The sequence below is a fragment of the Ictalurus furcatus genome, chromosome 16 (genome assembly GCF_023375685.1).
Source record: "Ictalurus furcatus strain D&B chromosome 16, Billie_1.0, whole genome shotgun sequence".
Classification (NCBI taxonomy): Eukaryota; Metazoa; Chordata; class Actinopteri; order Siluriformes; family Ictaluridae; genus Ictalurus; species Ictalurus furcatus.
Window position 1 is genome coordinate 20,023,004 of NC_071270.1, and position 144,179 is coordinate 20,167,182.

Below are 144,179 nucleotides of genomic sequence, written 5' to 3' on the forward strand. Positions count from 1 at the left end.
AAGGTGCATTAAAGCATTTTATGTAGTGGCCCAACACCTTACTAAAACACTTTGTTGGTTTTTCATTTACTTTATGTTAAGCCATGCGTTGAAGTCATTTGTGTCCCTATTTATTTACTTTAGGTGGTTTTGATTTCATCTCTGTCAATATAATCCCGTGTAACAAGTGCTACTTAAATAGTTAATACTAAATACTTTTTTCCCTCCTTTTATTTTTACCTTTATTGAAATAAGGCTTCTGGCTGGTTGACCCACCTCTTACAGTCTAAGCCGTGTTGGACTCTCAATCGGTACTGAAAAGATGTCTGTATTTCTGTATGTCTGTAATATATGTAAATGCCCTTCTGTACCCATGTCCATTTTGACAGTTATCTTTCTTTAGGGAAATAAGCAACCATCCCCTATTTTCACCTATCAAATGTCCTTCCTGTGTCCCACTCAATCACCTTTCCTGTGTAATTGTGTTTTAGTGTTTAAGGGAGGAGCTCAGGACCCGTTTTGGCTTAGTCGCTACACTTAGTGCATGATTTCTCCCCCAGCACAGCAGTGTGTATAATAGGTGGCATTTAGGAGCCGGAGGCTTATTTGCTTGATCGTCACGTCCAGTTTGCTCACTGTCAAGTGTCTCCCCTCCCCTCTGCCATCAGTTGCTGGCACAATTGGATCTCCCTGGCCAGCGCTGTCAGTCAAGTGCTTTGGGCAGATGGTGAGGATGGACCCGATAGAGAATGAGAGCGAGAGAGAGAGCAGGCAGTCTGTCCTCTATTCAGACTGGTGTGGCCAAACTTATAGCCTCACTGACCCGGACAATGCACACACTGGGCATGCGGAGCACCAGACGGTGCCCCACACACACACACACACACACACCCACACACACACACACACCCACAATGATGTGGGAAGAGAAAGAAAATGAAGAAAACAGCTTTAACTGACATTTCAAAGTTGGACGGAGACACTGAATTGAATGAAGAACAAATCTTCAGCAAACAGCCGAAAAACATCCAAATACAATTTGGATTTAGAAGCATTTTCAAGCATTTTTTTTTCAATGGCCACAATAATGTGACAATAGTACTGTTCAGTTTATGTATAATATGGATTTTTCCAACACTGATACTAAGGAAATGTGATTAAAACAAGCTTTAATATATTTTTTATAACAATTAGACTGTAGGTTTTCTTTTCAGCTTTGCCATAAACATGATTTCAAAATATTTTCTGATTTAAAAATACATACAATGAACACTACAAACAAAGCAAATGAACATCATTTTCTTTAATGATCACATATACTGTATATACACAGCATTTAATAATTGTTTTGTCTGAGGGAATGCATTCTATATAAAGCAGTCTAAAGTGACGTTACATCATCATTATTATTACCATTATGCAACGCTATGATTAGTATTAAGGTTGATTATTCTATCAGAGCTAAGCTTCACTGGCTGGTCATGTATGAGGTAGATATGCATATGAAAAATGATGTTTGGGGTCAATTTAATTGTTTTTAAGCATTTTTGACATTATTAAAGGAAAAATCCATCCTAATTGACTTGCATATTAATCTTTATAATTAACGTGTGACCTTCAAAGGCGTCTATTTTAAAAATATATATATTTGAGTTGACTTTTTTCATGGGCACATTTCACAATGCTGTTTGACTTCCTGCTGATAGTTGCACCAATGGGATTTAACCCTTGCTTCATTCATTCATTCTTCAGTAACTACTTTATCCTGCGTCCTCATTTATCAACCATGCGAACACACAGTGTAGTGCGTAAACAGTGTATACACACATTTCTACACAGAATATTATTTATCAGTTTTGTATATTTACACTCCTGACCATGCATATGGAGGATCTCCTAGTGGTAGAAAAGTGTAATCATGGATGAATTGATTATGGGGAGCTCTCATCACGCTTACTGTCAGTCAAATCAGGATAATTGATTTTGAAGTAGACATTGTCAAGTCAAGTCAAGTGGCTATATTGTTATTTCAACCATATACAGCTGGTACAGTACAGAGTAAAAGGAAATAACATTCCTCCAAGACCATGGTGCTACATAAAAACAATATACTAATGACATGAGACGACACAGAACTAAATAAGACCTACACTGAAGACAAAGCTCACATTTTCAAACCAACTATGAGCCAAAAAAGTACACATGTCTTAGATGTCTTTACAGTGATCAAGGTGCAATACATTTCCATATTACAGCAAAAAAGACATCACCAATGAGGAGTTTTCAAACCATTGCAGGTTTTCTAAATGTAATTAGAATGCACACATGTAGTCATAAAATGTATAAAATAATTCCGATTTATTTCTTGATAAACGACTCATAAAAATACCAAATAAGCAATGTTTTACTTCACTTTGTACAATAGTAATTGTACTCTAGGTGTAGTTCATCTTCTTAGACCTTTTGGTATGCTTTATGTTGCCTGCAACAAACAGTACCTTGAGCAGTCTACTGGGCTTTTTAAAGGAAATTTGTTTACCATTTATGTCAATTTAGGGGTGTTTCATTATGCAAATTAGAGTGTTTGTGCACAAGCAGAGCAATTTAGAATATTTGGGATTTATAACTGTGTCCAATGTGTACAGTTGTGCATGTGCACAGGTGAAAAATGGCAATTTAAATGTTCATTTTTATCTCCGAGGTACATTACTACATTCTTTAGGTACTGAATAATTCAGAATAACTTTAACCACAGCATATACATTTTCCCAAAACAAGTATAATTTGTTGCATTGCCAAAAGATGTGCGTGTGATTGGCTTCTGTACTCCCGCACATCCTCCAACACGGTTGCTGGGAGCCAATTTGTTTGCTCTTTATTTGAGGTTTATTTGAGGAAAATAGAGAGTCCAAAGTTTCCACCCAAATTCTATCCACATCCGTGAGTTAGTGGTTGTGCATTATGTTACACACATTTCCCCCCACTCTTCTTCTGTAATTTCAATAGTTAGCTCCTTCTCTCATTTAGCTTTAATATACACAATAGATGAAGCTTTTCAGTCCCTCAAATTGTCTTAGAGCTGAGCTATCACTCTATATTTTATCCTACTCTATGTCTTCACTATAGTAGCCACCATTGCATTTAGAGGTTTAGACATTTCTACAGCTTGTATTTCTGCTATAAAGCAGTCCTTTAATTGTAAGTATCTGAAAAAAATCATTATTTCCTAATACACAACTATCTCCAAATTCCTGAAAACTCATCACATTTCCATTTAGAATTTGTTCTAAGCACCCCTTAAATGAGTCATGGTGGATCTGGAGCCTATTTTGGGAACATTGGGCTCAAAGAAAGAGAATTCACCCCGGATGGGATGCCAGTCCATCGCAAGTCACCATGCATATACATCCACACATTTATCTTAGCCAATCCACCTACCTGCATGAAACTCATGTGAGCACAAAACTCTACATAGACAGTAACCTGAACTCAGGATAGAACTGGGGACCCATGAACTGGGGACCCTGGAGCTATGAAGCAGCAAGGCTTCCCACTGCACCACTGTTCCACCTTGTTTTTCTTAATCTCTTCCTAAATAGAGTGATGAAACAGTGCTTTAATTTAGTCTATCCAGCTTTCCCACTTCCCCATCTATACACTATACCACCTATTTAACTTTCATGCTAGTACCACCATCAATGCCATTTTGTTTGTCATTTTGTACATCAACAACTAGCAAAGCTGAGTGTCCACCATAACTCAATACAACTTCTGTGTCGTATAGTTGCATTTCATTGATTGCATTTTGAGTCCAACATTTCCTGTCACTACTTCTACATTATTCATTTTTCTCCATTAATATGACACTGACCATCATTGGAAAATGGCGAGTGGGAATAACCTGGTTCTTTATCGCTTATGTTTAAGAAATTATTCCTCCTATTAAATGCCACAGTACAGTAACCGCACTAGCAACCATTGTAACTGCGCTCCTGTGACGTCAGAGTGCCACACAACTACTCACAGGAATAACGACAATACATCACCTAACAACAAATCAGAAATAAGCACTTCATAAATATTTCAATATACACATACTAAATGCATTTCTGCGTGGACTTTTCCTTTAACAGTCATCATCAGCCTCACAGGATTATACTGTATATAATCACGATATTAACTGATGGCATGCAGTCTTTTAAAATCTATCCCAGTGCCTTGTTAGTAATTTGAAATTATAATTGCAGAGTCAATATTATTTTAATAAGACTTAGAATTCTGTGGTGTTATTGCATCTTGCTGATTTATTTAATTGATTCATTAATTATTTATTTACATCTAGGAAAATACATTCATCTTTAATGATGAAGCAGAATCCCTCCCACCTGTCTCTATTTCTATATAACTCACAATTACGTATAGAGTATTTATCATTGGTGAAGAATCTGAATGATGTTACAGCACTCCACTGTGCCTCAATATGAAAATGATGAAGAAATATTAATATTAACTATATTTCTGTGTGTATAAAAGATTGTACTGCAATCAAAATGATTTCCTCACAAAGAAGGCTTTAATATACCCTTACCAGACCTTATTGTTAACAAAGACTTTAATAAATACTTATTAAAATCTTCTTTGACTATTTGCTCGCTCATTTCCTGGTAAGACAGACAGCTCAAAGTGCACTTCATCAGAATAAAGAGGAACAGTAAGGACTTTATGAAGTAAATTCTTTATCATTTAATGAGGTCTGGATTACGTTAATTCGGACAGGTGCAGGCCAGACAGACGTTCATGCAGGAAGGACCAGGGGTTCAAGAAAAACTTTTGGGCAGCACAAAAAGAGCAAAAAGGGTGTCCAGTAATAATAGGATTGATTTGATTCTTGTCATGTTAGTGGGAGTTTTGTATTCTGTCATTAACCGTCACTTGGAGAACTCCGCAAAGAATAAGATCTTTTACGATAACATTCCTTAATTTAAGAAATTGTTTCTGAAAGAGGGAAAATTTTCTGCCAATGGAATGAGACAGTTTGAAGCATGAATTTTGTTTAAGAAAAGACATTAAAAATGTCTAAAGACTAAAACGTTTTAGACTAAAAATTACATGTCACATGTGATTATAAGTTTTTACATGTGATTATGTGAGTAATATACTGTATAACTTTATGTGAAAAACATCCATCAAACCAGTTTCCATCCTACAATATCCTATACAGGGTCAAGGAGAGCCGGGAGCCTATCTCAGCGAACTCGGGGCACAAGGTGGGGGACGCCAAGGCCGGTGTGCCAACCCATTGCAGGGCACATTCACACACTATGGACAATTTGGAAATGCCAATCAGCCTGTCTTTGGACTGGGGGAGGAAACTGGACGTGGGGTTCGAGCTCCCAACCCCAGAGGTGCGAGGCAAACATGCTAACCACTAAACCCCCTGTGCTATCTATGTAAAAAAAAACATGTGAAGGATTTCAACATGTCATCATGAATCATATGGAGAAATCAAATGCGAAAAAAAAATCACGTGAATATAAATGAATCATGTGAGGGAAAAAATCATGTGTAAATAAATAAGTCTTCTGTTTAAAAATCGTGTGTTAAAAAATTCATTGTGTAAGTCACAGGTGAAGATAAATGAATAATGTAGGGCGGGGGGGGGGGGGTGATCACATAAGTAAATTAATAAATCATGTAAAAAAAAATCACGTACAAAAATTGAAGAAATGAATCATGTGTAAAGTGAAAATCACATCTGAATATAAATGAATCGTCTAACGTCACATGCACAAATAAATGAGTCATGCTAAACTAAATGAGGAAAAATCTCACGTGAAAATAAATAAATCATGTAGAAAAATATGATAAATGAATCATGTACACATCACATGCTAAAAGAAATGAGTCATAAGAAAAAAAAATCACATGAAAATAAATGAATTAATGAGTGTAAAAAACAATGATAAATTACTTTTAGTAATGTAATAATAAGAAATATTAAATACTTTTGTCTACTTTTTGATGTTTTTGTATTTACTTGCACATGTTATCTCTTTAAGTACCCAAAACATCTTGTGCACACTGATTTGGATTCCGGTGCATTAGCGAGACTGAATCATATAATGTGTCGCCAGGCACTGGTACTGATTTAGTCATAACATCCTGCAGAAGCTCGAGCAAGTTTAACAAAGGCAAAAGAGGAAAGAGGAAAAGCAACAAAAGACTGCGAGATTATGAAGATATAAATGGCCACTGTCAATGTTTCCTGAAACTCTCTTTAATGAATAAAAATTTGTACAAAAAAAAAAAAAAACAATGTTATCTCCAACTGCTCCACTTCTGACTGCTCAGTGCACTGTACATATTTGCATAACATTTGCATTTGGAGCTGTTAACTTTATTAAGATGCCTCTTGCGAAGATAAAAATCTACTCGGTGACCAGCTCAGCACTTATTTCCCCCTCATTATCTTTCTGACAATCCCACAGATTTTCCACGCCTTAGATCTATAATTATCTCCAGTGTTTGAAGCCTGAGAAAGTAGGCCTATGTATTATGCTGAATTAACGGTCAACAACTGCAGACTGTTCATATCAAGGCTGGCTTTCTCTCGATCTTTATATGTGTTTAGCATGGAAAGGAACGGGGTCGGGGTCCAGCAGCCTAGTCTTAAGGGGAGGGAGAATGTAATGCATACTTAGTATATTAGCATAGCATAGGGGAAAACAAGCACAATTGTAACATGTTTGTTTTCTCTAAATGCAGGCATGCAAATGTGAATGTATTCTGTGCATACCCAAGTACATCACTTCGTGTGCATTTGAAAAAAAACAAAAAAAAACAGCAGGATTTGTCCACTCTTGTATATGTAAAGTTTACATAAAAACAAATCAAGTTCTAGCTACTGTATAAATGCTGTATTTATAAAATAAATAAATAAATAAATAAATGGTCATGTAAATTGCACCTAGTGTTGTTATAAAAGACGTTGGCATTGATTTCATGCAGCAAGCAGCAATCATGGTGAAGGAAAAGGCAAAGTTCTCAGGAACAACATTATTAAGTAAGACGAAAAAAAAGAAAAAGTTACAGCGCCATTGCAAAGACCTAAAACATCCATGTCAGTACACTTGGTTTAATAATATGCAGTTGGAAAGTTAATGCAAATACAAATAATTGTCCCTGGACAGGTGCATCATGCATGATTTCACAACATGCTTTCAGACTAATAAGGAAGGTAAGAGAAATAAGCCAGCACTCACTTGAAAAGTGTTGCAGAACGACCTGAAAGCAGCAGAAACATCAGTTAAACTGAGAACAATGAGTAATGAAATGCACAGCAATCATATTTGTTCCAAGCAAAACTCCTCTGCTAAAAGAAGAACCATGGAGATGCACATCTGAAAGCATTTAGACAAATCAGAACTCTTTCAGAAGTGTACACTCTGGGCAGACAAATAAAAAAGAGAACTCGTTGGAAATAATTCAGCTCCTCATGCTTGGAGAAAGTAGGGTTGTACGTATGATCCCAAGAACACCACACTCACAGTGAAGAACAGTGGTGGGAGGATCATGACATGGGCCTGTTACTCTGCAAACAGGACTGATTCTCATTTCACCAGCCAAGAAAGATGAAAGTTTCAGCAAGATACTGACCCCAAACATACAGCCAGATTAACTCAAGAAGGCCTTGCATGGTCTAGCCTGATCACGATCTCCTGAATCCCACTGAAAATATAGGGAGGATTTTGAAATTGCGAGTCCATCAGAAGGACTCTCATAACCTTGGGGAATTGAAGACAATTTGCCAAGAGGAATGAGATGTCTCGAAGCTGTAATTGCCAAGATAAGCTTTGTACCAAAATGCTAATGTTGGTCATTTGTGGTGTCTGAATACGTTTGTCCCTATGAATTTTATTTTTAAACATCCGTCAATCCATTGTCTGTACCGTTTATCCTACACAGGGTCACAGGAAGCCTGGAGCCTATCCCAGGGGACTCGAGCACAAGGCGGGGAACACCCTGGACAGGGTGCCAAACCATCGCAGGACACAATCACACACACACACTACAGACAATTTAGAGATGTCAATCAGTGTACAATGCATGTCTTTGGACGGGGGGAGGAAACCGGAGTACTTGGAGGAAACCCACTAAGCATGGGGAGCACATGCAAACTCTGCTCACACAGGGCAGAGGTGAGAATCGAACCCCCAACCATGTTGGTGCAAGGCAAACGTTAATTTATACTTATGAATACATAGATGAACTCACAAATTTCTAAGCTAATAAGCATGAACTTCAATTGATGCAGAGTGCATAAAGATTTCATTTTCTCTTTAATCATAGAATTATAGTTAAACCATAGTAACCATATAAAATCACAAATACTATGATAAACAGAATGCATCATGCATCATGAATCAATTACAATTACATTCTATGTGCTTTTCCCCATGTGCACAATTACGTGAGAAATTGTATTTTGTTACAATACATAAGCATGATTTTGGTAAGTATAAGCATTATTTATAATTTTTCTTGACCTCTACACTTAATTACATTTACAAATACCTTATTTTTTAGTCCCTTCATTTTTATTTAGACCTTCAAATGACTCGTTACTACAATGGTAAACTACTCGTCATCCAGGCAATGACTGTATGCTACACATCAATCGAATGGGATCAGTTTAGCATCCAGTCAATTCAGTTTAACATCCAATTAAGTTCATCAATATAGAAAAAAAAAACCTATCAAGAATTGTGTCAATTTCTGCTGTGACCTTCTCTTGCTACACTATGTAGTTAGCACTATAGCTATCCATGTGCATCTGAATATGGATCAGCCACCAGACTACAGACTACTTCCATATGCTGGCATAAACAAAATCCTGTATAAAACGGTGTCTCCTTTGCCTGCCTAGAAGATATGACGTCCAGTCTACTGAAAAAGGCAAGTTTGCTGAAGTAAGTTTCACTAATTTGCTAACGTTAACTGATTATATTTAACTATCTTGGCCTGTTTTCTTTGCTAATGTCAGGTAAGACTAGCATCAACTCCAGCAGCAAGGAAATTCAAATTCTAGCAAATGGGTTATTTACATAGCATTTTACTTCTGATTTATTCATTAGCAATCTTATAGAGATGAATGATGTTTTCGCGGTGTAGCTGCTTTAAAACAGAAAAGTAAAGTTTTAGAAAAGTACTAAAAGTTACTTTTCACATGAAAATATCACATCAAGCTAGTTTCATCAGTTAAAAACATTTAACTTTTTGATACTTGGGTACTTTTGAAAGTAGCTTTTTTTTGGCCGGATACTTCCACTTTTAATTAAGATTTTGGCACATTATCTATGCAGTCACTTAACTATACTGTAAATTCCTAGTACTTTTTCCAGCCTGCCAATGATTTATTGTAGTTATGTTAATATTTATCTATCAACATTAATATAAATCACACAAATCCCACAATTCTGCTTTCCAATCGGCGTTGACTAATACAGAAGAGCGATTAACTTTGTGTGTATAAACACACTTTGTAACCTATGCTTACAGTTCCCTGACGGATCAATAATTCATCGGCGGTGATAATTCTTTCATGAGACTCATCGCACATTATTCATGCTGCGCTGTGAAAAGTAGGACACATATAGAGCTAGTGAAGGTAGAGCTCGGAAATGGCCAGAAATTCCGGCGTTAATAGATGATGGCTGGAGAGAGGAGAAATCTGACAGACATCTGAATTAGTCTGGAACTTTCTGGTTGACATGGAGAGACAGATCTTGTTGGTTTGGAGGTGTCACCGTGGCCTAAATGTTTCAAATGTAGGAGGAATCTTTCTGCAGGGGAATGAAGACATCTCCTACGCTAAATAAGTGTTCAGCCAGCTCTTTTTCTCCTCGCTGTGCCTTTAGCTCAAGGGCAGAGTGTGTTCTGGAAGGTAACAGCTCGCATTTTGCTGTGCAAAGCGAATCTTAGGAGAGTTCATCAGCATGTGTGTGTGTGTGTGTGTGTGTGTGTGTGTGTGTGTGTGTGTGTGTGTGTGTGTGTGTGAGAGAGAGAGAGAGAGAGAGAGAGAGAGAGAGAAAGTGAGGATGATGCCTTCAGACTTTAACAAGTGTCAGAAACCATCTGCTTGTGCAGTTCAGGGTGAGCCCATGAAAATGTGCACCCTGGAAAGGTTCTTAATTAAAAACACAGACCAGAGAAGACCAGGCAGGGGCAAACATTGTAATGTCCTCTTTGGGTGAGACACAGGGTGAGATTTTGAAGAGAAAGAAAGAAAAAAAATCACTTGACATTCCATGAACGTTATTTCCTAGCACTTACAAGTAGCATGTAAATGCAGCAGCAAAGCCCGTGGTCTGAATCACAATGACCAAATCGCCATAACAATGTTTACGAATATACAGTAGCGGTTAGGAAAATGGGAAAGGGAACATTCGTGTCAGAATGGGCATCTTGTGATCTCTGAGGGGAAAGGGGTGAAATAATTGCTCGCCCCGTTTTGACAGAGACATACTACAGTGCCCCTTGTTGTGTATGATCGCTGAATCTGTGGGCAGGAATTAATGGAGAGCGTGATTGTCTGTGCTACCACAAGTTAGTCCACAAGGCACAGTCCAATTCTCCATCCCAGTCCTGCTCTGCTTGCTGAACTACACTTTTACTCATATATTCCTTTATTTATAGAGGGAATACCTCGTCCCAGACCAAAATTTATATATTATTTCTTTTACAGTAGGGCACTTTGTGCAATTTAAGATATGAAAAAAACACGCTTGTTTGCATCAAATAACATTGTCATAAATGTGTCATAACTGGCCTTGAGTCATTTCTAATCCATCCAGTGCTTTTCTTATAACATTTCTGCTCACCAGAGCAACATTACAGATTATTAGTACGTGATTATACCCAAAAATACAAAAGTTATAATTAAAATACTGAAAGAGACAGAGGTAAAATAAAGGTCCTGTTATTCTATAACAATACTGAGATGTTTCGAACCAAAAAGGGCTTTGTACATGCTATACATATACAAAAATGTTCTAACATAATAAATATACTGTACAGGAAAGGCAAATAAACTTGAAATAAAGTGTCATAGTAAGGCCAATACGAGACATCAGAACATGCTCCTTGGCATTAATTCTATATATCTCTAAAACTGTACTGGAGAGATGAATATCATTCTTCCCAAAGATATTCCCTCAGTAGGTGTTTTGATAATGGTGTTTGAGAGCGCTTTCTAACACGTCATTTCAGAATTTCTCGTTAGGTGTCCAACTGGGTTGAGATCTAGTGACTGTGAAAACCATAGCATATGATTTACATAATTTTCACACTCATCAAACCATTCAGTGAACCCTCATGCCCTGTGGATAGGGGTGGGGTCATCCTCAAAGAGACCACACCCATCAGGATAGGAATGTTTCATCAAAGGATAAAGGTGAGCAGTCAAAGGAAGTTTGGACAGGTGGAGACAAACCATGCCAGCAGAATAAATAAATGCCCCCTCTAGCCAACATTATTCATTCATTCATTCATCTTTGGTAACCACTTTCTGTCAGGTTCATGGGAGATCTGTAGTGTATCCCGGGAACACTGGATGCAATGCAGGGACGCACTCTGAATGAGACGCCAATCCATCACAGCCCCCACACCACTTTTTCCTTTTATTTGCCAGCCATCTGTATGTTAAGCTCTCCTGATCATTATTATTTATAACAGTTAGATCTGGGGTACTAATTCGATTGAACGAGCAGCATTCCAAAACTGCTCATATTTACAATAACAGCACTGGTACATTTCAGAGTTTGTATCACTCTGCTTGTCTGTGTTAACTACAAAAAAAATCCCAATTCTAACATTAGTGTGTTACATTAGTTTCATTTCTGTACAATAGTTTGTCTGTGTGTTGGCATGGCAACAAGCAACACTCTATCCAGCTGTGGATTCTTTGGGAACTATTTTTGTTGACAATGCAAAAATATACAAAATATATGAGAATATTGTGTCTGAAATGTCATTTATCACTCAGTATTAATTTCTTGTTTATAGAAGGTTTGTATAAAAGAAAAATCATAGTCACAATTGTGCTATTGTACTGAAAATTTTTACCTGCATCTGAATCATAGCCAAGCTGATATTCAGTACAACAGCACTCTTGCTCAGGTGATATTGCCATAGTGGTAGTAAATTAACATTTCTGCATCACAATTGTTATGGCAAGCATGACAGTGCATGACTTCTTTCATGTTTATGATATGGGTATGCTAGTCATATGAAGCAGGGTATTAATTTTTTTTTTTTTACATAAATACCTATCTAATAGACATTATTGTGATATTTGTTGCGCTTCTTTAAGAGTTTTATATTTACCAATGCTTGATTTGTATATTAAGTATATTAAGTGTATTTTCAAACACTTAATATATATGGAACCTTTATATTTATATGCACAGTCATGGAATGAAGACCTGAATCTGTTTACAAGAGTGGCCACAATTAAGATGGGCAATATGACTTCGATTTGATGTCGATATTATGACGCATTATTACAATACAATTTTTTTTTTCAGAGGATTATGGGTAAAATCTATATTTTTGACTGGTGATTTCATGTTTCCTCTTTTTGTAAAGAGTAAATACAAAAAATATCTGAACTATTAAATGTGCCTAAATGTTGTGATACATATTGTGTAATGGGTAAATCTCACAATATAATATGTAGGTCATATCACAATGGACAAAGTACTTTGAGTTTTCCAGCAAATTCAAGTGTAGTCTTTATTTATCTATTTCTGTCATTTATGCATTTCTCTGTTGGACATAATGTGCACAACCAATCAGATTCGAGCTAATGATGTCACTTTCATGTTGAAATTGTATCACTCAAGACTGAAACATTGATAACTGGAGTAGAGGCTTTGTTCAATTTTATTATCAAATTTATGTCATATAAAAGTACAGAAGCTGCCATTTATATAGAAATATGATGTTCGTGTCAAATTGATTTATTAGCCGAAAAGCATCACAGAGCTACAGAAGGTTAAAAAAAAAATTCCCCCATCAAGCAGCAGTTAAAATAAATAGCTTGACAAAAGTCCATGTGGGCTGAACGATCAAAAGGACAGCGTGACCTTCCACATCCACAGCAGCAGAACAGAGTAACATCTCACACACACACACACACACACACATAGCATGGACAGCTTACACAGCAGCAGTGCATGTGTTCCCAGGAGGTCTGAGCCCAGAGGAGGTGGCAACAGAAACAAGCTCAGCTTCTGCTCGGGAAGAGGCGTGTTTCACAGGTGGAAAACACAAAAGATAAATTTGTTTGCATGTTGGGAATAACCACAAGTCTGCACATCTCTCAGCCGTGGCTCGTGGTGTGGTTTATTCTTAGTAATTTTGGACAACTTTTATAGTCCTGTTGGACTACTATATGCATAATAGTTCATTCTGGAGGTCTACAGTGTAATATGGCACATCGTTCCTAATGTGTAATGAATATGTGAATATTGTAATAGCCACTGGACAGTAGCATCACTAACGTCTCACCCTTAATGTGTTATGCCACTGAAATGGACTCATCATTCAATTCAAACACAGCTTTAGCTTTATCAGGATTTGATGTCAATCAAACTGTTGTTTTAATCCCGAACTGCCCCCCCACCCCCACCACCCCCCATATAATGTTGTGTATGGAGCCAGTGTAACAGAGTGGTAAACGCAGTCAGTCTGTCTAAAGATGTTAAAAGTTAAAAGCAAGTTAAGTGTGATTTTGTCACAACTTGTTAGATAGCTCCATGCCATAGTGACATGGACATAAACCTAATCTATTCAGCTTGTAATCAGATACCGGCTATCAAAATGGTGCAGACACACCATCATCGAAACAAAGAAAATAGCTTACACACTCTGTACAGAGGACAGCAGGCAAAGTTTTAAAGCTTTTAAATGACCTACCAATCAGATATTAATAACAAGGAATTTGTTAAATGACAAAATGGAAACGATAGAATGAATCAGCGCTTATTTCAGTACTGCTGTTAGCGTGAACAGAGATCAGTGCAGTGAAGATATAAAAAATGAGGTCTGTGTTAAAGGAAACTTTTTATTTTTCTGAACCGCATAGAAAATGAAAAAAACTTGACCGTGTGAAGGGATTTCCCATTCATCTGCTCAATTTCCATTACCTTCAGCCATTTATGCAATTACAATTGTCTTGTTTTTGAAACAAGACTTACAGTACCATTGTCATAGCGCAATAGCTGAGTGTAGCGTAATGACACAGAGAAGCACTTTCTATGCCCAATACATTGCGGACTGAGGAAGAGCATCAGTTTACTATGATCAAGTTACCGTTAGTGATGATGCAGGTTGATAATAATCGTCTCTGTATTGGCCTGCACTCAGACAGTCTGATGGCTCCAGAGTGTGTTGATGCGATGAAGCAATAGAGAACAATTTCCCTTGTATGTTTGTAAACTAATTACAGGCTTAAAAAATGGATGGATGCACATGCATGACAAAGAGAGTGTCTCTTCCAATATTATGTACTATTATGTTCACCCACTTGGCTTGAAGATGCAGTATGTAGGACGCTCGTGTGACAATATTGTAGTGGTTATTTCTAACTTTTATGTTTATGGTCTATGTCTACACTGAAGTAATATTTTCCTCCCAGCGCAGGACAGGTTCCAGGTTATACACTAAAGCACCATTTATCATGACTTGCGCTGTACTGGAAACTTGAGAGGTCTGTAGTCCCTTGAACAAAACATGCCCTTGCTTTTTAAGCTGATATGCGGCGAGGTTATATGTGGTTTGAGGCCTAAAGGTAAACTCCATTCTTGGAATCATCATGGATCACAGTCTGGTCAGGAGTCCCTAATTCCAATAACACAAAAACCTAAGGAAATACCTAGAGCAGCAAGAAATAAGGAAATCATGTTTAATGGCAGTGATAACAAAAACTGGAAACATTTCAATTCAATCAGTCAGAAATGAAATTTTATCTAATAATACAATAATGTAAAAGTGTTATTATTTGACAAAGAAAAACTTATGTGCCTTTCTGTCAGAGGGCATTTATTTAAGATTTATGGAATGAGTCTCCAATGTCAGCACTTTGTAAATGTCACTTTTGTAGTTTCTGCTATGGGAAAGACTTTAGGACAGAGGCCATAGTGCTTTGAAGTTTCTTAGTAACATGACAAGCTGCTTTTTTGTCATATTAACTTCAATAGAGAGACAAAAACAGAGGCTGGTGAGGGAATGTCTGTTTATAGCTGTTATAATGTGATAACAGGACCTTTTCATGGATGTTCCACACCAATAAATGTAACTATACAGTACATAGTATATTAATGAGTAATTACTGGTCTGATTCTGAATTCAAATAAAAAATGTCAAATGGATAGTTTCGATTCTACAATCTGATTGGGTTAGCTATGTTCAAAGTTTTTGTTAAACCCTCGATATACACACCTGTGACCGCATCACTATAAATGTATTTTATAAAACTGTACCAGGTTTTGAACCAATAAATATTTTAGACTTAAGCCATAGTTCTGTCCATAGAATAATTTTTGTTTGTTATGTTACTTAACAACCAAAGCTTACTGTTAATAGATTGTGTTGCATGGAAAAAGAATGGTTTATTGTGAATATTATTAATAAGAAATTTTAATATTATATATGTATATATATATATATATATATATATATATATATATATATATATATATATATATATATATATATATATACATTTACATTTATTCATTTTGCAGAAGCTTTTATCCAAAGCGACTTACAAATGAGGAAATACAAGCAAAGCGATATATCAAGCGGAGAACAATACAAGTATTGCTACCATACAAGATTTTTTTTTTTTAAAGGACAATGTGGGGTTGGTGTTTTATGGGTTAGTTAGGTGCTCACGGAAGAGGTTGGTCTTTAGCTGTTTTTTGAAGATATTGACAGATTCTGCTGTCTGGATTGAGGTTGGAAGTTCATTCCACCACTGAGGGACAGTTAGTGTGAAGGTCCTGGTAAATAATGAATTTTTTCACAGGTAAGGGTGGTAGGCATCACTTTACACTGTGCAAAACAATAACCTTATCTGTGATAAATTTACTGGAATACAAGTACTCTCTTGGTTTATTGCTTTAGTCTCTCTCTTGTTAAGGTTTAGCTTTTTTTTTTTTTTTGGAATAAAATCAGCCTCATCTTAGCGCCTGATCTTAGGACAGTGATACAACCTCGAGGTCTGAGATAAATGCACACCCTTTCTGGTACATTCTAAAGAATCCTTGCACAGCAACTGGAGCAAGACTGGATCCGGAAATCAGACTTTCACTCTAAATGAAGTCTCCTGGAAAGTGATGTGTTCTTTAAAATGGATTTTGTAGCCTACTGAATGATTCTGATTTTAGAGAAATGAAAATTCATGTGCTTAATAGGCGTTAAAGTAGCGCTTCAGGGAGGCAGATTTCAGGCAAAATATCAGAAGACATAAGTAAGAGTTCTTTGCTATTTTTCCATAACATTTTCATACTAATTTCAATAATTATGATTCATATAAAATGGCATGTTTGAAATAGTCGAGCAGCCCCTGATATAAAAACATCTTTGATAAGACTATTTGACAGTTTTAGAGTTGCGGGACTAAACTTACCCTCGCTCCACAGGGGCTCAGTTTTATGAGAGGAATTGGAAATGCAATAACCCATCTGGGCGGCTCTAATCAGCTCTGTGTGAATGTGTGTGCTCACATCGGTGGCAAGTGCCTTTCATCCTCTCTGGGTACTGTGAGGTCAATCGCTATCGCTCTCCTCCAGTTCTGCACAAGTCCAAATGGTGAATCTGGCTAGTGTGTAGCAATTGAGGATTTTTGCATTTAATAAAGCTGTCAGAATGACACAGCCAACGAAGCCTGGGCATGCATGTAACCCAGTACCTCCCTTCTCTCTCACACACTCTGTCACTCCCACTCTCTTGGACAAGAGGGATTATGGAGATGAGGATGGACATTGTTAGGAATTGTTAGACACACCTAACAAAGCTGTTTTGGGCAGGCTCTTAAACAGATGTGGCAGCCTTGTCAGATAGAAAAGCATGTTTATTTTCTCTTCACATGTTTTCACTCTTTTTGAAGTTTTAATTGTCCTCCTCACTGTCTAGTCCAGCTATTGTTCCTTTACTGGTTTAGTAAAATTGCCAATTAAACTGAGACAGGGTCTTGAATTACAGTCAAGTTCTGATGATAGAATACATTGTATTTTACAGCTTTTATCAAATTATCTTGACTATCTATAGCTGTGGTTCTCAAAGTGGGGTCCAGGGACCACCAGAGGTTCATGAAGCATATCCAGGGGGTCTGCAATATTTTTCAATTAGTTACAGCAGTGGAAACCCACTACTGTCAAAGAGTTATTAACTTATTTGACTGGTTTAATCGAGACCTCAGTAACTCAAATATTTACATCCCTACAACCTGCTGTATCAGCAGTATCCATAAATCGCATACTTTCTTCCTGTACAGATAAATTGTATCATATTTTATCATATTGTATTGCACTGTATTGTATTGTTTTGTATCATATTATATTCCATAATATTGTATTGTACTGTACTGTATTGGACTGCATTGTATTGTATTATATTGTATTGTATTGTGTTGTATTGTATTGCACTGTATTGTATTGTATAGTGTTGTATTGAATTATATTGTATTGTATTGTATTGTATTGTATTGTATTGTATTGTGTTGTATTGCACTGTGTTGTATTGTGTTGTATTGTATTGTATTACACTGAATTGTGTTGTATTGCACTGTATTGTATTGTATTGTGTTGTATTGAATTATATTGTATTGCATTGTATTGTATTGCACTGTATTGTATTGTATTGTATTGTATTGTATTGTATTGCACTGTATTGTATTGTATTGTATTGTGTTGTATTGCACTGTGTTGTATTGTGTTGTATTGTATTGTATTACACTGCATTGTGTTGTATTGCACTGTATTGTATTGTATTGTGTTGTATTGAATTATATTGCATTGTATTGCATTGCATTGTATTGTATTGTATTGTATTGTATTGTATTGTGTTGTATTGCACTGTGTTGTATTGTGTTGTATTGTATTACACTGCATTGTGTTGTATTGCACTGTACTGTATTGTATTGTATTGTGTTGTTTTGCACTGTATTGTGTTGTATTGTATTGTATTACACTGTATTGTAGTATATTTTAAACCACAGCGCTGTTGAATTCTCGATTCTGATTGGCTGACAGACGTTCTGAGGTGTGCAATTATTTTCAGTAAATGCACAGCTTAAGTAGTTCCAGGCAGGTCTTGATGCAGTTCCATATCACTTCGCTGAGTTAGCTGAACTAATGGAAGAGTTAGCCTACTGTCCACCAGAGCATACAGATCTAACAACAAACAAAATGACAGAAATTTGAGATTTTCCAGAAATATGTAAGGAATAATTGATGATGGGTCATTGAAATATTAGAAAAATAATGCAGTTACTGGAGAGAGAGAGAGAGAGAGAGAGAGAGAGAGAGAGAGAGAGAGAGAGCAAGAAGAAAGAAAGACAGAGCATGAGTGAAAAGCCGGTGAACAAGTATCAATATTTATTTATTTGTTGTAATTTGCAGTAATAAAAATGAAAATCCCTGTGAACAAGTAGGCTTATCAACATTTATTTATTTGTTTGTTCTATTTTTATATTATCAGCCTGAAATGAAAAAAAAAACCCTGAACTCTCTCTCTCAAGCCTCCATTACTAATTCTAAAATAACGTTTTGGAATTAGCAACGGAGGCTTGAGATGGGTTAGGGTTAGTAATAAATTAGTTCCAGACACAAGAGCATTTTAAGCACACAAACCTGACAAATGTCTTGAAATAAAACATCTGAACAATGTCTTGAGGTGTGGTAACTGTGGTATCAGCAGAATAATTGACTCTGGTCTGTTGAATTATCCGAAAATTTTCTAATAATTCAACGGCCCCATTGTCAATTATTCCTTACATATCGCACTGTATTATATTATATTGTACTACAAGGTATTGTATTGCATTGTATTATATTGTACTCTTTGGTCAACGTGCAGTCCTGAACTATATGTGACTGCACCAAAAAGAAGTCCTTGTGTACCCTATGTTTGGCGAATTAAAACCTTCTTATTCTGATTCTTAAGAACCACTTTAATAGGAATACTTGTAACCCTGCTCATTCATCCAATCATGTGTCAGAAGCATACAACATTGAGATACCGGTCAAGAGCTTCACTTAATATTCATAGCAAACATCAGAATGGGGTACAATCTCATCTAATTTCTAAATATGACCATTGCATGTTTGTTGGTGCCAGACAGGCTAGTTTTATTAATAATCTTTCAGAAATTGCTGGTATGGGATTTTCAGGCACATCAGTCTCTACAGTTTATACAGAATGGTGCAAAAAAAAAAAAAAAACACCCAGTGAGCAGCAGTTCGGCATGCAGAAGCCCTTTGTTAAGGAGAGGAGAATAGCAAGACTGGTTTGAGCTGATAAGACAGCATTAATATCTTAAATAAACACTCTTTACAACTGTGGTGAACAGAAAAACATCTCAGAATGAACATGTTAAACCTTTAGGTAGGTGGGCTATAACAGCAGAAGACTACATCAGGTTCCACTCCTGTCAGCCAAGAACAGGAATATGAGGCTACAGTAGGCACAGGCTCACCGAAGCTGGACAGTTGAAGATTGGAAAAGCATTGCCCGGTGTTTATTTTCAACTGTCCCATTTTGGCTCTTGAACAGTATCTGTATGGTTTTATGCATTGTGCTTATGCTAGATGATTGGCTGATTAGATTGCATGAATGAGCATGTGTACAGTACAGGTGTTCCTAATAAAGTGGTCAGTGAGTGTATAATGTCATATATGTCAATAAACAATGTTAAATTATTACACTAAATCTACAGTTAGTGGAAAATTAAAAAAAAAAAAAAAAAAAAAAAAGGTTATATGACTCTAATAAATAACCAGTTGTTGTCCATATTTAAATAATGCCTCATGTTTATGCTCTTAAAATAAATCTGCACTGGGGGGATTTGTGGAATTTCTTTTACAGTTAAAGAGGTCCCTGGCTGCAAAAAGCTTGAGAACACCTGATTTATAGAATTCTAATGATGAATGTCTGATGAGGCAATTTACTGATCTCATTACATCAATTATATGCTGGGTGCTCATGTGTGACTTTAATTCTTATCACAGATTATAATACACCAGAAAAATACACACAGCCATATTAATTCAAAATGACGCTGTTTCTCTTTCTCTGTGCGGCCCTCCTTTTTAACTATGCAGTCCGTGTTCTGGCGCAGATGTCAGACTTTACGACTGAAGGTTATGTTTGCCTTTTGTAGATCACCCAGCTGCTGGCTTTGACTGCAGTCATCAAGAGAATACACTTGGAGCAGCCGTAAATTAACACCTGCTGAAATCTGCGGCTCCGTGCCCCGACTCACCTAGAATGAAATGACGCTTACTGTATGTTGCATCAGATTCTGCCATGCAGTGCCATACTGAAACCTTCACACAGAGTCAATTCTCACTGTGTTAATCACATATGTGTGAACAAGACCTATATGGAAGTCAATTTCAAAAACATTTCATTGCAGACTGATGTGGTAATTATGAAGTGGGTGTAGTTATGACATCCATGTCATCTGTTTGCAACCGTTTCAACCCAGCGTGATCAACAATACACCTCAGGAAATTATGTGCACTTTCCAATATTCATTGTTCCTGGTAAATAAAAGATTGCTCAGGTTTATATTATGGGAGTTTTGATCAAGCCAGCAGACCTCCACTGTGGAACATACTTAGTAGATAAAACTGTACAAGGGTTATAAATTATGCATTCATTTTTAATAAATGGAATGTCTATTTGTACATGTGAAAGTCACGTTCAACACACAGTACCGCATCAAGACACCTCTCTGTGCCCATGAACCCTTAGGTCTGTACCATTACTTAAGAGAAAAGCTATTTAACAAAATGCCTGATGAAACAAGTAGGTTTTCAACCTAGCTTGTCTCAGAGTCCCGAACGTTGGGGGCTTTGTAGGAAAAAGCTCTGCCCAATATGTAGTTTTGTGTAGTATTATTCTAGGTACTAATAATTAACCTGAATCTTTTGATCAAAGCAAGCATGTCGCATCATAATAAACTAAAATTTCACTCAGGTACAGTGATATGAGTCCATTCAGTGCTTTATAGGTCAATAGTAGCATGTTTTAGTCCATGCTGGATGTAAAAACTAATGTAGTGTAAAATAGGGGGTAATATAGTATAATTCTCTAGCTCTAGTAAGGACTGCATTCTGGACAAACTGAAGCTTGTTTATTCTGGAACATCCAGACACCAAGACATTACAATGGTCCAACCTAGACTTAGCAAATGCCTGCATCCATAGTGTCTGACAATTTTTCTTGTCTTGGAAAATGTTTTCATGACATGAAGACCATAAGCAAAATGCCCCCCCACTCCCCCCCCACCCCCCAAAAAAAATCTGAGATGATGGAACTTATGAGCATCTGCTACTGTTTATTAAGGCTGGAATTGAACAGTCAGACAAGTGTGTCTAAGTCTAGAATCATAACAGAAAATCATTAGCTGCTTGAATAAGTATGGGGTCTGATAAAAGTCTTGGATACATCTGATTTGATCTGATCTGAGGACGTTGAAGCAGCCTGATGTACATGCCAGGTCTGTATAAGACTACATCATGAGTATATTAATGCTAAAAAAAAAAATAATCGCGTCATATCTACCATCCACATCCATCCTTTTATAGCATGGCATGATATTTCTAATGGTATATGAATAAATGAATATCTAGCAAGACATAATGGGATACCATTTTCTTTTTGTAGGCTAAATATAAAGTTTACAGGACATTGTGCATTTATAAGAGGCCTAGATTTAATTCACTAGTGTTATTATTCATATATGAAGTCTGTAGCATGAGCACAGGCAGTGTGGTACATGAAACCCCATCGTACAAATCCAAAGACTTGATTTAACAGTCTGTTTTTCCAACCCCCTTGATAGGGAAGATTTGTAGTTCAGACAGCTGGGCTAACCAAACCTACCTTTCGTACCTCGAAACCCCAGTAAAGTATAGCATTGTTATTAGATGAATAAATGTGAAATACATGTAAGGTTATGTTAACAGGCATCCATAACTAATGCCGTTTTCAAGTGGCACTTTAATAGAGCACATAATTAAGACCAAGAGAAGGAAAGCATGCCGAGCACGCAGTTGCAAAACTTACAATGCAGAGGCTTATTATAATTGCAAATTAGCTGAATAGCTTTTACTACTTCATGAAATAGGCACATTAAAGTCAGTAGTATTTAGTTACTAGGTATCTACATAAATTAGCATCTAGTTTACGGCTTTATCTACAGCACATTATTTTAAATAGTATGCACCCTTCCCATGAATATGAAAGATTCTTTGTATTTTTTTTTTTTTTTTTTTTGAAGAAGAAGAATTTGACAGACACTTACTGAGTGTCCAACTTCATTATCTCTGTTTGTCCTGCACTGCACATGTTGTGTGTAAGTCCTAATTAGTTAATTAGGGACAGGGCCAGACTCACTGACTTCCTTTCAGATTAATGGACAGCTGATTGACCCCTGACATAAATCATTAGAGGAGCTCAGCAAGATCCTGCAAGCTTCCTCTTAACCCTCATATCACTCATATATTCTCTGTAATAGGAAAATATTTCACCGAGGTCAAGGATGCTTGAAGTGATTTTCTTTTAGCATTAGGGTGCCATAACTTTGCATATTCTTGTAATCCCTACAGAACCTATGACAACAAAAGTTCATTTTCTTTTCTTTTTTTTTTTCTTTTGTTATATGAATTGTGTAAAAAGCACTGGACTGAAAAACTGCATTTAGTTCGAATTTTTATTTTACATATAATAAAATCAGTGTATATAATCAGTCTAAGTAATAGAAGAAGAAATACAACAAGGCAAATACTGGCTTGTTGAGCTAAATGCTTAATAAGCCGACAGTAGGCAGTTGATGAGAGGAGAGTAAATCTTATTTTAATCCATTTAATCCAGGAGGGAGTCTGCACTGAAGTGTACACAACCTACGGCTTACCGTGTTTTACTTTTGGTGAACATTGTGCCACTAGGAATAACTACAAAATGCACCATGGAATGTTCATCACTAAGTTTGTTTTAAAAAAGCACTGAGGACACTCAGCTCTATCATATATACATGTTTGGGTTTTTTTTTTTTTTTTTTTAGCACTAGAACTAGTCACCAGTCACTGTTACATCACTTGTCAATCAGGCCAAATAACTTAGTAAGATGTTTTATATTGTATTTTTCCCTTTAATTTGTAACCTGCCTCTATATTGTTATCTACAAAGTGTGTATTAGTGTGAAGTAATACTGTATGTATCTACTGTAGTTAAAGTTAACTTGTGTATTCAAACAATAAAAGTAGTGGATTTTTTTATTCCATATGCATATTTTTTTTTTTTTTTTTAGAACAATACCTTACTTCTACTGATACACTATTTTACTACATGTTAACCATAAGCACAGCAAACATACAGTATATTTATAATAATCTATGAATTTATGTTTTGTCTTTAAAGGGGTCATATGATGCTTTTTAATGTTTTCCTTTTCTTTTAGTGTGTAATGTATCTGTTTGTGTATGTATTAGATCTGCAAAGTTGCAAAGCTCATAGTCTCCCACAAAGGGATTTATTTTATCTAACAGTGAAGTCCAGATATTACTTTCACAAAAGTCTACGTCACTATTTGAAATATTAGCATAATCCCAGCCAGAGGCAGGCATGAAGAAAGAAGACAAGGCTTCGGTGAATTGTGTTGGTTCCATGTTGTGGAGACGCTGTGTGTTTCAGTGCAAAAACAAAACCCCTTTGTTTGGCCTTCTGAAAACGGATGAAATTAGGAATCAGCGGTTAACATTTATTTATAACGCTGTTCCTGAACAATACAACCCAAACATTTGCTTGTGCACAATGCATTTTACGGAGGACAGTTTCCTGAACCTGGGAGCGTACAACGCAGGGTATACACGAAGGCTACTCCTGAAAAATGGTGCAGTTCCCAGTTTGCTCAGACAGTCATGAACTTCTGAACCAGAACCTGTGAGTATGTTTGTTTATTTTATGAAGTATCTGCTATTGACTGTTCAAATGTGAATTTTGTGTTGTGGCCTGGGGCTCAGTTGTAGACCTCTGCTAACATGCTAGCTAAAGAGAGAGTTACAAAATAAAAACTTACCATTGTGAAACGTTCTGCTCAAGTCATGCTTGCAAGGTTGGTTCCGATTGATCTGCTTGATTTTCTGACTCTGACACGGGCTTGAACTGATACAGTAAAACCAACAACACTCAATCAGGCAGCCTGGGAATAGAGGTATTGCAATAATGTACAGTATGTGAAAAATAATATGGTTTTTGAACATTAAAACATGTTAACCTATTATATTACACCCAATAAACAAAAGAATGAACTTTAAAAAAAAAAAAAACTTATTAAAAGCATCATATGACCCCTTTAATTTTTTTTTACTTATTTGGTCTGCAAAACATTGATAATTGTTGATAAATAATGTGATATATAAAATGACAATCCACTGCGATAAGTCAAAAGTAACCAAATTCTGCAGGGAAGCCACTGGCCTAGCAACTCTGCTGAGATGTACTAGATACCAGAGATCTGAGTTATGTTCTGCTCTTGCATTTTCATTGTGGCTGATTCAATGAAGACCAAAAAATCTCCATATGCTTGTATTTCTGTTATTATTACCTGCAAGAGGGAAAATTGTAAGTTGTAACAGATTCTTTTATAATTCTTTTTCTTATAAATGAACAATTCTGGCACAAAAATCCATGCTTATACATGGTGCTACTAATACATTTTAATGCATTTAATTCAATAATAATAATAATAATAATAATAATAATAATAATAATAAACATTTGCATAGACAACCTTAACACGCTGCAGTCAAAGTTCTTCCCAAAAGAACAGAGACATGCAGTCTCAGAGACTTTCATGGAAGAGTTCCAAAGGGGTCTCTGACTGCTCTTGTTTTCATGTCTGATCAGAAGAGCAATGCAACAATGAAGACATCAATCAGCATTATTCACTACTACAACACTGCCAGGCTCTTTGTAAAGAAGAAGAAAAAAGAATGAGCAATGGCAAGTGACCAGTCGGTTTAGTCTGGTTAAAGTTCAAGGAAAGAAGAATCAAGGATCATTGAAACAGTGTGACTGTGACATAATGGAGTTCACTAGAGTTCACATCGCAAACATAGACGCCTTTTACTGGTTGCCCTTCTGTAGCTTTTTGTTTAAAGAATTTTGTTCAGCTTTGTAAAGTAAGAACCAGACAATTAACCAGATGTCCCTGAATGTATTACTGTATAGAAAATGTAAAGCTGTACGTTCTGGAAAGGTATTAGTCAGGGTTTGGTTATTAAAAAATATGTAAAACTTTAAACATCCCACAGCGCACCATTCAATCCATTATTAAAAAAGAAAAAATATATGCCACAACAGCGACACTGCCTAGATGAGGCCATCCACAAAATCAGTGACAGGAATTAGGGCATTAGTTAGAGAAGCAAATACAAGGCCAAAGGTAACTCTGAAGGAGCTAGAGAGCTCTATGGCTCAGATGGGTGAAACTGTTCATAGAAGACTCGGAAAACATGTGGGGGAACAAAACCTCTTTCATCTGACGCAACTAAAATAGAATATTTTGGCTTTGGCACAAAGTGCTACATTTGGCAGATACACAATTCTGTTCATGAACCTGAGAACACATTCCCCACAATGATAACATCATGTTGAGAGTGACCCTTGACCTTTTGGTTGCTCCTCGGACTAATACCCTACTTACCTGGTCACGGACTTCAATGTTCAAAGGGATATTTTTTATTCTCAAACCCTGATTAATATTTTTCAAAAACTTTGACCTACACTTTTGATAGCTCCTTGGTCTTCATGATCACATGACTCTTTGATTGCACACAGTTGGACTCCGTTCAATTAATTGTTTTATGTAAATAGCAACTCATTGTACCAGAACTAATTTATGGGTTTTACAGCAAAGAAGGAGAACACTTATGTAGTCAGATCAAATTTTTAATTGTACATTTTTTTTTTTTTTTTTTACAGGATATACTGATTTTCCCCCACCGCTTCTATATTACGCTCTATTTTGTGTAGATTCATGACATAAAATCCCAATTAAGTCCATTTCGATTCCAGGTTGTAACTACAAAATATGAGTTTCAGGGGGGTGAATACTGCATACACAGATTTCCATGTCAGTTATAACCCATTGTTTTTTTTCAACACCACATTGCTCCAATCTCAACTGCTCCACTGCTAATCATTAGTGACAGCACTACTATAGCTGCCTACAGGGAGCCTTCGCTCTGCCTCTGACCCTGTGGACATAGAATCTGCTATGGCAACATGGCTTCACAGCTTCACGATTACCGAACCTTAAGGTTATTTTTAACAAAATCTATTCTACTTTTTACTTCATTCGGATGAAATCCAATAACATTATTTGCCACATTTTTAGAATGGTTCACTCTAGTCCAAGTTTTCTGATTAATCCAGTCCATATTTTCCTGATAGCACAATCTCATTCCGCTTGAGCAGGTATTTGCTATCCTGGTTTAAATGTACAGTATGTGTTGAATCTACACTAGGTGTAGCGAATAAGTAATGGAAGTCTATCCCATCCAAGTCATATCATATTCAGTTTTTAAGATATAAATGATGGATTGTAGATCTGATGTAGGACTTATTGTAATCTATAAACATGAACAAATCTTTGCTGCTGAAAGATAATTGGAACTTTTTATTCGGCACAATTTGGTATCCTTCAGCGTGTCACAGTTTAAAGGCATCTGTTTAAAAAGGAAATGTACACAGATTAACAATATTTTTTAAAAGCAAGTATGAAAAAGATTCTTGCTTTAAACAAGTGTTTGAGTGAGTAAAGTTAGGACAGCAAACATGCCATAGTAGATAAGTTTCTTTTGTGGAAAGAGTCATTTTAATGTTTGTCTGAACTGTTCCTTCAACCCTGGCAACAACATGGAGACTTTATTTATTTATTTATTTATTTACAACTAAATATATTGACTCCCCCAGGGTATAGGCCTATCTATTTATCCCACCCATGATTGAACGAGAAAGCAGGAGTCTAGCTGTTGTCTATCATTGTTGTTTAAATGTCAGCACTGTTTCTAATGATGTTATATCCTTGGAATATATGGCACAGAAACATGTCTTGTCTGATAGATTTCAGGTAAATAGAAAAATATGATACATTTCAGAAAATAGTCATTTAATGCAAAAAAAATGACACTTTAGATATGAACATTTTGTTGCCAATCAGCAAAACTTTAGGATTGCCCATTAATATTCATGTAGAGTTTCAGAGTATTGATGAGGAAATTAATGCTTACATCCACTATATGGAGAAAAGTTTGTGGACACCTGACCATCACACCAATATATGGTCCTTCCCCCCCAAACTGCTGCCACAGAGTTGGAAGCACACAGTTATGTAGGATGTCTTTGTATGCTGTAGCATTATGATTTTACCTTCACTAGAACTAAGGGGCCCAAACATGTTCCAGCGTGACAATGCCCCTGTGCACAAAGCGAGCTCCATGAGGACATGGTTTGCCAAGGCTGGAGTAGAAGAACTCAAGTGGCCTGCACAGAGCCTTGACCTCAACCTGAACACCTTTGGGATGAATTGGAACACCAGGCCTTCTCACTTAAGTGACCTCTCTAATGCTCTTGTGGCTAAATGAGTACAAACACCCATAGCCACGATCCAAAATCTAGTGGAAAGCATTCCCAGAAGAGTTGAGGTTATTATAATAGCAAAGTCGGACTAAATCTGGAATGGGATGTTCAAAACGTACATATGAATGTGATGGTCAGGTGTCTGCAAACATTTGGCCATATAATGTATGTGGGAATTTTATCAGCATATCAGTGGTACACAAACAGAGGAAAGACGGTATTTAAAGATACCCTGAGATCAAGAAAGGTGAAAATGCTAAGAGAATCAGCTATAGCAGAAAGCTGTAGGTCATGGTAGGTCATAAAACAGTTCTTGAAAGCACATAAAAAGAGCATTGGAGGAGTTTGCTTGTGGTTCAGAGTGAAGATCTGCCAACATATATGCCAACAGTTACTTCCCACAGGCCATTAGACTCCTCAACAGATCTGCCTGAGGGCTTCCGTTCACTTAATTTCATACTGATTCCCCTCTTTCCTGCTTTACCCAGAGCCCTCAGTCACTTTACAAGAGACATTATATTTATGAAATTCACACTCACAAGCCACTTTAGATGTTTCAATGTTACTGTTGCTGAGGACTATTAACACTTTGCAATATCAAAACTAGGGATGCATCAGTACCATTTTCTTTTTCAAACCGAATATATGAGGACATTTTTTCTGGTACGTATCTATACCAATACTGAAACTGATACCAAAAAGAGTAAGCTACTTGGTGGTAATCACTCAAGGGCATCATAGAACATTTTATTAAGCTCTATTTATGTTGTTTGCTACGATGTGCCTCTATGAACTCCTCGTGCTGAACTGTATGTTTAAGATATTATTGTATTTAAACACTTTAATAGGGCAGACTTTTATTGAAGGCAGCCAAAGTGAGTTTGCATTCAGTATCAGTGACCGTGGCAAATAAAAATGAGTGCAAGGTGCCATAAATTGCACTTTGACGCTTAGACCCTTGCAAAGGATGGAAAAGGGAGTGTGTGTGTTTCAGAGCTCAGTGCTCGCAGAACTGAATCGATTTCACTTGTGACTGGTTCTCTGCATGGTCTCTTCCCTGCTCCACACTCACAAATACCTTTCACACAATTCATGGCAACTTATGCTTATTTTTATGACCATACTCTCTGATCTCTCATACTCTAATGTCATACGTTTACATTTATGGCATTTGGCAGACAACCTTATCCAGAGCGACTTACATTTATCTCATATATATACACGTAAGCAGTTAAGGGTTAAGGGCCTTGCTCAAGAGCCCAGCAGTGTCAGCTAGAAGGTGCTGGGATTTGAGCTCACGAGCTTCCGATAGAAGTACAATGTCTTAATCACTGCGCTACCATCACCATGTGTCTTAAATGCGTGTCTTATCCAGTGAGCTACCACCACCACATCATATGATGTTTTATCATGTTACTTGTATTGTATAAAGATGCTGTAGTTCCTGCTCTTGATATTTTCACAGAGCACAGTTTGTAGTCTGCTTTGTTTTGCTTTGATCATTAATCGTATTACAGAGGACATCCAGATTGCTGTTATTTCATGTCATCTGTTCATTACTGCAGTAAAGGTCAAAGGCTTATGTCATACAGTGCATCCGGAAAGTATTCACAGTGCTTCACTTTTTCCACATTTTGTTATGTTACAGCCTTATTCCAAAATGGATTAAATTCATTATTTTCCTCAAAATTCTACAAACAATACCCCATAATGACCACGTGAAAGAAGTTTGTTTGAAATCTTTTGCAAATTTATTAAAAATAAAAAACAAAAAAAGCACATGTACATAAGTATTCACAGCCTTTGCCATGACACTCAAAATTGAGCTCAGGTGCATCCTGTTTCCACTGATCATCCTTGAGATGGATGCACTGTATACTGTAGTATTACACGATATAAGATGTTGGTATAAGATAATTTTTTACAAGAAGTAAATAAGCATGGTATTGCATTGATACATGATACTGGTATCTGTAACAATGCATCCCTAAGCAAAACTATACAGTACAATAGAATTTGTGCTTATGGTGCTCTGCGTGATTTGTTCTTAACATCACATCTGTCTGTGATGAGAGGAATGACAGTAAATCCTACTTGACTTGACTTGAGCATATATGATAAAGAAGCAGAAGGTAGAACGGAGAACATCAAGGCCATTCTTTCACTCAGGAATGTGCGGTGAGGCATATATCTCTTATTTAACAGCAAGTGATTTTTATTTTTATGAGCTCAGGACAGAATCATGGAAAAAAGTGAGTGTCTTAGATCAGCCTGGTCTTTAGAGTGGCATAAGTTATTTAATCATTATGTTAGCAGTAGTATCACTGTAGAGATAAACCAGGCCATCAGGACAGGGGAGCTCAGATCAAGCTATCAATATCACAAGAAGTGGTTTTTCCTCCCCTGAAGTAAGAATAGAGGGAATACATTTAAAATGAATTTAGGATCAGAAATGCCATATTTAAAAAAAAAAAATGGCGTAAACATTTCTGACTACAATAAAGCAAATTGAATTAAATATGTGGCCATGGATATGAGTGGAAAAATCTATATGCTCTAGGAGGAGAAATCATTCCAGTAAAAACAGCTAGTGTGCATAACATGTTTAAGATGAAAATTGTTTCCATCTTGTTGCCAGGTGTCAAGGAATCGTTTGGTCAAAACTGAAACCTACTCACTTTCCCTCTTACCTGAAGATGTAATCAATCATCCAAGACATGTTCAGACAACCAAGACATGAAGCTAACAAAGGGAAGCTTAAAGCTGCCAGTTTCACAAGTTCACTTTCTCAGACCATGTTGAGTTGTTCATTATCTGTCAGTAACACTGCTGTCTGGCACTCTATCTACGTCTGTTATATATATAAATAAAAAGGCCAAAAGTACAACACAATACTAAAATAGTAGTAGCAGTGTTGTTGGACCTGGAATCACTTTCTTTGGTAAGTAAAGCACCAGACTCATGTAGGATTTTAGATTTTCAACATACAGCAAAACAGACAACCATTGGTATTTTCTTTGGTTATGTAATGTAGTTCTGAGTGAAACAAGGCCATGGTTGTCTCTCTAACATATGTTGCCCTCTTCCAGAGGTTTATGGTGATAGCGAAGAATCAGACGACATTAAATCATTGTATTATGATGGAATGTTTTGTTTTTAACTGATTCAGTAAATGGTACTGATAGGTTGTAGATAATATGAACATAACCTGAACTACGGTCAGTTTTGGTTACAATAGCAGGTTACAAAGGCAGGATGTTAGCAGTCATTTGGACGATAATATTCTTCCAATTTAATTAGTATCTTTACTTTTTTAATACAAACTTTCTGCAAGTTAATGAACCTGTTTGTGTACGGTTGTATATTTTGAGGTTAGTGTGTGATGATTAAGCAGTAATTAATGAAGTTTGCATGATGCTTAACTACAGGCTGTAAGCTTTTTGCGCTTGTTTGCTATTTTGGCCTCAGGGCTCCAGAACAAAGCTAAAGAAGGCATAAAATATTTGCATGACTGATACCAGATGCGAGTCCCTGAGAAAGGAAAACAGCCAATTGATCTAGCTTGAATGGAGTTTATCCAGTTATTTATCCGGATAGCAGGGATAGAAAGCTTTTGAAACAGAGTGAAAAGAATGAATAGAGCTTAGACTGGAGCATACTTCCGTAATGACCAGCAAGGCCAAGTGAGAGTGAGAGAAGTTAAATGGAGCAGAGACAAATGTGGGAGTTGACTTACAGAGTATGTAATCTTCATTGGAGAATAATAGAAAACACTCCGCATATGAGAAAAAAATTAACAGATGATAAGTGTGAATTAGACATTAAATAATTGTAGCTACAGTCGGACATCAAACATTAAGAAAGCCCCTGAAGGCTGAACATTCAAGTCCGATATCAAAATGCAGGAAGTCTTCTGAACGCGCTGATAAGCAATGTGTATCACAGCAGCATCACAGGAAGTACCCCTGTCTTGTTATCATCATGTCTTGCTCAAGTTGGTTACAATGAATGCACGAGTGCATCTGTCAAAACGAAGAGGACTTACCTATTATGAAGTCGAAACCGGAAGAGAAAACAGGAAGCGAAAGAGTGGAAGCAGGATAGTGGTAAGCGGTAAAGATGATGATAATTCAGGATGACAGCTGTAAACACCTAGAGGAATTGGCACTCTGTTTTATTATTAATTTATATTTCAAAGTAGAATTCATTATTTTGCCCATGTTGTCCTTCTAATTCAACTTTCAAGAGTGTACAAAAATATAGTGTTAAAAAACTTCAACATTAGCAAAAGTTCTGTTTTTGACCTGCGCACTTTCTATCCAGTAAGCTGACACAGTTTAACACCTTTATTTTCAAGCAGTTATCCTAAGAGTATAGTTAGCTGTTGTTTTGGAGCTCATTATAACCCACAGGGCTACAGTCTGGACTAGGAAAGATATTTGTTTTCCTGGAAAATTAATCTGTCTAGACTAGCCTTAGTTAGAGATACAGTCAAAAAGTTTGCATACCCGTAGGACAAATTGAATGAGACACAGACACATTGACTACGTTTACATGGACAGCAGTAATCTAATTACTGACCTTATTCTGAATAAAGACAATATTGTGATTAAGGTGTTTACATGAGTCACTTTTAGAATATTCCTTTCATGTTCCTGTTTTACATGTTATAGAAGATAGATCTATTAACTCATTACGTCCCCACGCCACGCCGTCCGACGTTCCCTCCAGAATTTCACGTATCAACATACAGTTGGTCTTCATTTTGGTACCGTATACAGTTTTTGGTGTTTTTATTTTTAATTTTACGAAAGCTTCAAGTGCGGTTAATTATTTGTCATGATATACATGCAAATAGACGACTGCTTGAAGCCGTGGACTGCGTCCCAAACCACGTACTTACCTACTATATAGTAGCTGAAATACGTGTATCTCACCTACTATATAGCAGGTAAGTACACGGATTGGGACGCAGCTGTGCTTTCTTCTTTGCCGTCAAACAGTTGAGCACTGCCATGTGTGTATGTGTCCTGTCACAAAATGTGGTGAAAACCCACACACGACGTTCATAGTGTGATTAAGGTGTGTACATGTCTGTAATACATGTTGTTAATGTGACTAAAACAGGAATACTCCACGTCTTCATTCGATTTGTGTTTACTTCGAGTATGACTTTAGTCTGATTAAGTTAATAAAAATTGCTGTTTACATGCTAGTTTCTTAATCAGAGTATCATCTTAATTGGGTTAATATTGGATTATTGTTGTCCATGTAAACGTATTGATTGTTTATACTGTAGTAGCGGAACATTTTATGTCTTTCACAGGTGTCCTTTTTTTCCCCCGTATTATAAGTATATAAGGAAAAATGGTGAAATTTTTTATAGGTGTTCCTAATAAAGTGACCACTGAGTGTATATATATATATATATATATATATATATATATATATATATATATATATATATATATATATATACTATAACATGTTTGTTGGTGCCAGATGTGCTGGTTTAAGTATTTCAGAAACTGCTGATCCCTTTGGATTTTCACACACGACTGTCTTTAGAGTTTAAGATTTTGTGCAGTTGGTAAAATTTAAAAGATAAAAGATTGGTAAACCAGGCAATCGTCAGCTGTCCTGTTTCCGTGAGCCTGTGCCTTTTGTGCCACATTACTGTATCATGTGGTCTTTTGTTGTTGTAGCCCATTGAGGATGAATGTGTTGTATGTTCAGAGATGCTTTTCTGCTCATCTTAGCAAGTGAAAATATTATTAATGTATTTAATATTTCTTATTATGAGATTTTTATAAATCAAATACTAAAATTGTTCAGCCTGTTTTTAGATGCTTTACTCATTTCAAGCTCTAATTTTCTCATTCTATTGTCATATATTTTTGCTTCTTTTTAGAAATAAATGCTTAAAATTAGAAAGATTACCTGCCATTAGGACGAGATGATTTCAAGCATCGAATGAGTACAAATGTCCTACAGAAACACATATAATAATCCTATACGTGGTTTATTGTAATCTTATAATAGGAAATACTAGGTATATTTGAATGTATTCGAGTTTTTTCACTTGTTAAGGTCTCATTTTTGCAGTGTATTTGAGTTTCCCTAAACTTCCAGTCAGCTTGAATCTTGCGGTCAGCTCGAACAAGGCGTTTCCACCTGCAGAAGGTTTTTCTTTTGTTCTGTTTTTTGTTTTCTGCACCATTCTGTGTAAACTCTAAAATCCCAGGAGATTTCTGAAATACTCAAACCAACCTGTGTGGCACCAACAACCATGTCACTGGCAAAGTCACTGAGATCCCCTGTTTTGATGGTCGATGTGAACATTAACTGAAGCTCTTCACGTGTATCTGCATGACTTTATGCATTGTCCTGCTGCCACATTGTCTGATTACATAACTGCATGAATAAAACAGAGGTGCAGGTGTTCCTATTAAAGTGACCGGTGAGTGTGCACACATTTGAAAGTTTGAACATTTGCTCATGTCTGCCTTCTTAAAACCAGGAATCAGGTCTGGAACATGAAGAAGTCTTTGCAAACTCTTAATACTGATTTGGATGATTTACTACTACGATTTTTGGATAAGACAGCAATGGCCACTGGTTAAAAAAGCGAAATCACCCAATGCATTCGTTCTTCCTTCCTTCCTTTCTTTATCAAGCACCATAACTGATTTTGTTCTATTAAACGCATGCATTCGTCTCTGCCGAGTCTAAACGCACCCTTCCAAACAGTGTCCTCGATTGTCTCCTGTCACCCGCGCGCTCACTGTTGTCTTTATTTATCACGCGAACCAATGCTGGAAGTGCGCGCGCTGCTCTGCTCCGCCTCCGCGCGCGGCGTCTGACAGCTCGCGAGCTTCACACACACACACACACACGCGCACGCACACACAAGCGCGCACGAGCCGCGGCGCTCAGCACTTCAGCGTTTCTTTCCCAGCTCCCCGACTGGCGCGCCGCTCAAATGCGAGTTTATTTCGCCGTAATTACCGGTAGCGACGCTAATGTCTTCGGCACGGACTGTGGGACGGATTTAGTACTGAGTCTGAATTTCAGTACAGTCATTTGAAAGGTTTTTTTTTCTTTCTTTCCTCCATCAACCTCAGTCATTTAGACGAGTATGGTTTCGCGGTGGAGTTGTGTCTCTATCAAGATAACATGCCTTTTCTTTTTCGGCTTTGCTGTTTTTGTCACACAGGGGGCCCCCAGCAACGAAGGTAAGAAGAATATTTGACGAATTTTGAATTAGAAGTCAGTGAATTTAATGTAATGTTATTTGAGAGTCACGGTTGGAAAAAAAGTACCTCAAACGTTAGCCTAGCCGTAATTGGAATGGCGCGCGAGCTCGCTCTCGAGCGCGCGCTCTCTCTCTCTCTCTCTCTCTCTCTCAGACTTTTTTTTTTTTTTTTTTACCATTAATATAGCCTACCTGTTACAAAAAAAAAATTGGAATAATATCATTTCTTCTGCTTCTTTTGTTATTCTGTAATTTCACTGACGTGACAAAATTGTTACAGTGACACGGTGTTACTACAGATAGGCTACATTTCGTCTGGAAAACGCTCCACATTCACCTCCCTTCAGTGCTGAACCTGAAGACCTGTCAAACACAAACATGCTTCAAGAAGCTAGGATGAAATAAAAATGTACACAAGCCCGTGTGAAAATAAAAGAAAAAAGTTCATGTCACCACGTGCCGTGGTCCTCTCTATAGACCTGAGCACAGTGTGCCTAGGCATGTGCATGCAAGGTAATTACAGTCCAATGATAATGTGCCATAAATCTGTTCAAAAGGCACACTGTGTCCAGATACATATTAAAGGTGAAAATAGATAACGAGAAGAAAAGGTTCAGTTTAGTCCCCCCCCCCCACCTCCTCCCACCCAGAATTCCCACTAATCCAGGCAGCAGTCATAACAAGCTCCAAGTTCAAAGATTTAAAGGTTAACTTGGAGTAAACAAAAAAAAGTATATAATCTACGGTATATTATCAGGATGCTATCAGTATGCGCCTTCTCTCTCTCTCTCTCTCTCTCTCTCTCTCTCTCTCTCTCTCTCTCTCAGATTGCTCCACATCATGATATGCTTTGCCATATATTATGTTACAACAGTCTCGTAAACCTGTGATGTGTCACATGCATGATTACGCCGTCTCCATTTTTATCTACATTTTTGTCCTCATCATTTTGGATCATTTCGACACCACGATTTATCAATCCACCCACAGAAATCCCATCAGATATGCGGGATCGGTATTGCAATAACAATTGACAAATGATATGTTGTGCATGGCGAGACTGTGACTTCAATTGAAAAGAAAAAAAAAAAGTCAATTTGAAAAAGTGCCAGGTTGCAAGAAGAAGAAGAAAAAAAAGAAGGTAGGGTTTGTTATAGTAGTGTATGTCTGGGTTTCTCTCTCTCTCTCTCTCTCTCTCTGTGTGTGTGTGTGTGTGTGTGTGTGTGTATGTGTGAATGTTTTTTTTTTTCTTCCAAATGTCCCCACAAGGATAGAACTAAATGACAGTTTTGAACTTATGGGGACATTTGGTTTAGTTTGGCTTTTTTTTTTCTTTTCCCAGTGCAGCATGTTTCCTATTGGTTACTGAGTTTAAAGTTAGGGTTATAGGCATAGCGTTAATTAGCTGCGTTAATAATTATGCCAGTGGAAGGTCCTCACAAGGATAGTAAGACCTTGTGAGTGTGTGTGTGTGAGTGTGCGTGCACTTAATGGCATGGTCACTGACGGTGGCAGGCGAGGACAGCACTACTTACATTCCCATAATAGATATAATAACATCCCAGATGTTGTTACATCAGGCGTATTCACAGCTATACATCTTTTTTTTCTCATCGACTTCTGAGCGTTCTGAAAAAGTAGAGCTCTGTGTCTGTTTGGTTCACATTGCTGCCTTTGTTCCCTGGGCGTCTAAGATTGTTTTGTGTCTGCTCGTCTCTGTAGATAGACGAGTGACTACTTTATGTGAGTGCTCTTCCCCCACTCTCTCTCTCTCTTTCTCTCTTTCTGTCTGTCTTTGATCCCGTACACTTGGTGATCCCATCAAGACATGTTGCGTCAGAATTTTTGCATCAAAATTGTGAACGAAAAACCAGCGTCGTTTTATGTGCTGTTTGCAATTTGAGATCGAAATCGAAAATCCAGCGTGTCCGTTACAAAAATACATCTTGCATACAAGTCTACTTTCACAACAAACAAACAAAAAAAAAAAAACCCAAAGGCTAGAAACGAACTGGCCGAATGTTACATGAGTACAAATGTACTAATAATTTGGGGCCTAAAATAAAGTCAACAGTATCTTTGGTGAGAATTCTCTGACTTTGGATTGGAGTTGGAAAAAGTGTGTCTGTCTGGAAGTCAGAAAATGGCAGCGAGCAATTAAACCCTCTGAAGAGACGAAACAAAGGTGAAGAAGGTACGCTGTGCAGGTTTGTCAGCATGTAACAGACTCGTCGGCATCTCTGCATCTCCGCACCAATTTCCGCATCGCACGAAAACACAGTAGACATTTGTACTCTCGGTTCTTCAGCACTGCAGTGTTTTAAACCGACACAAAGCACAGCCGCTCACCACGCCAAGTGCCAACCATTCCTGTTTAACTATAATTGATGTGCTCTAATTTGTCATCCAGTCCAAGTGCTTTCACGCTGTCATATAGAATATGTAAATTGTTCAGATGACTGCTTGGAGCGAGCATATGGATGGTGCATGACAGGTACGTGGAGTGCGTGATTGATCGCCACTGACGGTGGCACAATGAATCGTGGAGCAGTGTGGGGGCGCCAGACGGCTCCGTGCCTCCATCGGCACTCACAAAGGCACGGCAGACGAGGAAGGATAAAAGTCACGATTCCTTAACCCTGGCAGAATTTTAATACAAACACCGACCCCTGCTCTAATCTGCCATGCAGATTAAAGAGTTTTCCGTTTCCTTTTCCTAACACGCAGGTCAAACCTTTCTGACTATTTTGCCTCTGCTCTTTTGTTTGAACTCTCTCTCTTTGTTTTGCCCTTGAATTATAAGGATGTTTATTTTCTTGTTAGGTCACGGTTGTCTCTTACATGATAGCCTGTCACACAATAGCACCTTTTTATCATTCAGTTAAAGAACAATGTCAGGTAAGAGCACACTGGACGGTCGTCGTCCCGGATCCCCGTCCCCCCGTCCCCCCCCTCTGCATTTGCCGTAGGACGGACATAACCTTAGAACATGATCTAGTTCAGCAGTTTAAACTTTATACTTTTTGTCCTAATTAGATTTACGGGATTCTCCCCAGGATATATTTCATCTTGCAATTAGAACAATGTACACCGATATCTGTCATTCAAGTGGAACACATCTGAAACCCAGATTAATTGTTGCGAAGAGAACGTCACGCTGTAGTGTGAATGACTCTTTTCTGTCAACCTCGTGGCGATTGCGCACGCCCTTTATGTTTTCGGCGTCTAGTTTTGTTAATGAATATCTGAAAAAACCGAACCCCCGTTCTTCGATCCGGATCACCATCTGGAAAAGTGCCGCATTCCTTTCACTGTCGCTGTCATTTTCTAATATTGGCTAGGCGTTTTTTCTTTTTTTATTGAGCTGCTGTGCGGTTTTATAACGCTGCCTGCTGTTGCCTGTAAATGATTTCACACGTGCTAAATGGGGCTGCCACGTAACATCTGATTAAAGTCCAGTTCACTGATGATCAGACAGACTTGAAAGGTCATCTAATTAACGCTAGCCCTATTCATTTGTAGAATCCTCCAGCTGCTCTCAAAGCGTTGCATTTCAAAGGCGATGTGAAGACGACACAGTGTTATTTAGTCACGTTCGTGCACGCAGAGCATACATACCGCACGTGATCGTGTCATACCCGGTTGAAAAATATCAGCGAAATGAACGAGTAACGAAGCGTGGATTCATAAAGGACGTTAACGTGATATACGCTGACTTTTAATGTGTTTAATGCACTTTCGAGAGCTGACTCTTTTCTACGACGTGTTGTATAGCTGTAACACTATCGCTGTGTACTCTGAAAGCCTGCAGTATCCTAATAACATGCCTCTCTCCTGTGTCCTGCTCTCCCACAGTGAACCTGCTGGACTCGCGCTCTATAATGGGTGACCTCGGATGGATAGCCTACCCGAAGAACGGGGTGAGTTATACACACCCTCACTCCCGAACACTGCATTAAGACTGGGTCCAGGATAACATCTCAAGGTCTCACGATTCCCTTGAGTGTAGCAAAGACAGATTCAAAGTGAAAAATAATAGAACACGAACACATCAGAGACACAGGGGAGAGAGAGAGAGAGAGAGAGAGAGAGATATTTATTTTTCTTAAAGGGAAAGACACTACTCTTTGTTCTAATTTCATAGATAAACTGTGAATAATTAGGGGATGTTATATACGATTTGTAAAAAAAAAATTTATAACCAATTAATTTTTGAAACCTGTGGAATAGTCAAGTGAATGAAACAACTGCAAAGTGATGAGTAAAATCTATTTGGGAAAATATATCACATACTTTTTTTTTCCCTCTGTATAAAAGTAGTAGATTGCTACAAGGTCAAGATACTATTTGACTGAAATATACCAAGTTGCTTCCACACATATAAGGATCATTTTAAAATTGTGGTTAGATTTAGTTTTTTAAAAAAAAAAAACCAAAACAATAAAATAAAAATACTTATATTGTCTTATAAACTGTCATCTCAAACACCTCAATAATAAACATTAAGAGCTGCATATTAAGCATTAGAACAGGCAAAACCCGGGGAAAACACCAATACGGTCGAAACTTTCTACACTCTAGAAATTTCCATGTGCGCTCTGATGATGAGGTGAGACTACTGCTTAGCATTATACTTGAATACAAAGTCAACAAGACCAAAGTGTTACCTCTAATCTCTGTTCACAGTGTGGTTTGTAGCACCTTACAGTGTAGATCATATTCTGGCGTCTCTGAGTGAGAGTGTAATAATGTGTACAGCGAAGCGTAATTAAATGGCAAACATGTTATCAGGTAGGAAATTATGGACTACAAAGAAAGAGCCTGGTCAACAGCCAGGATAAACAGAGTCTATCATGTTTATAACAACAGCGGGAATGGGTACGCAGGTTGATGCCATAACGGCAGTGTTTGCAAAACCAAACACTGAGTTTCTGAAAAGCTTTGTGTTCAGTGACCCACAAAGGCATTTTTGGGTGGAGGCCAAAACTCAGACAGAAAAGAAAGGGTTTTCAGATATATCAGTATACAGTATGCGGATGGGGCTGCAGTCTACAAGATGAGAACGTCATATTTTCGGCTCCATGAGCCATTCACGGTAAGTGAGTAACAGACAAGCTTTAATTCGCAGTGAAACAAAGGACATCATCAATGCAACATCTGATCATAATGACATCACCATTTGCCCATATCCTGGTGTGACGGTACAGTTCATTAACAAAGCATTGCATATGATTATGTGTAGGGGCCATCTGTTAGAGTAATCTCTGTGTGTGTGTGTGTGTGTTTACTATATCCACTCACAGTCAGAATGCGTAAAAGAAAACTGCATGCCGAGACTCATATTTAAACACTCTACGGTATGAAAAGCCGCTTGCCTTATGTTTCGATCACGATCTCTGTTTTCACTCAGATTAGCCACTTCCACGAGCATTGTGAATCAGCTGCGCGTTGTGTGAACCTTCACCCATTGCTGTCTGTGCATGTGCAGCAGTAACTGACCCCAGGGGTGCTCAGTGGCCTTTGTGTGTGTGCCAAGCCTGTAGTCGCTGTTGACAGTGTGCAGTCACGGCTCAATTCAGCTTCCTGTTGTGAAGTGAAGGGAGAACTCGAGCATTGTGTTTACCTGCACCTGCCCTCGGCTGCGACAATGCAGCCCAACAATAAGCTCTTAACTCTCCTGGCACACGTGGTGTGGAAATGAATATTCAGATCGCAAGACAAATATCCTCGTCTGATATCCAGCTCGTTGCTCTGGGGGAGAAATAAATCTGTGCCAAATAAAAGACAGCTTTTTAAGTCACTCTTGGTGGTAAATAATACAAAGCTGAACAGCCGTAGTGTTTTAATTATATATCTCTAGAGTTTTCTCCAGAATGAAGTGATCATTTTTTTTTTTTTTTAATTATGATTTTTTAAATCTTGTAAGTCCATGGGTCATGTTGCATTGGCTACATCACTGACTACGTTTACATGGACAGCAGTAATCTAATTATTGACCTTATTCTGAATAAGACAATATTGTGATTAAGGTGTTTACATGAGTCGCTTTTAGAATATTCCTTTCATGTTCCAGTTTTACATGTTATAGAAGATAGATCGATTAACAGCACACGTCATTACGTCACCGTGTCACGCCGTCCGACGTTCCCTTCAGAATTTCACGTATCGACATACAGTTCGTCTTCGTTATGGTACCGTATACAGTTTTGGGTGTTTCATTTTTAATTTTATGAAAGCTTCAAGTGCGGTTAATTGTTTGTCATGCTTTACATGCAAATAGACGACTGCTTGAAGCCGTGATCTGAGTCCGAATCCACGTACTTACCTACTATATAGTAGCCGAGATACATGTATTTCTCCTACTACATAGTAGGTAAGTACGCAGTTTTGGACGCAGCCGTTCTCTCTTGTTTACCGTAAAGCGGTTGAGCACTGCCGTGTCTGATCATGTCCTGTCGCACAATGCGGTGAAAACTCCCACACGACGTTAATAGTGTGAGTAAGCTGTGTACATGTCTGTAATACACGTCGATAATGCGACTAAAACAGGAATACACCACATGTCTTAATTCGATTTGTGTTTACTTCGAGTACGAAGTACTTTAGTCGGATTAAGGTCATTAAAAATCACTGTTTACATGCTAGTTTCTTAATCAGAGTATCGTCTTAATCGGGTTAATATCAGATTATTGTTGTCCATGTAAACGTACTGGTTGTTCTGTTCCACCTCACACCCCCTCCCCCCACCACCACCACCACCCCAACACCAATCAGAGCGAAATGAGTCATGATATGGATAAAAATGCGTTTCTGTTCTCTGCTTTATGTTGTCTTTAATGGATTGGGTGCTTGAAAGCTTGTCTGAATTCTAACTCAGTATGTATGTTGGCGAATTGTGATCATTTATCCTACAGGAGGACACAGGATGCACTGTCATTTATTCAGACTGTGAATGCTGCACTAAAAAGTTATAAAATAAAAATAAATATAAAGTACGAGAGCGTGAATATTCAGAAGCCATGATAAGCCTGTAATGAAGAGAGAACTAAAGCTGTGACATCTATAATATCGGCACATTGTGTGTTTTTTTTTTATTAGCTTAGAGAGATACTAATTATTAGACAAATATTTGGCTATAATTAGATTTTTGTGTCATTTCTGTGCTTGTATAATCATCCTGCTTTTCAGGACTATGTCTATGGCTGTTTAACAAAAATATGCCAATAAAAATTGCTGAACATGAATTTTGAAAAGCAGCTTCAGAACAACAAGAGCTTGTAGGCGGCTGATTTGTAATCACCTTCTATGTGCGTGATTACATTGTCTCTGGTATAATTAGGTCAAATGAGTGTGTAGCTCAGCAGCTGTTTTGAGAGACAGTCTGGCTTTGCTGAACGTCGGAGGATATTTCCTGCATACATTCATCAGTAACTGTTGAGAGCGATTTTATTTATGAAAGACTAGTACTTTTTCTGTTAAATGTGTTTGTTTTCAGCGCTTGCTCCCTCAACTGCTGCGAGAACACCAGGCCAAAGTAGCGATTTACAGGAGATCAGCTAAATCTAGGCTTTGTGCTGGCCTGTAACACCTCCTGTTTCAAACACTGTTCTTTTTTAGCCAAAAGACTTTTATGTGACCCTCAGTAGAGGATCATCATTCCCTGGCTGCAACCTGCTTGGAAAGGCTCTCTCTCTCTCTGTCTCTCTCTCTCTCTCTCACGCACACACACACAAACACACACTCTTTATATGTTGTAACCACAGGAAGTGAGTTTTACCCATGCTTGTCAGGTCTGTGTAGCTCCTCCTGTGCTGAATGGTAGGCCTCAGTGACCGGGGTTATCCAGGTGTCTCAGAAATGGTCACTGGGAAATGGGAGGTAATGACTGGTTATTGATTCAAAGTCAGCAGGTTGTGCATGGTGGCTTGAGTGCTTTTGCTCTCTGCCGCTCTGCATGGTGCACCTTCTACACTGAGGGAGAAAGGGCCAATGTCAGCAGAGTTTGAAGTGCTTGGGTAAATTTGTGCTTAAGGCACACAAGAGCTCACACAGGGAGAATTGACGTTTTGCAGGGTAAAAAGCGGTTGCAAATAAGCGGTGTGGGTTAGTGGAGGTGAGGGAACAGAGAGAGCGCCTCGGCGGGAGACTCGCTAGAAAGGAGGTCTGGGGATTTGGAAGAGTCGAGAGCAGGGGATGATGATGGTTCAAACACATTTTCTTTTTTAAATTGTGCCTGAAGTGCTGGAGGGCGTCTACGCTTGCCAACCTCACTAAAGGCAGATTGGCTGTAAATGATAGCCGTTCCCATGTGAAAGTACAATAATGCCCTTCCAAGCCTGGACAATCCACATGTTTCTTTCTTGCTTATTAAAATTTTTTTTTAAATGGGGCGCACGTGGGTTAACACGTTCGCCTCACACCTCCACGGTTGGGGGTTCGATTCCCACCGCTACCCTTTGTGTGCAGAGTTTGCATGTACTCCCCGTGCTTCTTCTGGGTACTCCGGTTTCCTCCCTCAGTCCAGAGACATTCATGGTAGACTGATTGGCATGTCCCAAGTGTCCGTAGTGTATGAATGGGTGTGTGAATGTGTATGTGAGGATTGGCACCCTGTCCAGGGTGAACCCCGCCTTGTGCCCCATGCTCCCTGGGATATGCTCCAGGTTCCCTGCGACCCTGTAGGATAAACCGCATAAAAAAATGGATGGATGGATTTTATTTAATTTGAGTGTTTTTAGGTTTCTTAATCTTGTTCCATTTTGTCCTTAGTGATTTATATGCATGAGCTCAAAATATAACTTACTGCATGTGTTATTCTTTTTATATATTAATAGTTTTTGCTCATTTCCAATGAAACTGCTAGTGCTGTTGGTGGCACTAGAATATTTAAGGGGAGAAAACTGGTGGGAGGGCTCTCGAGTGATGCAACAGTAACTTGAGTGTGAGTTTGAATCCTGACAAACAGCCATCTATGAAGGGAGGAAGGGATAGAATACTCTCTCCACCGGCAATCACAGCGACACTAGCCAATTGTGGGCATCTGTGAGTTCATGTATGCGGAAGAGGGTAGATAGCGCCTTCCTCCGAGCGTGTCATACTGCCCAGTGACACAGCATAGGAGAAATGACTTTTAGGACCATACCAATTGAGTGTGTAAAATCATAAAAGGCATGCAAACAGTTCTGTTGACTGTCATGAACTACTATGGCATGCATAACAGAAGAAGAAGAACACATACAGTACAACCAAAATGCACCCTAAATATACACATACAAGCTTCACTGTTGTCTCTAAAAGTTCCTCAGCAGTTTTGACCAGGATTGTCTTTATCCTGGACAGGCTTTATCCTGTTCATAGTGAGGTGTGCTTTTTAATTAGCGTTTCTGTTGCAGATCTTCCCCCTTACCTGTTCAGTTTTACAGTGTTGCAGTGGCTCTCTCAGTATCTGCATATCATGACCAAGCTAACAGCAGCACATTAAGGAAATAAGAAAGGATCCTATTTGCTCTGGTTCACTGCGATTTTTATAAGCACCCGACCCCCCCCCCCCATCTCCCCCCACCATGCCATCACCCCCTTCTGCTTGGTGCATTAACGCAACCCATCTGAAAGGACTCCTGTGTTTATTAGAGGAATATAATCATTTATGGCTGAGTGAGCTTCAAACCATGTTATGTGGACATTTGGCTGCCTGGAATGAAATGGAAATTTGCCGTGAACAGAGCCTAAAAAAAAAAAGGTGTTGCTAATGTGTTTTCTGAACCACATTTATGGTCCACCTTGACAGGGGGAAATGTGGTTAGACTATAAGTGGCGTAATAGATGATACAGTCAGAGCATCCATGAAAAATAGCCAGGGTAATGTGTCAATGCTGCCCTTATGAGTTTACCTATGGAGATGCATTTTAAAGCTGGAATTTTTTTTTTATCTCATTATTTGAAAGTGCATTTTCCAGTAAACTACTTTGCTCTTGCGGCACGGTTGTATTTAAACACAAGGCAGAACCACAGCGAAGCTACTGTATTGTGCTGAACTGCGCGTGTTCTTTGTGGGAATTGTGCTGCTCAGGTACTTTCCAAATCCCCAGTGCAAAGGAAGTCAAGGTACACGGATAGGTTTTTTTTTTGTCGAGGGGGGTGCACGATGGCACTGGGATACTCTTAAGACCAGCATGAAAACTCATACTCATGCGATCAGAATGAAAAGTTCAGAGCCTGCAGCTCTGCTCTTTTCATGCAGCTCCGGTAACACACTCCCAACGCAATTAGCTCAGTTAAGCCTGAAGCTAGGGCCACAGCTCAGCGCATGTGGTCAAGAGGGCTCGTCTGATTGGAATTGAACTGCAGAAGTAGTCGCCGGCTCCGACTGGGATGACTCTCAGTTTGGCTTACCAATGTGCCGCGTACCCAGCGAGTAACATATCTACTGTGATCCGATGTTTGCAGCCTCTACTTTGTCAGAGACAAAAATAGTTGTGTGCGATGAAGGAATCCACGGTGCTAGAGTTGCACTGCTCTTGCGTTGGGCAGTTCAGCCTAGTGCACAATTCTCTATGTTCCAGCGAGTGTCACGTTGGTCCCTGCCCAGTGGTAATGTGACGCCTCTTGAGGATCACAGTGTTCATTGATTGCACATTTGAAGAACACAAAGGCCTGTTTGGGCCCTTGGGCTTGGGCTTTAGAGGTCCTGCCTTGTTAACTGCCGTGGTATAGTTTTCCTGACTGTGTGTTACAGGTAGCATTGTTTTTCCAAACTCTCCAACCCTGATATATTGTTATTGGTGTTTTCTGCTTGAGAGCACAAGACAGAATAAAAAGGTAATAACTTTGTCTTCAACAGCGTTACGGTAGAATGGAAAGCAATATAATCTGGTATTATATGCTGCTTGTATTGTGTAGTTCTCATCACAAAAACATCATTCATGAACCATGCGGTTGCGTATATACTATGAATTATTGAAAAATGTATTTACGTAATTACAAATAAATATCTAAATCTATCATTTCCCCAGAATTACAATATTATTTTCTCTATCTTTTTGCCAGTGGGAAGAAATCGGAGAAGTGGATGAAAACTATGCTCCTATTCACACGTATCAGGTGTGCAGAGTGATGGAGCACAACCAGAACAACTGGCTTCAGACGAGCTGGATCCTAAACGAAGGTGCTCAGAGAGTGTTCGTGGAGCTCAAGTTCACTCTGAGGGACTGTAACAGCCTGCCTGGCGGCTTAGGCACCTGCAAAGAGACTTTCAACGTCTACTATTTCGAGTCCAATGACGACGACGACAGGAACATCCGCGAAAGCCAGTACACCAAGATCGACACCATCGCGGCCGATGAGAGCTTCACTGAGCTGGATCTGGGTGACAGAGTCATGAAACTAAACACCGAAGTAAGAGACGTCGGGCCTCTCACTAAGAAAGGCTTCTACCTGGCCTTCCAAGACCTGGGAGCCTGCATCGCCCTAGTGTCTGTGAGGGTCTTTTACAAAAAGTGTCCCACGGTGGTGAAGAACTTGGCCGTCTTCCCAGACATCATCACTGGGTCAGACTCTTCTCAGCTTCTGGAGGTGTCAGGGACCTGCGTCAACAACTCGGTGGCCGAGGAGCTTCCCAGAATGCACTGCAGCGCCGAGGGGGAGTGGCTGGTGCCCATCGGGAGGTGCATGTGCCAAGCAGGCCATGAGGAAGTTAATGGTTCCTGTCAAGGTTGGTGAACATCTTCATTATTATGCAAATGCAGGCTGGCAAACGGCAGCGCATGTTCAACGGTCCTCCTTGAACCAAGCCTATGAATGTCACGGACGTTGAAGAGTGTCCACGCCCTTTGCGGAGCCAGGGAGTGCAGTGACATTCAGATCAGATTCATAACACGATCCCCGGTTTAGTCGTACGCCACGCGATTTATAGGTCGTTGAAACGAAAAAAGATTTATGTAGGACATTTGAAGAGGAGTAGTGTTGTGAATATTGGCAATCTTATTAGGAACTCTTCGCATGGCTCAGTGGTTGGAGGGAGCGATGAGAAGAGAAAGAGAAGAGGTGTGTGTGTGTGTGTGTGTGTGTTTGTGTGTGTGTGTGATGGGTTGACTATCTAACAGCTGGCGGAGGGCGCATTGACTCCTGCGATGAATCTTAGAATCTGGACAGCACAATAGCCCAGAGCTCACAGCACCCTGCTTTGTTTCAGGCTGTATTTTCCATTATGGTGAACAAAAGGCATCACAGGGACAGTGATTAGGATCAAGACTCTTCCCTGAAAACATGAATTGTGTATCTATAGATGTTAGTCTTTCCAGGGTGATGGAAAAGGCTTTGACCCAGTTTAAGTCATTATTTTTAGAAATGCTTACTCCGTTCCTGCCTCCAGCTAGACAGTTGAGCAAAGACGGCTTGCTTCAGTCTGTTTTGAAATCATCAGTGGAGTTTTGGCTCTCTGATTTTCATGGGCATGCAAAAGATTCTGCTAGTTTTACCGAAGCAAGCATGTTTTTGCCTGTGTGTCGACAGAACGACTGTAGACGTCACTTTCCCTGTACTGAAGAAGTGTCATCACTGATTGAGTCATACTCTCTCAAACCTCTCCCCACTCTCTTTGCTGCTGTTTTCCTATTTGTAGAGACAGTCCTCAGTGAGATACCATCGTACCTTGTATTTTTAATAGACTTTTCATACAACGGAAACTCAACTTTGTCGTAACACCCCCCCTCAATCATCCACCCCCCCCAGCGCCCCATGTACGTGTCTGGAGTCGATAAATACAGTACATCCTCATTTTGGTTTCTATGGCAACTGGAGACTTCTCCTCAGTCTTTGACATTCAGAGATATAAAATTTTTACACTTTCCCCCAACGTGAGCCAGACACACTGCAGGAAGAGGATGAAAGCCGGCTTTAGTTAGAGTTTATGCAGCTGATGAGCATGGTGCGCCTTTTCTCGTCATTCCTTAGACGTGAACGACGCCGTGCAGGAAACGGACGACAGTGGTTTTTAGGAGCAAATCCGGTAGTTATAAAGGCATATAAAGTAGTTCCCATGTACTCATCCTTACCGTGTCTCGTGCTTGCAGCAATTCAGCAGTGCCCTTAATTCCGCCTCTTCCTCGAGCCACTCATAGATTATCAGTGCTGGCTGCTCAGTGTGCCATGTGATGATGGAACCCCAGCAATTCACTTCTCTCTTCTACACACACACACACACACACACACACACACACACACACACACACACACGCACATACACACACAGGGCTGTGCAGCCATCCAGCCATCTCTCCCTCTCACACACTCTCTCTTTCGCTCTCAGTCCTGTTCTGCAGGCATTTAATCATTTATCCTCCAGTGCGACATCAGGTGCTTCTCTCTTTCCTATGAGCCACACTGGTGATCAGCCTCCCCCGCAGCCCCCACCCGGAGCTGGAGGCTATAATGATGGCTGGGACCGAGGGATAGAGAGGGATGGCAGAGCAGTGGAGAAGAGAGGAGAGAAGCGATGGTTACACGCTCCAGCGCTGGAGGAGGGCAATGTGTCCTATGAACGATATGGGCCCTTCCTCTTCTGTCCCTCTCCCTCCTTTCCCTCCTTTCCCTCCTTTCCACAGATTGCTCCTTTTGTCTGGCTCCCGAGTTGGTGCTTTGCGATAAGACTTTTCTCTCTCTCTCTCTCTCCCCCTCTCTTTTTTCTTCTTCTGGAGAACGGTGTGATATTTCTGTGTGAATTAATTTCCATTGAGCCTTCCTAAGGGAACGCCCGTTGGCCCTGAACTGGAAGCTGCAGCTTTTCGTGCGGTTGCCCAGGTCACATGCAGACGAGGCAGCAATGCGTTGAAAATGAATTTTGCCCAATCGCGTGTGGGACGGCCCCCCATTCAGCAAGCATGAGGCGAGCGAGCGTTACGATCCCATTCCTAATGAGACGAACAAGCAGAAGGAGTATACACAGTGCCACTCCTCATTCACAGGAACGTGGCACGCAATTACAAAATGACTGTAAACACAAGAGCAGAATCCACCAGAGATGCACAAGAGAGGAGCCACACGCTCTTCAGGGAGACACCCTGATTACATCCCGCTCGTCACTTGAACAAGAGCAATTGAATTAGATTGAGAGAGGAAATCATGACAGTTTAAATTGTATAGAGTTACACAGGAATCTGATGACAAGTCCAAAGGGAAGAAAAAAGGTGTACATCTTTAAATTCCACTCGTACTCCTGCCCTGTCCGATTAACAGAACTCGTGTCTCGTTCGTCTAAGCTCAGTCAGTACCTGTTAGGTAAGGTACGGTCGAGACAGCTTGGGGAATACACGCAATTGTAACACCCATAAAAAATTAACCTCCAAAACTTGAACACCCAGAAATGTCAGTTTTGTGGCATGGCTCTGTTTTATGAGCCTGTCTGATTTGGATGATGGAGTACCACTGACTGTTGATGGATGAAGATGTGACTTCTCTTAGGTGTAGTGTTCTGTTTCATGCCCTTACAGGAATATAGGTCACATTTCCACTGAGTGGCCCACTCTCGCTCCCAAGGGTCCTTCTGTGAGCGCTAGCGAAAGCTTTCTGTTTATGGACTAACAAATCTGACGCCATCCACAGACACTTTTATCCAGAACACAGAAACAGAGGTCATTTCCGAAGACTATTTCTAAGTGCGTTTTTTATTTTCATCATCAGCCTTATGGCTAAATAAGGATCAATTAAAGCACAGACGTGATTTTAAAGAAGTACTTATGTGAATAATTCAACACGCCTTCCCAGATTTTGTTAAAAAAAAAATTCTTTAATGTTCATGATGCATGCTATACTGGACACTTAAGAAACAAACCAAAAACCTTTTTCATACTGCTGCATAATTTATATTTAACGAACTTTATTTGTTTTTTGAATAAAACGTAATTGACTACATGTTTTGTAAGCATAGCATCAGATTAATGTATTCTCTCTCTCTCTTTTTTTTATATAGAAAATAACAAAAGCTACTCTTCTAACACTGAGAAATGTACCAATACAGAGGGTTTGTCATCAGCCACTCTTTGAGAATGTTTAAGAAGATGCCGTATAAAATCGGTGCCACATGAAACGATTTATAAAGGATTTTGAATTTAATCCTTCAAAAGGAAAACAGTACAACACTTTTGATTAGAACGTTCACATTTTTAACCAAAAAGTCTCTAATATTTATGTAATCTTTCCGCTGATTATGTGATCAACACGGGGCAATATTGCATTTACTTAACAAAGTACTTTTTGACACCTGATAGGTTGGGTGTAAAGATGGATAAAGAGAGCGATTTTTGTAAAATATACTATAAAATATTAAAATATATGTCCATAAATGATTTACGTCCAGCCTCTGTGGCAACCCAGGCTTTATAAATGGAAGAAAAATAAAATGATGTGGACCACCTACTGTACATCCAACCAGTCAGGACAAGGCGTCTCTACTCGCCTGTCAATCATGTTGCCTATCTGCTCTGAAAGCTCCGTTTGATGTGTTGGTCAAGGCAAAGTGTGTGCCTTTGTCTCTAAACTGTTTTGGCTAACTACTTTCAATACTACAGCTATTCCTTGATGGGGTAAACAAATCACAAATGCGTTATATAACCCACTGGGAAAGTAAAAGCTTCAGTGTGCCACCCAGTCGCATGATTTGGTTGCCCAGAAACATAATTAGATAAATGCATTAACGCAAAGAACGTGAAATAAATGAGTATAACAAAAAGGTAGCTAGTCCATCCATCGTTCCATCCATTCATCCATTTTCTATACCGCTTGTCCTACAGGGTCACGGGGAGACTGGAGCCTATCCCAGGGAGCATTGGGCACAAGGCAGAGTTCACCCTGGACAGGGTGCCAGTCCATCGCAGGGCACAATCACATACACACTCACACACCCATTCATACACTACGGACACTTTGGACTTGCCAGTCAGCCTACAATGCATGTCTTTGGACTGGGGGAGGAAACCAGAGTACTCAGAGGAAACCCCTGCAGCACGGGAAGAACATGCAAACTCCTCAGGGCCGTGGCAGGAATCGAACCCCCCACCTGGAGGTGTAAAAGGCGAACATGCTAAGCACTAAGTCACTGTGCGCCCAGGCAGCAAGTCACTGGCTGATATTTAAGATCTTCTTCTTCTTCTTCTTCTTCCTCTTCTTATTCTTCTTCTTATTATTATAGTTATTGTGATGGCTTTGCACTGATTTGTATTTTGCTTGGTTTCATCAGTGTTTCTGCATACCTGCATATACTTTATTCTGAAAAGATTATATGACTAGTAAAAATCACTCTATCCTCCACCAAATCTTGGCCGATGTGTGTAGCGCAGAAGACTTTGGGATTCAGAACGAGTGGCATGTACTAATGTTACAAACATGTCACATTTAAACATAGCTAAGTACTACATACTTTTTCTTTTTGGCGAACTGACTAGGAAACCAAACTCCTGCAATCCTGAAGCTCAAGCTTTCCCTGTGACAGTTAGAGGAAAATGTTTGAAATGCATGAAATGCTACTTAGCCCAAATGGTGCCAAAGTTAGCAGAGTACATGACTAAAGGGAAAGAATGTTGTACGCAGAGAATGAAAAATGCCAGCTCGTTGAGACGGACAGCGATGAGCTGAGCGAACTGCCAGACTGATTTTGGAAGTATGACAGATAGAGAAAAGAAAAATAAACAGAGAGAGAGCGGGTCGGATAATGCACACACCCTTGCTCGGTCGGGTTCATTCCGACGAGCGTGTCCTGAAAGAGCTGGATCATCCGTGATCTCCAGTATTTTCATAACTGTCATTTGTTACTGGAGGAAATGTCAAACTGGATCTAGTCCCTCACCACACGCTTTCACTTGCCAAAGGAAGATACGACAGAGATGACAGGAAGCTCTCGCACCCTGAAGCACAGACGCGCACAGTCTTTCTTTATCACAAGGCAGGAAAAATAAACATGCAGTCAGTTTATCTCACTCAAGACAAACTAAAGCAAAGCAAGAGAGGATAATCAGGACATTTTGGAGTAATGAAAGAACAGGAGCCACGTGTCAATCCAAGTTCGTCTGTGAAGTGGAAAGGGGGAGTGTTTGCTACTCTAGTCACTGTTTGACACTTTCACAGAGGGCTGATCTAATCAGGGCTGCGGTGTCGGATGTTACGAGGTCATTTGTAAGCAGTTGTCGTAGCCTAAGCGTGTGCTGTGTGATGTGCTGGTGTTCGCAGCAGCATCAGAGACTGCAGTGCAGAGCCCCGGGTCTTAAAGGAAAATAGCGGAGGATCACAAAGTGACAGCATTATCCCGACACTTGACTTAGATTGTCTGCTTAGCTAGGAGAAGGAAAAAAAAATGTCTCTCCGCACGGTTTCATCGTCTCTATGCAAAACGTCCTTTTGCTGTAAACGACACTATTTCACAAGCATGAAGCTGTACAAGGTTGTGTTTCCACTCTGTATTATGTAAGGCTGACTCTAACTGCATGCTGATTAACGCTGCACCTCGGTGTCTCTGCCTGCACGCTGCAGGCACATTCGTCTTTCGTTTTTTTTTCAGTCAACGCTACTAAACACGGCCCTCAGAGAACCAGCCTGAGCACTTCCACAACTAATAAAGTTGTTACCAGTCTTGCTTCTGAGCAACTCACTTATTAGAGCATTTAATCCACACTCTTCTGTTTTTAGATATCATACAACACTGTCAAGAAGAGGTCTCTGAACTGCTGTGAAGTCTTTTCTCTTTCCTTTTAGATATTTTATGACCTTGGAAGTATAAAGCTCTATTCGCCCAGCAAACAGGGAACGTCCCCCGGACCACTTAGGTCCGCATTTGGTCTGGTTTATAACGTTCGCTGGCAGACGTTCCGAGGACGTCAGAGAATATCGAATCATAACACTACTGAATGTGTTCATTTCAGCGAAAGTCCCCTAAGCGTCCCAAATAGCAGCTGGGCATCCTACACATGGACGTTCGGGGGATGTTGTAGAGGCCATTTAGGCCTTTTTTTGTCAGCTGGGTGACAATTCTGTGATTTAAGCAGATAAAGCAGCTGAAGCATTTAATTATACTTTTCAGCAGTATTTTGGTGTAAAACATCTCACACAGTGCATATTTAGTATTATTAATACACACACACACACACACACACACACATATATATATACATATATATATATATATATATACATATATATATATATATATATATATATATATATATATATATATATGTACGGTATATACACAGTACTCACTAACTGCTTTTTGCCATAAAAGTCAAATGAATGCATATAATTTTAGTCAAGCTCTTCATTTTAAATTTTTTGGAATTTATTTATTTATTCATTTTATTATGATATATATATATATATATATATATATATATATATATATATATATATATATATATATATATATTTTTTTTTTTACAAATACATATAAACATTTTTTTTCTATTAATCAGCTGTTGTATGGCTATTTCCCTGTTTCAGTTATGTTTACAAATTCAAAATAATTTAAAAAGAAAAAAAATGGAACAGCTAACAAATCAGATTTTTTCAGTATTGGTACAAAAAAAATCCCTAATTTTAAAATAAAGTGCATTTGCAAGCAATAAGCTCCGAGGTGAGCAAATCAGATTTTGAAATTTACATGAGGCATATCAAATATAATTCCTTTATTAGTCCAAGAGCCATTGGGCTGTAGTGTCTTCCTCTTCCTTAGACGCTGTTAGAAGTAATATAAACAGTATTTTATGATGCAGTTTGTCGAATGTATTGTTTGAAACGCAGACGTATCGGATAAAACGATATAAATATGGTGCGATGCAATATAATTCACCGTATCAGTTCAACTTGTCCTCAAATTTACTAACTGACACTTTCCACTATTTATAATTTGACTCGTATTAAAACCAGCGTGTCTTATCAGATGACTCATGGGTAAGGAGGTTAAATAATCCAAAGTAATTTTAATCTTGAGCGAATCATGCAGATCTCAGATCAATTATTAGGGAAGTATTTTCATCTCTTTTTTTTTTTATAAAAACCATGAAGAATAATTTAAAAAAAAAATTGTATAGCAGAACGCAAAGAGTAATATTGAGGAGTATCTGCACATTGCTCATGTTAGACACTGAGATGGTGCCAGAATCCTTGTGTTGAGTGTATTAGCAGATTTCCAACTACATGTCATTGATTTAATGGAATTCAGATAGCGGATTTGCCGTTGCCAAGTATCAGGCTCGGCCCGCCCCGCTATTCAAACAGTGCACTGAGGGAAAATAAATAATTCCAGCTCCAACAATGGCAAAGCACAAAGACCAACACTGGATGCTGCCAATCACCCGCTTGCACATTGCCACTTGTGTGCTTTTGTTTTTGGGTGCGTTTACACGAGGGAAACTAAACATAGAAAGAGGATGTTTGTCTTTTTATTGGTTAAAAAAAAAAAAAAAATCATTTACAAAAGCGAATTTTGCAGTAGTTCATATTGCTGTCTATATCCATGTACTATTGATATTCATGAAAAGACTAACTCTTCTGATGTTTCACTTGATTTGATCAATAGTTTACATTTTGTCATTACATTTAATAGGTTGATTTTCTTCAGCGTTATAGATACATCTACAGAAAAGCATCTGTTATAAGAGAACTTGCTGTTTATTCCCCTAATTCAGTACCAACCGGATTCCTCGTTTAATTAGCACCCGATTGATTTGTCAGAGCATTTATGTGGCTCATTCATTAGCAGTGTTGTTTCTCACTGATTGGTTTTCTTTAACTTGCAGCACTTTGGTTCCTATCTGAGCCCCACGGTTTCAATTATTGGACATCTCTGCCATGTTTGAAGTTGTTTCTAGTAAATTCAGTAAAGTCCTATCAATCAGTATGTTTCATCCCACACGGTCCTCTGTGAGAGGGAGTGCGTTTACGAAGCTTCTCGCCAGCTTGTTAATTGTCAGACCCACCACTGTTAGCTGCATATTAATGAGGCATTAGCCTTTGTGCAGCACATTATGAGCTCCCCCTCCACCATGACATTGAAGAGACATCATGCCACAGGTAGCAGCAGGAGGGGTCGGCTTCACATCCTCAAGCAGCCGTCACGGTCGAGCATGACAAAAGCAGTTCACAAGCCCGAGATGGAATGATGTATGATTTAAGGCTCACGGTTTAGTGTAAATGCGAAGGAGGGTAAGAGTTAAAAGGATGGAGTTGTGTGGGTGGAACAGTGGAGAAGTTTGGTGTGGAAGTCATTTAAAGATCTGTCGGTTGTGTGAAAGTCCTTTACAGAACAAACATAGATGTGAAAACCTACTACTTATTGACTTTTTTTTTTGCAAAACAAAAGTTTCTATTAGTGTGTGTTTTTAATCATAATTATTATTATTTTTTACTGTGGTGTGATGCGTTCTGATGTAGGCTACCTCTCCTGCTTCCCGCACACATTCACCTTGCCATTAAACATATTGAGGGAAGAAGATTCTAGCCAGACTGGAGTATTATCTTTTATATGTAATGCGAGAAGAGAACACCAGAGCTACTAGCCAGATTCTTAATACTTACTGACTTTTTATCAAGGATGTTAACATGATACACTACGTTAGAAACTTTGGTAGAAAAGGATAATAATATAATGTCGTTCAGTCCCTCTTGGTCTGCCCATATGTTATTATATTATGTCAGCTACCACTTTTAAGCCTCATCAGTTTGGTTCTCAGGTGACTGGGCAGCACATTGGAGCTTTTATTTATCCTGTGGGTTAGTTCTTGTCCACACATGTAAAGATTGTGTAAAGGTTGTTTGGCAGTTATGTGAAGGTTGTGTAGAGGTTGTGTGGAGGTTGTGTAGATGTTATGTGCAGGTTGTAATTTAAAACCTTATTGATGGTTAAAATAATGTAATATTAATAGAGATGGCATCGATACTGGACAGATACTAGCAAAAAATGGTGAACTAGATATAAGAAAACATATCAACAAATATGTTTGTTTTGAATATTTGAAAATTTTGGAAACATTTGGAAAGTACATTTTTTTGGAACTGGAAATGTAATGTGACATATGTAGAGACTTGACTGTTTATTTCTTTTGTTTATTCTTTTCAAAGAGTTTAACTGTAAAGTGCTTCAGTAAGAAAAAAAAAAGCTTAGCAGTTTTTAAAGAAAACTATATCGGATGAGTATGAATATCACCTGATAGTCAAGGTTTCAGTATTGGTATCAGGATTGGAAAAGATAAAGTACCATCTGTAAATACTGCAATTTATAGAACTGGGAAAATTGCCAGTAAAACAGACATATTTCAACGTTTTCATTCATTTTAGTATTATTCTTGTGTGAATTTAATTACCGTTTACCTGTATTGTACATGAAAGTAAATGAACTTCATCGGCCAGATGTTTTTAGCAGGGATTTTTGGTGGAACCTTGAATAGCGCATGCAGGTCTCCAGGGAAAAACAGGAAGACCACATTAATCCAGGTATATTCTCAGAAGAATGAAAAGGATATATAACGTGTCTATGTTGATTCCTATTGTGTAGTTCAATAGAAATATAACAGTGTGTATGGCTGTAGTGTAACCGGTCTGATCTGCCTAGCCCGGCTACACTGCGTTGTGTTCTAGTGCACAATAGACACTGGACACCGGCGTATCTTGTTGAACTCAGGTTTATTCGTCCCGTAGACAAGCTCAACGTCTGTTTAGAGTTCAAAGAGAGCAAAACGTCGTCTTACAGGATTTATCTTCACAACAAACCTCTCTCAGTCAAACTCGACGCCGACTCACTGTCAACGTGAGACTAACTCAAAACCTGTTAACAAAATACAAAAGATGCAAATAAAAAAAATGTCATTACATTGTGTTCTATGACATGCAATTATATTGTTAATAACAATTAGCTTTTTAACTTAATACATATTAACACAAATAATGATTATATTGATGCACATTTATCAACTGGCACATAACAAAAAAATATATACATTCCATTAAAAAAAAAAGAATACACAAACACCACAATTACAATTACAAATACACTGTACCACAATAGCCTAATACAATGAACTTGACTAAAATAATACACTTACTGAACATGGTAACGGGAGTACAAAACACATGCACATACCTATTTAGAATTCAAAGAGAGCAAAACGTCGTCATACAGGATTTATCTTCACAACAAACCTAATGAGAAAATAACGTAAGCGTGTACCTCGATAAGAAGATAAAATGGCGACAGCTAGCACACACACACGAGAAAAACTTGCTAATTTGCTCATCTTTCACAAACTCATTGTACAAGTAAAATACACAGCAGAAACGACACAGTCCGTCTATCCTAATACTACTATAAATGATTAAACAAGGTTGTGCACTTTAAACGGCTTTTACAGCTTAAAATTCAAACTTTATAATCGCGCTGGCTTAAGTACATACCTCTCTCAGTCAAACTCAACGCCGACTGACGAGAAACAGGAAATGACACGATACATCTGCTACCAATTAGCAAAGAGCGCTAGAACACAAATAAAGTACTCCCAACACCAAGGACAGCAAACTATTAAATAACTGCGAAGGATCTTTTAACACGAAAAAATACAATAAATTTTATTTCCTAAAATTTATTGTATTTAAAATTTTATTTCTTTTTTCATTTTTGAAGAAAATGAAAAAAGAAAAAAGAAAAAAACATCCCAACAAAACTCAGGCTCATGTTTGAGCATCAGCTGTGGAAAAAAAAAATAATGACTGAGAGAAAAATACGTTTTATTCCCATACAGTAATTTGACAGCTGAAGAGCTTCGAGTGAAATTAAAACCAGCCAAACAATATGAGACAACAAACACAAACAAACTGACATTTGACACACCCACACAGGGAGAAATATTAAATTATCATCCAGCTCTGTGTGTACGTGTGCGTGTGTGAGTATGTGTACTTGTTTGCTCAGTTGCCTACATGTAGTAGAAACTATATTTCTAATAATTGCAGTGGTATCGGTGTACGCAGGTCTCTCTTCATCACATTCATCTTATCAAAAAGCAGACCTGCCAACCTTCACGCATTGTGTGCAGGATCTCTATTTTAACAGCGAAGTTACGCTGCTACGAGTTATCACTCAAAATACATAAAAGAGCAGTTTTCTTTTTCCCCCGATGGAAAAAAAAAAGGCAGATGAGCCCCGCCTCCTTCTACCATCTCACATTAGTAATCTCTCTTGAAAGATGCACCTTCAGTTTCTGTCAAGGTAAATGCGGAATGCTTTGTGTTCATTAATATGAAATAAAATCTGTCAGTATATGTTTTACACAGCGAACACTGGACAAGTCTATATCAGTTAACTGTATTTATTAGGGTTGCCACTGAAAACATTGGTGTGAAAATGGTAAGAAAAAAAAAACAGCACTTGTTCGGCCAAAATTTTGACAAATACACTCAAATACCTGTAACCCTGCTCATTCATGCAGTTATCCAATCGGCCAATCATGTCGCAGCAATGCATATAATCATGTAGATACAGGTCAAGAGCTTCCGTTAGTGTTCACATCAGACAAATAGAAAAAAAATGCGATCTCAGTGACTTTGACTGTTACCGGACAGGCTAATTTGAGTATTTAAGAAAGCTCCTGGGAATTTCATACACACACACACACACACACACACACACACACCAGTCTCTGTTCTCCAGTTCTACAAGCAGAAGTGCCTTGTTGATGAGAGAGGTCAGAGAAGAATGGTCAGACTGGCCCAGACTCAGCTGGCCGGCTGAAAATTGGGATATGTCACCTGGTCTTTATCCAGTCTTTAACTGTCCAGGTTCAGCCAGCCTGTGCCCATTGTAGCCTCGGAGTCCTGTTCTTGGCTGATAGGAGTGGAACTGGATGTGGTCTTTTGCTGTTGTAGCCCATCTGCCTCAAGGTTCAACATGATGTGCATTTTGAGATGCTTTTCTGCTCATCACAGATCGAAAGAGTGGTTATTTGAATGGTAACGATCATTAGAAGGTTTAAAATGAAAAACCTTGCTTGCTCTCTTGTGTCCGATCAGTGCGGGCATGTAGTAACGGTAAGGTGCAGCCCATCACAGTAGAGACTGGAGTGCATGTAGTGTATATACGGGGTTTCATGGTAACCACCAGACCCCTGTAAAAATCTGTTGTTGGCGTGTTTTAGTTTAGTCCGATTCGTATTTGAACCATTGAGTGGGTTGAGGGCCTGTGTTGGTCTAAAGCCATGGATTTATTTTGTGAACTAGTTTTAAAGCCTACTGGAGGTTAACACCATCTCATTTTTTTTTTATCATGTAACAGCCGTGAACGATTTCGAATGGTTTGCTTTTGCTTGCTTAGCCTTTACTTATGTTGTCCTTATTATGCATGCAGAAAGCAAATCAGTGCACTCAGATCTTAATCATGTAGTGATGATATTCACTACTTAAAAATCAATCCAAAAACAGATGAGCTATTTAAATGCTAAAACTATACACAAGGAAGCAGAATGAAAGACATCTGAAAGATAGCAAACCTGGCTGCATGCTTGGCTAGACAAGAGCTCAGGATGTAAGGCAAATTCTGCATGATAGAGCACCCAATTTTTTGTCAAGGTCATTCAGTTACAGTAGATGCTGTTTTTAACGACTCTGTTTATACCTCCTTCTATGTGTGTGCCGAACGATTTGCAAAAAAAAAGGATGTATTTATTTAAGGAGCAGAGGTACTAACAACTTAATTTGGTAGATAATAATCCACTCCTTTGTGTTGTGCGTGTGTGTTTAATAAAGAAGAATTATACAGGAAGTCCTCATTTCACACCAGTCCCTGGTGTAATCCAATCACAGGCTCGTACAAGGACCATTACTGCGGCCTGTCTCCAGCCCTTTATTTAATCCAACCTCATCTTGTTTCCATTAAGATTTGCTTTTATATCATAATGCTGCTCGTCCTGTGGGATTATCTCGGCTGGGGCCTGACTGAAGTGTGGAGAAATGGATTTGGCCATGTCAGGATCCATATTTGTAATCCTCAGAACATTCTCAGAAAATGTATCATAGTCACACGACAGATTGTTTAAATGAAGTGTCTTGTAAGAACAGGCTGAACTCTCAGGCATGGGAAAGATCGGAAGAGAAGTCCGAGTCTACACCACGATCCGAGTCCAGTGACATGCAGGACACTGTTCCAGTGCTGAATTTCGAGCATATGCAGGAGAAGTGGCCAAAATAGCAACAGGATTTTTCTTCTTTCTTGGATTCAAAATGTGCATCTTTAAATAATTTGAGGACGCTCACTACTATGCTGTGCCTGGTATTTAAGAGCCATCCAGATAAACTACAGCTCCATTAGCATGAGACGGTTCAGAGCCTGACATTTAAATCAGCCTTTGTCATTTTCATAGTGGGAGGTAGTTTAATGGCAATTGCAAGGTCACTGCAAATACTTTGTAAATTGAAGTGGAGTACAAGAAGGTTTTTTTTTCCCTCCTAAGGACTCGTTGCTCATGTTGGAAGGAGAAATGTCTTTGTTTGACAGAAAGGCCTGCAGGTGCCATGCCAGAAGTAAGAACTTGTAGGCTATTAACTGATAAACTGTTAAAAGGGAACCTTTTTATGAACTGATAAGCCTAATACCCAAGTAGTATAGCTGGTTTCACTCAGGTATTTTTGGCTGTCTTTTAGAGAATTCGATAAAAAATGAGGAGAAGGTGGTGAAATGGTGAAGCTGGAAGTTGGGATTGCGAATATTACATTGTTAATAGCATGAATTCTAAGATAGATATGATGCTAAGCTGACATTGCGATGTGTCATCTTAATTCTTGCAAAATCTCTTTTAAAAAAGGCTTATATTTCTGCCAGAAATGTATGCAAAGTTGACAATAGCCCACAAGGCTATTTTTTTGTTTGTTTATAAGTAAACCAAAAGAGTAAAATGGCTGAAAATTTATCCCTATTTCAGTGATGGACTTTTCCTCTACAGCTGTTATACAGAATAAGCTTTCACAGTATACACTCAATGAGCACTTTATTAGGAACATTATACTGATACTGGATAGGGCCTCATATATATATAACCCTACCCAGGCCCTATATACATTCACTGAACACCTTATATTCTGTTCTTATTAGGAACACCTGTACACCTACTAATTCTTGCAATTATCCCATCAGCCGATTTTAGTGCAGTATTGCATTGCATAAAATCACGTATATATGGCCCAGCAGCTTTAGGTAATGTTCACAGCAGACATCATAATGGGGAAGAATGTGATCTGAGTGATTTTGAATGTGGCATGACTGTTTGTGTCAGATGGGCTGGTGCTGATCTCCTGGGATTTTCACACACAACAGTCTCTAGAGTTGCTCAGACTGGTGCAATAAAGAAAAAAACATCCAGTGAGCGGCGGTTCTGTGGTCAGAAATGCCTTGCTGATGTTGATGGCCAGACTTTTTTTTTTTTCCAGAAAGGCTAAAGTAACTCAAATCTGAATCTTCCATCCATCCATCTTCTACCGCTTACTCCTTTTCAGGGTCACGGGGAAACCTGGAGCCTATCCCAGGGAGCGTCGGGCACAAGGCGGGGTACACCCTGGACAGGGTGCCACTCCATCGCAGGGCACAATCACACACCCATTCATACACTACGGACACTTTAGACACGCCAATCAGCCTACCATGCATGTCTTTGGACTGGGGGAGGCAACCGGAGTCCCCGGAGGAAACCCCCGCAGCACCCATGGCAAACTCCGCACACACATGGCCCTGGCAGGACTCGAACCCCGGATCCTGGAGGTGTGATGTGAACATGCTAACCACTAAGCCACCGTGCACCCCAAAATCCTGAATCTTGATTTTGGCTGATTCAAATGGTACAAATGGTAGGGTCAGAATTTGGTGTCACCAGCATGAATCCATTGACCCAACCTGCCTTGTGTCAACAGTCCAGGCCGGTGGAGGTGGTGTAATGGTGTGGGGAATATTTTCTTGGCACATTTTGGGCCTGTTAATACCATACAATCATTGTTTAAATGTCACAGCCTATTGGACTCATGGCCACAATTTACTCATCCTTTAATGACTACTTACAGCATGATAATGCACCATGTCACAAAACAACCACCTGTCATTTCAAACAGGTTTCATGAACATGATGAGTTCAGTGGCTTTCCCAGTCACAGGATCTGAATCTAATAGAGCATCTTTTGGGATGTGGTAGAACAGGAGATTCGAAGCATGAAAGTGCACCTGAAAAATCTGCATGAATCTACAGATGAATCATGTCAACATAGACCAGAATCACAAAAGAATATTTCCACATAAATCCACATAAATCCACATAAATCCACATACGCCCCCGCTCTGACCTGTGTTCTGTGTGGGGGATTAAACAAAACCAAAAAAAAAAAATACAGTAAATAATAAATAATACCAACTGAGTGGATTTTTACATAATGTTAACCAGAAGTTATCTAATGTTTATCATGATTTTTATGTTTATAAATAGCTTGATTGGTAAATCTGATTGTTTTTCTCGAACGCTGGAGTACAGCATAAACGCTTTCCTTGACACAAAGCATAAACCCTGTGTTTAGCAATGAATGTTCTCAAACAGGGTCTCCTCGGGTTTGTTTACAGGAATGCGTCTCAGGTTATCAGTTCATGCTTTGTTCATCGTGTGTGGCCGGTTCACACACCTCTCTCGAACCTCTCTCTTTAATGGAAAGTAAATTGCTTTCTAAATGTAAATAACTATAGGAAGTAGGTATGCATTGTCATAATGGATTCCACAAGACTTCTGAAGTGTGCTGTGGTATCTGGTACCAAGACATTAGCAGCAGACCCTTTAAGTCCTGTATGTAGCGAAGTGGGGCCTCCATGGATCAGACTTGTTTGTCCAGCACATCCTACAGACGCTCGATCGGATTGAGATCCGGGGAATTTAGAGGCCATGTCAACACCCTGAATCTATTATTTTATATTAAAATAGTTATATCAGTTATACACTGATTACCCTATAAAGCTCATTTTTAATTTCTAAGCTGAAATATAGGTCTAATACAGTTCACTAAATTATTTCAGTTTGTTTATAAACAGATATAACAATGGCATAATAATAATAATAATAATAATAATAATAATGTTTTGGGTTCCAGCCAAGAATTTCTGTTGCTTCAGTAGCATTTGCTGTTATCATTTGTTCCAAAAGAAACCCTACTTCACCTGCGTGAGGTTGGCTCATCTTGGTGTCCACCAGCACACTTCGTACAGTATGGTGCTTCCTTAGAGCGATACTGCTATTTCAGTCAAATACTATAAGTGCATTGATCGCAACAGCAGTTTTTATTCTCTACGAGCATGCCGACTCTGAGGCGTGGCAAGGGCAGAGGAAATGATCTTTAATAGAGTCACAGCGGCTCAAATGTAAAGCACAATTTAAATGTCAACTAGACTTTCAGATAAAGTAATTACAGACACTAGTGTGCTGTGTCTGATCAGAGCTGAGAGTGATACACTGCTCGTTTTCTTTTATTTGTACTCCTGATTTTCATATGGAGAGCCAATCCGTAGCTGCTGCCGCTATGCTCCATTAAAGCAAGCAAGCCGTTTAGACTGTGTATGGATTAAGAGTGCCCGATGCTTGCCAAACCCAAACCCTGCAGAGGTCTATTTAGAGCTTCAGACAGGAGGCAAACGTAATGTGCAGGCCCGAGCATGGCATGCTGTGAATGACAGATATCTGAGTATCTTCATCATGCAGGAGAGACGGTGATGAGGTTGTTTTATAGCCAGCTCATTTTTCAGAGAGTCACAGACTCGAATACAAATCAATATCCAGCGTTTTCATGTACATTGTGAGAAACAGAGCTTTATGAGTACTATTTTTTTCGATACAGAATACAGTTTTGATTACAGCTTGGTGTTGGATTAAATTTACAGAGCTTCTTTAATGCATGCCCAGGAAGCTTTAATTAATGTCTGTGTATGCACTTTGCACTGCAGAGGCCATTGATAATATGTCTCTCTTTATCCACAACAATCCATTACCTGAGTGTGTTCTGCAGTGTCAGTGTGTCTGCTGGGCAGACATATCGGTGCTAAGCTGAAAGTCATTTAAAGAGTAAAAAAGCACGAGATGCACAGGATCCGTCTGTCTCGCTGTCCCACGGACATCTTAAATCCCATTCTTTTACATATCCATGCTTTGTGGATGTTTCCGATTTGTAAGGCTCGACGAGTTCTCTCGATTCAGTGTGTATCGTTCACTCGTACATTCTTCGGCGTCTGTGATTGAGTCATAGCCATAGAAAACCACCTTGAGTCAAGGAAATGTATTCGCAAATATATTAATTACTCAGCATCAGATGCACATTAGAAAGGGAGTGAAATTATAAATACATCAAAGGTTTCATTTGCGCTAGAAACGTTGATGATGTGGGACACAGTGTGGCGTGTTAATGAGCACTCTGCATTTTCGCCATCAAAGCCCCATTGATATGAGCACCTGCTCTTTTTTTAATGAAGCAGATGAATGTTTGACTTTAACAGCCAATGTTTCTCATCAAATCCAAATAAGTGGTACAAAGGCATTGATCAGTTGCATTCATAATGTAATCATTTCTGCTTTGTGTGTGTGTGTGTGTGTGTGTGTGTGTGTGTGTGCGTTTTATCTGCAGTGTGTAAGCCTGGGTTCTACAGATCTGCTCTGCAGACTAGGACATGCAGTAAGTGTCCTCCTCACAGCTTCTCCAAAACAGAGGGCTCCACTTCCTGTCAGTGTGAGCACGGCTACTACAGGAAGGACACAGACCCAACCAACATGGCCTGCACAAGTAAATACTCAGGGTGCCTTTTTACATTTCAGATCTGAAATAAGAAATACAAGAAGGCAGCAAGTGTATTATTATTATTATTATTAGTAGTAGTAGTAGTAGTAGTAGTATAAAGTCATCAACATATGCAGCATAGTGACTAACATGTTATTATAGCCTGTGATCATGTCAAAAGTAAATCTTATTTATATTTAATATTCAAAAACGTCTTAAACTTAACAGAAAGTGGGTATTTTGAGTATTATTTAGGAGCAGTCAAACCCTACAATCCAGGGAAGGAGCGGTGTATTGAGTTATTTGCTACTTTGAACTGTTCGATCCATCAAATGACACATGGGGAAAGACTCTATCATGAAGTTATATAGGTGTTTGAAATAATACAAATACACAGCACTGCTGACTTCTCAGTTCTCATTGGTTACATGGTGCTGATGAATTTTCTGTAACGGTAGCTCTGACTGTACAGCTGTCATAAGCTGCGAGGCTTATATTACTGCGTTCAGTCTAGTATGTTATCATTGCTATAGTGACAACTCATTCACAGGGACATTTCTAATGCAATTTACACGTAATCCAGTCTAATAATAACGTCTAAGTGTAATAATAATAAAAGGACAGTTTCTCAGTAACATGACAAGCTGCACTTTTTGCTTTAATAACTTCAAGAGTGAGATAAAAGAGAGTTTTTGGGTGAAGGAAGGACTGTTTATAGCAGCTATGATATGATAAGTGACACTAGAAATTCATTTGTTATGCTGACATTCTTCAATTCCACAATGCTATGGTTTAGCTTGTATACCTGCTCAGTGACAGCCTATGAAAGAACAGTGCTAAAATATGGCAGAATAGACCATATATAGTATATAGACTTATATAGTAAGCCTATATAATAGGCAAACTTTGGTTTCACAATAGACACAATGGTGTAACCCTTAGGGGCTGGACATTTATTATTATTATTATTTTTTTTTTTACATGTATCAGTAAGGCCATTTTAGAGCCTGACAGTTTCTATAGAGTATATTCACTTATCAACTCCCAGGACATGCAGGGTCAGATTAATTCAGAGTATGCTTTCAGATGAAAAACTGATAATAAGCGGTATGTTTCGAGGGTTAAACGGTAAGCCACATGTGGGCCATTGAAAAATTGAAATGAGCCAGATTCAGTGCATAGATTCAATAGCGCTGTCATCCAACATAAATGTGCTTATAATAGTTTCACTCTACATTTTCCCCAGAGCCTCCTTCAGCCCCACGCAGCGCCATTTCAAATGTAAACGAGACAAGCGTGTTGCTGGAGTGGAGCGCCCCGGAGGAGACGGGTGGCAGGAAGGACGTGACCTACAGCGTGGTTTGCAGGAAGATGAGCGTAGAGTCGAGGCAGTACGAGCCGTGCGGCAGCCACGTGCGCTACCTTCCCCAGCGCACTGGCCTGAGAAACACGTCAGTCATGGTGCTCGACCTGCTCGCCCACAAAAACTACACCTTTGAGGTGGAGGCTGTGAACGGTGTCTCCGAGCTCACCAAACCACTGCGCCAATACGTTTCTCTTAACGTCACAACCAACCAGGCCGGTGAGTAGACCGGCCAGGTTCATGCATTTCGTCTGCCTTTTTGTGTTCATGTATTTCTATTAGAAAAGACTCCATCTTTGAGAAGATCTTGTTTACAAGGTGTCAAGAATATTTCAGCTGGCTTGCTTTCAGCCTGAACAAGGAAATGCATGTATAGTAAAATTCAGTCACATGTTCTAACAGAGTCAGCATTGTAATCAAATGGCATTTGAGGTCATTGTTGGTTGCTGACCAAAAATGTTTTTTTTTCTTCCCAAAAAGCATTACATGGAAGCTTAGCAAGATTGCAAGGGGGGAAAAAATGTCAACATGGACAAAAGGGTATAATTTCTGGGCATCAGAGAGTCAGTGGAGCTGTTCATAACTGTTATTACAACAGCGTTTATTACAGTGGTGCCATCTAAGTGGCCTAAGTATATAAGAGGATACCAGGCTTTGCAGAATTTTTGTGGTGGACTTTGCCAGGAAAAAAGCCGTAGTTCTCTATGACCACAGAATTTATCCCCTTAACTAAATGATAAATTCTAGTTCTCTCCTTTATTATTATTTAAATGCACCAGGAGGGCTGATTTGTCTAAATTACGTATGTATAGCAGAGAGTCTACAGCGCCAACAAACAAACACAAGCATTCTTTTCAGTGATGTCCCAATCCTACTTTTAATTTTCAACACAGTATTGATATCAGAACTCGGTCGATATCCGATACTGACTCAGTATTGAACTCCTAATAACTCCACTCAGTGCAAGCTTGTGTTGCCAAGTTATGCAAACCATCACAGTCATCACAATCACAATCAAGTTGTGTTCATGGGCATGATCTTTAACATAACAATGTTCACAACATTGTCTTGTCACAACACAGTGGCGGACAGATTGCTAGCCAGGGCCCCCGGGACAAGCAGATTACATATTGGGACCACCCGTTTTTCAGGTTCAGTAGGCTATATAACCAGCACCAGCGATTTTCACTGATCCAAAGGAAAAACTCTTCTCTGTTGATTTTCCCAAAAACATAACTTTTTATTCGATGTATTTGTTTAAACATAACATGCTTTAATTGGTTCATATATTGCAAATAGCTGTGCCGTGTACTACTTGAACCGGACTCTTTTTACTTGCCATATTAATTAGCTTGATCGTATGCTAGAAAACCGTTACAGAATCTGGACTACGGGAAACAGTGAGAAAACTGAGCAAAATACAGTACAATGCAACATATAAACCGTTGTATTACTCCAATGCTAGGACAGCGCTCATGTTTAAATACTCTCATCAGGTGAAAATAAAGATGCTCGCCAAACTCAAATAACGTCTTTACGTGTGACAAGAGAACGTGATGAGAGACTTATGGCTGCATAAAGTCACCCCTCTCACTGATTCAACTACTCACTTATTTTCCAAAGTGTGTGCTAATGTATACATAATTAGCTCATTGGACATTTTATTTAAATCAGTTTAGTTGCCACTTTTTAGCCTAGTTAATTGGGCTCAGGGACGAGCATAACGTGGCAACACATTGGAGCTTTCACTTGCCCTGTGGACTAGCTAATGAATTCATGATTTATCCACCTCTAAAAATGTGATCCGATAACAGTTCCTGTATCAGTTGCGATAATATATAATACAGTACAATAATACAGTATAATACGGTGCAGCTCTCATGTCGGGGTGTGTGCCACTGACTTTTTGTTTAGGTAATGAAGGTTTATTGATGTGTAATCTACTTTATCTGAACCAGGATCTGTAATTAAGATGATCACGTGGTGGCAGAGAAGATGGAGCCTGTTGCACAGCTGTGCAGTGTGTTTGTGTGTGTGTGTCTGTACATGTGCATGTGTGCGTGTGTGTGTGTGTGTGTGTGAAGCAGCTCAGCCATGGTAAGACAGCCTTGAAATAAGGGATTTGAAATAGTCTATGAGGAGACTGATGTAGAATACCGAGCACCTGCTTGCCTTGTGCAGTGGCGCTCAGGATAATCTGTTTAGGTCGATGCATCAAGTGGCAGTCATGTTTCATGTGAACTGGCTGGCTCTAGGCTAAGCACCGTGTTTGGTAGGGTGTTGTTAGAACCTTTGTTGTGTGAAAAGTGGAAAGCGCCATGATATTAGGATTCACTGTGCTGTGTTCCGTTACAGGAAATGTGAAAACTGTTCGCTTTGAATCTTCTCATCTAGTGTGGTCCTTATTAAGATATTTTTGAGAATGATTTTCACATAAAATCTCTTGCATTATTAGTAATTAGCACAAGGGAGCGGGAGAGGCCAAAAATAAAAAGTTTAAAAAAAAAAACAAAAAAAACCTCTAACTAGTGGGGCCGTGTGCAGCGCTGCTTAGTCAAAAATAGATAGTTATTTCATTTAGTTCTGGGCAGCAATTACATGTTCTGAGCGTTTAATAGCTCTCATGTATGATCAAGTGGCAGCAGATCTAGCAGTGTAATGTGTTTACTAGGCTTGTGCGATATACAGATTTAATCGTCTCTACACAATATTACACTGCCACGAATTCCAGTGAAGTTTACTCAGATTATATTATATTTTATTACTAGACCTGCCAACCTTTATGCATTTTGCTCAGCATAGGAGCTCAACATCAAATACACTACTATGCGTTATCACTCAAAAATACCTTAAAAGAGCATTTTTTTTTTTATGCTCCAATGAAACGGGAGATGAGCTAATCGGCATATGAATCTGGAATGATTTTGCGCAGGTTTTCTGCTGCATTCTGATATTAACTGACACTGCCTGGAAGCCCTGCCACCTACTCCCAATCTCATGCAGCCTTGCTTTCTGTCATGGTAAATAGACAATGTTTTGAGTTCCTTAATGTGAAATAAAATCTATCGATATATGTTCGACTTGGCTAGTATTAGATATGTACAGTAGAGTCCAAAAGTCCACAATGAAAATCTGGGATTTATTTATTTTTTTACATTGGAAATAAGCAGAAGGTTTCAAACAAAGAAAGCAATTGCTCGATATCTCGAATATTTAATATTCAAGATTCTGCACAATTTAAAACTAAGCAATTTTGTGACGTTGACCATGTTGACTGCTTTGTACAAAAGGTCAGATTTTCCCCATGCCTCATTTCTTCTACTGAAGCCTGCGTCCAGACAACACTCCACATGATGGATTTGATGTAAAATGGATCATAATGGTTTACAAAATCTTGTGGAGTCCATGCCAACTCGAGTACACACTGTCATTAAAGAAAAAAGGGGATGCACCAAATACTAAGACACAAAGAAACAAAGATTCTACTTTTCACTCGAGTTATTGTCAATAAATATCATTTGTAATGAAAATAGTGGTACTATATTAAATAATAAAAGGATGCAAAATAGAAACATTTTCACTAGTACGCGCTGTGTATAGTCTAATTAATGTCCGTTGACCATTTATTTAGGACGCCATCGAAGTAATTCGTCCGGAAGAGCTAGAAAGATCAAAATCAAGCACTTTACAAATAATGTTAATGGTGATAATAATTAGAAAGTGGTTAAATGTTGCACCGGTAGCGTTCAGATGTGTTTCAAACAGATTAACAATGAGCATGACAGCCACGGGGACATTAGACAACTGATTTATAAAAGGATTACATTGAAAATGTACTGTTTTGTTTTTTTTAACTCTTTACTGTGCATTACTGTGGAATTTCCTCAAAATCCACAACGCAGCTGTTTTTGTGATTGCCGCTGCCGCCAGCAAAGCCGTTTCTGACTTCACAGCTTGTCCGTTACTGTCCTAAAAACTGACGAGATAGAGATACTGATTTTCATAGTCTTTTTGGCTATCAATTCTGGATGATTCAATCATTTAATGACTTTTTTTTTTAATGGTTAGAAGAAGAAAAAAAAAAGAAATATCGCACAAGCCTAGTGTTTACAAAAGTAGAGATTTCAGTGCAAGATGCATTCCCTATGCTGAGAAATGGAGGTTAGGTGGAGCCATTTTTAGGGAGTCGCATCCAGACACAAAAGAGGTGAAAACTACTAAAGTAAGGAATTGATAGGTAAAACAAAAAAGAAGAAGAAAGAATAGATGAAAATGCATTTTGATCTGACTTTGAAAAAGAAGTCAGTGCTGACTAATGATGGACCTGTGACACTGTAACAATCCTAATTCACATGATCTTTGTTTTTTTGTTTTTTTGTATTAGATGATTATTCGATCTTGTAGGTTCACATCAAAGCAAACACTTGCTCCTTCTATAAACCCGGCTCATCCACGCTTATTAAAATGTTCACTGTGTGGTGGTGACTGTGTCCTGCTCCATGCTTCCACTCTCTTCCACTCCAGGAGCAGGTGGCACAGGTGCTGCCGGAGCCAAACCATTTATTTCCCCTTCCCTTCTGTGTAATCCATTACTGTAAACTCCCAGGCCTTTTGCACAACCCCTGTGAGCCGCTGCTCCGGTCTAATTTAGGGTGAACTATTTAACATAATATTTGCACTTATTTCCCTGCTACTATGTCTCTGTCACCAAATGCACCACCTATGCACTTAAGTAGTACACAACAAAACAATATCGCGGTGCTAATTTATTTTACAGGGAAGGCACAGCGATGTACGATGCTTTGCACTGAGTAAACTGGCCTCAACATCTGCCTCAGTCATTAAGGTGCTCTGAGATCAACAGAAGGTTTTAGGTCTTTAAAGCACTATTAATGGTGACAAGAAGACCGATTCTGCAGCCCGAGATGGCCTGCTTCAACACGGCTTCAACTCAAGCGGCGTGTACGGAATTAACGTCACGCTGGCAAACGAAGCACAGCCTCCGAGCCTGCTCTATAAAGAGGAGGAAGAAATCTGTTTTTCACAGTTTCTGCTTTGAGGAAAGCGAGATTTTCATAACTAGGGCAGTTTGTGTAGCTTGATCAAATGTTCGCTGATTTCAAGTGAACTAGATTTCAAAACAAACTGAATAGCACGCAGGTGCAAGTGATTAGCGCTTTAGTCTTTCATGTGCCTCTGAAGTATGCTCATATTTCCCCAATGAACGTGAACAGGCACATAAGTGGTGGCATTTGCTGAGCTATTCTGTGAGCTTTTAATATTTGCCCATTCACAGCGAGTAATTGACATATCTGCCTGCAAAGACTTTCCACACTCAATATTCCTAATTACTCCCAGTGAGTTGGTTTTGGGATGTGGATGAGAGATTTTGCGTTTTGCTCCATTCGTCGCCAGTGCACGGCTATGTGTTATCAGCAGTCGGAGCGTAACAGATGGTGACCCAGTGAGTAATTTAAATAAGTCACTTATAAACGTTTCCGACACGTGATAACCGCTCCGGCCATTGTGGCAAAGGCTTAGAGATAAAACGGTTTTTGAATGAGAACTTTGTTTATTTGTTTAGACAGTTATGTGGGCATATTCTTACATGTTAGTAGTGTAGTGTTTCTGACACTGTATTTCCACCATTTAAGGAAAAATCTCCATCCTGGAAATCATTGAATAGGGTTATATTGAAATATGTCTGACGTGTTTAGTAATTCTGGTGCTGATAGTGTTGGTTGGTGCTGTAGTTTCGTTATTCCTGTGCCATATTAAAGAGGAATCTAATGTAGAATTAGTGGAGACAGAAAATGTTGGACTCAAATTTCCAGAATGTAATGCAGTTACAGTCATTTGAAAAACTAAGTACACCCCAAGGAATTATTATTATTATTATTTTACATATTTAGACAAGCAAACATTTGATCCTCTTTGAAACAGTGCCTATTAATATAGGTGATACAGTCTGTCAAATGACACATACAGCTGCTTTGACAAAGATTGAAAAAGATTAGTCACATGGAAAAATTAATTACACCCCTACATTTATCACACCTTCAAATCCATAAAATTAGAATCAGGTGTTCAAGATCGGGTGCCAGTGATTAGAACCTGCTTTAGGGAGTGCAGGTGGAACCGGTCTTATTTCTAACCCTCTCACGTATCAGCTTCATTACTAGGCACTGCTTCAAAGAGGATCAAATGTTTGCTTGTCCAAATATGTCAGAAAAGGCATGGGGTGTACTAATTTTTTCGCATGACTGTATATACGGGGTGGCTATGCCTCAGGTGGTAGAGCGGGTTGTCCACTAATCGTAGGGTTGGCAGTTCGATTCCCGGCCCACATGACTCCTCATACCGAAGTGTCCTTGGGCAAGACACTGAACCCCAAGTTGCTCCCGATGACAAGTTAGCACCTTGCATGGCAGCTCTGCTACCATTGGTGTGTGAGTGTGTATGAGAATGGGTGAATGAGAACCAGTGTAAAGCGCTTTGGATAAAAGTGCTATATAAGTGCAGACCATTTACCATATACGACGCAGTTGCGCTGATTTACAGCAGCGACTCAGTTCATCTAGTTAGAGATCTATTAGCTGATGAGGACGATAGAGTTGAAGGTGGTATTAGTATTAAACTTGAAGCTTTGGAAGCTGATCTGTTTGAGCAGAGTGTACAGAAGAAAGACCTGGACACACTAAAGCACTAAAGTGCTGCTGTATCGTTCTCGTTGGGTCGAGGGGAATTCCCACTTGAACCAATGTTGCTGTATTTGACTAAAAGTATGTAACTTGGATTTCAGCAAGTGACGTCAGATCAGCACGGCTGCTAACAGCATGATCAATAAACAGTAGCACTTATTATTTGTTAGCTTGACAGCTCGTCAAATCTGTAACACTGACGATACAGTTTTGATGTGGAAAATATACATCACTCTTAACAGTTAGCTGGCTAGCATGTGATAGCAAAAGATGAACATGAAGGCATCAGTTTTTACTTCCCACTCTGTAGCTCAAAGGCACTGAGGTCAAAAATGATGTCTTTCCGAGCTTCCGAGGTTAGTCATATGCGGCATCACAGTCGGTAGTCGATCAGCATTGTTTATAAATGTTAGCCAAAGTAAAATTGGATATCCAAAGGTGGATTTTTTTCCTTTAACCTTTGTTTTAGCATGTCCTCTGCTCGATGACTGGCATTTTCGCAGCGGTGGAACCTCTGGTTCCTCATGCAGCATTGCATGATTTTTAAGAAGACCCATGTTCTTCCTGCTGTGCCTGCATTGGCATGAGAGCCTGTTGGCAGGAGTCATACCTCAGCGGCGGTTTTGGCCAGCAGGCCACTCAGCCCTGCCAGAGGTTTTTCATCTTGCCTTTCAGCAGGACTCCCTGCAGCAATACTTGTTTACAAACACATGGCCTGCTGAGAGCTTCAGCCTGGCACTGAGACCAGGTCAGATTGGAAACAGTGACCTTTCCTGCTCGCACTAAAACTGCACGCCCAGCAATTAAATCACATGCAAGTGTCTGCATGAAAGAGCTTGGTTAAAAACCAATATTGCTTGCCATCAGTCTTGTGCCCCCAAAGAGAAGCAAAGTCTTCTAATGGGGCTTGTACTCAGCGTGATGCATGTTAGGTAAGAGTGATTAATCGAAGTCGCTGCTAGCGTGCGATCGTGTGATCTCTCTTACTGAAAATAGGAAAGTTAACACATCTAGGTGTACATCCAAGTGTGGAATCAGTGACAAGCCTCGCTGTTTGGAGTTAGCAACTCGCTCGCTGGCAACGGTGCAGCGTTAACAGATTCACGCGCTGCAGAATGGCAACACTTCCCAATCGGAGCTATTAATCAGAGCACCATCACACTTTCTCTGCCACACTTCCTCTAGTACGGACGTGTTCCATCTGCTAATGAGAGAGGGTAGGAGACCCTGCCACGCTGACTGCACAAGGATTTTGTTTGCACTTGATTTATTTGAGTTCACTTTGTACAGCAACATTTGCTGGATCATTTCCATAACTTCTGAATTATTAATGATGTTTGATTTGATGAATCTGTGTATTTTCCTTTATGAAAGGTACTATATCAAATGCACTTAATCAGAACCACGTTTCTTTCTAGGTAGGACAATTTTTTTTTTTTTATAAACTATTACACAATATTGACATTTATAAGTATGTTACATATAATTTTCTGGATAATTCATTAATATTAAAATTATATCCCCATTTTATGCATACAGAGTCCTTCTTTTTCGGTTTGATCCCCCAACTCGGATGCAGCTGTTTTTGTTTCCTGTCATTCCGTCATCAGAAATATACTGTAGATCAAAATTCCCCCGGAAAGCCTTAAAGCTTATTGCGAATCAATAACTCAAAGGAGCTGCGTCTCCTGTCCGACTGAAAGTCAACCATTTAGCAGGCAGCCAGACTGTTTAAGTAGCCTAGCCACCCTCCACAAAGCAGCTCTTTGCCTGCCAGCCTTGCAGATCGGGTTGCCAAGTATTCCGTTTCAGGCTTTTAAGATAGGAACGATTATAGTTTTGTCTGGGTGAAAGGAGGGATACGGTTACTCTTTGTTTTCAAGAGGCGAGAAGACTTTTCTTTGCTCCCCCTATCACTGTACCCTATTGAGCTCTAAATGCTGCCCTGGTGCAGCCCAGCTACTATATCGGCACCTCTGGGATCATTTGAACATGCTTAAATAATACTTATCTCACGGCTACAGTCTGACACTTCTGTTCCTGAATACACAGCTGGCTCACGTTTCTGTTTTTTTGTGTGTAGATGGGTGGCAGTAGGTTTGTGTGTGGACGCCACACCATCGGGCAGTAAAAACAGAAAAATGAGAACACTGAGAATAAAGGATATATTAATTGCAGCTGCAAAACTGTAGATTTCAGTGTTGAGTCTATTTGAATTGAATCCTGCTGCGTTTTCCCCTCTGTACGGTTCTTTTGAGCCGAGTCCGAGAGTGCCCGAGTGAGTGGTTTTGGTCTGAACTGATTGCAGTGAGAAAGTGATTCGACTCTGAATCGACCCAACTGCAGGAGGGAGTGCAAGCTTAGCAAATGAAAATATCTTCTATATAGTCAATAGAGTCAAATTTATTTAGTATTTCCTATTGTAATATTACAATAAACCAAGTGTATGATTCTTAAATCTTTTTCTAGACATTTATTATTGACTAATTCCGAGCTTGAAATAGTCCTGTTATAATGGCAGGTAATTTTTCTAAATCTAAACATCTATTTCGGAAAAAAGAAAAATGTAAATGGTCTGCCAATAGGATAAGAAAATTAAAGCTTAAAATGAAAACATCTAAAAACAGGCTGAATAATCTTAAATTTGATTTACAACAATCTCATAATAAGAGATAGCAGATAAATTTGCCCATATTCAAGATATTTACACTTACTAGAATATCACTTGCAGTGTATACTGACCCACAATGTACAAACTAAACCAAAGGAGAGAGCTGGAGGGCTGGAGAAATTTAGACTGAAAATTTAGACTGATGTGTAGAACCCTGGTAAGCAGGGAGAGAGCTTCGGAAAGAGCAACACTGTCTTTTTATTTCTTTTCCTTGAGCGCTTTTCAGTGCTTTTGTTGGCAAACTGATTCACTAGGGACAAAACAAAAACTCACAATTTTTCCCTTTGTCTTTGGTCTGTTTATGACCAGGCTCACTGTCAGATGAGCTTTTAAACTAGTTATTTCTATAATTATCTAATCATTTATTTATTGCTGCCTGAGTGTTCTCCATGTTCGGTTGATTTTGTGAATTCTGCACACACTTGCAAAGGATTGCTAACCTTTTTCTGTTCATGTGTTTCCCATCAATGAAAGAAAAAGTCCATTTTCAGTCCTACAAGCTCAGGCAAAGGTTTATATTTTTGTATTATTGTTTTGTGAAATTATGTGCAGATTGAACCCAAACCAAACCAAATAGACTAATAAGTGTGTAAGTACCTGTAGAGGAGGCTATATATGTGAAGCACAAAAAAGGCCAAAATTTAAAACACCAGCATATAACACAATAACAGCGTAGGTAATGAAGGGTGATTGAATTACTTTATGGACAGTTGTAGTCGTGACATGCGCTATCAAACAATTTCATGCTTGTAAATGTTGATGCAGTGTGTAGACAGTAACGAGAAGTTTGTGATTGAAGACAGATTGTAACCGGATGCAGGATTGTTTTACTACGCAGTAAATGGAGTGTGTAAACAGTGTCAGACTATGTCATCTCCCAAAGCCATTTTCAGCACTGAGTTCATTTCTCATCAAGCAGCTGAAACAAAAGTGTGTGTTTAAGCACCATATCTAATTGTCTTTACTGCTCATGTTCTGAATATTTTGTTATAGACTCTATCTATCTATCTGTCTGTTTATCTATCGGTCGATCTATCTGTCTATCTGTCTGTCTGTCTATCTATCTATCTGTCTGTCTGTCTGTTTGTCTATCTATCTGTCTATCTATCTATCTGTCTATCTATCGATCTATCTATCTGTCTGTCTGTCTATCTGTCTGTCTGTCTGTTTGTCTATCTATCTGTCTATCTATCTATCTGTCTATCTATCGATCTATCTGTCTGTCTGTCTGTCTATCTGTCTGTCTGTCTATCTATCTGTCTATCTATCTGTCTGTCTATCTATCTATATCCATCTGTCTATCTATCTGTCTTTCTGTCTGTCTATCTGTCTGTCTATCTATCTATCTGTCTGTCTGTCTTTCTATGTCTATCTGTCTGTCTATCTATCTGTCTGTCTGTCTATCTATCTATCTTTCTCTCTGTCTATCTGTCTGTCTATCTATCTGTCTCTATCTGTCTGTCTATCTATCTATCTGTCTATCTATCTGTCTGTCTGTCTGTCTGTCTATCTATCTATCTTTCTCTGTTTATCTGTCTGTCTATCTATCTGTCTATCTATCTGTCTATCTATCTGTATCTATCTATCTATCTATCTGTCTGTCTATCTATTTATCTATCTGTCTGTCTATCTATCTTTCTATCTATCTATCTATCTATCTATCCATCTATCCATCCATCTGCATGATTTTATGCATTGTGCTAGTGTAAACTTGTGGTGATTATATATTTTTGTCCTTAAAAATACTTTATGCTTGAAAACATCTAAAATGGCATTTTGGCATCTGACATGGTCTACATTGTTTTTAATTTTTAAGAGAAAACTAATTATTGTTGAATAAAACGTTTATTTCAAACTTTTGAACAGTCATGAATGCTAAGATTGTCTAATCTAGACAAGAGGCAAAACCTGTATTTCATTCATGCTTTCACAAAGAACAATAAAGACAACGAAAATGGAATTTATATTATGTTTAATTGTGATTGCAAACTATTAAAAAGTGTCAATCTCCCCTTGAAACTCATAAATCTGTACCATCGTATGACTTTCTATGCAGTTACTCAATATTGCATCACACCTTTCCATTGCATCAAGAGTATTTTCCACCTGGACTGAGAAGTCAACAAAAACAAACAACCCTTATTGTTTTTCTGTTCAGCTCCATCTCCCATCACTGTGGTAAAGCGAGGAAAGACGGCGAAGAACAGCATCGCTGTGTCCTGGCAGGAACCAGACAGACCGAACGGCATCATCCTGGAATACGAGATCAAGTACTTTGAGAAGGTGATTACAGGAGGACAATACACTCCATGCAAGAATAAGCTGGATATGGTTCATTTCTGTGTTGGTAAAGACAGATTTAATTGTAATAATATGAGATGTATGTGGGTGATAAATATGTGTTTTAGCTGAAATCTCTATTTTTTATTTTATTTTAATGAGCCTATGTCTAGATTGTTAACAAATGGATATGTCATTGTAAATTAAGGTCCAAGTGTGTGTTGGAAAAGTCTAAATTTGACTTTTGCACATACTTTGACAATTTGAGTTTGAATTTGAATATCCCTATATATCAGGATGTTAAGGTCTAGATACATAGCATTGCTTGCTTACGACGGTCCGGATAAGCAAACAATATGGCTGAATGCTAACCCTAACCTTTTAATGCTTAACCATTAGTGATTAGTTCATGGCTCTAAAAAAGACACATCAATTTAAAGTCTATTTTATTTCAGTGCCAGTTCACATTATATCTGTTCACTAGTGCCATGGACTCAGAACAAATAAGGCACAGAAACCCATCTCATCTGTTTTGTACTTGAAGCAGAGAATCAGCACATGTGTCACTCTCCAGTCTATTTTTGTTGTCTACTTTTTATTTATTTATTTATTTATTGTTTTACAAGCCATGTTGTCACTTCACTAATTAGACAAGAGAGCGTAAATCTCTATGAAAGTCTGTGAAAACGCTTTGCTTTCTCAATGAACTGAGCTGGTTCAAGTTTAGAAAATGCTGAACTGCAACCACATTTTCTAATTATGATCAGTTCTGTTCCAGTATTTTGGACTGCTTTGTTTGATCCGCTGAAACGCTTTGCTGGGTCCACATCTGTATCACAGTCCATCCGTTGACAAAGCCTGGTATTTATGATTTCCATCGAAATGAAAAGTCCAGAAATCAGAAAGTCACCATTTGGAAAATCTATATTACGTGCACATACTAAAAGTTTTTTTAGTAAAAAGTTTTTTTTACTAAAAAACTTTTTTTTTTTTTGTCCTAAAATATGAGTTTAAATAAAAGTGTGTTCAGTGCAGTGTTGTGACAGGCAGCATGGCGAGCAATGGAAACAGGTCTCTCCATTAGAGACAGAACTAACAAAAAGCCTGAAACCAGACCTGGCATTGATGCGTGGCTCAGATTGCTGCTCACATTGTGGCTTTGACCAGCTCCACTGTTCAGGCCATTTAAAGAGACAATTGTGCTTAAAGCTCCTGCATGACCTCAGCGCAGTGGTCTAGTCTGGGAAACACTGATATGAGGCACTTTAAAAAGAAAAGTGCCCCTTGCCCTAATGGATAGAGTCGTCACCACATAGCTCTACCGCCATGCAGCCGAGCAGCATGAAAGTGATCCCACACCATAGACACGCTTACACATTCACAGATGCTGCCTCTCACGGGACATCATAATCCTTCTTCCCTCCATTATTTATCCCACCACCATTTTATTTGACTCTCTTTACCTAATTTTCTGCATTATAGGTACCGATGCTGCTCTTTCTCATTTTGCTTTGTGTCCTGAAGGATCAGGAGACCAGTTACACCATTGTCAAGTCAAAAGAGACAGGGTTTGTGGTGGATGGGCTGAAGCCGTCCTCGGCGTACATCTTTCAGATCAGAGCTCGCACCTCGGCAGGCTACGGAGGCTTCAGTCGACGCTTTGAGTTTGAAACCAGTCCTTACTGTAAGTCACAGTACTAAATCAAGCACTGTTATGTCACATCCATTCACTAAACATCAGATCAGTCCCAAAATAGTCATATAAATAAAACTAATGCTGATCGATTAGAGTATGCAGTCTGTCTATACACCATTTGGCTTAATTATAAACATGAATAATAACATGAAGTAAAAATTTGTTAATATTTACAATGTATTGTCTGATGATTGTTATGGCCATATTACTACATGGTTAGAACTAAATGTAGCGTTTGAGGTGAGAGGTGTCATGCTGACAACAGTCGTGACTGTGACTTTGTGCCCTTCCTCATTTACATTTAGATTTCCTGCATGTGGTAGATGCTCTTATCCAGAGTGATTCACAGAGTGCTTGTTGGTTTACTTGGCAAACATGTTCTTAGGCTAGTGCAGATTGGTTCGAGTCTGAAGATACCAATGCTGGGAGACTCAGGTATCAGTGATGATAGAGAAATAAAAACATAAACAAGAATATGCATGGCTCACATCTCTCACTTCTCTGTAGTGTCTGCCTCCAGAGATCAGGGCCGTGTGCCCGTCATCGCCGTGGCTGTTACACTGGGCATCATCCTGCTGGCGCTGATCACCGGCTTTCTGCTCAGTGGCAGGTGAGAACGTGATTGATTTTCATCACTCAGCTTGATAGAGAAATCTGGGTGGTGTATTGAAAACTTGTCAACATTATTTCATCGAAAATTATTAACATAAGTAGAAAACGATAGAAAATGGATCAACACAGTACTGTGGTATCAATCACATTACTTTAATATTGTATTACACATTCATGTACTGCTCTTTAAACATTATTCATTATTTCATTGTTCTAATGGGCTGGCAGAGAAAATTTGCACTGTTTCTCATTATATAGCCAAAATGTATTTTCTAACCAAGCTTGCATTAAAGTATTGCACCAGTATACACTACAGTACACTCCAAGGATAAAGCATTTATTCATTATTATTAAATGATTAATTAATTGATTAATTATTAATAATATATTTATGTTTCTAAATTTTTGACCGGAAGTGTATGTAACATGGTAATATTATTAAGTGATGACATATATTTCAGTGGGGTTTTTTTGTTTTATTTTATTAGATTAGATAGATAGACAGACAGACAGACAGGTAGATCATTTATTTGTCCTCAAAGAGGAAATTTGTTTCCACTGTGGGTGTGTAGAAAAACATATACGCAACAACACCATACATATTAACCATCAAAAACAATCACATAGGGGAGAAGGGGACAAAAAGAAAACAACAAATGCCAGAGCATAAGATGGCATCACAATGGCTGATTAGCAATGTGTTTAACGCTCGTATAGCCATAGGAACAAAGCTCCTACCATAGCTGGCCTTTCAGCACATGGGTAGTCTATACCTGCGGCCAGAAGGAAGGGGATTGAAATAGTGATAAAGTGGGTGGTCTGGGTCATTTAAAATTTTATGTGCCTTCCGGAGCGTATATGAAATAACAGTCCGATAAATTAGGGGTGGGAATACTAATCATTTTTGTTTCTAAATTAGTTATCTTTAAGAGCTTATACTTATTGGTAACTGTTAGCATATGGAAGAAACAAATGGCACCCTACATAAGAACCAGCTCAATTATACTTCGATACAGAAGTTGCTTTATTATGATTTAAGCCTGTCACTTATAATTAGCATATGCACTGCTTATTTAACACATATATTTAAATGAGCTACTACATGGCACTGCTACAAGCTGTTGCATATTAGATATTTGACTTGCACATGTACATCTCTGTTGCTGTTCATTATATCTTGCTTTGGGGTGGAAAAAAACGCATGTCCCAGTGTTGGCTTTGTAACAACAGCCGAGCAGGAAGTGGTAATATCCTGTTTCACACTTGCTATCCCACTTTGTATCTCAGGCACATTGTGTTCAGAAGAGATACTAACGTTCACCCATGTGTCTTAGAACACAGAGAGAAGTGATATGCCGATCAGAAACGGGGTTCAATATTTGAAACCTGTACTGTCTTAGTAACTACCGTCATAAGACAGAAGTAGATCTGTAAATAACAGGTGTAAGGGATGGAAAAATAGTTGAATTTATTATGCCTGAGATATTTTTTTTTCTTTTATCAGACATGTTTTTTTACAGGTTTTGTTAATAAAGATACACATTCCGTCACAGAGTAAGACAAAGGAACTTCCCTCTGGAGGACTCGTCCAGAACTGCGATCTGATTGGAAGGCTGCTTGTCTTTCTCTTGCAATCATTGTCCTTGTTCCTGGCCCTCCGCCCTTGAACTGAGCTGCAGCCCTCGATTCGATGCTGTCAAGTCCTTGGCGAGATTTACGCCAGCCGCTGGGGGAGGACCACAAAAACACACTAGGAGCAGGCAGAATTTCTAACGAGCCTTCACACCACCACACGAGAGGCAGCCTTGACTGTTTAAGCAGGTGCCATGTAACACCTCAAGGACGGAGCACGTTGAAGCAATTACTCCTAAGCTGTATCATTGTATCTCTTTCGCCCCAGCCTTGACACTCGACTGACCTTTAATGTCTAAGGTATAGCCTGGAAGACCACACTAGTGCATTAAGCTATCAGATCAGTTAATAGCCTTTTTTTTTGGTCTCATGAATGAACTATATTGCATTTGAGAGACCGTTACAGCAGGTAATGCTGAACATGAGCAGTCAGACAGCCCGGGAGGAATCAGTGACACATTCAGCCTGTCAGTGGAATACTGATATCACACTTTGCTGTGTAATTATTAACTGTGCCTTGTCTTGTGGAAAGGTAAAATGCTCCTTTTCTGGGGCTGTCAGCTCTGTTTACATTAGCATGTCTATCAGCATTCAGTTAGCATTCGAGCATGAGGTATTGCTCAGAGAAGCAGAATTTTTAAATGTAATTAGTCAGATCAAACTGTGACAGTCTATCAGAAAACATATCACATGCCAATATTTCCAGTTCTGATCCATTTCTTCATTTGCCAGTTTCCAGCTATTAGCCATTTCTCCACTATCACACAGCTATCAACAGGGGAGGATGAGAGATAGCGTGTTCTTCCCATGAGACATGTATAGCCTGCTACTCGCACTACTACTCGTACTACTCGTACTAAATCACAACACAGCAGGACACAATCAGAGGAACACGTACAAGAGCTCACAGACAGCCGTGATTGGTTAGTGTCACTGCGGTTGGTTAATGTCAACCTCACAAGTTCTCAACGATGCTTTTCTGTTGTGGCACTTGTACAACATTTTGAAGCGCGGCAGCCAAAGTGTGCATCATCACTAGTCCAATCAGATGTGGTGCTTAGGTATAGGGATTTAGCAAAGGAGGCTAAAGGTTGAGTTACAACACTACACTAATCTCTCCAGCTCAAAAAGAGGAAACAAAAGCTTCTTTGGCTTTGAAATAGGAAAGAAGAGGTGGTAAAGCAGGTTTTTGTGCTAGCGAAAAAAATTGGTAGGTTTTTTTTTTTTTTTGATTCACACTTTAAAAAGAAAAAAAAAGAACTGAATGGAATTCTGCCTCTAGGTTATTGTAGTTCATTTCCCACCAATTTGAGTAACTTTGAACTGACGCTGTTCTTTGACATTTGAATTAGCATTGGCTTCTTGGCTAACCAGCTGAAATTGGATGCTTTACTATTAGTTAGTAGCAAGAATGCTTCTGGATGAAATGGTGTTGTTTCCCATAAAATCAGAAATGAAATGTAATCCTATTTGTTCATGCTGCATATGTGCCATTATGTTTCATTTGTGCAGGTATATTTTATAAATATTATATAAATAAAATGGCATGATGCTGCTTTTGAGAGTCCACCAGAGAGCATCAGCTAACCAATCTGAATAATCTTTGGTACTGGTATAATTCTCTTTGTATGACCAATATGCACTAAAATATAGACATTTATTTGACTTTTTTAGACTTATTGCACAAAGAATGGTGAGTTTTACAGTAAAACAGCAAAACATAAATCGTGTTAAACTTCACTGAGAGGCAGCCAATAGCAGTGCAATGGGGACATCTCTTGTGTAACTCGCCATGAGCCGTCACTGCGCCTTAACACTGAAGCAATGCTGTGTCCTGCACACATGTCCAAGTTTGGCGACAAGATGTTTACTTCCTGAAGCCTCCCAAACACACAGACTTATACAGTGCCTGACTGAGAGAAAAACCTGGCAGAGTGTGTGTGTGTGTGTGTGTGTGTGTGTGTGTGTGTGCGCTCGCTCACACGTGCTGAAACCCACTTAAAGCTATTACCCGCCTATCTGTTGTCTCTGTCCGTCACCTGTCTCTCTGTCCACTAGTCCCTCTTATACCTGTCAGAGCAGATTCAATTAGCAGCTCTGTATCCAAAGAGAGAAAAAAGAGTGGGACAGATGGAAGAGATAAGAGCACACGATTCTAAGATTTTACAAGCAGGGCATGTCTCTGTGTGTATTTGTCCAGCATTCTCAACTGTGAATGTTGTTCTTTTTGCTAGGCGCTGTGGCTACAGTAAAGCAAAGCAGGATCCCGATGAGGAGAAGATGCACTTCCACAATGGCCACAGTAAGTCAGCACAGAAAAAAGCACATACAGAGGTTCATACAGAGTCCAGCTAACAACCTGGTCATGTTGATTTGCACCAGTCAGTAGTGCAAAATGACTTTATTATTCTTTTGCTTGTTTGTTGTTACGACAGGCAAATCTCCATCCCTGAACCATATTTCTCTACATGTAGAGGAAATCAGGTTATTTCAGTTATAACCCATTCGAGCGCATGTGCACTAGGCATGTAATAAACATGCACTGTTGAAATGAAATGTTGCAAATTCAAATATTGATGAAGTTTGAGATTTTAAAGATGTTTCTTATAACTGTAAAGACAGAATGTCTCTCAGATGTCTGACTTGACCACAACTATCATGATCACTGGTAATTAAAAGTAGATTTTAACATAATAGTTCTCTTGAATCCAAAAAAAAGTTCTATCTAAAGTTCTGTTGAACTCCATCTCGGTGTCACATGATAGCACCGATTCCTATTTTTGATCTTGTGTTACATCCAACTTTAGCAGACCTCTATTCCCTCATGATGTCTTACATAACCCCTGTTAGAAAAACAGCTATAAAGTGATGAGTATGTGTTACATTCTTCTTTCCTTTGTTTGTTTTTTTCCCCTCTCTATTTCACTTTCCTCACAGTCAAATTCCCTGGAGTGCGTACATATATTGATCCTCACACCTACGAAGATCCCAACCAAGCTGTCCACGAGTTTGCTAAGGAGATTGATGTCTCTTGCATTACAATAGAGCGTGTGATAGGAGCTGGTGAGTAAGAAAACACAGCCAGGATCTAAAAGCGAATTAATCTGGAGATTGAGTGACTGGAAAATGGAAGACTGCTCCTAGACTTCACATCATTTTTGTATACAATAAACAGAATGTTGCTTTTGGTTTATTGTACCATAAAGTCAAAGATATACATAAACTTGATATAGAGCTCAAGCCAAACACTTGCAATAAAAATATTCTGCACGTAACTCAATGGTGTAAAGTAGACATGCGAAAACTAAAACTGCTTGGCGCTGATACCGACTCGCCGTATATCTTGCACATTCTCTTTCAAAGTGTAAATGCATGTTAATCCCGCGATAAGGGATCTTTATCTGTCCCTGTCTGTCTTGGTGTCTAACTGTATGCTGTTTGTCAGGTGAGTTTGGAGAGGTGTGTAGTGGGCCACTGAGACTGCCAGGGAAAAGAGAGCTCATGGTGGCTATTAAGACACTGAAAGCAGGGTACACCGAGAAGCAAAGACGAGACTTCCTGGCCGAGGCCAGCATCATGGGCCAGTTTGATCATCCTAACATCATCCACCTGGAGGGTGTGGTCACTAAAAGTAAGTGTATTAGCATATACACTACCGGTTAAAAGTTTGGAGACACTCGACTGAAGTGTTTCTCATGATCTTAAAAACCTTTTGATCTGAACGTGTGTGAGTAAAAGTTTGTGTTATAAGTGTTATAGACAAAAATATAATTGTGCCGACATGTTCGTTTCTTTCATTAGAAAACGAACATTTTATTTACAAAAAATGGTTTTTTAAACGGACGACTTGAAGCAAAATATTCCGAAAAGCAGTCAGTAAGTGTCCAGCGTAGGTGGGAACTCCTTTAATACTGTTTAAAAAGCATCTCAGGGAAATTGAAATTGAAGAGACTGGTTGAGAAAATGCCAAGAATACATTTCTGGAAATTCTAGGCAAAGAGTGTCTACTTTGAAGATGCTAAAATACAAAATTATTTTGATTTATTTTCGATTTTTGTATTGCGACATAATTCCCATAGTTCCATTTGTGTTACTCCAGAGTTTTGATGACTTTATTATAATTCTAACATGTGGAAAAAAACTAAATAAAAATAAAGAACGAGTGTGTCTAAACTTTTGACCGGTAGTGTATTTGTATAAATCTTATAATGCCATAAAGATTATTAATGGGCCCTCTTTATCTGATGTTTTTTTATATAGTTTTATCTACTGCTGTACTGTATGGAAAGTGTATTGTGGAAAAATTGTCTCATGTTTAAAAGATCAAACTGTACTTGCATTTACTTGCTGCCCTTAGACTTTTTGTTCTTTTCTCATCAGCACTTGTTAAACCTGTTGCACTGTGGATGTAGTAGATAAAAACTAGGTTGAAAGAGTCTAGAAGAAATGTAATTGAAGGAATTTTCGAACAATAAAACAAGTCTTTCATCCATTTTATCCATTATTTAAAAGTAATGTGTATGCTTTATTGTCTCTACTCCCTTAAGGCAAGCCAGTGATGATCATTACAGAGTACATGGAGAACGGATCTCTTGACACTTTTTTAAAGGTGTGTTTCTCTTTCCTTTCACTAGAAATGCTTTTAAAATAAGGCTGCATTTTCTGCCTTTTTTTTTTTTTTTTTTGTCTGTACCTTATGACCGTAGTGTTTTGACATAGCCTGTTATAGGCCTTATAGGCTTATTCTGGGGTTGTGTCCCAATTACTTTTTGATAAATCTGGTTTTGTCCCTAACTTAATTTTAAAGGGTTCAAATGTTACAAATCTTCTAACATTATACATCAGAACGGATCCGCCGCTTTCTATATAACAGTTTCTCAAGGTGGCATCTGTATTAATGTCTCTGCTATGATCAAACCTCCAGAGATCTATAAATGAATACACCATGAGCGAGTTTGTAGCGGGTGTTTATTTATAAGAACATGATTTTGTGACACATGGCAATACGATCACTTTGTCTCATGAATCTATTTGTAGAAAACTCTAATCATGATTGTGGCATGTGTGAATATAAAGGCTTTAGCAGCTGTAGCTGCCCTTACAATGGCCAATTCAGTGAGCCTTTGAGCTCATGCTTATTAGTTCACTTTTTTATGTTTGTGCTTCTGGCAGGCTCAGTAAGACACAATGTAGATCATAAATACATTTGAAAAGACATATAAAACATCCATCATTTGTCTTTAATTGTTTGCACCAATATACTGCGCCAAGTCCGATGCACCAGAACGTTATCTTGTCTTGCTATCTCCCGTATATGGCTAGAATGATGATAAAGTTTTGAAGTCTGTCAAGGTGTTTAAAATAAAAACGTCGAGTGTTAAGATTCGGCGAAAATGGTAGTGCTTCTTTTCAGTGCGACAACTGAAAAAGCATCAGGAACACTTTCAGTGCAAATTGGCCTGGTGTCTCTGATCATGCAAGTTTTTTTATGTACATGTCAAATCTCCTCATATCTCACCCTGCAGAAGAATGACGGGCAGTTCACGGTGATCCAGCTGGTTGGCATGCTGCGTGGCATTGCCTCGGGCATGCGCTACCTCTCCGACATGGGCTACGTGCACCGCGACCTGGCCGCCCGTAACATCTTGGTCAACAGCAACCTGGTGTGTAAGGTGTCCGACTTCGGCCTGTCTCGAGTGCTAGAAGACGACCCGGAGGCGGCCTACACCACCCGCGTACGTGCTGACTTGCACTATCCCGCTAACCCCACGACCTCCCTGCCATTAACCAGCACTCCACATCCATTTATGTCAGAGCAGAACAGCCTTTAGCACTCCTGCTCAATACTGCTGGCTTTTTCTCTTTCTGTCAGTAGTGTGTATTGAACCAGAGCTCACCATTTCTCTGAGAGCATTACAACAAATGGTAGGAAGACTTAATACTATTTGGTGAATGTTTGCCTTTGCCGTGACGGTACTGAGTGCAGCTCATATCTGCAGCAGAGCTTTAAGCTCCAGGCTGAATTTGCCATTAATAAACACAGCACTGAATGTCACTGGCTTTGAAAGAGAGATAATTAGTAGCTCAGTGTCAGCGGTTATAATTCCACTGATTATTATTTCCCTTTTCCACCTTGGCATGTCACAGTAGTGTTTATGTGTGTGTATGTATGTTTGTGCGTGAGCAGACTAAGGAGCAGCAAATTGAGATGTACTTCACTAATAGGTTCAGAGAGCTGACGTCCACATGTCGTATTCTTCCTATTACCGTATTTACCCACTTGACATGCTCATTTTCCCAGCTGTGAATAGAACGCTAGAAAGTGAGAAGTGTTCAGAAAGACTCTGACAAGGAATGTTTCTGATGAGCATTGCTCTATTTGTCGTTTAGGGAGGGAAGATTCCCATCAGATGGACAGCACCAGAGGCTATCTCTTACCGGAAGTTCACCTCAGCCAGCGACGTCTGGAGCTATGGAATTGTCATGTGGGAGGTGATGTCATACGGCGAAAGACCCTACTGGGAGATGAGCAATCAAGATGTACGTTCATTTACACCTCGGTGTTCTGTAAATCTGTCACTGCATACACAGTTTATCAATTTAAATAGCAGATTACACTTAAAAACACCTTCTATTCAAACGAAACAGTTCCGTCGTGTAATCATAGATAATGAAATGTCGTAAGCAATGAACATTTGGACCTTGTGTACTCTCCTGAAAGGACAGACATTAACCAGTATTTCTGTACATTTATTGAATCTGGCTGTATAAAGCTATTCTCCTTGTTGTATAATCTTGTGTCTTAAATATACGTACGTTCAGGATGTAAATGATTTGCTAATTAGTTTTAAACTCCTTTCTGTGTAGCAGGGCATTGTAACTCTTAAAAGCAGCCCTTTTCATGAATCAGGTCTAAGAGAGGTTATGGAGTATAACTAACTTTTAATTTATTTATGTAATCTTCACATATGCTCTGAATTATTTGACATTTCTACATACACTGTATGTATTCCTGTACAGATACACACCTTTGTATCGACATGGTCACAATAACAGCAACATGCAAATTGGTAGCTTCTCAACTGTCCAAATTATTACCAATTAACATAGACGAGTTAATCGGTGTCTTTTGGTTAAAAAACATAGCAAACCTACTCCTTTTTTTATAAACATGCAGCTCATCTTTGTGCATGATGAAGTATAGGGTGAGAACTGACTACCAATTATTCATCCACCATGGAGATGTCGTAATTGTTTTCCCGAGCCATTTTCACTGTGTGTGTGTGTGTGTGTGTGTGTGTGAATAGCATCTGAAATGTGGTGTACTACAGAGAGGCTGAAAAATGGGATCCTGTGTGCATAGCAGTCAAATGGTGGGCTCAGCTGACATTATTGAGCATGGTTAGTGGGGATGGGAGTTGCATCGACAACAATGGAGACTGGTTAAAGGGGATATGATATTGAATAGTCGAACACCCAGTGGGCAAGTCAAAGGCTGCCAGTCAGTACATTCAGGGATGCAGGGGCTTGCATTGGAAATGCAGTCAGAATCAGGCTGGAGTTCTGACTGCAGTGAACTCAGTGAACTTTGCTTGAGGTATGAGAGTTTCATATCTGTTGGAAGTAAAATATGGATTTTACTTCTGCAAAAAACGGCATGAAGCTGCATAAAACATAGTTGAGTCACAAAGTGGTTGATGGGAGACAGTTTTTAATTAGTCTACTAATTAATTCTATTTTTTTATCGGTCACATAATTCAATGTTGCAGTGTTCTAAACCAGCTCCGTTTCCTTTGTTCTCTGTTATATGAATGTCATGTTAGAAGTATAATGTCTATGTGTGTGTGTGTGTGTGTGTGAGCAGTATTAAAAAGGAGGACACAATACAGAAGTTTTCAGAGAAGGTCCCTAAAGGAGGTACAAATTCAAGTCATGTTGTTGTCAAGCAGAACTGACCTTTTTTCCCCCTCCTAGCCTGCCAGTGACAACTTCATTCGCGCCTCAGATCCTCTTCTCCTCTCCATCATTAATCTGTTTCACACGCTTGGGAAAGAGAAAGTTATTTGATGTTTTATTTAAGGCCTTCATGAGAGCTGCCTCAGATCTCTCGCTCTGCTATACTCAACTCACTCTCCCTTTGCTCCCACCCTGTCTCTTCTTCTCTCCCTACAGTATGTCTCTCTCTGTCTTTCTCACACTTGCTCTGTCTATTTTTTTCTTTCTTTTTCTGCTAGACGTTGCTGCCGGGGATTGGTTTCTGAGCTGCTCTTGTTTTGGATTTCTCTTTTTGCCAGCATAGTGAGAGAATTTTGTTGGAGGCTATGAGAGAGATGAGAGTTTGGCATCTCGCCCAGTGCAGTAGTCAGATCTTAGCTGCTTGAAGGCTTCTGAACCTTAAATAAACACAGAACATATCAGCAGACCTCTCAATCTAACTGTGTGTAATCAATATAAGGTATTGGATTTGTGCATTAGGTGAAAATCTTTGTAGATTGGAAAAAAACTACTTTTGCTTTTCATCTAACCACTTAACTAATTCAACTGCTGCTTTTCTTGTATGTTGTTGTTGTTTTAAAAAAAACGAGTATCAAATCAGGGGACAAAAATGATCTGAAAAAAAAAGTCAGAGCTTCTGAAACAATCCTGTAATAGTAATTCACAATCAGCACTGCGGAACAATTTGGGGTGGAACAATTTGCATGTCTACATCATACACCAGCTCAGATGTAAAAAAAAAACAAAAAAACAAACAAACAAAAAAACTTAATCACATTCCAACTTTAGGCATGAAAGAAGTCAGAGAACACCTTGACAGGCAGCCAATCAGGGAGGAGAAAGGGTACGAGCATGATAGTCTAAAAAACAAATGAGAATAAGGGGTTATCTGATTTATTCTCATTATGGAAATCATATCTACCATTATAGAACTTTTTTTGGCTAAATAGATAATGATAGCTAGCTGGTAGGTAACTAGTTGGGTTTGCTATGTTTCTGTGTAAGTAGAAAGTCAAACCTATATTATACTAGCTATGTGCACTGAAACGCTATTGTTGAAAGTAAGTTGTTTTGTTCTTTTACCTATTCTCACAACACTTCTGTAATATCCTAGTGGTGTCAGACTATTACAGTTGCAATCAAAATTATTCAACCCTCATTGCAAATCAGGTTTATTGTTAAAATGTACAGACTTTCAGCTGTTTGCAATGAACAAATCAAACAAAAGCAATTGAAATAGTTCAACACAACGAATGCTTCAAGAGGTTTCCCCAAATTCAACTGAAAATGCAACTTATAATGATTTCTCCAGTTTTAACCCCCTGAGTAGAATCCCTTACAACAGCACAAATATGTAACACGGGTGTTGTCTCAAGCACGCCTGATCCAACTAATCAAGGGCTTCATTAGTTGCACCAGGTGTGCTTGAGCTGAAACACATGAAATACCTGAACTGGCTAGGGGCAGAATATTAGGAAATACCTGGACGGGGCAGAAAAAGGAAGCTATGAACGGCTGCAAGCAGATTTCTGAGAAGGCAGGTTGTGAAAAACCCTCAAGTGACTGCGAAAGACCTGCAGCGAGACTTGGTGGCAACAGGCACTGAGGTTTCAGTGAGCACAGTAAGGCGCGTACTAAATGCAGAAGGTTTCCATGCTAGAATTCCAAGACGCACACCACTACTGACCCAAAAGCACAAGAAAATTGGCTCAAAATCAGATAAATAAACCACAGAAGTTTTGGGATTCTGTTCTGTGGAGCGATGAAACAAAACTGGAACTTTTCGGCACGATGGATCAGCAGTTGGTTCACCAAGGCTTGGTTGCAGTAGAAATCCTGGAAGATTCTACAGGGCCATCACAGTCACCTGACTTGAACCCCATAGAAATTCTCTGGTGGGATTTGAAGAAGGCGGTTGCAGCACGCAAATCCAAGAATATTACTGAACTGGAGGCCATTGCTCATGAGGAATGAGCTATGATTCCTCAGGAACGTTGCCAGAAGCTATGCATCTCGATTGCAGCAGGTCATAACAGCAAAAGGGTGCTCTACTAAGTACTAAAGATGTGTGCCATGAAGGGGTTGAATAATTTTGAAACTGGAGAAGTCATTAGAAGTTGCATTTTCAGTTGAATTTGGGGAAACCACCTGAAGCAGTCATTCTGTTTAATTAATTCAATTGCTTTTCTTTGATTTGTTCGTTGCAAACTGCTGAAAGTCTGTACATTTTGACAATAAACCTGATTTGCAATGAGGGTTGAATATTTTTTATTGTAACTGTATTTGTGGAACACTTGCACTACATCCCAAAATAGTGAACTACTATAGTTAATAGTATGTCATTACAGCTTTCATGTCCTTACTATTTAGACCTACTGACTGAGCAGAACTTCATTGGCCTGATGAAGAGAACAGGCTCTTTTCTGGGACAAAAGCTCAGAGCAGTTTGAGATTGGACCAGCACTCGCACCATCTTGGTGGTCTATGAGTAAATGGTGTCTAGTGATCTGGTGGTCTGGTACTAAAAGTAAAACCAGACTTTTCTCACTTCATTTGCTCCGCAAGTTTCTCTCTCAAAATATTTGAATATAGATTCATATTTTCCAAGAGTGCTTAATACATTGAACAAAACACCTCCGCTGTTTGTGTACATGTGTGAACGTTTTCTTTTGCCACGTGAACTTTTTTAAATGTAAACCATAATACCTTGCAGTTGCTAACATAAGTATTATTTGTCATCATCACCATCATCTCTAGTTTTAATTTGCTTTCTATTAGCACTTGTTTAGTTATTGTTCTTCAGTTCATTTCATATTTCATATTCATTTCACTTCAGTAAAAGTCCCAAAACAGCTTGCTGGATTGACTATAAGTATTATAAATGGATGAAAGAAAATATAGGATGGTGCATGGTGTATAATGTATTTTTCTGTATATTTATATATCAGGTGATAAAGGCTGTAGAGGAGAGCTACAGGCTGCCAGGCCCTATGGACTGCCCCACAGCTCTCTACCACCTCATGATGGACTGCTGGCAGAAGGACAGGAACAGCCGGCCCAAGTTCGATGAGATAGTGAGCCTCCTTGACAAGCTCATACGCAACCCAAGCAGCCTGAAAAGTCTCGTCAATCCCTCCAACAGGTACCAAAGCAACAACTTGCTTAAACTGTGTTTATTCACTTCAGTAGTTTCCAGCATTTTGTGTGGTCTCTTATTCAAAAATAAGATGTTCCATCCTCTCAGTTTGCTTCTCATCTCAGTTTCTCTGCCTCTGTGTCTCTTTCATCCCTGTTTTGTTTGTTGTGTACACACAGGTCCATCTCTCTTTTAAACTAAATGCTAATTATGGTATTTTTTGCAAGCACAAAAAAAGCATGTCATGTCTGCAAAACGCTGATAATGCAGCGTTAACAGCTTTTTGTTACATGGCTGACACAGAAAATCAAGATTTAATGACACTTGAAACAAATAAGCGCTGGTACTTCATGATTTAATGCTGAGTTAAGTGGAAGTGACAGCGTACAAATGACTTCCAATTATGGTGATTACATGGTATCAAATATATTTTCTGCATTGCGAATCGCTCTGTACACGCTGGAATCTATTTTCTGTAATTGTCTTATGGAATTATGTTACATTTAATAATACTGATTTTGAGTGAGGGAATTTATTATGTTGGTTCTAAATATAATCTTTTAGTTCAGCTCTTTTTTTTTTCTTTTTTTTTTTTACAGTTATGGTAATAGATAGACTTATTTTCACAAAAATATATATTCTACTCACCAAAGTCCAGTAATAAACAGATCATTATTGATGTGTCATATTTATACTACATTGCTGTTAGAAAAAGAATTTTTTGAAAGAATAATTCAATTAAACCTCTGTACTAACTTTTCAGCTGTTTTTGTTTATTTGCATAATTAAGGCTCTCGATGCATGCACAAGAAACATCCACTTAGGCTTGTGCTCATCTTTCCTGTACAGTCTTCATATAGCATGCTAATGTTAGATTTATGCATCCATTTGTTCAACAGTCCATTTGTCTTTCCCACAGGGTGTCCAATTTATTAGTGGAGCATGGCAGTGCAGAGCTTTGTGCTTTCAGCTCTGTAGGGGAATGGTTAGATGCCATAAAAATGGGTCGATACACCGAGCTTTTCATGGAAAGTGGATACACTTCACTGGACGTAGTCACTCAGATGACCTTAGAGTAAGTCCCCCCTGTTGTCATTTCCTGCCAATAGGGTCATGGATATTATCGGATGTGCATTAACAGACAACACAAGCCCATTAAAAATGCAAAATCATTTAGTTATGGCAGGATTTTGATTTAATTTGGGTTCTTAATTGCACAATTTCACATCAACAGTCAGAGGCAGATATTTTGTAAAAGATGACGTGACTTTTCTTCACTGTCATTTATTTACTACTACACTGACTGAGGTTTTGTTTTACTACACGTTAAACACGATTCTTCCCACAGACCAAACAAAACAAATGATACACAACAGCAATTAAATAAGGACCAGATTCTAACGGTAATCTAAGTGAGTGCTTTATTAAAGGCAGGCACATTTGTTATTGGATGGGAAAACAATACAGCCTATAGATCAGGGGTGTCCAATCTTATCCGGAAAGGGCCGGTGTGAGTGCAGGTTTTTGTTCCAACCAAGCAGAAGCCACACCTGAGTCTATTGAAAGCCAAGCTCGACTGATTAAACAGGTGGAATCAGGTGTGGCTCCTGCTTGGTTGGAATGAAAACCTGGACCCACACTGGCCCTTTCCGGATAAGATCGGACACCCTCGCTATAGATAAAAGACTCATAGACAGTTTTAGGATGAACCGTAAAACAGAAATATACGGTGTGCGACAAGTAAATAATTATAACGATAAAGATTATTATTTTCTCAGGTCAGTAACCATTTAACAATAAACATGTCTTGATTCACTTATATCTATTCCTGGGTTAGATTTTCAAATGTGAGTGTATTTAAATTAAGGTCATTTAAATACAAGTGCAATTATTTGTTGTGATTTTTACAAAATAATAATCATCTATTATACTTTAGCTTTTATTCTGATTGATGAGAAGGTGTTGATTTTCTATAACAGAAGTTCTGACAGTAGTGCCAGCTGCAAGATTTATGTTAATAGCTTAATCGTTTCTCAGCTATTTTTTTTTGTCTTATTAATTTCAAAACAGAGAAAAAAGATAGACTGGTGAGCGTACAACTGTTTATAGCTGCTTTAATGTAAATGAAAACAGGATCTGACTTGTTTTGCGGACATCCCACAGCAGTAACTTTACCTATCAACAAAATGTAATAAAATGTAACACATGTCGTGGGCGCACGGTGGCTTAGTGATTAGCACGTTCGCCTCACACCTCCAGGGTTGGGGGTTTGATTTCCACCACGTCCCTGTGTGTGCAGAGTTTGCATGTTCTCCCCGTGCTGCGGGGGTTTCCTCCGGATACTCCGGTTTCCACCCCCAGTCCAAAGACATGCATGGTAGGCTGATTGGCATGTCCAAAGTGTCCGTAGTGTATGAATGGGTGTGTGAATGTGCATGTGAGTGTGCCCTGCGATGGATTGGCACCCTGTCCAGGGTGTACCCCGCCTTGTGCTCCATGCTCCCTGGGATAGGCTCCAGGTTCCCCATGACCGAAGTAGGATAAGCGGTGTAGAAAATGGATGGATGACGTGTCGTTTTTAAATAAATGCATAAAATATTAGCATTGGCAAATCGCTATGGTACAAGATGAATAAAACACTTCTGTTATAGGAAAATAATCATCTTCAGAGGAGTAACTCTGTTCCTTACTTAATAGCAGCTGGTGTTGTATTAAACTCTGGAGGTGTTTAATTATACTACTGACTGTTTTACAGAGATGTGAGGAGGGTGGGAGTCACTCTGGCTGGACACCAGAAAAAGATCCTCAACAGCATCCAGGAGATGCGAGTCCAGATGACGAATGCCACTATTCCTGTCTGAGGCGACTCTTAGAGCTGCCCGACCTACAGTAGTAGCCTAGCACTTTTTCACCAGGGACACTTATTTATTGAATATGGAACTAGTAAACTCTTCAAAGGGAAATGACTCGATATTCCTGAGGAACAAAATGAGGATCGGCTCAATGGCTGGACGGAGAGTTGTGTGCGTGTGTGTGTGTGTGTGTGTGTGTGTGTGTGTGTTTATGCACAGCCTGTCAGCCTCCTGACAGCTTTGACAGGACCGAGTCAGACGTGTTGGCAATGAAACATTTGGGAAAGTGTGGCACATTTCCAAGTAGGACCACTGAGCGGCTGGTGGGAGTCTCTGGGCTGAATGTATAGCACTTTTTTCAAAACCTCATGCAACAATATTATTACCTCCAGAAATCCACAAAATCTCCAGTCTACCTACGTCGACAGATGTTATTCCACATGTTCACTCGGAGGAAAGGTCATGCCGTAAGACTTAAACCGTATCAGTCGGCGAAGGAAGAAGTGGCCGTGTATTACAAAGCAATATTAGATTTAAAGCTTGATACTGATTTCATTCCTTTTGGGATGTGGAAGAAGAAATGGATGTGTATGTACAGTTTCCGTTTGCACAGTATGTGTCTTAATCCAGGGGGAAATGCATAAAAAAAAAAAAGTATCAGGCTTCAAAAACAAATATTTGGCTCCAGTTACGGTAAAGTCATGCATGTAAATAGTGTACAGTTAGCTAAAGCAATTCATCCAAGTTCATGTGGGGTTCATATACTTTTAGCCGGAAAACAATTAGTAATAAGATGTTGACATAGAAATGAGAAATGTTTATAGTGCTTTTCAGTAACATCAGGTCATTTTACACTTGATGTATGAATTCAACAAGTGGCTTTGTGCTATTGACTTCTATTTATTTGATCCTAGCAAATCTCATTTTACTCCTGTTTGTCTGCAGTTCATTACAAATATACAGAAGCAAACAGTAGCTCTCAGTATCTTTATGAACAGGAGTTATTAAAATCAGTATTCTTCCTGAATGTCAGTACATCTAAACAGCTCTGCTATGGCCGCTCATGATTTCTCCACTTTACGGTCATTATACGACCTCCCTAGAGTAAACTGTAGTCAGACCAAAGCATCACATGAGCATCATAGATTAATGAGGTCATGTTTACTGTTACAAGTGCGTTGTGCTTTGTGCTATGAGCACACCGATCAGTTGAAGAAAGAGGATCATGCAGGTTTAAACAGCTTAGCGAGAAGTTCAGCTTGTATTATAAACAGCGCCGAAACTCTACAAGCACACCGCCATAATTTGTTTAATATTCCATCTAGTTTCTAAGTGCTTCCATTTATTTAGCAGTTAGTAGAAACCATTTTCTAGGCTAACTGAATGCGCTGGGTTGAATCCCATCCGTTAAGACAAAAGAGTTTCTCGGTTTACGTTTCTATAACGCATTTTTCCAATTCGAATATGACAGAACAAACCATTTTAGTGCGTTATGCAGTGCCACGCAACTGAAAGACATTAAAATCACTTGTAAGGCGGTTTTTTCATATGCTATTACGAGTAATGTGTTGTTTCATATTATACATGGAGCTTAACTGTTGAGGTTTTTTGAAAAGATTGTTAAGAGGGATGTGAAAGGAGATCAAACAATATCAGCAAACACTATGGAGGATTTATACAAATACACTAATGTCTGCAAACTATTATTTATTTATTTCTGTTGTCAGCACATTAGACAACCTCTTTACCGATGCTTAATTTGTATTGAACGTCCACTCTTTAACCAGCAGCAGTGTTCAGTGTTTTTACTTAAGTTGAATTTTCTTCACTCAGATTACAACTAGTGTTATTGAAAAAAGGGCCGATGACAAATTGAGCAATCCTCTATTTTTAAATGGACCTTTAATTTCTGTACATTTGGACTGGTTTTGTTCCTAGATCTAAAGTTTACAAAGTGCATAGTTCTAATTAGACATTAAAGCACAGTGAAATCATGAAACATGCACGTTTTCCTGAAAGAAGAGCAAGAACTTTTTCTCTTTAAGGATAACAGAGAATGCACACTGCAGGGGATTAACATACATAGAGGCATCTACCAGCCTGAAAGATCATCTCAAATGATATAATAGGCTTAACAGGCTTAAATAAACTCTACAGATTTAGTTTTATAACATGATAGGCAAGATATCAGCATGGATGAGAATTACTTCATACCATTAACAAAACAAACCTTTCTTGTGAGCCTTTTTAATTGCAGGAAAGCCAGACAGATCCCACCATCTGATCAATGATCATGTGACGCTAACAAAAAAATGAAGGTTTTACAGACCGCCATGGGGCCTTTTGGGACTTTCCTTAATAACACTGGCATGTAGGAGAGAAACAGATGGAACAGAAATGATAAAACATGCATGATATTGAGGCGAGGTTTGCTCAAATGCATTTTTGGAGCATAAATATGTTTTAGCCTATCATAAGCCACAAATATTTTAGGATCAGATTGTTCCAACAACAAAAAAAAAAAAAAGCACAGAAAAAAAATGGTGTGTTGCTGTTGTGATTATTTGTCTACTCCCTTTTATTGTGCGTTTTGTTTGTGTAAATGTCTTTTGTAGTGTAATATATTAAATTTTCTATTTTTTTCTAATAAATTCAAAAGAAAATCTGATTGGCTTAAGTCTGTTTTTTTGTTTTCGGTAACAATAAAGTGCTACACTTACAATCCCCTCTGAAACTATTGAATGGTAAGGCCAATTTATTTGTTTGTGCTACGCTATACGCCAAGCACATTTGGGTTTGAGATCAAAAGAAGGATATGAGACGAGAGTTTAGGATTTCAGCTTTTATTTCCTGGTGTTTACGTCTAGCTTTGTTCAACAACATAAAACATTGAACATTTTGTATCAGACTACCCAATTTTTAGGCGAGCAAAAGAATAGGAACAGATGGCCTATCCATCACTTTGGTAACGGTTAATCTTGGTTCCAGAACTTTTGTGGCTCATCTCTTTATTTCTGTATTTGTGTATATGATCCACATTAGTCTGTCTTATCACCTGAGGTAAAAATCACTGGTTGCATTTACACACATTTTTAAGGCGTTTTCCAGAATTCAGCCAGAGTGACAGCTGATGGGTTTTCCCAGAAAACCTCCCAAATGTATTTACTGTTTCTACACAATTTTTCTTTCTCTTATTTCTTTTATTCTCTCATTTCCATCATTTTCTTATTATTCTCTTATTTCTCTTTTATGATTACAGGCAACAATCTGTTGTTGAATCTTTTTTGTAAACATCATGCATTTTACTTTTTAGTCGGTTGGGAATCCATGCTAGTTGATGAAAGTCTGAGTCTTTGACCCATAATCCTCACCAGACTCTGTGAGTCTTCCACGGTGATGTTCTTCCTGGTCTGAATTACAGTTGTTTTCAGTCCCTGCATTTTTCCTGAGGATTTCTACCTTCAGTTTTGTCTGAAGTTAGTGAATTGTTGCTCAGTAGGGTTCAGGTCAGGCGATTGATTTGGCTAGTCAGGAACATTCCACTTTTTAGTCGTGCAAAACTTTGGACCCGCTTTATTAGCAAATCTTAGGACAGGAGTATGCATTTCTATCCACAAAGCACCGGTTTGGCAGTGGGTTTTCATTCCATCCAAGCCGGAGCCACACCTGACCCAACTCACCGTTGTTTGAAGTCATTTAATACGAGACCAATTGATTAACCGAAGCCTCACGGTGTCATTGATGTGAAGCTGCACTCTTACATAGCAATCTGCTGCTTTGTGTGCCTGTTCCCATTTCCACAATTTGGCTGAAGTGCGCAGGTGTGGGCTGAATATTGGGGTGGCTGACCTGAATATTTCTAGATGAGATACAGTCGAGTGCAAAAGTTTGCATACCCTTTGGGCAAAATGAAGAAGATAAAGAAATGTAATTTAGAGCAACCAGACATTTAGTGTGTGCTAGGTTTTAGCAATTCCTTCATTTTGACAAGGGAGAAATAGTGAAATAGTGTAAGGTAAATATACTAATTGTGGGGGGGGGGGGGGGGATCAAATGATACCAGTTTAAAGGTTTTGGAAGCTCTTTGATATTGTTAGATTCTGATTTTATCATTTGAAGCAAGATGTTTAAAAGCCAGGATGTTATCTGACTACTGGAACCTCAAAGTTGTTGATTGCTACAATGAATCTCCCAACCTGTCTACTTCACACATGCTTTGTTTCTTACCCAATCTAACCTCTTGCCGTCCGACCAGTTCCGGTAGACCAGGTATGAGCCTACCAGCCTCTGTTCTCTGTCTCTAAAATGGCCAATGTAGTATTGCAAATAAAACATACCTTACATAAAGCGACATGTTGCTGATCTTTACTGTAAAGTTTCTGCTGAACCTCCACAGCGAGGACTCTTCGATTTAACCGTATCCTCTGAGCAGCTTTTGACAGATCCTTTGAGTTCTGTCTCTAGGTTGTTTTCATCAACAAAAAAGTTTTTCTCTTGATTTTGCATGATTGTCCCATATTTAATGTAGATAAATTGTAAAGTAGAGATACATTTGTTTTTATTTCATGCAGAAACTACTGGGGCTGCAACTCAGATATAATTGAAACCTATATTATGTTCTAACCTGCAAGTTGTTTTGCTATTAATGGGTGTGTTGTAATTAAACTGAAACAATTCAAACTTTGAAAGCTGTTTTAGATTATTAACAGATGTGTGGAGAAACCATCCTGGCTACAGGCACTTGCTTAGTGAATGCACTGCATCACTGGATGACAAAAATTGGTCTTATATTTAAAGTGATTTCGACTCGACGTACACACTGTATTCACAGTGACTGTACTGAATGAGTATCAGAGCAATTGTTGGATGCACGATTGTTTCAATAATGAATTATTATATAAGTCAGTTAAAGCCAGTACAAAACAACTAAATATAAATCCTTACTGAATGTTCCATTGAACATTTTGTGCTGAGTCACCGTGATCTCAGAGGAGGCAACTTACAGTCTGCAGAGACTGCACAATGATAGACAATTACTTCATTACCAAGTGCCACAACACAACATCGGCTCATATTTTATCACAAAAACATTATTTAGTCTGGGGAAAAAAAACCAAACTGTGGCTGAATTCTGCAAACAGACAAAAAAGACGAAAAATATGGTTTTGACCAAAATTGTTATTTTCTAACAATTATATACTTACATGTAAAATATTTTAACAAACTAACATTTAAAATATTTTAGCAAAACTATAGGGAAATGTTTATATTTACTTTTTAAACTTGTCTAGGCACTTTCTACCAAGACCATGTTGATTAAGTTTAACAAACACTGTGGGAAGAACAGTCAGATCCGTTAAACCTTGCTGGCTAATTGTGATTTTCTCACACAGTGAGTAGCACGCTTTGATCAAGTTGGATAACTATCTGCCAGAGTAACATCTGGGAAAAGAAATGTTGCTGGAACGTCTGCTGAGCTGGAATTAAAAACCTGCAGTTACACCAGCGACTCCTGTATTTGATTAAGTTATCCTCATTGCTAAATTATATTTGATATAATGAGAATCATCGACTTTCATACAAATGTGTACTAGTATTTTTCTCAACATGAAAAACGACATATTGCTGCCAGTCAAGCTGGTCCTCACAAACATTACAAGCAGCCAAAACATTAAGCCTATGACAACAAGCAACCTTACAGAGCACTCAGAGTTGCTTCAGGACTATGACCTAATTTAGTCTCACAGTGTAATTACCTCTGTATTAAATGGATCAAATTCAAATATCACCAGTGATTTTATTTGAGGGATTATTCATGCATGTCTCAAAAAAAATTAACGCTTTTATATTTGAACATACATATATTTAAGACAAGACACTACAGGTGAATAGGGATTTTAAACAAATTATTATTATTATTATTATTATTATTAATACTACTACTACTACTACTACTACTACTAATAATAATAATAATAATAATAATAATAACAGATACCCCAGTCAAGCTTTGCCAGTTGATTTCTGGGTTCCTACAAGGTGCTTGAAGTGCTTGAATTTGGCTTTTTTAAACTTAATTACTGGAAAACAATGAAAATAGCCATTTTTATCTAATGGTGCTGAAAAAGTGCTTGGATTATAAGAAAAATCAATAAATATGAAATCGTTAAATAACTTTAACGTGTTTATTTTCGACTGAACACGAATAAAATCCTTTCACTCAATATATGACTCCCCGCTGAGGCCCCTCCCCCTCGTCCTGCTATTTGCTTACTCATTTAAACAGAAACAGCTCCGGTCCACTTTTCAGACTCCTTTAGTGACTCATTTTCCCGAACAAAAAAGCACTTAGTGACAAATCTAGCAACTTTTTGGAACAAGCCTTAGCTACTTTCCATAGAAAAGAGTGGCCAGTATTCCTGCTTTCCTGCCGCAGGTACACACCTCTCTGCGGCTACTCTGTTCAGCACATTCAGTGTGAGAGAAAGAATAAGAAAGACATTCTGTTGCTTCTAACTTTTTCACTGAGTGATCATTTTACATGTAAATATAGCCAGAATCACAGCACAGACTTGTTTGTCCAGGACATCCCACAGACACTCGATCAGATTGAGATCTGGGGAATTTGGAGGCCAAGTCAACACCTTGAACTCTTTATCATGTTCTTCAAACCGTTCCTGAGCAATTTTTGCAGTGTGGTAGGGCGCATTATCCTGCTGAAAGAGACCCCTGCCATTAGGGAATGACACTGCCATGAAGTTGCACTTGGTCAGTGACATCCACATGAATACCAGGACCAAAGGTTTCCCAGCAGAATATTGCCCAGATCATCACACTTCCTCCACCAGCTTGCCTTCTTCCCACAGTGCATCCTGGTGCCATCTCTTCCCCAGGTAAGCAACGCTCACACACCTGGCCGTCCATATGATGCAAATGAAAACATGATCAGACCAGGCCGCCGTCTTCCACTGCTCCGTGGTCCAGTTCTGATTCTCATGTGCCCACTGAATGTGCCTTCGGTGGTCAGCACACGACCTCTTTAGGTAAGTACTAACCATTGCATACCGGGAACACCCCATAAGACCTGCTGTTTTGGAGATGCTCTGACACCACAATTTGGCCCTTGTCAAAGTCACTCAGATCCTTATGCTTGCCCATTTTTCTTGCTCCAAACACATCAGCTTCGAGAACAGACTTATTGCCTAATATATCCCACCCCTTGACAGGTGCCACTGTAATGAGATAATGAATGTTATTCACTTCACCTTTCAGTGATTTTAATGTTATGGTAATGTAATATTTTTTAGCAGATTTTTTTTTTTTTTTTTTAAATTGTCTGCAACTCTTTTTGAATGGCTGGCTTCTCTCTCTCTTTCCTTCCTTACTGTATCATTAGTCTGGGAGCGCGTTTTTAAATCTTGCCTGGTGCACCTGTCTGGGGACGAGTAGTTGTGGTTGCATGAACTTTGCACCTGCATATTGTTAAACTAATTGTGCTGACAGAGATTTTTGCAGTCTTTGTTATGGCTCTGTAGCTTTTTCCATTTTTTAGTCTTGTTTAATAATCTTGTCCCTGAGAAGATGGCTCCTTCACCTTCTCCAATAGCAACATCTTTTATAATGACACATTTTTTGCAGCATTTATATATTGTATAGTGTATATTTATATTTTATGCCATTTTCAGTATAAGCTCTAACTTAAATCCGATAATAATTATTAACATTTTGGGATAGGAATGAAGAGGAATTCACGTCATATAAAAACAGACTTTTGTTTTCTATATGACAAAAAAAAAGTGGAAAACAGTTTTAAAATGTGCATTCATATGCTTAGTTTCTAATAACGTTTATAAAGGAAATGTACATCTATGTCATTGTGACTCCTACATCATGAAACAATCTTTTCAGCAATACATGACAACTTGATTGTACAGTGTGCAGAGCGTAAGCCTTCTTCAAAGTTACTGTTTTTGACAATGCAGTGTTTGTGTGTGGACAAAATCAGTGATATAAACATTTTCCTGTTGAGTTTTGATGATTTTATTGTTACAGAAGACATGCCATAGATGCAATTCATCCAGAATCTGAGAAATGATTGACATATCCAAAATGGTCTTTTCTATAGTGTGTAGTGTAGTGTGTATTGTTGCCCTAAAATACCAAATAGAACAGAAACCCAACCGCACCAGGAAGTACTGAAATGGAAGTCTGAGGATTTGGACACTTCCATTTCTTCAGCAGTCTCACCTTAATCGAACTCTGACCCCCTCTCAACACATACAGACAGACACACACTTTCATCCCCAACACATCTACTATATATGTTAATGTCATACACTCATATTTCACACTAGTGCGGTTGTTTGTTATGGTACAAAATTTCATTTTATCCCTTGAACTCTCGTGGGAAATCGCACCTCTAAACATCGCTCTAGGTGTTAATTATCAATCTATGTTTGTCTAACCTCTGGGGCGAAATATATCGAAACGGCATGGAATTCCATATCAGCAATAAAAAAAAAGCTTGGTCTATACCATTTATCAGCAGCTGCTTTCACTTGTGCTGCACTCAGGTCTTTTGGAGGCGCGTTGCTGGAGGCTGTGGAAGCACGGCTGGAGGTGCGAGTCCCACGACAGCGCCCTTCACTCCTAATGCAATTTCCTTGTCTGAAGGTGCCACTGGACTCTGGGTCCCGCGAGTCATTTACAAATCATTTCGATTTTAATCATTATGAATGACCTTCATCAGAGGCGTCTGTTGCAGCCAGGGTGGGGGATTTATACTGCATAGTTTTGGAATATAAAGGACTCCTGATATATTACATATGTCTTGGCTCATTCCCAAGTTCTTTTCTTAGAATCGTTTTCTAGGAATCTTTTAATTAGTTCACAGTTTTCTTTTTTTCCATTTCAGATGTCTTTTTAAGCTTCATATAATTGGTTTGAAGTATAGTTGGAATAATTATTTCGAGGCAGAATGAGTACCAGGAACTACAAATCACAGTTGGTCTGATATCATGTTTTTACTTCGTCATTTCTAATAGCCCAGTGTTATAACTTCTTTGTGCTTGTATTCAATGTATAAAGCATACTATTTCATTTCTTTGAAAGAGTCATAATTGTAACGTTTTTATGAAGTGTTCTATGGTATGATGTAAGCTTCCATTGTATTATTGGCACCATAATTGCTTATATTATGCTTATTTCCAGCTCCAATATCATTCCGTTCCCTTTGACACCAAGACTTTTCCCTAGTAACATCTGTACTGTAACCCAAAGTAATTTGATGTCAACAGTGTCCTTTGTCCCAGCCTAGCCCTAGTATGATACATCTTCATCTCTTCCAACCAATTATCGCTGGGGCCCTTTGTCTGCTGCATGCTAATGTGTTTGAATAGATAGCAGTTCTCCAGAGCCACATGGCCGGCGCAATTATCTGCTCCTTTGCTGCGGGGCGCCTGCTTTATTTTTCCATCCTTCACCAGCTTACATACCCGTATTGATCTCAGCTGCTGTATGTGATCCCAATAAAGCTGCCCTGTGTCTCCAATGTGCCCACTGCCACCTCCTCGGAGTGCTTTAGCAAGCACAAATATGCCTTTGGGCTGAGGGTCATCCTGTTGCTGGAGGAGGACTCTCCCGAGGTCTTGTGTATTTTTAAAGCCGTTCTAGTCTCCTCTGTAGACCCAAGTTCACTAAATCGCTATTGTCAGCACAGGAGCTGACAGGGTTATTAGGCATGTTTTCCTGGAGGTCGTCCAAGGTGAGATGGAATAGTAGTTAACCTGCGACCTCCCCAAGCAAAGGCATATTAATAATGGCCAGTGTGTGTAAGCCCAACCATTATTTCTTCATAATGAGCACTGTCAGTGTGGCTTCCTGGGCTAAGCTAGCACTCCTTCTTAAAATGGACTCTTGCTCATCTGATATACAGAAGGAACTTGAACTGTGTGTGCATGTGTGTGTGTGTGTGTGTGTGTGTGTGTGTACAATTCACCAGACAACTTAAAATAGCTTTAAAATATGACATGTTGTTCTGTCCCTTGAAACTGAACCCAAGGTCTAATCTGTACAGCTTGGAAAATAGTTATTGTCCAGTGACACACATGTCTTGCTTCAGAAGATGACTACTTGCAGTCCCGTCACAATTATAGTTATATTCCATTCAAATTTGGTTTTCAAAAAAGAAAATGCAAATACAACAATGACAATAGCACTTGACACAAGCATCATTTTGTCATTAATTAAGCCTTACCTTTCATTAAACTTCACTCACCTCACTGTACTTTCAGCTTCCCTTTGTCGGGGCCTGGTTGACAACAAATGTTTCCACTTTTTTCCATTTGTTTTGAGGTGACTATTGTCCTTATCTGTCAGATTGAGTGTATCCTCTGCTCCAACCTCCAAGCTGTCAGTTTTCAAACTACCACATTATATGCTAGTTCAACACATCTGCCAGTGGAGGGATAAAAGTATAAAGGCTACCTGTAGTCTAAAACTAAATTCTTTATGAAGTTATACAAAATAAATATAAATCCTGGCTGGATCAATAAAATTTCAATCAAATTAAGATCCATTCAAATTCAACATGTTGAACAATTAACCGTGTTAATTGGTAATGTCTTTTTGTCATGACCAACACCACATGCCCACCCAAATAGTATGATGTCAAACTAATCCATGAATCCAACAATGGCATCAATTTATTAATCCAACTCAACTCAAATAGTATTTAAAAAAAATGCTAAAATTCATTTAATGACCTTGTTTTCGTATCTTGTGGCTTTCCTAAGTTGTGTGCACAATGTTAAAAAATAAAATGCAAAATTGTTGGATGTTTTAAAAGCTGCAAAATAAGGAGGGTGGAAGCCATATTGTTAAATTAAAATAATTTGCAGTGATTAATGTGACTAGGACTATTTATGCAGCAATATATGGGCACCATACACTTTATAGCTAAATGTTTGTGCACACCTGCCTAAACTGTTGTTACAAATTTGGAAGCACACAACTGTCTAGGACGTATTTGTAGGCTGTAGTGTTAAGATTTCCCTTCCCTGAAACTAAGGGGTCCAAAACTGTTCCAGCATGACAATGCCCCTGTGTACAAACCAAGCTCCTTAAAGACATGGTTTGCCAAGGTTGGAGTGGGAGACCTCAAGTGGCCTACACAGAGCCCTGACCTAAACCCCACAGAACACCTTTGGGATCAACTGGACGCCGACTGCACCCCAGGCCTCCTCGCCCAACAACAGTGCTTGACCTCGCTGATGCTCTTGTGGCTGAAATGGCAAATCCCCACAGCCACACTTCAAAATCTAGTGGAAAGCCTTCCTAGAAGAGTCGAGGTTGTTGTAGCAGGAAATGGGGGACCAACTCCATATTAATGCCCATGATTTTGGAATGGGATGTTCAACAAACAGATGGGTGTGCTAGTGATTTGTCCACTTACTTCTGGCCATATAGTGTACAAGACCCCTATTAGCTCAGACTTGTTTGTCCAGCACATCCCACAGATGCTCGATCGGATTGAGATCTGGGGAATTTGGAGGCCAAGTCCACACCTTGAACTCCTTGTCATGTTCTTCAAACCGTTCCTGAACAATTTTCAAATTTATTTTCTTGCCATCCTCTCATTCATATAGCATCATTATAGAAAAGAACCCATCTGAGAAGCTTCTACACAAGAAAAATCTGGAAAGCACAGTGGCATGAGCTACATGCAGGTGATTTAATAAAGAATAGAAATAAAGCACCTGTGTAATTTGACTCTGAATACAAGGAACTTTCCTAGCACAAATACAAACATAACTTTCTGACCTTAAGAGTAGAAAAACTCTTGAAGAAACCGTAAAATGAAGTATTCATTCCTACTCCATCATTTACTTTGTAGTTGATTCTTTTAGTCTTTCACTTAAAAAAAGTGCTATTTGTGTTTAAGCTTCATGGCTGAGCTTTGTTTCCTTGTCATTCGTTTCTTTGTTTCATGTATACGTTTTATTTTTATTGTTTTCTCTAGTTTTGACCTTTGAATTTTCCCATGTTGTCAGTATCTGTCAGAGTCTTGCTTCCCTAGTACGGACAACATGACTATGAGGACAATAATAAAAAGACTGCACTTATATCTGACTGCCTTTGGCGCCCCTGTGATACACTCACTTCATCTTGTCTCATCAGCGGCGTTCCTGGGAGTCACGGGAATGCTATGGTGATGGTGTGAGTTCACAAATGATCCCCCTCATTATGCTGATGAGCAGGGGGACTGCTCAAAGCCCGGCTGCTCACGGACACTTTGTCATCCGTCCTCTCCCTCCAGATGGGCACGTTTTCCACAGCAATCAGGGATGCACAAGATGTGATTTTCAGCCATGATGAATAACTGTTATGTTTTAATATGGGATTAAATTGTCTGTATCTGCAGTAATGCACGCTTTCCGAGTGGGTGGATTTTTACTCAGTTGGGTTTACTCACTTGTCATTAATTGAAGACAAGTCTTGTATATCAATCAAACTTGATATATCTATAGGAGATATATGTCTAGGTTCATTTTTTTCCAGACAGAGATTAGTTACTATTATTCACACCAGGACTTGCACTGCAGTTTAGTCCGTAGTCATGGCTTGGATAAATGTAATAATAATATTAATATATAAATAACAATATTCCTCTTCAATCACTTTAATTGGGGAATTTTTTGAAGATAATGATGCTGAAGTATTTAACCTCTGTGCTTTGATGTACTATCAAGTATATAACAAAATAATAGATTTCACACTGTCAACTGTAATTGAAAGCTATTTCAATGTAGCATTTACATCACTTATTTCTACATTGTTGCAGTCAGTGACTATCTGCATCCTGTGATGTGCAAACATCATTAGAGCCGTTTAATGTTCTGCCAGGCCTGTAATGCACTCATCAGAAGATCCGTCTAGTCTTGTCATCGGGAAGTGAAATACATGATTACTGATGTTTAGGTCAGCTGATTAACTTGGCTAATGGCCTGAAAAAAAAAAAAACATCAGTGTGGCTTTATTGCTATGTTTCTGATTATTGTCATGAGGCAAGATGAAGCGTCTTAATTGCTCACCAGTGAAATTACTCAAAGTGACTGGACTATCCCTTAGCTCTTTGTGCACGATATAACGATGAGATGAACAGCTGTCATATTCTCCAGGAACTCAATCTCCCAGAATCCCCTGCCTACTTCCATTCCCCTTTCTCTTCACCAGTTCAGTAATCACACTCGCCTGCACCTCATTGTCTAATCACTTCTGCAGCCTTAAATACATCTCAGATTAGGTTGTGCTTTTTCTTGCTATTGGTTTCTTGTATAAGGTTATGATATTATTACTAATGCACTGTTTTGAGTAGCTATTTATTTATTTATTGGGTTTGCCTTATATTTTGGGTTGTTTACCCTGACTTCCTATAAATTTCTTATATGAAGTATAAAATTCTTTCAGTGACATACTGCGTTTCTGACTACAGGAATTATGAGACATACTGAATATAATAGTTCAACTATACTGATGGGTTTATGGAAATGTAGCCTATGGAGCTGTTTCCAAACGCGTGGTGATGGATTACCTTCTAGTCCTGACGCAGACGACACACATTTGATCTTATCACCACTTCTCAGAAGATGGATTTGGCTTTTAAGTGGTTAATGATGTGGAATCCACCAAATGGCTGAGAGATGTTTTGTACGTAAAGCAAAGCAAAACTCATCTACTCCGTAATGGATGAACCATGTTTCCATCATGTCATGTTTTGAAAGGCCAGCAAATTTGAAGAACAACATTTTTTATGGTTCAAGTCTCAGCCGGATGCAATAGATTATCTGAAATTCAAGCTTTTCTCATCAAAGCACAGAATTTGCACATTGAGTGCAGGATGAAACTTGCTGAGCAATACTTGTCCCCACCTCAAAAAAAAAAAAAAAAAAAAAAAAATTAAATAAAGAGAATCTTCATGATTGTTCATGAGCACTTTATCTATGAACTTTCACCTAATTCACCTTGAAGTGACAGAGAGAAATGCACTTGGTATGTACTGCTGGGTCAAACAGGAAGGTTGGCCTTTCATCACTCTTTGTATTTGCTCTGTTCTACAGCAGTGCCTCTAATGACCATAATCGATCATCAGAAAACTGTGGCACTTCCATAAAGACCTGCAGTGACTTTTTCTCTTCCATATCACTTGCTACAGTTATTTAAATGTTAAAATGCCTTCAAATGTGGGGGAAAGACAGAGACAAATGACAGCAAATAAATACATTTTAAAGATAAAACTACTAAAACACATTAGCTTACCTTCATTTATTTATTTATTTGTACTGTATTGTATTATTTACATGTGCGATATCTCAGAAGTGTCAAACATCAACACATTCTGCCTTAGGCATGAGAAAAGTCCAGCTACACAATTGGTGGGTAGGAAACAATCATGGAAGAGAAAGAGAATCCGATATAATACTGTTTTTTGTTTGTTTGTTTTTTTTTTAAAAAAAGAAAAAAAACCTTTTTTTTCTTTGTTTCTTTTGTCTTTGCAGTTGTTTGTTTTCTAATTTGTGGGAAGATTGTGTCATGTTCCGCGACCCTGAAAAGGAGTAAGCGGTTGAAGATGGATGGATGGATGGATAGTGTCATGTTTGATCATTGTTGTGGAATTTGCATCATTATCCAATTGTGAGGTAATAACACTGATGCTAGCCAGCTAGTCAATAACAGCATGTGGTTGGTGTGTATCCTTGTATTTTTGTACCTTAATCCCTTATACTGTATGAAAATGAGTCATCTAAGGCACCTGGTGTGTATATTTGTATTGATTGGTAGCTTTTTAATCTCTACTCTGTTAATAGTTTGACAATGGTATGTAGCTAGTGGCAAATATTTGGAATAAACTAGAGAACAAAATACACAAATTACATCATAAAATACATTGAAATCATAAATTTGGTAATAAAAATACACATTAGAAGGGAGCAGACATGCTAGCTAGCTAGAGTAAGCAGGTTAACTTGTTCATCTATCAGCCTTGGAGCTCTGCAGTTCTTGCAAAATGCTTAGCACTGCTCCTGATAGCATATCTCTGCCATGGAGGGCTTCTTATCCAGCAGCTTTACATGCTGAAAGTAAAAATTCATGCCATTCATAGAGGATTACTCAGATTCTGTAAAGCAGTTCCCCAAAGCTGCAGTAGGCTACAGTGAAGACGTATTTAATGCTAAACATCTTACCCTATTTTTAACATATTGTTCTCTAACTAGGTTGAACTTTGAACCATTTCGTTCAGAGGTATTATTTAGTAGTTCCTCAGAGACACAGACATGACCCCTCTGTGTGATGTTCATGTTAAAGTGTGTGATGTAATGAAATCAGAGCAGTGAAAGACAAGGCACCTGTGCTAGCGCTTCTATTATCCACGTCTCGCTCTTGGCTCCTCATAAAACATGAATGAGTTTTCACTCATAAAAGACTCGATTTTTCTTTGATTTACACAAGACACAGAAAAGGTGAAAAGTCCAGAGGGTGAATCTTTTATGGTCCTTGCACAGGATAATGCATTTCAAATAAGCATTCCTAACCGGGGAAAAATAAATGACATGCACTTGTAAATGTGCAGAAAAAAAAAAAAAAAAAAAGCTTGGGCACTCGCTACATTGTCTTCGGGTTTTAGACTCAATGGTCTATTTGGAGTTTTGGTCTTTTAGCAGCATTCGAGCAAAATGATTTCAAACAAATAAATAAATAAATAAATAAATACATCAATAAACAGTTAAGCAAATCTCCTGACAGATACACAGTCATCATTGTTCTATAATTGGTGTTTTACAAAAACACAGCAAAATGAAGTGTGAACAGTTTTTTAACACCTCACTGACACAACAGCTTCCTTCTGTTGCTTCTTGAACAGTTTTTTTTTTCTTTTTCTCACTGGCTTACAGTGCGATCACTCACAGTCTCAGTGTGTACTCAATGTGCCATGCCATCTGCCCCCCCTCCACCCCTCCCCACACACACACACAAAAAAAAAACAATTATGTTCTGTACTGTCAAAATGAGCATTTCTGTGTCAAATGTTTCATATTTTTGACCTGAAAGTAACACGGTCAGAAAATGTTGACAATGGCTGTAGGTTGTAAATCTGGAATTAAAACATGACTGGCTTGTGCTCTTCATTCCATTTAATATTCACGTTATTAACGTAATGGAGGTTAGGACGGATGCAAGTGCAGATAAGAGCTTTTAATAAAGACAGGCAGGTAGACAAATCCAAATCATCAGACAACAGCGTGGTCAAAAACAGGCAATGGGTCAGGCGATCTGTAAACAGGCATAAACAAGGCAAGGCGAGAATCGAGAACGAGAAACAAGATCAATGAACATGAAACAAAACGAGGAACAGGGTATAAACGCTTGGTCCGGTGATAACACTCAATACTTCGCAAAGTCATCGTGTTCAAACAGTCTCTTTATACTGTGGTTGTGATTGTGCTGTGAATTTGATGCAGGTGTGTGTGATTAGAATGAATCTTAGTCTTCTGGGAAGTGCAGTCCATGGCGGCCATGTTTGTAGGCCGCAGTGCAGGATGGGAAATGTAGTCACTGGTTTGCTGATATATGACTCTCTATGTTAACACACGCAATCGTGATCAGTAAGCAATGTTTTCACGAACTTACTGCCACTGAAGTTACAAAGGTGCATCAACACAAAATTTAGATGAGTGTTATGCAAGTTAATGGACAGCGTTCAGATTTTTGTTGTTGACAATTCTGCCTATAACGTTAATACTGCAACAATATGTATAGGAACTTGGCAATTATTAAATGAATTATTGGTAATTGTTATAAAATATATAAATAGATATTTTTTAATTATCCCAGCTCTATTAACTACACAACTTTATTTTTTTTTTTAAACTTTCAAGCTTAAGGGGTGAAAAACTGTTGGGCATTCATTAATACAATTATTTCTTTCAGAGTTCATTAGTTATTTGTTTCATATTCATCTTTTTAAAAAAAAAATTAAAAAAAAATCCCCTCAAATGGCATTGCATTAATTTACACACACAAATCGTTAGCTTCAGGATGAAACATTTTGATTCATGATGTGGTGATGTGATGTGGTGTAGGTGGTTCAAGTCCTGCTTCTGTGTTACTTGGGTGGTTTCCTCTGGGTTTTCTATTTTTTGTATAAACTTTTCAGTTGTTTTGTGTTTAAAAAAAATAAATAAATAAGAGGCTTGAGTCATGAGACATCCATTGCCAAGTAGTGAAGAGAAGAGTTTAACATTTTCTTTTGTTTTGCTCTGTTTTTCTGACTCCAAGCAGGTAGGAAGGCCAGTATCTTGGAAAAGAAAAAGCCAATGTCATGTGGAGATGAACAGGGGCTTGACTCTTCATGGGGGGTCGACAGCAGTCACAATTCAACCTAAAAAAGAGTGTGTGTGTGTGTGTGTGTGAGAGAGAGAGAGAGAGAGAGAGAGAGAGAGAGAGAGAGAGAGCAGCTGACAAAAGCACAGATTCCTGAAGTGAACTCAGCATTTGCTGTTAGGCTCATGACAGCTCTATTATCGATTCCTCTCCTGCTTCCTACTGCCTGCGCGCACACACACACACACACACACACACACACACACACACACACACACACACACACTCTTTCCTGAGAGACATGGCCACACAGATGCCAGACGGCTGACAAACTAAAATTTCATAAAGCTTATTTCACTCCATCTTTTCCAGTGCAAATCATTTATCCCCGATGAGACGGCTGTAGATTTGCAAGTTCCCAATCATGCATAATTAGTGAGGGATCTTTTTTGAATCGTACATTTTGGCAAGTACAACTCAATCCTATAATGAGGTACAATGAATATTTAGTGTGAACTTCCAATGCACTCTTCCAAACTTCAACTTCTGTTGAGAACTGCAGTTTTACTATGTTGGAGAAAATGGAACATTTGAAGTTAATTCATGCTCTCACTCTTCCATCCATCCATCCATCCATTTTCTCTACTGCTTATCCTACACAGGGTCACAGGGAGCCTGGAGCCTATACCAGGGAACTCTGTGCAGAAGGTGGGGGGCACCCTGGCCCCACAACATAGCCTACAACACAGGTCTTTGGACTGGGAAGGAAACTGGAGTACTGGGAGGAAAGCCCTGAAGCAAGGGGAGAACTCCACACACAGTCTCACTCTTATTTATTCTTGTTTATTTATTATTGTGTATACTTGGATATTATTAGTATTATCTTATTGAACCTTCTAAGAACTGTTGCTGCAATCATAAAATATGTCCTGTGCTCATCCCAGTTATGAGTGATTATAACTTTTCTTGTTGCTCAAATGAGAAGCAGTATTAAGACCAACACTACTGTCTGACATTTAATGCAAGCACAGAACGTCAAGCTGGAATTCATGTTTCATGCTGTAACTACAAGTAAAACAAATTCTAGAGCAATATTAACCCCATAAACATGTCAATTCATTCATTGTATTGTCCCTGTAAAGTCCACTTTTTTTTTTTGCACATAGAAATCCAGAGGATATGGAATCAGTGACATTAATCATCTCAAGAATGGAAATGTGTTTAAAAAAAAGATGAAATACTGTAAGTGAACCATAAGAACAGCATGTAAACCACTGGCACATTTTCTTTACAGAAGAGCGCATCGAATTAACAAACAGGCTGGCATTCATTTATTAATTTGACAACTTTAATAAGAGAATTAAAAGTATGATAAAATAGCTTATGTCCACAAATTCAACATTCCAAAAAAGGAAACACCATTTAAAGGAGCTGTTTAGAAAATCTAGAGCCCTCTGCTGGTTACAAGGTGTGCTGCAATTACAATTTACACACCCACAACCATCCAGTTTTTTTTTTGGCATTTCTAAATTGTACATCATGTGTAAGTGTGTGTGTGTCCGAAGATACCCTGTGGTGGGTTGGCACCCCATCCAGTGTGTACCCATCCTCATGCCCCGAGTTCCCTGGGATAGGCTCCAGGTTCCCCACGACCCTGTGTAGGGTGGATGTTATTTCAAGGCAATAAAAGTGTAAATAGAAGACTGATCTCAAGTTATTAGGCAGGTCCACCACACGGTAATGTTGCTAATTACAGTTCTTCGAAGGTTTCGCACGATTACTACAGGTCTAAAAACACTTTTACAAATGATAAACTGCATATTTAATTAGGAGAGTCACTTCAACATTTTCTTGGTCATGAGACATTAATATATATGATTAAAATCACACATATATATATATATATATATATATATATATATATATATATATATATATATATATATATATATATATGATCCTGGCAGCATCAGTATGTCAAAAAGTCTGTGCAGAACCTGCGGCCGAACACCTCAAATTTACTCAGGGACATTTACACAAGTGCCCTCAACAGGCAATCATGGACTCACAATGAAACTATTTCTAAAAAAGCCCTGAGCTTGAAATTCTTCTGAGATGAAGCCAATAGAGCTGTCAAATAGGGCTGCTGAAGTCTATTCCAGGAGACTTTACTGCAGATAGAGTCATACCTGCTTAAAAAATTCATCTCCCTGGCCACCTGCCCTCTCATTCAAGCATATGGATGAAAGTCATGGCTAATAACAGCCACCGCTGCACAAAGACACCACCATCTGCCCCACACCAGGATCAAACACAGTCCTGCAGGCCGAGACAAGGAAGATCCTACAGCTGCTCAACACGTGGGGTCTGGCTACAGCATCCTCCGCTGAACACGCACAGCTATCCACCACACACTCACACACACACACACACACACACACACACACACACACACCCCTCACTGGAGGATGGACAGTAAAACAATAACTGTGCCCTTGTTTTGTTCACTACGCAACAATATACAGTTTGTCCTGTTGACCAAGGCCAGTCCTTTTAAGTTTATTAAAAGTCCTATTCATGCTTGAGGAGACTTTTGACATTTAAATAAGAACCATATTTTCTATATGACAGCACATTATAGTATATTTACACACCCCAGTCATTTTAACACTGTTATTTCACCATGTCACTCTCAGGTGACCTACGAGAATGACCTGAACATTGATCCATGTCATACAGATGATAGTGTGTTCGAATTCTCGATTCTGATTGGTCAGAAGATGATGATTTATTTTCTTTATACCACACCAAAGTTGAATTCTCAAATCTAATTGGTCAGAAGGTGTGCATTATTTCATTATCAAATACAGATGTGTAAACATTGATATGGTGACACTTTCTGTAAGGAGATATTTATTTAACATTTAGGGAAAAGGAGTCTCCAGTGTCAATGATTTGTGACAGTCTGCAAGTTTTCCACCATGGGAAAATCTTCAATACGGAGCATTTTGGTGTTTTCCAGTTTCTCTGTAACATGACAAGCAGGTTTTTTTTTTTTTTTTGGTGTGTGTGTGTGTGTGTGTGGGAAGGGTTATTTACTTACAAGTGAAAGAAATATATTGTTTTGTATTCATAACTGCTGTAATGTAAGATATAACAGTATCTCACAAAAGTGAGTACACCCCTCACATTTTTGTAAATATTTGATTATATCTTTTAATGTGACAACACTGAAGAAATTTAACACACCTGCTCCCCATTCACACCTGAGACCTTGTAACACTAACAAGTCACTTGACACCGGGGTCGGAAAATGGCTAATTGGGCCCAATTTGGACATTTTCACTTAGGGGTGTACTTACTTTTGTTGCCAGCGGTTTAGATATTAATGGCTGTGTGTTGAGTTATTTTGAGGGGACAGCAAATGTACACTGTTACACAAGCTGTACACTCACTACTTTACATTGTAGCAAAGTGTCATTTCTTCAGTGTTGTCACATGAAAAGATATAATCAAATATTTACAAAAATGTGAGGGGTGTACTCACTTTTGTGAGATACTGTAACAAGAAATCTACTTATTTCATGAATGTTCTGCAACATTTAATATAACTATAAACTGCTAGAAAAATACGACGTGTTTCAATAATAAAATAAAATTAAAATATTCTAATCGATAATTTCAGGACCTGCTGTAATTGGAAAATAATCATTCTCAGGTTATTAACAGCATCACAACACCATGTTATTTATTATTTTCCTATAACAGCACACACTGCAGACAACTAGACAAGTGTAATGAAGTGGGTCACATCCCTGCAATGTCCATAATAAAACAGTAAAAGCTGAGAAGCATCGAGTAAAAGAAGCACATTTTACTCTTATGGAGTTACATGAGATTACATCAGTGAAATCCATCATAAACTGTTCATATGGCAGAAAACGTCAAATATTTTGGAGGGGGCTTAAACTGGAAGGTGTAAAAGACAGAAAGTATTGCAGCTGAAAAATCACCCTTCACTCTGCCACCTTTCAGCAGCTGCTCTGTTATCGTTTAGCCTATATTTGGACTAATGCACACTGTAACTGACTTTCTACTTCCTGCTGCTCGATGACCTGCTAACACATCTGACAGATGGATTCCGCAAGTGTGTACTAACACTGTCACACTTCTGCCCCTGTTTGACTGGTGCTTTCCATATTGGACTGTTTGCTCCTGACCGCTGTCATTACCTCTCGCTCCTGACTGTTGTCATTACCGAAAAGAAAAATCATCCTGAGACAAGATTTAGTCTCTCATTTTCTCTACAGCTTTAAGTCCATTTTAATACTGTTGTTTTGTAATGAGATGCTTGTCTCCTCCAAATGCAAAAGCTTGTCAAGTCCCTGTCTGAGGTATTTATGTCCTGGACATACTGTGTGTGTATAGTGTGTGTGTGTGTGTGTGTGTGTGTGTGTGTGTGTGTGTGTGTGTGTGTGTGTGTGTGTATCACTGGCACGCACGGCAGCACGAGGCCTCAGCTGTTGCTGGCTCTCCGAGCAGGTGGGGGAATGACCGTCTGTAAATGAGCCGTTTCTCTGGCAACAATGAAAAGATTGATGCGATTAGTTTTTCATTATGTGCCGCCACCATGAATCCTAATCATTTCAAATTGTACAGTATGTGTGAAAAGTGGAAAAGAGGAAATATTTGGCGTGCCAGTCGATAGAAGAAGTATAAACTTTTAGAAATGTAACTGATCAGAACTTTGTTTCCCAAACAGCAGGCGAACTCGATACAAGTCTATGAGATGTGACATACTATAATGTGACCTTTTGCTGTTTTGGTGAACTTGGTGAAGTTTCTGGTATATATGTTTTAGAGAGAACTTTTTATTTATTTATTTATTTATTTTACATTTATCAGGGGTCCAAGCACCAAAGTAGCAGGAGAAAAAGAACTTTTGAAAAGAGTAAGAAAATTTAGCAGAAAGTCATATAGTAATAGCCTTTTACTGAAGATTTGTCTGATATCAGTTCCAGAGACATGAATCAGGACGTCTGTGCAACTGCTTTTGACCAGTCGATAATCTGCACTATTATTAGTTCCCTTTTTGGACTGCATGGAATTTGGGCAAGAGGGTAACCAGATTTTGCATGGGTAATTAGCTAGGACATGGACATGGGGACAACATGGAGGATTATGGGTAATTTGCTGGACCAAGCCATGCCACACTGCCCAGGGTTAACCATGTGTTCTACGATTTAAAGTCTTGAGGGATGGTGGATTATTTGTTCATTTTCTCTCCAATTTGGTTTCCAAGTCCCACCCACTAGCCAACTCTCACTGTTATAGCAAACATATGCATCCTCTGAGACACATGAAGCCAATCTCTAAATCTTTTCAAGCTGCTGCTCTTGCAGCATCACAGGGCAGTGTAACACACTGGTAGGACAGCACTATCTACCATCTTCCGCATACATCCGAGCTCACAGACATCCACAATTGGCTAGATTGCCAAGTTAAGGTTAGGGTAAGGGGTTAGAGTTATGGCTGGTTAACAATGACCTTATTTGTATAAGATTACACCACATTGCTGTTGTTCATCAATTAAATTCACTTTTGTCAAATTGAGAATAGAAAAAGTATATAAATAGATATACTCCTCTCTGGCTTTTCCAAAAGGCTCACAGAAGTACCATGGTAAGATTTATAAGACGTATTTATTCATTTATTTATCTTTAGCAACCACTTTGGATCCAGATAGCCAAATCACATACTGGCATTTTTTGGGAGGTGAAGGGAACCAGAGAACCTGGTAGAAATCCACATGAACAAGGGGAGAACATGTAAAACTCCACAGTAACCTCTGCTGAGGATTGAACCGGGAGCGGTGGACTAACTGACTTATTGATAAGACATATTATTAAGACACTGTAAGATGTTTAACAGTCTATGAGTTATGCTAATCTATACCTATTACAGTACATTAGATATTCATGAAAATGGATTGTTAATTAAAACCAGTGAACTCTGAATGAAATTTTTAATGCCTGACAAGTCAGTGAGACGTCTAAAGCTTGTAGAAGATGACTTCATAATCTAACCCTGTTCTAATAGCCATACTAGTCAGAGATGCCTCACAATAATTTTTCAATACAGAAATGAGACTTAGTTATATGCGGCCCATTTGTATATCATGTCACATGTGAAATATGATTTGATCCTTTAGCAATGTGATGGAGTATTTCGTATGTCCTGTGGATGTTTGCTTATTAATTCCACCTGAAGTGGTAATGGGAAAAAAACTAGAATGATAGAAACAAATTCAAGCAGATACATCATTACCTGTATGATACGGGGTATGTCTTCCTGACAAAAATGTGAGGATAAAATGAGACAAGAAATATGAATAATAAAATATAATTTGCATAGATTAAAAAAAAAAAACATATTGGGTCTGGCCTGAAATGATGGTAATAAGATAGTGCCGAGCCGAGCGTGTCTTACAGCGAGAGACTGAACTGCGGCATGACGGCTAAATCCACCACACACTGGCTAAGTCATTTGCATCTTGAGTGCTGCCAATAGTTGTCACGACATGGTGTAATCTCACGAATACAGAAGTGTTAAAATCTTGAGCTAGGCAATTAGGATGCTGACTTTCTATGTTTGGAAAAAAGATTATAAGAATTATGCGTTATATAACAATTGAGGAGGTGAGAAGCTTCAAAAAGGAAATAAACTGAGCTTAGCTAATGGTACTGGATTTCAAACACATTTCATTTCTAGCACTTAAAAAGATAGCTTGCTCTTTGTAAAACTTTTTATTCATCCAAGGCAACTGGGCTTCATGATAAAAGACAAAAACAAGTCTTCAAGAATATACAGTAACACCAATTCTGTCATCGAATCTTTCTACTTCACATCTTGCTCTACTTTACCTGATTAAATGTATTATGCATTCATATATTTCAGCATATAATGGCCATGGAATTGGATGGTATTCTTATAATTTCAGCATAGGAGATGCTAATTAGCAGAAATGAGACCCAAATGGATTATTCTTGTCATAGGCAGAGTGGTGAGGACTCAGAATAGATACAATAATTGAGCTTAACTACTGTACATGACATTCACAATCACAGAAGGTGCTTTTTAAAAAAAATCAAAAGTCACATTTGTGCAATGAAGCATAATCAAATAGCACTACACAATAAAGCTGTTCAAAACTTAAAAATATATGTTAATGAGCAGCTTTGCAAATCTTCAGCTAAATGATAATATGACCTTCCCTTTGCTCAGCCTGGATAAGAATATTAAGTGCGTTAGCTAAAATGCATAGAGTAATGTTGAAAGCAAGTAGTGCCCAGACACCAGCACAAACAACTAAGGGATAAAAACAAGAAAAGAAATAAAGTGACAGAGAAAAATAATAATCAACAGTGTGGTCATGTAATATCACTCTGGTTTTTTTTTGTTTTTGTTTTTTTTCTATAACAACACAACTGGAGTATTTACTGTTGTGCTCCCTGCTGAAACAAACAAACAAACAAACAAACAAACAACAACAGCAACAACAACAACAAATCAATAGAATCCCTCATAGAATGGAATTTGGAAATTGGAAATTGTATTGGTTTTAATGGAAACTGTAATGCTACCTGTGGGTCTCTACTGGTAACGTGATGCCTTCTAATGTCTATTGGATACCATTAAGGACCAATAATGGTAATGGTTTTAATGGTTAGCTGATGGTTTGTAAGTTTCCAGTTATCATGTATGTTATAGCAACTATGCTATATGGCCAAAAGTTTGTAGACACCTGACCATCACATTCATATGTGTTTGTTAATCAGCCCATTCCAGATTTAATCCCCTTTGTGGTTATAATAACCTCCGGGAAGGCTTTCTACTAGATTTTCCATGGCACATCATGTGCACATTGGCATCACTTTGTGCACAGAGGTATTGTCATATTGGAACATGTTTTTACCCCGTAGTTACTGTGAAGGAAAATTGCAACGCTACAGCATACAAAGACACCATATACAATGTCATGCTTCAAACATTGTGGTAACAGTTTAGGGAAGACCCACATATGGGTGTGATGGTCAGGTGTCCACATACCTTTGGCCATGTAGTGTATAAACAGTCATTCCCTCACTAGCCTCTCAATACTTCTCTGTCTTGTATCTTTTCATGTCACAAAATAAAACTGAACACCCAAAGTTATCTGTCCTGAAGACTTTCCTGTGGCAGAAAGTGTGCTGGCTGCTACAAAGCACTGACACTGGAGACTCCTTCCAAATATGTCCTTACAGAAATCTTAACACGATCAATGATAAATATTTTTCTTCATTATACAACAACATTTTAAAATCCGATTATTACTAGGCTTGGATTATATAGAGTGTCCGTCATACAAGTCTCTGTGAATGAGTTGTTACTATAGAAACGATAACGTATTAGAATGAGTTCATTAATAGAAATCTGTGATTTAAATTATAGCTGGGATTTTTGTCAGAGCTGCTGTTATTGAAAATTAATCCACACCTTCTGACCATTCAGATTCAAACAGGGGTCTTTATGCAAAGAAATCTCCAAATTGCTCTCGACTGTAATCAGACTACCCCTGTGCTATGTATTTATAATTATATACGCCAATTTTACATACCTGTTCTATGTAATCCATAATTAGGGATATATGAAAACAGCAGGAGGGTTTTTTTTTGCACTTCATTCAACATCTGGCTCCCATCATCATTAGATCTCATATGGGACTGAACAATAATGCAAAGAGAAATCCCAGTTGCTCTGCTTGCATGTATTTGCCTTCTTTGTCCTCTAACCTGCCACCATCCCGTTCAGCTCTATCAGACAAATAATAAATGATAGTATCCTCTTAACGAGGGTGGGCTCTTCTCAAATTGCTCGCTCATGCCCATTACAATCGCCAGGTTGCTGTCATTAATCAAATGTGTGATAATGGCCCACACATCCTGCACTGACGGATACGAGCAGAATATTCTGGGTGGTATTTCAGTGTTTCGTACTTTGCCAAAGAGCTTTTTGCTGTAGTTTGTAACACCGTAGTGGTCTCTCTGCTGTGATCATATGCACCAGCTTTGGATACATCCATTAAACACAGAAACCTGTGCTCCAACTGGAAGGAACCTAAAACCATCAGCCGTTCTGGCAGAGCTGGATCGATAGTGTTGAGAGCATGGTGTAACTTACACCGTTTAATTACACTTCCATTCATCTGGCATAAACAAACATGATAGCACCCCACTAAAACTGCTTAGTCTCCTGTACAGACATTCACAGACATGCACACACTCTCTTTGAGGATCCAATTATGGGTCTCAGCTAATGCCTCCCCCTACTGGATGAGCCATTGATTCTGTGTACTTTTTCTTTTCTCTCTTTGCAGCCTTTGTTTTTTCTTCAGTTCAACTGCCATCCCAAAACTAAAAATATGGATATAAAGTTCAAATATAAAATAAGTTTAAATATCATGCCTTTAGGCTCATGATTCAATATGGAAGACAAACACAATGGCTCTGAAGATATGACTAAATAAAGTACCATTTCCCCCATTTTACATCACATAACACGCTGTCACAGCTCATCAAGTCAGAATTTTAGGCATTTATAATCAAGACTATTAAAAACTGATGAGATGTTAATATATGTTGTTTGTATATTTATGACATGTTTTTCAAGGGTTCTTTGAGTAGAATGGTGCTAGATGGAACTTTATTCACAGTACAAATGATAATAATTTATTTTTTCATTCCAGTCCAAAACATTGTCCATTACAAAGACCATTGAATGAAAACTGCAGGGATGGGAAACCATAACACTGCAATAAGACTGAAAAAAAAAAAAGAGTCAGTATCAGGTGTTAGGTACATATGATGAAACAATGACAATTAGCATGAATGAGTGTAAGTGCTGCCATCTGAATGAAATCTTCCCAACAGTTGCTTGAATAATGAAGCAAATAGTGTATAAACAGGATATGCAAATACATCTCAATAACACACAAGAATTTCTCAAACAGTGAGTATTACTGATTTAAAAAACAACAACAAAAAAACATAGTTTGCTCAGATATTAGGCCTTGAATGTTTTCAGAACATTCAGCAATATATTTGAAAATAACATTCCTGCATTTCCTGTTCTGTATATAGCTTAGCTTGCTTACATTCCCAATCAGACACAAATTCAACATAATTAACATTATGGAAACATTTTATAATGTCCAAAAAAAAATAACAATAAAACCTGGCTTGGATTAATTTTAGCCCATTTCTCAGTATAGAACAGCTCCAACTCTGGGATGTTGGTGGGTTTCCTTACATGAACTGCTTGCTCAGGTCCTTCCACAACGTTTCTATTGGATTAAGGTGAGGACATTGACTTGGCCATTCCAAAACATTAAGTTTATTATTCTTTAACCATTCTTCAGTAGAATAACTCTTTGTCTTTCTGCATGACTATCTTTCTCTTGAGATTATATCCTGACATTTTCCTTTAGAATTCACTGCTATCATTTAGAATTCATTGTTCCATCAATGATGGCAAGCCGTCCTGGCCCAGAGGCAGCAAAATAGGCTCAAACCATGTTAGCACCAACACCATGTTTCACATATGGGAGAAGGTTGTTATGCTGTAATGCACTGTTTTCCTTTCTCCAAACATAACCCTTCTCATTTAAACCAAAAAGTTCTGTTTTGGTCTCATCCCTTCCACAAAACATTTTTCCAATAGCCTTCTGGTTTGTCCAAATGATCTTTAACAAACTGTAGATGGACAGCAATGTTCTTTTTTGGAGAGCAGTGGATCTCCTTTCAACCCTGCCATGCACACCATTGTTGTTCAGTGTTCTCATGATGGTGGACAATGAACATTAATATTAGCCAATGAGAGAGAGGCCTTTATTTGCTTAGATGTTACCCTGGCTCCTTTGTGATCTCGTGGACTATTACATGTCTTGCTCTTGGCGTGATCTTTGTTGGTCGACCAGTCCTGGGGACGGTAACAATGGTCTTAAAGTTCCTTCATTTGTACACAATCTGTCTGACTGTGGATTGGTGGAATCCAAACTCTTTAGTGATGGTATTGTAACCTTTTCCAGCCTGATGAGCATCAACTCTTTCTGAGGTCCTCAGAAATCTCCTTTGTTCATGCCATGGTATAGTTTCACAAGATGCGTTGTGAAGATCAGACTTTAAGAGATCCCTGTTAAATAAAACAGGGCTCTTACTCAGACATGATTGTCATCCCATTGATTGAAAACACCTGACTGTAATTTCTCCTTCAAATTAAACTGCTAATCCTAGAGGTTCACATACTTTTGCCACTCACAGATATGTAATACTGGACCATTTTCCTCAGTAAATAAATGACCGAGTTTAATATTTTTGTCTCATTTGTTTAATTGGGATCTCTTTGTGTACATTGAGGACTTGTGTGACAATCTGATGTTTTAGGTCATATTTATGCCGATATATTGAAAATTCTAAAGGGTTCACAAACTTTCAAGCACCACTGTATGAAAGTCATAGCCACGGATTGTGTAACTTAATATGCTCATGACTTAATATGTTATACTTTAAACATGCCCTCAAGTTAATTATTCGGCAGCCAAATAGATCTCTTAAAACTTAACTTGTTGCGTTAATACATTCTTTCATGGCAACACTTTATTAAAAATGTCAGCAGCTCCATAGTTAGAGGAGAATATTACAAATGATTATTTATTTGTTTGAATATAGGGTTGCTTTTTCTACTTGGAACAATATTTGCCTACTAATATTAGTACTCCAAAAGTAGCATCCTATCCATCATAGCAGTTCTACAGATACTGTGTGTGAAAATAAGAATCTCCAGAGATGTGTCTAAATTCTGGTGTATTGTAGCTTGAAATGAAAAAAATGGATGCATGAGGTTTTAGGTGTGTAAAGCCATTGCCTTACAAGGCTCTCAACAGCAATAATAGCGTGCTTATCAGGTGTCGGCAAGATAAATGCATTGAGACAATACAGCTCTGTGTACTAACAGCTGCTGTCTTGGGGACATCTGGATGAGGGAGCATTCAGGAGATTCACACATGCAGAACAGAGCTGTAAATAAATAGAGCTTGAATAGACAGGGGGACAGAGAGGTGCTCTGTTTAATAGATAATTTGAATTAGAAAAGGTATTTAGTAGACGTAATCAACTGAGTGACTGACCTCTCTTATCTTATAGCAGCAGGAGACAATGGATGTGGACTTTTTGGAGAATAGGACAATGTAGTGTGTATGAGAGAATGAAGAGACCTTGATATAATGTTCATATCCAGTGTTAGTATCAATTGAGACAAATATGCAGTACTTTATACCACAGCACTACTGAATTCTTGAATCTCATTGGTCAGAAGGAGTCCATTAACAGTAGCTTTGACAGTAAATCTGACTGCAAGGCAAACCACAGGTTTATATTAATGCTCTCATTCTAACACGTTATTGGTTCTTTAGTAACACAGGGACTTGTACAGTAGACACTCCACGTAAAGTAAAGCTAATAACAGATGAAGTTTTATTTTAAAAAGAAACTCATATTCATTGGTATAGTGAAGCTTTCTGGAAGAAGGAGTCTCGGGGGCAGAGTGGCTTAGAGTTTAGCATGTTTGCTTCGCATGTCCAGGGTTGGGGTTTCAAATCCAACCTCCGCCCTGTGTGCATGGAGCTTGGGTGGTCTCCCTGTGCTTTGGGGGTACTCCGGGTACTCTGGTTTCCTCCTTGTTGTAGGCTGATTGGCTTTTCCAAATTGTACGTAGGGTGTGAATGTGTGTGTAATTGTGTCCTGCGATGGGTAGGCACCCCATCTAGGGTGTCCTCCACTTTGTGCCCTGAGTTCCCTGGCTTCCCAGGCTCCCCTCTGTAGGATAAGTGGTATGGGAAATGGATTGATGAATGAAGGAGTCTCCAGTGTCTTTGTTCCAGTCAATAAGTTTTCTGACACAGGAACGTCATCAGAACTGTGGAGTTTGTGCGTTCCAGTTTTTCAATAACATGACAATCTGTTTTATTAACTTCAAGAGAGGAAAAAAAACAGAGAGCTTGGTGAGGGAAAGACTGTTTATAGCTGCTGTGAGGTAAATGATAAACGGAACTAATTTGTTAATGGACATTCCGCAACATTAAATTAAATTATAATCATGCCATTCATTAATACATTCAGATTTGTAATTGTTGGCAAACTGCTGCTGTGCAAGAGGAATAAAACACTTCAGGAAGTGATATAGTAAAATAATCAACTTTTGGGGGTGGTAACAGTAACTCCAAATGGGGCACATTTGATTATTTTCCTATAAGTCTATGCAATTTATTACATTTCTTTATGGGATACAATTTCGTAATACTCAATTAGCACTTACAGTCCATTAGATCTAGCTAGACTGATATAAATACTTTAGTTAATGTGTAGGGTTTAATGCAGCACTGTGAGAGTTGGAGTTGTTAAATCAACATTAGGGATTTTGTAGTAAAGGAAGGTTTGATTCACTGTGGACAGATTTCTGAACATCAAATTCCTTTGTACAGCATTCATCAAGTTTGAACAGACACTCTGTAAAGATTAAAAGTGTTCAAAATTCATGACATGCAACCCTGAAATGTGTAGTGCTACAGCACAGCAGTAATCTTTAGCCATTTCATTTGACCCAGAAAAAAAATGTGGATAATGTGTTCAGCTTGGTGGTCCCAGCTGACTTAATTAAGAAGTGTGAGCTGTGGGCTGAATGGCATAACCTTCAAATCATCATTCTCTTTTTCTCGCAGCTCTCATCCTCTCCCCCTACTGCTGCCTCTCTCTGTTCACACTCACCATCTCCTCTCGTCTTACTCTCCTGCTTGAAATTTCCTGATGTGTCTCACGGCACTAAAATGGAGCAACAGCTTAATCGAATCGGCTTTAACTGTGAGAGGAAAATGGTGGCTGAGTTAAGAGGAAACATGCCACCAATTAACAGACGCCGGGCCAGTGCCAGAGGGAATAGTAGCACATGGAGTTTTTATTCCAACCTTTTTATCTATTTTCCCTTTTAGTCCCATGACATAATCATCAAAAATAAAAATTCATTCGATCTATGTAAAGAAAAATGAAGGCTTAGCTTAAGTTTTCTGCCTAGTTCTGTGAGTTGGGTAAAATATCTGAAACAAAATAAATGACAATATTTTCATTGGAGCTTTCTCACTCTAAGATCTGCAGGTTGCTGAGAGAAATGTTCAGTATGTCTTGCCAATACCACATGGATTTTTTCACGGTAAAAACTGAAATACGCAGAAAGCAAAGCAACTCTTTTTGAGAACGCTCTTGGTTATGAAACACACGGCAGATGGCGGATGATTTTAATGAGTCTGGGTGACAATAAAACAAATCTGACGAGAAGTTACAGTATCTAAAGAAACACCTCAATATTCATATCTATTCACAGCGAGATTCCTCAAAGGAGTGAAAACAGTATTTAGCAAGTCTCCTAGTCAAAACAGCTATTGACTAGCTTGATGAAAACGAGCAAAATGTGTTCTGCATTTGGAAATGCATAACGTTGAGATAGAGACGCTTGGACATAAATATGGCGTATGTACATTAGCTGAGTGTTAAAGCAGCTGTGGAACATCAGGACCCAGAGACGTGCATAGAGTTTCCTGTTCATGACTGATATGTTTTCTTAACATAACCCTGAACACCATTACACAGCCTTTCTACAACTCTGCAAAGTGCTTTTGTATTCCATTATATATCATTTATCATTCAAATAGGAGACTTTAAATGTGTCACGGTAAATCAGCATTCTAAATTAAACTCGTATGTATTTTCTTCATTCAGGACAGATACATTTCATTTATTGCTTCATGTCCCTTACTGCATCTTGTTTTACTTTAAAACTATACATGATTAAGTGGTTCCGAAGTTATACTGAATCAAACTGACTTGCATTTTCTTTTATAATTACCAAAAAGTATATATTTAACACCATCTTGGTGTCACATCATGTTGCAAAGTGATCTTTTTATTACCAATAACCATTCTAAGTGTTAGGGAAATAAAAAATTATATATATATATATATATATATATATATATATATATATATATATATATATATATATATATATATAGGTTACAGGAAAATTATATATATATAATTCCTATTCCTATATATATATATATATATATATATATATATATATATATATATATATATATATATATAGGTTACAGGAATGAGTCTGGTTCCAGAGAGGGGTACTTACTGTAAGTTGAGATTAAGTGGTTTATGCAAGATGCTGATGAAGAGATACTTCATTAGAAAATTTTAATTTGTTTTTCCGTACATAAAGAGCAGTAAACAGTAGTAAATGAAACAAAGTCAATATTTGGTGTGACAATAAAAATAAAAATAGTAGGTACAATTTCTGCAGTTTTATAAGGATATTAGCTGGTACATTTTCTTGAGCATCCTGCAGAACCAGTTCTTCTGGAGGCTTTGACTGTCACACTTTCTTATTATTTTTGCAGCGAAACCCAGCAGCCTTCATTGTGTTTTTTGTCTGAAAAGTGGTTTCTTACGTAATATGCTGCTTTCTTTACTGACATACAAACATTTTTCTGTAACATTAAATTTTTTGCTAAAAAAAAAAAATGTTTTGGAATTTAAAATGTTTTTGGTACTGACTTGATAATATAACAGTCATAAAATAAAAAAATCTATAACAATGTACGGAAAAAAAGAATAATAATAAAAATATAGGGTGCCTAAATCTTTTGCACAGTACTGTATGTGTATATATATCGTGGCAGCGGTATTCCTTGAGATATTTTCTGAGAGTGTATTAAGAAAGGAGATAAACATTCCAGGGTCCCAGGCTTTCTACACTGGCAGAATGAGGAGGAAAAACAAAGTCTGGAAGTTGTTCTTCTGCATTATGGTCCACTAGATGGAGCAGCAGAGCCAAGAGAGGTCTCGAGTCATGTGATCCATGACCCTGGGCTGCTCATTCCCATTATTCAGCAGACGATGACGGAGAGCATGCACACACCGTAAATCTGGACTCACTTATACTTCCCAAACTGATGTTATGATATTCATCACAAGGGCTGTACTGCCTATGACAGCGTACTTCTTGTTATCTAGAACTCCACAAGGACATAACCTAAAGCTAATCCTTTGTAGCTCTTTATTTAAGTTTTAAGTGAAGAGCTGGCCTTGTGTAAACATGATTTACTCTCCTTTTAAATCTTTGTTTTGCTTTTTGTTTTGTTTTTCAGGCAGACAACCCTTTAGGTTTTACAGGTCTCTTATAGGCTGCTGCCTGTGGTGTGCTTTGTAAGTACAACCACAAGTCAAGTGATTATGTTGTCACTTTAGGATGGGGGGGGGGGGGAAGAAAAACAAGAACCCGCAGTCTCGACCCATTATTTGTAGGCTATGTCTTTGTTTAAAGCAGTGCTGGTGGCAGAACCCGCCAAATTGCTCATTCACTGGGCCTGTGAATATGAAAAGGTCATGTCCTTTATAACACAAAGAGCAAATGGATATCACATCGACACACCATGAAACTGCGGCCAGTAAACAAATGTGAATTATTTACAGTAATGACTTTGACTTTGCAGTGGGTTGTTAGTACAAAAGTTGTAATCAACCTTAATGTTTGTTCCGTTTTTGGCAATGATTTTGTCAGGGTTGCATGTTTAATATTTCTAAGGCTTCCATCATGCATAAATCTGTTCCATAAGGTGGATACATGTATTGTACATTCAGTTGTATTGTGGAACATTCAGGTACATTTAATAGTATTTTGGAACAGTTTTAATAGGGAATGGCTTATAAACAGACCGCATTATTGGGTACAGCCTAATGTGGTTATTGCATGGGAAATGTCTGATAATTCAGTGATGATTTCTACTGGACGCAGTATACTCACATAGCTTGAAGGAAGACAGTTTTACAGTTTCTTAGTGGGTGGTAAGACAAACATGGTTTACAAAATACAGCTACTTGTGGGCAGCCCTGATGGAACTCCATTCACAATTTGTATGAATCCAAAAAAGGCCAACATACAAATGTGCCATATCGTAGTAGCTAAAGTATGGGCCAAGTAAGTGTACTTATTGTGCTGGGGAAAAAACAAAGCAAAACAAAAGCAGGGCTTGCGTGCAAAGCAAGTTGCTGCTTCATGCTGGTGCTGCTGTGGAACAGTTGGCTTCCCTGAAGCGAAGCCAGCTGGGAGCCATCAAGCCCTGCAGTCTTTCCACATCCTCAGAGTTAGCATTTGGAGTCCTTCTGGCCTTGTAGATGTGTCAGGCGGTAGGACTGACACCTCACTTCTGAGTTCTGTGGTGAATTCTGGGGTTTCCTTGGGACACAGATAGGATTTAGAAACCAAGACTTATTTTGGACAAATTAAAGCCCAGTAAATAGTTATGGATTTGGTTTATTGGGCTTTTAATTGTGGTCATCTTTGCATAGTTTGGCAGGAATAGTACTATACTGTTATACTGTAAATCTGTAGACATGTCCCAGTCACTGTAATCTGTGTGATTGCAGTGACTGCTTTGGGTGAGGTCTCTAAGAAAAAATACAGATGGCAAGAAATCTATGTAACCAGATTAACTAGTGCACTGTACAGTATGATTAGGTCAGTGCAAAGCTTCAGATCTACCAACTCAGCCAACATGGTTTCATGTTTGCAAATGTGTAACAAATCATATACAGTCTCCTCCAAAACTATTGGAATGGCAAGGTCAAAACCCAAAGACATTTGGGTTTGAGATCAAAAGATGGATATGAGACAAGAGGTTAGGATTTCAGCTTTTTTTCCCATTGTATTTACATCTACAGATGGGTTGAACAACATAAAACATAGAATCTTTTGTGTCAGACCACCCAATTTTAGGCGAGCAAAAGTATAGGAACAGATAAGTCTTGTAAATTAAAGAAAATAACACTTCATATTCATTTGCATGTCCCTTGCTTGCAACAAGTGCATCAAACCTGAGACACTGACATCACCATATTGTTGGTTTCTTTTTTGGGATGCTTTCCCTGGATTTTACCGCATCCTCTTTCAGTTGTTGTACATTACAGGGGGTTTCTCACGTCAGTCTCCTCTTCAGGAGGTGAAATGCTGTAAATTTCTCTGTAAATTGGCAGACATATTGTTCCTGTAAACTTTTGAATTCATTCTGCTTTGGTAGTGGTTCATCTTGGTTCCAGAACTTTTGTGGTTTATTTCAATTTCTCTGTGGTATGGCCTCTATGTTTCTGCTCTCAAAGTCTTCTTTGAATGGTGGATTGTGATATCTGTGGAGGTTGTAGGTGTGGTCACTGACTGTTGTTTTTGGGGTTTTCTTCACAGCTCTCACAATGTTTCTCTAATCAGTTGTTGGTGTCTTCCTTGGCCGACCCACTCAGTGTCTGTTGCTCAGTACACCAGTGGGTTCTTTCTTTTTTCAGGACATTCCAAATTGTTGTATTGGCTATGCCCACTGTTTGTGCAATGCCTCTGAGTCCCTCTTTTCTTATCTTCAAAATTGCTTTTCTCCCATAGACAGCTCTCTGATTTTCATATTGGCTTATCCTTTTTAACAACAAATGCAGTCTTCACAGGTGAAACTGGAGGCTAAAACAAAGAGTAGATGTTCAGAGCTATTTATTGTTTAAATAGTCAATCTAACAGGACACATCTGGGTAACAAGAAACTCCTGTCGGTTACATGCTTCAATATTTTTGCTTGCCTACAAATTGGGTGGTCTGATTAAAATGTACTATATTCTATGTTGTTTAACACATGTTGTTTAATCTAAACACCCAGAAATAAAAGCTGAAATTCGAAACACTCCTCATATTAATGGGCTTCAGTCTACAGCAAAAACAACAGCCTTGCTGTTCTAATAGTTTCAGAGGGAACTGTATAATAATAATAATAATAATAATAATAATAATAATAATAATAATAAAACCTCAAATTTGTACCTTTTCTTGTGCAATTCCTACCTATAAAATCTAACTCAGTCTAACCACATGACCATTGTTGGTTTGACTTTGACATATTTCACCTTGTCAGGATTTGCAATTTGGCCGTTAGCATTTATTTTTCTTCCACTGTTTCCTCCCTCAGTCCAAAGGCAGGGATTGTTGGCTGATTGGCACTTTTAAATTGTCAGTTGTTTTTGAATGGGTGTGTGAGTGTGTGTGTGTGTGTGTGTGATTGTGCCTTGTGATGGGCTGGCACCCCATCCAGCGTGTCCCCCTGCCTTATGCCCCGAGTCCCCTGGGATAGTCTCCAGGTTCCCCATGAACCTGTGTAGGACAAGCGGTACAGATTAATGGATGGATGGATATTCATTTAACCCCCTTTTCAATATAATGGTGCGTTTCATTGTAGATTAATGACATAACGACTATTAAATCCATTTCAGGTCCAAGTTGTAACACTATAAAATGTGGAAAAAGGTAGATATGTATACAGGACAGTGATTGTGTATTTCACAAAAATTATTTCATTTACAGTGCTACAAGAAAGCCCAGTTGTTCTGTACCGTGCATAGAACAGATGTACTGACACATATGCATTGTCCTTTGTTGGGCCTCATTTATTAAAGCAGCTTTTCTTTCAGTTTTACTTTGTGTTCTAAAACTTTTGTCATCTTTTCATCATCAGCCATTTGTCATCAACCATTTGTCATCTTGACACTTTTCACACAGATTACATGGCTAAACAATGTGCCCTTGTAATCTGAACACTGAAGTGCATTCTCTGGCTCTGACTAACTGCTTGTGGTGTTGGAGGAAGTCATGGTCCACTCTTTAGATTCCATGAAAGCAGGTGGACAGTAATGGTGAATTATTTTACACAGTTAACTGTTTGACATATCTCATATTGTATCTAGACTTGGCACAGAGCAACAAAAAAAAAAAAAAATAAAAAAAACCACTAATGCACAAAAATGATTAAATTGATCATTATAGTGTGGTTGAGATACATATTATTATTATTATTATTAGTAGTAGTAGTAGTAGTAGTAGTAGTAGCAGCAGTAGTAGTAGTACTAATTGTAGTAGTAATAGTAGTAATAGTAGTAGCATTAGTTGCAGTAGTAGTCCTAATAGAACATCAGTTATTTAACTTTTTTTGCAAAGATCATTTTTAGCTACAACATTGTTTTTAAATAACAGAGAATAGAATAGAAACAGTTGCAGTTGTTGTAGTAGTTTTAGGTTTAGTAGTAATACTAAAAGTACTGCTACTTGTAGTTGTAGTATTAGTTGTAGTAGGAGTTCTGATGGAACATCGTATTATTTTTTTGCAAATATTTTGTTTAACTAAGTTTGTTTTTAAATGGAGGTTATAATTGTAGCTGTAGTAGTAGTAGTAGTAGTAATAGTAGCAGTAGGTGTAGTAGTAGTAGTAGTAGTAATAGTACACCAGTCAATTAATTTCAAATATAAACTTTAGCTAATATTGTTCTTAATAGAGCTTATAGTAGTAGTTATAGCTGTAGTAATAGTAGTAGTAGTAGTAGTAGTAGTAGTAGTTCTAATGGTATATCAAGTATTAATAAAAAAAAATTTGCAAAGTTAATCTATTTAATCTTTTTTTTAAGATTGTGTTTAAATTTAGGTTATAATAGTTGGTGTAATAGTAGTAGTATTAGTAGTAGTTTTTGTAGCCACATTAGTAATTGTAGTATTAGTTCTAATGATACATCAGTTATAAGTAAACTTATTTGAAAAGATCATCTTCTCTAGCTAAGATTGTGTTTAAATGGGGGTTGTAGCATTAGTAGTAGTAGTAGTAGTAGTAGTTGTAGCAGTAGTTGTCATAGAACTTGTGGCAGTGGTAGAAGTAGTAGAAGCAGTAGTACACTATTTCTGCTATAATAAATGAAGGTACAACAAACTAATTGGTTTAAAGCTAACCTGTACTTCATGACTTAGGTGGATTCCCAGCATGCACTGCATCTCTGTGCATGTGTCCCAGCTGTCTGGGTAAATAGAGAGCTCAGCTCTGTGGGTGAGGACCTTGCCTCCTCAGGACACCAGTCCCATGCTGAGAGCATCTGTTTCTGCATCACAAGAGAAGCAGCAGCTGCTTGATCAAAGTATGCCACATTGTTTTCAGCAGGATTTTGCTCATTGTTTTTCAGCACTCTGAGAATTTCGCCTGGCATCAGGTACAGTGTCACGAACTGCATTTCTTTTGGATCTTGGACCATGCATAGAGCCATGGATTTATTCGAGAAGAAATGCTTCTCGAATATACAGTAGATTCTTCTAAAACTGAAACCAGTGTGGTTTTAATTACATTTATGAAAGTTGTTATTAAAATTGCTATTAAAATTATATTAGTGTGTGAGCTTTTGAGCCACCTAATGTAATTTTGTATAATTTGTTTGTTTAGGCCGTGGGGAATTTGTCATTCCTAGAACCCAAACAATCATATCTTTCTTCAGCATAACTGCAATCCATTAGACATTTCCCGCCAGTTATTTTATGACCTTCTGCAATGAACGATAGAAGCTGAACAGAGATGTCCACTGCTCATTCAATATTATCCTTCCACTTTTTTTTTTCCCCCTAAAAAGCACCTATCAGGCCAGTGTACACACACAGATCGCTCTGTGATTTTTTTTTCTTTTTTGCTGACTTCCTGTCAAACTCAGAGGTCTTTCTTATTTTAACAGATGTAGGCAGGCTTTTAGTCTATCATTCCCAAGTGACCCCAATGTGCACTTCCTGCCCTGTAAGCTAACACATATGAACAGAACAATCTCACATTGTACCCACATTTTCTTTATTCTAATAAAGTGTTGTGATTTTGAAGTCACATTAGCATCATTCCTCGGAGCCTGGAAAGATTGTACTTCAGCACTGATTTTGTGTGATTCTACCATGTGTTATGGTGGTGCAGTCAAGCTAGTAAATTCTTATAGATGGATTTATGGAAACTCAATATGAAGAATTTGAACACAAGCGTTTTTCTTGGAGGCATCGAAGAGCAAATGGTTTAGATGCTTTGAAGTCAACAGAAACACTTGTGTGTACTCATTCAGTTGAAGGATTTACATGCTTTGAGTGCTTTCACCCTGGGAGGCTGGTGTGTGGTGTACCGGTACATGTGGTTTTACACTGTTGTCGAATCTCTGCAACCAATTCTTTTTATTTATTGGAAATATTTCAAATGCCTTCTTAACCATGCTCCAGTGAAGCTGGCCAACAAGTATCACACCTCCATTCATCATTAGGATTTGATTAATAATCCTTGTGTAATGACTAATACACATGATTTAAAAAAAAAAAAAAAAAAAAATTTATTAAATGAACAGCTGGGGTGTGTTTGGACATTTTTAAAATATTAGTCTGCATTACATTTACACCCTTGATTTTTGTTAGTCCCTGCCCTCTTTGCAGATTTGAAAAATGTGCTTTGGGGGAATGTCACAAGTGTGTGCAGAGGCGGGGCACAGTATGCAATGAGGTAACCATGGGTAGGGAGGTGTTGTCTGTGTTAGCATAAATCACACATAAAGACATGTGACAGCAGAGATCATGACATCACAGTTTCAGAATGGAGAGATTTTGAATCGTGATGATAATGATAATGCGCAGTAACAATAATGATTTGGATGAGCAAACAATCAGCCCAGAATCAGCCTGATCATTTTAAGCCTTCGCCTGAGGGAACGCATGCAGCTCCTGGAGATTTATATGGAGATTGAAGAGAAACTCATAATCACTGAATGCTACAAACAATGTGTTGTCCTTAGCTTGGGTGTTTATATTGTAATAAAAGAATCATCCCACTAAGAACTGTTTGTAGTATTTATTACATTGTTTATAACAGTTAAGGTGATAAGTACCCAAAGATTAATTGTCAATAGAGTAATAGCAAAGATCACATATATGCACAGCTATAGCACTATCAAAATATTCTTGCCCTGACTTATTATGTATTACTATTTATAACGCCTTGAATTCACACTCATAACATTACAAAATTACTTGACTTGCATAATATAATGCGGCTTGTCTCACTATGCTGTGTTATGGTACTCAAGTAGTGAGACAAGTCACATTATATTATGCTATGGGGTGGTTGTGGCTCAGGTGGTAGAGCGGGCTGTTCACTAATCGCAGGGTTGGAAGTTCGATCCCTGGCCCACACGAATCCACATGCTGAAGTGTCCTTGGGCAAGACACTGAACACCAAGTTGCTCCCGATGAGAGGCAAGCGCCTTGTATGGTATCGTTGCTGCCACTGGTGTGTGAATAGGTGAATGAGAAACAGTGTAAAGTGCTTTGTAGAACCGCTAAGGTTAAAAGGCACTATATAAGTGCAGACCATTTACCATTTGCAACTTAGTTTGTTTGGAATGCTACAAAGTTTAGTTTAATAGTGAAGAGCTTGTTGGCATCTATACCGATTCCGACAACTATAAAATCAAACAAAATCTAACCCAATCACCCATATGTATTCAAATGTGTAGGGATTTGAGTCCATGACTACATGAGTCCAAGTTCCATCCCTCCTAAAATTTATTTTTGGTCATTTAAACAAGTTGATATATTTTGAGTATTCTGTTAAATGGTAAAATGTAATTGTTGCCTACATAGCAAAAAATAAAAAATAAAGACACTAGGCACCTTTAATAGCATATTTAAATTTTTTTCATATTCAAAGTAAGAAAAACTTGCAATTTCAGACATTTTGCAATTGCACCTTATTTTCATGAGAAAGTATTAAGAATTCAAGAGAAATTTGGATCTCATTTTTCTATGTATTTTGAGTGAGTACATCCATCCAAATAATTTTTTACATCTGTAATTCCTTTCTATAAGATATTACTTTTATATGCTTAATAGGTGGCAATAAATAAATAAATAAATAAATCTCTGCAACTTATAGTCTGGAAAAGGCAGTAATTGGAACTGTAATCTCATACATTTTGTGTTATTTTCCACCATTGCAAACTGTTGCCATACGGCACCAATTGACCAACTACCAGCCCCCACCCCAAATACCATATGGATAAGGAGCAAAACTGATCAATTTTACTAGCTTTAAATCATTTTAGTAAGACACTTTTTAGTCATTGATAGTGGAGTGAGCCGAGGCAGATTTTTAATCTGATTTTTGATTACACAGCTCTGGATGGAATTTCTCCATTATCTTTCTCAACATTCACATGAATGACCCAAGCCGCACCCCAGACCTTCTCCTACTGACTAATGCAATATTGGGTCAAATTAGATTTCATCACAAGCTACAACTATGTAGAACATTTTCACACATTGCCATGTTTTGCTCATGTGCTCATTGAAATCAGTGGCCATTACTGTTCTACTTAGCATTATTTCTAAGATTTTTAAAGGCCATAAGAACCCAGCATCTTCTGATTCTTTTAAACTGATTCAGTAGTATTGCTTCAGGACAAATGGCATTTCTCTCCACCCAACAGATGCCACTGTCTTATTGGGGAAAGGCCATGGAGGATGACTCTGTTGCTCTTTTGTCATTTGTCAAGATTCATGGAAAGTAAGTCATGGCTGTGGGGGAACTCCTACTGTCAAGGGAGGATGAAGTGGTGCTTGACCTCCTTTTGTCTTTCCTTACAATTTTATTACATAAAATGTATATATTCATAGTATATTCATTGTAAATCTTTTTGCTTGTTTTGTAAAAGTCAAAACAAGCTGATGCAACATATTGTTTGCTGTCTACCACTTTTAGCTCCAATTTTTATTTAACCCTTCTAGGACTTGGAAGCGATTCAGAAAACATGTTTCAATGGAGAAAATGAAGGAAAATCTGTTTCTGAGCCATCTGTTGATAATTTAAGATGTAGTCAAAACAAACTAGCTGAAACACTAGACCCATTCTTGTAGAATGAAAGAAATAGCAAGGAGCCCAACCCATCTAGCCACGAGTGACGTACATGGCGCCAAAATGGCGTTCAAAAAGGGGTGAAGAGGTTATTCAACTCTGAATGTTCTCTCCAGGTCCACAGAGATATTTAAAGCCTCACGACTTCAATTGCACCTGCATAGTTTTGGCTTTTTTCAGGCCCAGGGTGTGGTTCTGAAGTCCAGCCCTTCCTCAGCAACACTAGTGCCTTTTTTCTTTCCAGCCGAAAGTGAAATCCAAGGTGAAGCCTTTAAAGATGAAAGAGGCTCGACCAAGCACCATCCCACTGCTATGCTGTATTAACAGCAGGCTTTTTCCTTCACAAGCATTCTTTTATGAATTCAGGAAATGTGTTCTTTCAGATTTGCTCAGAAAAAAAATGACTAAAGTTTGCTAGACAACAATGTAAGAAAACGAGTGTCTCCTGGGCCCAGACGTTTGATGCTTAATTACAGTAAGAGACAGCAGTAAAGAGTGTGACGTGGAGACTGATTCATACTTATGGCTGTCTGGTAAAAGGCGTCCTGGTGTGGAGTTAAAACCACCATGTGTGCTAATTTACTGTTTTACTTTTGAACTATAAACAAATGTGACTGTACTTTCCGATAGTAATAAAAAATGACACAATACACAATACTTATTCATTTATTATGATAAACAGATTGTATCACAATATATAGCTTTTTTAACAAACCAGCAAAACAATACATTTTATAAATTATTTAACATTGATGAGGATGAAAAAAAAACCCCAGAAAATTATATTTTAACAGTTTGCAATTTTTGAAGATTGTAGCAGTAGTAGTAATATTATCAATATTAGTAATTAGTAATACCCTTTGAAAAATAATCTTTATCTTAGACTGGGTTTATATTCAGGGGATAAACATTTGATGCTTTTATTTAACAAATGATTTAACAATGGAGGAAAATAAATGTTTTTACAAATATGAAATTAAATTAACTTTTAACATTTTCTGCAGATTCAGTACAAATTTTAACATGAAGTCCTATGCTTTATATTAGCGTTTGTGATTGTTAGAAAACATGAATATCCCACTATAACAAAAAAAGTGACACAAAAAGTATATAATCGTCATTTTGACCTGCCCTAATAATTAATGACTTTTCTAACAAAATATTTTTAAATGAGTACAGCTAGCTTTTTATATGGAACATCATTAATCACTGTTTCACAGCAATTTGTTTGGCACTGTGTAGATTATTAATGCAACAGATGCAACTTCAGAACGTATTTCAGCTTCAGTGTGTCTTACAACAGCGGCCCAGCACAAACTTTAGACCTTGCCTGAATGGCTTTAGTGTCTATTTGCCAAATTGTGTATTTCTCACGGCTGTATTTTACATAGACTAAACGTCATTTGAGATGTAGTTCTATAAACCAGCTGTTGAGTGGAAGTGTCTGCATATCTACACATCCATATCTCCATGCCAGAATAACAGAATCCTTTCACTCAAGATATTCTTCTAATGGCATGAAGCCACTTTAAACCAATCTGAATGGGGTCTTTTGTGTTTATCTTGTTTTGGGAGGGGGAAAGTGAAAAAGTGAGCTAGATGACCAGAGGCGTCAAGTCCAAACATTCATTCACCAGGACAAATCTGTAGCACACTTGATGAAATGATGCATTAAGGAGCGTGTGAAAGGCTATAGTTGCGTTACCTCACTCTTTCCACAGGAAGCCTGAAAAAAGTCCTTCATATCAGATGGTCACTCCCAACAACCCTGCAAAAACTTTCAGATGTCTTTCCTAGTTTTAAGTATATAAGAATTGCTGTAGTTTATGTTTGTATGTTGTACAGAGACCAAGTTGGTTTAAAAAAATAAATAAATAAAATTTTACATTTTGGCTAAAATGAGCCTATAATTTTAAAATCACTTTAGAAGCACATTGCCTACAGGCTAAGATACAGAAAAGCTTTAATGATTTTCCTCTAATATTATATCCAAAACCAACTGCATGTGTGTATTGGCCACATTGGTATTTCCCTCCTTTTTTTCTGAAGTCTGCTTTTCTCCTCTTTACCTGGCTGCCCATCCCCCGTTCCCCTCAGCCTGAGGACGGAAACATTTTTTGTCTGCTAGTTGTTTCCAGATGTAGCCTGAACCCCGAGCTCGCTGTGACTGCGTTCACAGACGACTTCTTACACTGAGAAAGTGTAAAGCTCCAGAAGACAATCTCATCTTTCCCAATTAGACATCGGCGAGGACAGAGGGTGAAAACGTAATAATAAAAAAAACATGGGGGGGAAATGATTCAGGCAGTGACTCCATCTTTGAAGCAGCATATGGTTTTATGATGATGATTTTTTTCCACAGTAAAAAAAAAGAAAGAAAAAAAAAAAGTCACATTGCCCGCACATTGAATCACAGTAACACAAATTTCTTTATTTGTTATATGTTATACACCTGGACATTAACGCTTTACACAAACAAAATTAGGCTAAATGTTTCAAATGAAAGGTTTAAATGCAACTAATTTAAACCAAAGTAACAAAAAAGGTTACATTCCCACTCTCAGTATGTTGATATTTACTCAGTGACTAACCCTTATCTGTGTAATGTGTTTCTTACATAAGCTCTCAGGTCATTTGAGTAAAGAAACTGAAACATTGCCTTGTTTTGGTTCCATGCTGAGGAACTGACTAACAGAGGCCACAATATCTCTAGAGAATGACAGTAAAGTCCACAAAATAGCTCTAATTCGCTCAGATCTACAGTGAAAAAAATCAGGCACAGGATTTGTTTGTTGGGATTTGTTACATAACGTACTGTTCCATAGAGAGGACACGAGATTGAGCCGTGATACATTTGATAACAATGGTATGAAGTCCTGAGCTTAGATCATTCTTCATGTACACCACAAAAGCCACGTCTTTTACCGCTTGCATCTGTTGTCCTTGGCGCTGTAATGTGGTAGTTCGAGTTAACAGTTTGCTGCTAGGGTCACTTACATTTTGGCTTAAATATGGTGTAAGGAGAAACACAAAAAGCACTGATTTTACAGCAAATTAATGCATAAGCTCTGAAACAAAACAAGACGTGCAGATTTAACATCCCTGATGTCAACATCAAATGAGGGAAAGGGGAGCGAGGTGCTTGTTTTGTAATTTTATGCATGGCCACTTGTGTACTGAACTTCGACCTAAACTGTCTGCCATGTCTCTGAGAGAAACTCCAGATGACTGCAGCTCTCAGAGGAGAATAAAGTCAAAAGGATTTAGTAAGGGCTCGGTGGAGGATCTGTCTGCTTGATGGGAAAAGGGCGCAAACACTGGGGCTTTGGAAGTGAAATCAATGTCTAGGATCTGGGCAGGATGAGAGGCAAGGAGGCAGCAAACACACTGACGCACGCACGAGCACACACACACACGCGCACACACACACACACACACACACACACACACACACACACTGTTCTATGATGTGGTGTAGACATCACCCAGTCTCTTTGGGAGGCCATTAAACTACAGAAATCGTAAAAGCCCACATGTCGCGTCTCCTCCAGCAACCAATTCATTTACACTCTACCACCAAGCAGCAGCATCACCACTCCTAACTATCAAATGAACCTTAAATATATTAATAATCTTACATTTCTAAAAACCTGTGCGCTTAGAATAGGTAAACTGATTTTATATCTAATGTAGATGACATGCATATGTTTTGTGATCCGAATATAAATGCCTTTTACTAATATTACAATTAATTTTCATCATGTGCTCCTCTAGAATGTGTGAGTTAGTGGAACGTGTGAGTTAGTGGTGAGTTAGAGGAATTACGGTGGAGGAAATAAGTATTGAACGCATCAACTTTTTTTTCAGTAAATATATTTCTAATGAGGTTATTCACATGAAATTTTCACCAGACATCAGTATTAACTCAAGAAATCCACAAATATAAAGAATTCACAACATTATATTCCATAAATGAAGTTATGTGTAAAAAAGTGGAATAACACGGGAAAAAAGTATTGAATGCGCTAAGAAAAAGCAGTTCTCCTTGGCAAGGTAAGGCAAGGAACCAGCTGAAATCCGTAAGTAGTTAGAAAGTAATTACACCTCTAATCTGTGCAAATTAATATCAGCGGGGTTAGTAAATTGATGGTCTATAAAAAAGGCTTTTCGTTACAACGTTATCACACAAGAAACTTCTCATGATGGGTAAAAGGAAAGAGCTCTCCCAAGACTTTAATGTTTGGATTTCTTTATATGTGTGGCTTTCTTGAGATAATATCAATGTAGTTTGAAAATTTCATGTAAATAGCCTCATTGGAGATATATTTACTGAAAAAATGTTGACTTGTAAAATACTTATTTCCCCCACTGTATAGCATAAATATTTATTTCTTCCTGCATCACGAATGAAGCAAATGTTGACAGATCAGAAAAGATCCACAATAAGCAATTTGGACTAAATAAACAAGAGAGCAGATGGAAACATGTCAAACAGGTCATAAACTAAACCAAACACACTCTATAAGACCAAAGAGCAAGATGACTCAAGCTGAACAACAGAATCGAGTGATGGCTGGTTGTGATAATAGATGGAGGTCTAAAACCTAATATTAAAGAAAACATTTGCTTGATTTGTTAACAACAAATAATCTGATGTGATGCCAGTAACATTCAACCTTATACTGACATCTTTTTTTATCTTCGAAAGTCTTGCTTAGTGCTGCTAGCCCATTTATTTTAGCCACCTCTGATGGCATGTAATTGCAGTCATTTTTGTGAAAATAAAATAAATGAAATAAGCACAAGACCAACAGTGGTCTAAAAATAAATAAGTAAGTAAGTAAGTAAGTAAGTAAGTAAGTAAGTAAGTAAATAAATAAATAAATAAAATACGGGAAGCACAGGTGGCTGTTATTGAAGTCTATATCTGTGTGTCTATATCTTTTTCATCTGTTGGTCTGGCCTCCTGTTTAATTCTCAGCCTCTTTGATGCTCAAGTCAGAGCATCAAAAGACTTTTCCAAAATCAAGTTGATGAATTTAGTAGTGTTCATCAAGTCGTGTAAAAAGCAACTAAGCTGCTAACTTTCTAGCTCACTTTCACTGAAAAGGGTGGTGACAGATACCTTGATAAAATACAGATACGGTTACTGATAGATATCTAAACAAAAAATGAACACAAATAAACATAATTTTATACTTGCAATTTGTTTACAATATTACTAATTATAATGATAAAATAGCACGGTGGCTTAGTGGTTAGCATGTTCGCCTCACACCGCCAGGGTTGGGGGTTCGATTCCCACCATGGCCCTGTGTGTGAGGAGTTTGCATGTTCTCCCCGTGCTGCAGGGGTTTCTCCGGTTTCCTCCCCCAGTCCAAAGACATGCATGGTAGGTTGATTGGCATGTCTAAAGTGTCCATAGTGTATGAATGGGTGTGTGAGTGTGTGTGTGTGATTGTGTGCCCTACGATGGATTGGCATTCTGTCCGGGTTGTACCCCGCCTTGTGCCCGATGCTCCCTGGGATAGGCTCCAGGTTCCCTGTGACCCTGAAAAGGATAAAGTGGTATGATGGATGGATGGACAATGATAAAATAACAATATATACTAGTTATGTAAAACCATTATGTATCTGGTTACTCTGTCAGTCTGACTAGTGCAGATATGTTTAAGATTGAGATGTCACTCATGTTCATTACTGTTTCAGTGACTGGCAGCTGGTCCTGGCGGGACAAGCAACGAACACATCATCCAATGAACATGGAGATCTTTTTTTCTATGCAAAACCCATAGAAGGTGGAAGACTGCACTGTCCATTAAACAGTGCAATATTACGGTGAGATATTTGGTCATTTGATTCCCTAAAATATTACATTTCACTAAGAGTGAAAGGTAGTGTCATGGCTTGGGCTTGCATGGCTGCTTCTGGAACAGGATCACTAATCTTTATTGATGATG

At 38.5% G+C, this 144,179-nt stretch overlaps 1 protein-coding gene across 1 annotated transcript; it reads left to right on the top strand.

The window, feature by feature from the left end:
- Window positions 1–34,619: 34,619 nt before the first annotated feature.
- LOC128620125 (ephrin type-A receptor 5) lies at window positions 34,620–98,617 on the top strand. The gene is made up of 17 exons (XM_053644810.1): window positions 34,620–35,150; window positions 39,026–39,090; window positions 46,217–46,880; window positions 64,829–64,984; window positions 66,225–66,560; window positions 77,872–77,996; window positions 79,518–79,677; window positions 80,197–80,299; window positions 84,168–84,235; window positions 84,871–84,996; window positions 85,379–85,564; window positions 86,481–86,542; window positions 87,459–87,668; window positions 88,324–88,473; window positions 92,877–93,070; window positions 93,984–94,139; window positions 95,820–98,617. The coding sequence occupies exons 1-17, from the start codon at window positions 35,054–35,056 to the stop codon at window positions 95,923–95,925; spliced, it is 2,964 nt and encodes a 987-aa protein (XP_053500785.1). The 5' UTR covers window positions 34,620–35,053; the 3' UTR covers window positions 95,926–98,617.
- The last annotated feature ends 45,562 nt before the right edge of the window (window positions 98,618–144,179 follow it).

Excerpts from the sequence above, each read along its gene's own strand:
- LOC128620125 (XM_053644810.1), top strand. The coding sequence starts at position 35,054 with ATGGTTTCGCGGTGGAGTTGTGTCTCTATCAAGATAACATGCCTTTTC. Across the intron at positions 39,091-46,216 it reads TAGCCTACCCGAAGAACGGG|TGGGAAGAAATCGGAGAAGT; the intron begins GTGAGTTATACA and ends TCTTTTTGCCAG. Across the intron at positions 86,543-87,458 it reads CTCTTGACACTTTTTTAAAG|AAGAATGACGGGCAGTTCAC; the intron begins GTGTGTTTCTCT and ends CTCACCCTGCAG.